The 121896-nt window shown below is 34.4% G+C and overlaps 5 protein-coding genes across 7 annotated transcripts; 2 read left to right on the top strand and 3 right to left on the bottom strand.

Annotated features, from left to right (window-relative positions):
* The first annotated feature begins 4541 nt into the window (after positions 1-4541).
* LOC117322500 lies at positions 4542-27272 on the top strand. 3 transcript variants are annotated; one of them, XM_033877454.1, is made up of 11 exons: positions 4542-5131; positions 11580-11711; positions 20166-20325; positions 20744-20799; positions 21238-21541; positions 22507-22995; positions 23394-23601; positions 24109-24195; positions 24618-24814; positions 24977-25045; positions 25832-27272. In XM_033877454.1, the coding sequence occupies exons 1-11, from the start codon at positions 5009-5011 to the stop codon at positions 25987-25989; spliced, it is 1983 nt and encodes a 660-aa protein (XP_033733345.1). In that variant the 5' UTR covers positions 4542-5008; the 3' UTR covers positions 25990-27272. The 3 variants fall into 3 exon arrangements, with proteins under 3 accessions (XP_033733345.1, XP_033733347.1, XP_033733346.1); XM_033877456.1 differs by lacking the exon at positions 4542-5131 and adding an exon at positions 7104-7260; XM_033877455.1 differs by lacking the exons at positions 4542-5131; positions 11580-11711 and adding an exon at positions 14404-14837.
* A 37779-nt stretch (positions 27273-65051) lies between these two features.
* On the bottom strand, positions 65052-70819 carry LOC117322499. Its single transcript, XM_033877453.1, has 3 exons — positions 70296-70819; positions 68327-68397; positions 65052-68103 (listed from the first exon to the last, which is right to left on the bottom strand). The coding sequence occupies exons 1-3, from the start codon at positions 70594-70596 to the stop codon at positions 67798-67800; spliced, it is 678 nt and encodes a 225-aa protein (XP_033733344.1). The 5' UTR covers positions 70597-70819; the 3' UTR covers positions 65052-67797.
* Positions 70820-89823: 19004 nt separating this feature from the next.
* LOC117322498 lies at positions 89824-94259 on the bottom strand. The gene is made up of 3 exons (XM_033877451.1): positions 93939-94259; positions 92215-92285; positions 89824-91976 (listed from the first exon to the last, which is right to left on the bottom strand). The coding sequence occupies exons 1-3, from the start codon at positions 94237-94239 to the stop codon at positions 91671-91673; spliced, it is 678 nt and encodes a 225-aa protein (XP_033733342.1). The 5' UTR covers positions 94240-94259; the 3' UTR covers positions 89824-91670.
* Positions 94260-102269: 8010 nt separating this feature from the next.
* Positions 102270-105328, top strand: LOC117343891. The gene is made up of 3 exons (XM_033906442.1): positions 102270-102468; positions 104167-105155; positions 105311-105328. Exons 1-3 carry the CDS (start codon positions 102270-102272, stop codon positions 105326-105328), a joined length of 1206 nt encoding a protein of 401 aa, XP_033762333.1.
* On the bottom strand, positions 105196-110940 carry LOC117343881. The gene is made up of 7 exons (XM_033906432.1): positions 110840-110940; positions 109753-109928; positions 109326-109471; positions 108473-108692; positions 107727-107920; positions 107287-107355; positions 105196-106603 (listed from the first exon to the last, which is right to left on the bottom strand). Exons 1-7 carry the CDS (start codon positions 110938-110940, stop codon positions 105956-105958), a joined length of 1554 nt encoding a protein of 517 aa, XP_033762323.1. The 3' UTR covers positions 105196-105955.
* Between the last annotated feature and the right edge of the window lie 10956 nt (positions 110941-121896).

Here is a 121896-nt window from a genome sequence, read left to right as displayed (position 1 = left end):
TTTTACTGTACACACAAACCAGTCACACGTTTTGAGATAACGAGATTCCTCTGTTCTTAAAAAGTAACGTGTATGCTTTAAGATAGTTGCTTTTTCGACATAGTCGTTTCATATTCTTTCGGTCCCGGATATGACGCGTCAGGTGGCGTTACTGGTCACGGTGAGGTATGTGATTGGTCCATGTAGCGGTAAATGCAAAATGCAGATGTGCAGCTAAAAACGAAACAAAGTTAAGATTGAATACAAACTGAATAAGTGGGTGTATCTTGTCAAGTGACACATTAATAAGATGATATTCCTGATATAAATGCAGTCTTAGTATCACCAAAAATGATTCAAGCGGATATAATTTTGCCATGGTGTTGAAACGTTAATTTATTTCCCCAGCAGTTTTACATTATAACCACGAGCATTGAACTAAGATATTTCTTGTTACAAACTGAAATTCCCAAAATACGAGATTTTCAGCATCTCCTTTAAAGTGAAATTTGGATGTTACGATTGTTACCGGTCTGGTATAGAGTATCTGATCCTAGCACAGAGTTCTATAACAGTAGCATCAACGATCATAGTTAATGTCCATTTAGTATAGAGTACATGATCCTAGTACAGAGTTCTATAACAGTAACATCAATGGTCATAGTTAATGTCCATTTAGTAATACATTTTGAACTACGTTGTTTACTGATATGTCAATGAAGTTTACGTTCTATGAAGGAACCATCGTAAACATTCTAAGGCTGTGAGTTTTGAAGGACATTGACATAAACATGCTACTGAAGTGAAAATATTTAATGATTATAAGCTGGTAAGTTTAATCAAATCAGATATAACTTTATAATAGTAATTAAGTCTAATGTGAGACGTGCGTATACAGTAGACATCTAAGCACAGCTGTTCAGTCAGTTGGCGGTTTTGTACTCGAAGTGGCGTATCTCCTCCAATCAAACGACTGATACAATTATATCACTAATACGTACATATCATATATCCCTATAAACAGGTGTCGGGTATCCGAATACCCGCATACACTCAATACCAAACGACATGCACAAAAATAGCGGATGTTTGACTCAATATCAGTAATTGTCAGTAAAATGCTGTCCAGCTTTCATGTAACCTGAAAATCCAATTTTATAACATTTTTTGGTAAACATACCATAAAAAGCCCATCTTGCCAATAAACTTATTCTCAAAGGAGGTTGGAATCAGGAATATTTTTTTTTATCAAATTATAATAAAAATCCTGTTCCGAATTGTACTGATAATATGTCGGAGTCTGTTTGGCTGACCATGCTTTTAGTAAGTTGGATTTATGAAAAAAAATAGGATAATACGGGACAGCTATATAATATTAATCTTATTTGTCTTAGTGTATTTGGTACAAGTTTATGTGTTGCACATATCCTCGGGATTAAGTCGTGATCGGACCGGGAATTAGAACGGGTTAATACCTGGTCCTAAGTCACGGGATCAAATCAAATATTTCTCCAACAACGAAATATACACGAGTGGGATCGAAACGTATTTTATTCCTTTGACAAAGAAGTACGATACTAATTTGGAATTTATTTTATATCTGTGTTTGGAATATATTTCATTTCTTGGCAACGAAATATTCACAAGGTTTCAGAATACAAGTGTACATTTCATATGGCTGATTTGGAATACATGTAAATTGAGGATTTTGTTGGGGACACGAACATTTTGTGATGGGGCAACATTTTTACGCCTGAAATAATATAACCTTTTCAAAATGTAGTCAGTTGGTTCTTTTGGATTAACAAGAAAACTGTCGGAATTAAGTAAATTGGAGTATGGAGAACAGTGTAAAGCGAAGGGAACGCGGATCGGGACAACAAAAACACCTAGACCACATACTATCTTAAAAATAAATTCCATGTATCATGAAAATATATTGTGTGAAATTTAGTATAGTACCTAGTTTTAGTGAGAATTTAAGATTTTTAAAATGGCCGGAAGTGGAAACTTCAATCGTAGACGGAAGGAAGGGTTGGACTCCGATTGGTATAACGAGGTTTTACTGTACACACAAACCAGTGATTGATATAACAAGGTTTTACCGTACACACAAACCAGTGATTGATATAACGAGGTTTTACCGTACACACAAACCAGTGATTGATATAACGAGGTTTTACCGTACACACAAACCAGTGATTGACATAACGAGGTTTTACTGTACACACAAACCAGTGATTGACATAACGAGGTTTTACTGTACACACAAACCAGTCACACGTTTTGACATAATGAGGTTTTACTGTACACACAAACCAGTCACACGTTTTGAGATGATGAGGTTTTACTGTACACAAAAACCAGTGATTGATATAACGAGGTTTTACTGTACACGCAAACCATTGATTGGTATAACGAGGTTTTACTGTACACACAAACCAGTGATTGATATAACGAGGTTTTACTGTACGCACAAACCAGTGATTGATATAACGAGGTTTTACTGTACGCACAAACCAGTGATTGATATAACGAGGTTTTACTGTACACACAAACCAGTGATTGATATAACGAGGTTTTACTGTACACGAAAACCAGTGATTGATATAACGAGGTTTTACTGTACACACAAACCATTGATTGGTATAACGAGGTTTTACTGTACACACAAACCAGTCACACGTTTTGAGACAACGAGGTTTTACTGTACACACAAACCAGTCACACGTTTTGACATAACGAGGTTTTACTGTACACACAAACCAGTCACACGTTTTGACATAACGAGGTTTTACTGTACACACAAACCAGACACACGTTTTGACATAACGAGGTTTTACTGTACACACAAACCAGTCACACGTTTTGACATAACGAGGTTTTAATGTACACACAAACCAGTCACACGTTTTGACATAACGAGGTTTTACTGTACACACAAACCAGTCACACGTTTTGAGATAATGAGGTTTTACTGTACACACAAACCAGTCACACGTTTTGACATAACGAGGTTTTACCGTACACACAAACCAGTCACACGTTTTGAGATAATGAGGTTTTACTGTACACTCAAACCAGTCACACGTTTTGAGATAACGAGATTCTTCTGTTCATAAAAAGTAACGTGTATGCTTTAAGATAGTTGCTTTTTCGACATAGTCGTTTAATATTCTTTCGGTCCCGGATATGACGCGTCAGGTGGCGTTACTGGTCAAGGTGAGGTATGTGATTGGTCCATGTAGCGGTAAATGCAAAATGCAGATGTGCAGCTAAAAACGGAACAAAGTTAAGATTGAATACAAACTGAATAAGTGGGTGTATCTTGTCAAGTGACACATTAATAAGATGATATTCCTGATATAAATGCAGTCTTAGTATCACCAAAAATGATTCAAGCGGATATAATTTTGCCATGGTGTTGAAACGTTAATTTATTTCCCCAGCAGTTTTACATTATAACCACGAGCATTGAACTAAGATATTTCTTGTTACAAACTGAAATTCCCAAAATACGAGATTTTCAGCATCTCCTTTAAAGTGAAATTTGGATGTTACGATTGTTACCGGTCTGGTATAGAGTATCTGATCCTAGCACAGAGTTCTATAACAGTAGCATCAACGATCATAGTTAATGTCCATTTAGTATAGAGTACATGATCCTAGTACAGAGTTCTATAACAGTAACATCAATGGTCATAGTTAATGTCCATTTAGTAATACATTTTTGAACTACGTTTGTTTACTGATATGTCAATGAAGTTTACGTTCTATGAAGGAACCATCGTAAACATTCTAAGGCTGTGAGTTTGAAGGACATTTGACATAAACATGCTACTGAAGTGAAAATATTTAATGATTATAAGCTGGTAAGTTTAATCAAATAAGATATAATCTTTATAATAGTAATTAAGTCTAATGTGAGACGTGCGTATACAGTAGACATCTAAGCACAGCTGTTCAGTCAGTTGGCGGTTTTGTACTCGAAGTGGCGTATCTCCTCCAATCAAACGACTGATACAATTATATCACTAATACGTACATATCATATATCCCTATAAACAGGTGTCGGGTATCCGAATACCCGCATACACTCAATACCAAACGACATGCACAAAAATAGCGGATGTTTGACTCAATATCAGTAATTGTCAGTAAAATGCTGTCCAGCTTTCATGTAACCTGAAAATCCAATTTTATAACATTTTTTGGTAAACATACCATAAAAAGCCCATCATGTAAATAAACTTATTCTCAAAGGAGGTTGGAATCAGGAATATTTTTTTTAATCAAATTATAATAAAATCCTGTTCCGAATTGTACTGATGATATGTCGGAGTCTGTTTGGCTGACCATGCTTTTAGTAAGTTGGATTTATGAAAAAAAAATGGGATAATACGGGACAACTGTATAATATTAATCTCATTTGTCTTAGAGTATTTGGTACAAGTTTATGTGTTGCACATATCCTCGGGATTAAGTCGTGATCTGACCGGGAATTAGAACGGGTTAATACCTGGTCCTAAGTCACGGGATCAAATCAAATATTTCTCCAACAACGAAATATACACGAGTGGGATCGAAACGTATTTTATTCCTTTGACAAAGAAGTACGATACTAATTTGGAATTTATTTTATATCTGTGTTTGGAATATATTTCATTTCTTGGCAACGAAATATTCACAAGGTTTCAGAATACAAGTGTACATTTCATATGGCTGATTTGGAATACACGTAAATTGAGGATTTTGTTGGGGACACGAACATTTTGTGATGGGGCAACATTTTTACGCCTGAAATAATATAACCTTTTCAAAATGTAGTCAGTTGGTTTCTTTTGGATTAACAAGAAAACTGTCGGAATTAAGTAAATTGAGTATGGAGAACAGTGTAAAGCGAAGGGAACGCGGGACAACAAAAACACCTAGACCACATACTATCTTAAAAATAAATTCCATGTATCATGAAAATATATTGTGTGAAATTTAGTATAGTACCTAGTTTTAGTGAGATTTAAGATTTAAAATGGCCGGAAGTGGAAACTTCAATCGTAGACGGAAGGAAGTGTTGACTGATTTATACAGACAGGACGGGGATGGTCTGTTGGAGAGAGACAAATACAGGGCCGCCTTACAACTCTATAATATGGTGAGTAACGACATTAAAAAAATTTAGCTAGAACTTAAGGGGTTATGTATCGTAGTCGTTAGACGTACCATCTGTGGTGGAGTTACCTCCCTTCGCTTACTGGACCCCCAGACGAATCAAATCAGTTTATCACGCCAAACTTATAGGGAATATTACTTTGAATCTTAAAGTAATCAATATTGATAAATCATATATTTCTTACTTTTTATGTACACCGCCAAAATACACCAATATATTTCAATGTAAAATCAGAAGTAGGCCGGAAATTAAATTTCTAGTTTTCCATACTTCATTTGAATTTCTAGTCTCCTAAAATTCCTAGTAAAAAGTACATTTTTCTCACCATTTTTCATTTTGACATTTTACTTACCTTGACGGTCAATGTACATTGTACCGCATGAAAAGATGTGATTAAAGTCATGTGTACGCTATAAATATTCTACTACTCGACTTCGATGCTATTATCAAGTGTTTGATATTTTCTTTTAGACATGTCATTTCCCCCTGATGCCAAATGTTTACCCTTGCACCCACCACTCGTTGGGAGAAAACACCCACACAACTACTTGTGTAAATTCTTATCACTGACAACTTTTAGATCAAAAGTGTTTTATTCAGAATCTAATAAATGCAATGCGTAATATACTAGTAGATGGTATCAGACACTTCCAACAGAAAAGTCAACATGTACATTTATATAAAAAACAACCGATTACAATGTTAACGTACACCTGAAAAGGAGGAAACTTCGGAAGATGCCTACCCACAGATTTTACTCGACACAGATTTTGTTCTTTTGATAGAACTATACGGACCGTGCTGTAGGTAATTGGTGTCAAATATATGTGTAATATATCTGAGTGAAGGCTACTAAATCACATTTCCTTTAACAATTGACGTTTTTGTGTAAGTGATGAAATCAGTTGGCTGCCTATAGATATATATCGTGAATGTATTATATCAGATATGATTTAAGCTTTGTTTTATTCATTGTTTTGTTTATGATTATATCAGATATTTGTTCTGTTGACGTGTATTGTAAAACGATTGTTCGATAAAGAAACGATTATCAGAGATTAGAAATAAGAACATAGAAATGTTGTCGAGGGGAGCGGCTATGTTGTACTTCTATATAATAACGGTCGTCTCGGTATCAAAATTAACGAATTTCAGTTTTCCTATTAAAGAGCATTTCGGTATACGAATGGTCGACATCCGTTTGTATTGTGGTATGGAAAATATCAATGTTTGGTTAATCAAGGGATGTCTCGGTATGGACATATAGAGATCTGATAGCAGTATTCGGAAAATAAAACTTTCTCAAAGCACCCTCAACTCGGACTGTTTTTTTGTAATACATTTTTTTTTATTTCAAAAGTTAACCCAGTTCAGAGCTCTCAAACAAGTGATGGATATGACCCCTTAATTCGATATAAAATATGTATAACAATTAATTACGAATGTTTTCATCAAATGTCATAAAGTTTTAGAGTGAGGGATTTATATTTTATCATAATACGTGTGGCTCACCAGGCGGGTATCTACCATACCTATACTCCACTAGACTTGTTGTAGTCCTAATTTGGAGTTTACGAGGACCTTCTCCTTCACACTCAGGTTGCAAGGGGAATGTATTCAACACGTTTATTGGTTAATGATAGAAATTATAACTTACGGACCCTATTTATTTATATTACATTGCGTTACAAATTAACTCTTATTTAAGTTTAAAACTCACACCAGACAAAAAACGTTACATGTTATATTAAATACACTTATAACTGAATGGTAACGGTCTCAGTATTTGTAAACACGTTAAGGGAGGCCTTACCTGTACAAACACACCTGTGTAATGTTTGATATAGAGGTATACCTGTATAGGTATATACACCTATACGTCACACCATTTGTATATCAATTTGTCAAACGGTGTACATTACAGACGTCTCAGTTGATTTTAATTAATGTATCAATATTGTGGCATTGTGGATAAGATGTATGTATAGACCTCTTGTGACACCTATATACTTGTACATGTACCCGTGTACATGTAGGTGATTTAGTCTGCTGCAACATGTAAGTGAATTGGAGAGCACTTCAAATCAACTCAAGACGCCTTTTCTAACCAGGTATGGACATATATTTAAATATGAGAAAATATTGTAAATATTTAATTTTGATTTATGACATTGCGAATTGGTGTTACGGAAGGTACATTGTGTAACTCATAGTGTAGAGGAAATATTTGGTGGGGTGTTATGGATACTGGAAATTAGAATCAAAATTGTCATGACGGGATGTTAAAGATAATGGAAGTTAGAATCAAAATTGTCATGACGGGATGAATGAGAGAAAAAATGAGGGAAGTGGAAAATACTTTACATGTATAACGGTGTGGGAGGTGAGGATTGGTGTTTGTCTCCTGATCATGCCGACTGATTTATAATGCTAATTAAGTCACTGAAGCTTGCTATCGAAGGACATCCAGCAGGACACCCCATCCGGTCACAAAATATCGTCAACGGGCGATCCAGTGGCCCCACTTCAAAAATGCTGAGCGTTAAGCAGAAGTAGCAACAACCATTTCTATAGACTCTGGTGTGTGTCGTGTTTTCTCCTAGTGATAGCGTGAAACTGAGGCCGTTTATAGTGCTACCTCAGTTAAACATAGTGTCGATTCTGTCGAAGACTTCCAGACTGTCAGAAGACAGAACCCAAAGCCAGAGGATCGAAGTCTCAACTGTCAAAAGTGAGTCAGCACCAAGGGAGAAGAATGTTGCTTAGCAACAAAATCCGAAATTTAGTTGCCTCTGACAATCATTTTTGCCTTACGTGCAGGGAGTTATACTTGTTTGGTATGGAATTCTTAAGAGTTTTCGGGATGGCGAGAAGTGTGGGTATAAGTGTGGGATGGTAGGATGGCGGGAAGTGTGGGTATAAGTGTGGGATGACGGGATGGTGGGAAGTGTGGGTATAAGTGTGGGATGGTGGGAAGTGTGGGTATAAGTGTGGGATGACGGGATGGTGGGAAGTGTGGGTATAAGTGTTGCATGCTGGTAGTAGAAAATGAATCTTAGATATATCGTCGCAGTAAGTCTCCGCCGGGTGTCCAGTAGCAAAGTTACATTCGTAACTGTTCGGAATGTATATACCATATATCTACGTGCTACGATAAGGCTATTGATCACGTGCAAACATCTAATACAAACAACATTCCGGACCTCCTCTGATTTTATTGCTTGTCCCGTATTATCCGTATTCTGGTGTTGTGGATTTGGTCATATCGATCTGTTTAGGTGGAGACTATAGATTTAATAGGAAAACAAACAAGACTTCCCGAGTAGTTCATCCTGTGTTCCGATAAGTTTTCATACAAAATATACAGAAGAAATTTATATGGGGTCTTTATTTCAACTCAAATGATATAGAATGGACATGTCTTTTTCTCCATCTGACGAAACACACATGTGATGGTCGAATGGAGAACTGTTTGGACATTTGAACACTTTATTCACGATATGTACCTTCCACAATACAGATTGCGATTTCCTATCACAACTTAAATATTCTGACAAAATATGTCTTTAAAACGAACCCAAACAGGTGACAGGAAGTCTTACGGATAATAAAAGTTGTCATGTATTTTGTGAATTATTTAGCCACGTTTAATCATCACTTGTTAATAATATAATTTGAGTCTTCATTTCATTGACATTTATCTATATATAATATACGTATTTTTGCACATATACTGCATATAACGTAACTTGTATAAATTACATGTCTACCATCTAGACACGAGCTAGATCAGACGAGATGTCGAGTTAGGATAGGAAGATAATCTTTATAATTTTGAAAATTAATTCATCTTTAAAGCATGTTTAACTTAACACCCAACCAAAATAACAATTGTCTTTCAGCATATTTTTAATCTGTAGGCATTCCCGGTTCAGTTACCGAAGAATGCGAAATGTATTCATTTATTGATAAACCAAGTTTAACGAGAGACAAAAATCAAATGAATAATCTTTTTATTCCTTATTTTCAATTTTAAGTGTAAAGCTGACGATGCTTTTGATACTATTTCCAGTTGGTGGATTATAGATTTGGGAACTGATTTTTATCTGACATTTTGTATGGGGTGGTATCTGTAATGCCCACATCTAGATCAGATCTTCATAAAGTATTGTCACGGGTCACCTGACAGACCAAGTCTGTATGCGCTGCACGCACGTAACACACAATAGATTAGTCTCACACCTACATGTATATTCATAAAACCTACATGTAATATTCATAAAACCTACATGTAATATTCACACAGCTACATGTATATTCATAAAACCTACATGTATATTCACACAGCTACATGTATATTCATAAAACCTACACGTAATATTCACACACCTATATGTATATTCATAAAACCTAAATATTCACACACCTACATGTATACCTATTCACACAAATAAAGGTAAATTATCGTATTACGACGAGTATTTGAAAATTGAAATTCCAATAAAAACATGAGAATTTCAATCGAATATTTCAATAATATTTGTAAGTGGAACATCATCAGGTGAGTCATATTTATTCATACGTGCATGTTTACATGTACAAGTATCACATGCCGATGGAAAGTTAAAACTGAGGATAATCTGAATCACCGGGACTCTTCATTTCTTCAGTTAGTTAATTATCAGGACAAGACACATTAAATAGCTACTCTGTTATCTCTGTTTAGGTGTTATCTTATTGTCATAGTGGACAAATAAATACTGTTTAAACGAAATAGCTACAGTGTCGTACATGTACTGTACCTGTATACAATATGTATAAAGAAAAAAAAATAAAGGCATTGAGACTTTATCAAATGTGACAACCTGGATATTGGAATTATATTGTACATGTACATGGGTGCCAAAGACCATTCCTTCGACCCAATCTACCTCTGGAATATATTAGGTTTACCTCACATTTAGACAATATAATTACTGTATCTGTATATTATACTGAGGGAGGCTGAAAATAAGAAGGTCATTGTTATAAAAAAAGTACATATACACTGTATTTGAATTTAACATTATTGATATTTCTACGTAATTTTGAAATAACAACTGCTGTCCGTAAGGATACACGGCCTCTAATATAAATAGAATATATTTATCTATGTATTATCGGAAATGAATGTTTAATGCCTATTATTAAAGTAATAACACCAATTATGTAAATAACAGTATGGAAATAAGGTTTTTTTTTATACAAAGTGGAGCAATAATTGACAAAAGGTTGTCCCTCATTTAATTAAAATCAAAATTTCAGTGCAACGCTATCGAGTGTGAGTAGATATTGTCACATGTTCGTTAACAAGAATGATCGCGTTTATATTGTGCTAATTAAATGTTTAGACACTCGACAAAGTTGACTTTTAAACTCGGAATTAATACCCAAATCAACAGGAGCTATAGTCCATGGCCTGTTTGGATTATCTAGTTTATAAGCTGATATAGTCATACATTATTGTATTAACGTACCTCTATCGCTGACCAACCTGATATAGGTATTTTTAAACAGGTGGATTATCATAATCTCTTAAGATTTTGATATTTTCAACAATTAATTCGTGAACCAGATTCACTTTGATAAGTGGATACTTGATTGTAGCGATTCACCCGATGGCAGAGCAATTAAGAACTATGTAAATGTGAGATGGAAGGTGACAACAGCAAGCTTAGTCCATACAGATCAGTCCAGACTAAACGAAATTAAAACATTATACTTCTACAGCCGATAATCCGTCAGGATGAAGTCTAAATCTGGTGATTACGAGACACCTGCCAGTTAAAAGGCTCTTCATATAGATTGAAATATCAAAACAATAATCTTTAGTTGATATTTCACTTTATAATATCGGGCATGATATCCTAAAATAATAAAATTATATGTAGACGAAGATTCAATACAGTAATTTGTCCAGAAACAATATATTAAGATGAGAAGGATTTTGTTCTAGAGTATACAAATTATCAAAAAGTACGTGATCAAAGGGTGATAACTCATACAGACAAGTTAGACGAGTACTTGTACATGTCTTGTCCAGAACTGAACCGACTGCTTTCTTAATATCGAATTGAACATGACAATGCATGTATCAACAGAATTGTTAGCTGTAGAAATCTCCAGAGTCCAGTCTACCAATACAAACTTATCAATGCGTGGTGCCAGATATACATTTATGACGTAGTACATGAGGTGGCGATCAAAAATGTAAATGTATAGACAAATTAATTAATTTCAAAATATATCTTTAACGTAGAGACATCATACATGTCACCTAAGCAATTTTAAGCATGCAAATTTGTGGATACCATTTACAATCATGTAAAAAGTTGAAGCCATCGATATGTTATTTGTTATTTTCATCGATTTCTTGTTTTTCTGATTGAAGGCGTTGCGCTGTGACCCGGCAGATGTCAAATCGCTGATCAACAGATCGAAGTGCCACCTGAAACTGAACCAGATAAGAAAGGCGACAGACGATATTGATACAGCTCTTCACCTCGACAATTTAGACAAAGAGGTAAGTCCCCCTCCCCACCCTCACAGTCCACGAACCAGATCGGGTAACAGTGTTATTATATCATTATAATGACCTTAAGCTCACCATCGTCTGACATCACTGTACACAGTTGTCCTAACATAATGTTTTCAGGAAAACAACACTGATGTTTATGACGGTGAATGCAAACAAAAAAATCTCTCATTCAGTCAGATACAATCGCAATTTATTGGCTAAATCCGTTGGGGCTCGGAATCACAATAAAGTTCCTAGTATCGGCGAAATTGCACGAGATAATACTATTTAGTCTGCATCTATCCTAAATCCTTAAATCCTTTATACTAAATCGTAAATCCTAAAATCTAGGATTTTAGCCACGGACGACTATTCAAATGAGGGATGTTTTGGATATAATGACAACCTCTGGATTACAAGCCTCTGGACATTCAAACTTCTGCTGTCACTCGATAGACATAAACTACCCGATATAAAGGGGGTTTATCTTGATACCCATATAAGGAGATCCACACCCCGATCGACGAGGCATGCTTTCCGTAACTGAAAAAAGGATAATGGTGTGAACAAGTCTACCCCTTGGTATACAGTAGCTGACTAATTCTACGAGACTTGTACAGTTTGTGTACAGTTTGTGTACATATCGCTCAAGCTCTTTACACATTTGAAGCCCAGTCATATTGATCATGCAATGAAAAGTGTCACGAGGAATCAAATCCTACCTACGTACTCCTATACTCAAACATATGCACTTTTATTCATACTCTTTATTACCATGATTTAATTACATTTTAAAACTCCGCGTGTGGAAGTAAACTGATCGTTGTGTCAACAGCTAACACACATCTCTGTAGATAAACGATCACGTGTCTTTGTGTTCAGACATTTTAATTCTGTGTTGTGTTCTTTTTGTTATTTAGGACCTAATAATACGTTATTGATTTATTGATGTCTGAGTTTTACCTGTCATAATACAGGGAGGTTCTATAAAGAAATGACCCCTTTGTGGATATAGAATTTACTCCGTGTAGTGTGTGGAACAAAATTAATCTAAATCATTCAAGCACAAACTCCAGAAGAATAGGATATTATATTCAATAATGAAACTGAAATACGTTTAAGGTCAATTTGACTTACCAAGATAATCAAATGTCTTATCCCTGATAAAACAGAGGCATTCAAATGCAAAATCTATTATGCTGTGTACAGGAACGGAGCATTAAAAACGAACCCTATTATTTTCGGTAAACACTAGAACTGACAAGCTAATCAAGAATGGCATGTACCAGCCGTCATACTCAAGATTTAATGATAGCAAGGACTTTTATCTGATTTCAAAATTGAAATAAAATTCCTTATTGATATAAAATATAATTTTGCAGTAATTCTATTGAAACAGCTTATTTAAAGTTTTGAATCAAATATAAAAAACCTCATTCCTAAGGCGGACCCCTGCCTCTTGAATATTATAACTATAAATACCACAGGGCTTTATCATTTTAGTCTCTAGCATATGTTCAAGTTTCAAACTAGGGGGAGATAATCTGGTTTTAAAATTCAGCAGCGCAATTCCTTACACAAACTTAATGGATGGTGGCTAGTCTTCGCATCCCCGAATAAATAAAGTTGAAATAGATTTAAATAAAAACAAACCAAACAAACGTTATATATACACTTTCATTATATATAAACTTTCGTTGTTTTCATGGTTGCTATTGACCAGCGAACATTGTATGTATTAATGTATCATTGTTGCGTGTGCTAACGACGAAATTTTGTACCCACGAAATAATTTAAATCATCATTAATGTTATAATGTATCCAACATAAGTACTAAGTCCCGTATAAATAATGACATGTTTTAGAGCTAACAAGCTTGTAACACGTTATTAACAAGGTCACTTTAACACTTGACAGTATTCAGGATAAAAAAAGTTAAACACAAACTTTCGTGACAAACGTGTTGGTCTCTTAAAATAACATTGGGTAATATGTATCTTTGTGGCCGCCCATATGTGTTGTATACCGGATAATAATTATGATAATTTGTACAACCTAGTTAAAACAGTAATTTATCATTGTATGCGTATATACTGCCCTATAAAGCTTTCGTGTCAATATAAACATTCATCAATTGGTTAATAAGTGATTTGTCCTAGTAATCGTACCATGTATTTATGTTAAATGAAATCCGTATCAACAGCAGGCAAAATATAATTATCGTTATATTCATAACAACACATAACGGCACTATAGACATTGTATACGTTATATACACTTTTAAACTGTGCGTGGAGAAAATCTATTTCGATTCGGTTCAATAGATGTTTATCGGCCCTCAGCGTGTGTGTACTGGTGTAAGAATGACAAGACATTGTATACTACTCATTTGAACTCTAGACTATAACGTCGACGGTTCTCCAGTCGAGACTCGGCATTATCTGTGAATTTGTATTCTATAAACTTAACTTTGGAAAGTATGTGTTTGGTATGCAAACCGTTAACTGTCTGACCCGCAATGTGTTAGTGTGAATTAGGTATACCTATCTATATAAGATTTGCGTACAGAATACGCCCAGCAGGGAAACCCGTTCTTGTGACAGGAATTCAAATCGATTTGGTACGTGAAGCATAAAAGTAGGCTTTATCCAGGCGTTTCCAAAGCCATTGTGGCGACGAGAGACAACTTCGTGTATAGAAGACATATCGCTGGAAAGATTAATATTAACACTAGACTACATTACTTAATATGGATGACATACTCTCTGTCTTGAACTGGATTCAACAGAGAGACAATGGACAATCTCCAAATCAAACGGAATGATTGACATCTATGTAGACACACACCTCATCTGAAATCTGTGTTAAGTATTTTCAACGAACCAAGGACCTCTATATGCAGCGGTTTGTCAGTCCAGAAATTGAATAAATATTAGACAGAATATGGATATCTCGAGATGTTAGTAAATGTTATCAACACGAATAGGGTTTAAACTGTTTTTCCTCACGGACGTGTAAAGATAAGGTTTGACAATGTCTGCTATGACAATAGACTGGGTCGAACGATACAGTCGTTACGACTACGTTCTGGAAGGATTATGTGATGAGGATTATACGGACCAAGACGAAGAGGTGAGTTTAGAAACAAACATTTTTAATTACAATTTATAACATCGTACGTAAATATCGGTCTCCAAATATCAACAGATATAACTATCGGCCTACAGACATCAACAGATATAAATATCGGCCTCTAAACATCCACAGACCTAAATATGGGCCTCTAAATATCAACAGATGTAAATATCGGCCTACTTACATCAACAGATGTAACTGTGGGCCTCTAAATATCAACAGATAAAAATATCGGACTTCAAATATCAACAGATATAAATATCGGACTTCAAATATCAACAGATGTAAATATCCGCCTACAAACATCAACAGGTCTAAATATGGGCCTCTAAATATCAACAATTGTAAATAACCGCCTCCAAACATCATCAGAAGTACGAAAAACAACCCCCTAATCCTACCAAAGTTTGGTGTCACTGTTATTGGGAACTGATTTACGGTTATGTGAAATAATAAAATCTTTGAAGGAGGTTACAGGTAAGAGTGTCATTTAGATGATTACTTATTTTGTGAGGCCATCAAATGACTGTTACATGCGCACCTGGGGTTTCGTAGTTGTTTATATGGTCCTATTTGTTCCCCTGCAATGAACGGCTCTAACTCTGGAATGGGTCTATTGTAAGGTACATTTCAACATAAAGAACTTATATCTACCTTAGTTTACAATAGCATGTTACTACTGAACCATTATAACTACCTAAAACAATAGGATGGGGATACAGGTAGTTATATTTAGATTTTAAATGCGCAATTGTTGAATCATTAGGAAACAAATACGCAGTGGAATACTGGTATATTTTGTACATCGAGGTAAACTTATAACGTTGATGCTATTTATTCCCGAACCGGACATGGCGATTGCGACATATATTGAAAAAGTTGGTCATCTTTTCTAAGGCATGAACTGTACTGGATATAAAATCATGAACATGGATAGAAGGCAGTTATCGATACCCCTATCATGGGTCACGTTTTCAACAATCACGGATCATGCATTAACAGTTTTGTATTTACATCTGTAGATTTAAAGAATCGACCAGAATCAAATTTGTAGCTACAACGCTGAAATATGTCCAGAAAAGTGACATTGAAAAATATGTTGTATCTATGAACAGTAGCGTAGATAAAATGTCAATGAAAGTTACGAATACATCCGTAATCAAAATTGTTATCTAATATGCCGTCAAGCTGACAAATCATAATTACTAATGACTATTGAGTAGGAAATGTATACCTATCTTCAATGTCTACGATAATGGTTCTTTTGAGCTTGATAAACATTGTAATTGGATTTTAAACGCTAATAGTAATAGGGGTCATCTTAGTGCTATCCTAAGTTTAGTCTCTCTAACGACCTTTTGTCCGGACAGAGTTAGATGTATTTATTTCCACCTATATGTCAAATAAAATCTTGGTAAGACAATATCTTTATGGGTAAACAAACAAGATTTAGACTTAAAAAGTATTATTTGCACGTTCGATGTTGGTCAGCATATAGTTGTGACCAATTATGTGTACAGATGTTTGATTTAGTTCATCAACGAATGAAATCGGGCTACAAAGACTGGAGTCGTATAGTCGTGATACATGATGATGTAATACATGGAAAAAACCCCACATTTTCTACGAAATTACTCCCGCGGATGTCACTTACGATATGACGAATATTTAATCTTTTATATGTCCTTTTTGTCTATATGATGTAAAATATAAATTCATCTGTACAGCAAGCCGATGACTTTCAAGAGACAGTGATTCTGGTGATTCGGTGATCCGGTGATCCGGTGATTCCGTGATTCGGTGATACGCTGGTCTGGTTATTCAATGATCCGATGATCTGGTGATTCTGTGATCATGTGATCAAGTGATTCAATGATCCGGTGATCCGATGATCCGGTGATTCAATGATCCGGTGATCCGATGATCCGGTGATCCGATGATCCAGTGATTTAATGATCCGGTGAATCCGTGATCCGGTGATCCGGTGGTTTAATGATCCGATGATCTGGTGATTCTGTGATCATGTGATCAAGTGATTCAATGATCCGGTGATCCGATGATCCGGTGATTCAATGATCCGGTGATCCGATGATCCGGTGATCCGATGATCCAGTGATTTAATGATCCGGTGAATCCGTGATCCGGTGATCCGGTGATCTGATGATTTAATGGTCCGGTGATCCGGTGAATCCGGTGATCCGGTGATACCAGTGAATCGTGATATTTTGCATTTACATTGTTTTGTTTTGATAAAAAATGAATCGAACCTAATTTCGAAAATGTATCAGTAACATTTGATCATGATTGATTTGTCATCTCATTTTGATGTAAATATTTATTATCTAATATAACTGGTACACATGCAGTGTAAGGAATACATTTCACATATTGATTTGATTAATTGTTTACTACAGTTTACTTAATATATTCTATAGAGCAAGGGTGACAAACCGATTGATCGTGTTTTAAGTACTACTACTATGTATATACTGTACATATATATACATATATATAGGTGCTAATGTTCCTAAGGTAGATATATACGGTGCATATATAGGTGTCCTTGGTGTGAATTTTCATTTGACATATATATTCAAACGGTGATTAGCTTAATCATTTGATTAGTGGAAATCTCATTTCTTCTTTACTGCAAAACCTATGTATGTATATTCCATATAATAGACATGTAGTAAGATAGACGGGAGAGTGCTATATTGTTTGGTAAAATGTTATCAAGTTAGTTTTACCGAAAATGATTGAACACAAATTCTTCTTTAAGCTTGATTATTTTAATCACCTTTTGAACAACTGGATCGTGGTCGTATACATAAATTATCTGGCATATTTCTCTTTAATGTCATATTTATATTAATATACATATGTACATCTTGTGATAACAATAACCTGTCTTCGTATTATAAATTTTAATATATCACTTTATTACATTTATACCGTCGTGATAAGGAAAATTATTCATTCTATAAAAGTGATATTATTCCCTGGTATCTTTTGTTATTTTTAAAAATTATCATTTTCGTCTAATTCGACCAATCAAAACATTGCTCATAAACGAGAACTGGTAACATTTAAAAGCTGACCCGGTTTATTTTGCTAACATTTTTATATTTTTCTCACGTGCTGGCGCCACGCATGAAATATCTTTGGTGTTACGTGAGACACTGTTAGATATCCTCTATTTCTACTACTGAGGTAATTCATATCGACTACCTGTATTTAAGTATTGGATTTACATATATAAACAAACCTTAAAGTCAAATTGCTTTCAAATCTAAGGATTATTTTTCCACGTTAACAAATAGTCCCTGAAGTCTTAACCACATCATAACCTGGTATATATTGAACTTAGATGTCTGCAGAATCTTCCATTGATGTCAACTAACCGTATTGCTGGTACAAACATGTTTATGATAATCTCCATTTAAAAAAAATAATTTCTCGGTCACACCGACCATTGTTTGATGCATGTTTATTAATAGAAATATTCTGACGACAGGCAGGCGTTATGGAACTTCTCGTGGATAGTATTGATTTGAGTTCCAGGAGGGAGTAAGCCTAATGTAATGTTTAGTCTTTGTACTTTATAATAAAATGTTGTTTTTCTAAAAATCGATTGAGTTCAATGTTGTATACAATGGTCTAGACTACCGTAACCTCAGTACTGTAACAGGTTCTTGTGATCAATAGATACATATCTTTGCAGGAAATGGCATTGCACAACTCGTAGAGAGTCTTCTCAGAAATCATACACAATAGCTTGGCTGTGATATTGACTTGCGTTGCATTTTAATTAAAATACATTATATCAAACAGGAAGCAAGTTTAATATTCTTTCAGCATACAAACTAAACGATCGATATACAACATTTCTCAGAATAGATAAAGAAAGCATTACGAGACTGATATTGAAAAAATAATTTTCTGAAACTTCACCCTTACCTTAAATGTTCTTACCATGGATCTATTATGTATGGTGGCGTATTTCTGCCATCGATTTACCAACTTACGACTTAAAGAAATCGATATATTTCCGAAAAGATGTCAACATCATAAACAAATTGTCGACATAATTAGTAAAATACTTCCTAGATGATAATCATGACAACATTATCTCGGTAAGAAAATTATTAAGTCGTCATATTTTTCGGTTTATGTCGGCATATTTTTTATGATGTTGACATCTCCTCAGAAATAAAGACCGCTAAATAAAAAAGGGGCCGCTATATAAAACCAAGACCGCTAAATAAAAAAAGGGCCGCTATATAAAACAAAGACCGCTAAATAAAAAAGGGCCGCTATATAAAACAAAGACCGCGATTAAGTTATCCGTTACGTAAAGCTGAAGTGATGTTCATTATAATGAACTGATGTTTATCATGTCAGTGGCACTGTTAAAGAAAGCTGAACTGATGTTTATCATATTACAGGCATTGTTAGAGAAAGCTGAACTGATGACTATTATATCTACAGCCATAGTTTAAGAAAGTTGAACTGATATTCACAACGAGCGTTTTACACAAGTTTCATGTTATACAGTATTTACACACACCGTTACAGAAAGATAGTTGTTTATTATATATTCTACCATGCTTGCTCTGATTAGTTTAAAACCGTGTATTATTTGACAGTAATACACTCTCGTGTCAATAATACACGCTCGTGAGTCACGGCTGTTACAATCTTTCCCCTCCACAATCGTGCATTTGTAAACAAACATGGCGGCGCCAAAACGTTTGAACATCGGAGACCGTATATTCTACAACTGCGACATTTAACAGATTGTTAATTTCTATCCACGCAGAGCAGACATTGCTTAACAATATGTTGTAAGGTTAATTTCCACAGGCCACATTTGGAGACCATTTCTACATGAATTGCTGGCCGACATCCCCGAAAGTTCTCGTAACGTTGCCGTCACCTGGCTTGGAATTGACGTCAGCTTTTGAATATTGATTAGCACGCGCGCCTTATCGTTTCTTGTGAATTGTAACAGCTATGTAGCTACACATTTCCCGGGGTTTCGTTGCCGTTTTTCGATTAGGAAGAGGTAGGTCTCAGAACTAAGCGGTACATGGTAGAATAGAAATAATCAACTTTGACTCGTGTATTGTTGTAGGATATACAACTCGGACTCGGATATTTGCAATTTCAATTAATAATTCAGGACTGCGGCCTTCGTTATTAATTCAATTGCAGAATATCCTCGTCCTCGTTGTATATCCTGCAACAATACACGAATCATCGTTATAATTATTTCTTAATTCTACACGCACCGAATTGAATTATTGTTTATATTATATAATACAGGCGCTGTTGCAGAAAGCCGAAGTCCTATTTAAGACCCAAAATTACGAGATGGCGCTAGTGTATTATAACAGGGGACTGAAACACTACCCGAAGAGTGTGGCTTTCCAGGAGGGAGTGAAGAAAACTGATCACTTCATCACCAAGGGCAACCGCAAAAAAGGTACATCAGCATCCAGGCGTACAATAGCAATGACACGCCCACGGCTTAAACATGGATGAAAACACCAACGATAAGATTTCATGGTTGAAAATTCTTTCCCCAGTTTACTGAATTAACTGTTAGTTTAGGTGTCAATGGGATATACTGATTGCCTGTTCTTCAAACAATTAAAGTTAACGATCAAACCTTTTCCCAAACAAAATAATTAAAGTATATAATTGAAACTGTTCACAAATAACATAACATTGATATTCTCTAACGCTATTGGACAGGATAAGATCACAATGATATCATTGTTATGCGTAAGTCAGATTATTGTAATGGATCAGCAAAGTTTGATTTGCTTGGGGTATATAACCCAAACATGATTGAAATTAAAGCCAATATAAACCTTTTATCTTAGTTGCTTCTATTACAGCTAAGAGGATGAAGTTAACACACGCCGGAGATCTGACATACCTCGTCCACAAATCGGTAAGTAGGTCACTGATTCATCACCAACATGTTTATTTTTAAGTGTATGGTCTTGATTCCAACACTCATATAATATGAACTGATATTTAATAAACTTCTCGCATTAAATTCTTCCTGTTTTCCCTCATTCCCTCTACACTTCTTTGTTTTAGCTGTGGTAGTGTTTTGTTGTTTCTTTAGGATATCATGTTTGTAATTGAATTAGAATATACTAGAATTTACTCAACTGTATCAGTGTATTCGTCAGATTTATTTAAGATACATTTGGAACATTCAAAATAACAATGAATTTTTGTCAATGCTATATTTTTAAGTAATTCCTTTGGAATCAGTAAATTCAAATTAAGATATAGGTAACGACATCTCCACGGTATAACATAATGAAAACTTGTTGATATAATTTGATTTTGAATGATGGTTTATTTTTGGTTTTGTCAGCCATCAGGCAAACCGTTTGTGTTTGAGAACAAAACAAAGAGCCTGACGAAACATTTACCAAAGCCTAGTGCATCATTTCGAGATCGTCCTCTGTGTCAGCTAATCAGAATTCACAAGACACCTGCAGTCGTCCTTCCGCGTGTGATGTCACTTCCTAACCTGTCGCATACGCCATCTACTTCCGTTGCCACCCTCAATGAGGAAGATAAACGTCCGGAGAGTAAGATGGTGAAAACAACATTAAAAGAGCTATATAAAGACAAAAAATATCTGGAAAAACTCTCCAGTAACACCGTCTTTCCAGGTAAATATGTCTAGGTATCATATACATTTTTATGTCAACTTCATATTTGCTTTGACCAGCGGATGTTGATGTGTTGTTACCGCGAAAAATAGTTTCATGAAATATTAATTGAGACTTTTTATGAATGGTGTATTTATTTCATTAAACGTAAGACAGAAATAGGTTCAGGTCTAAATGTCTGTGTGTATTACAAAATGAAATTAGGCTACTGTTTATCTTTCAATCTTTACCAGGTGTTAGTCTTTACAAAGTGTCATTCTTCTTTTAAACATTCAATGCAATTGGTGTATTATTTGAAATCCAAACTGAATGTGTCTTTATAAATATACTTTCCTATTTTGTAAATATTAGTTTTAACTAATTAAATACGTTATAATGGGTACTAGCATTATATGTTGATACATTTCAAGCACTGTTTATAAAATAATGTTCTCATGTCGTTCGTTCGTGAAGTGGGTTATAGCAAAACACTATTTATAGCAATAACATTTGCTTATAATCTTCTATATACTATTTTCTATCATTCATCTTTTTTATATTCTGTGTGCTATTTTTGATTTTTGTTTTCTAAAATACCTTTGTTTTTAATTGAACGTATAATTATCATTGGTCTATAAGAAACCTACGTGGGGCAGTTGCCAGGTACTGAACATAGGCTGGTGGTTTTTCTCCGGGTACTCGGCTTTCCTCCATCTCCAAAACCTGGCACGTCCTTAAATGACCCAGGCTGTTGATAGGACGTTAAACAAAAACAACCAAACCAACTATAAGATATTCATGTCTCATTGTTAAAAAGAAATTCTTTGTTTTATAATCCAAGACAAATACAACACTGAGATGTAATAATTGTCGAGTATCTGTTTGTGATTAACAGCTACGAGAGTTTTAAAGTATCCGGAAACATGGCAAAAATCTTAAGCAATCAGCAATTCAAAATTAAGTGTATATTGGTTATATGTTATCAGCTGTTGGCGGTATGGGAAGCCCTATACAAGACAAGGCAGAGGATGCTGTTAACTTTCTATACGATCGTTACCATTACTGGAATCGGCTGGGTCCACTCCCGCCTCCCCCACCTCTACAGAAGTCACGAGCGAGCAGATATAGTGGAAGTTCGATGTCAGTAGATTCACTGGGAACAGCTCGGACGACTGAGTCAAAAACAACATGGAAATCTGGGGAATCCGGAATGAGCTGGAAAACTAAGACAATTAAATCGAGATTAGGAATCACAAAGCCCGATAAAGGAACAAAACCTAAGCCGGACCCGGCATCACTGGAATTTAAGTTTGAAAGCCACAATCCTAGCATGGACCTTGGCACACGGAGAATGACTGAAATTGCCGAAGAAAATGAGGACTCAACCGATTCAAAACAGACTGAAGAGGAAACAAAATCCAACAGCCAAGCAGTGACGGATTATCTGAAAAAACAATTAGATATTATTCAGACACGTAAGTATTGATATCGGTACTTCTCAGATGGTTCTAAAGCAGAATTGCCTACTCCTGTTATAAACACGTTGTCATTTTGTCACCAGTAGACAAAACCTATACAAAAATAGTCGTTGACATCTATTTTACTCGACATTGCATTTCAGAGCAAGTATTATATCGCTCCGCAAGTGTACTTAATTACCAAATAGCTTTTAAATTCATTGATGATGTGAATGCCAACTGTCGTTCAAAAATGTTTCAATCATACATGTATCCCATTTGTCATATATCCCGTAGCATAGTTTAATAGATTTGTCATTTGAGAAGAAAGCCATAAAATAATGAAATTGTATAGAAATGGTGTAGGATATCAAAAAACAAACCATTCACTCCTATTTTCATTTTGCCACACACAGTTTTTGCACAAAGGAGATTTGCGGACACCGTCAAGAAATGCGAAGCGGGGCTTGAACTGTTGGCGAAATATTCTGATGCTAATGTTCCGGAAAAGTTTGAAATGACGGGCTTACTCAACAGTTACCTTGGAAACGTGGCGGTTAATGCTGGTGATTTTACTAGAGCCTTAAAACACCACACAGTTGACCTGAAGATAGGCGAGAAATGGTAATTGTTATGCTATCTCTATATCAGTATATACATCAGTCATAACATTTTCTAAAAAACATGTTTTCTTTTTATCGTTAGTCAGAATATAACAAAGACAGCATTATGTGAAGTGGATAAGTCTAGTCTACTAGAAAGTGTTTAAAGCAACTGTGCATATCGTTGGATTCAATATTCGATTACAGCATAGAGGAGAAATAATGCCGAATTAGAGAAGAAACACTTCAGGCAAAATTTAAGTTCACATTTGAACAAGAAAGGTATATTTCCTTTAAATGCTTGTTGCACGATATTGATATGTGTGTAACATAGTATCAATGGTGATGGTGATTCAGATGGATTTTATTACATACTGATGTAGATTGTAGTTTTAATTTGATAATTTTATTTATGTCGTTCGTCACCTCTAACGTCATTTCTAGACACTGTTTTCATTACTGTTTGTCAATTGTAATAATTATGGAAACCGAATATATAAATATTATAGTTCAGACTGATTATTTCTAGTGACATCCAAGTCTCCCGTCACAGAGCGCTTGGCAATCTAGGTCGGACACACATGCTGCAGGGGAAGTATAACAGGGCACTAGAAATGTAAGTAAACTCTTCATCGTATCATGACAATCAGGGTTTAAGATAAGATTTGAGTAGTTTTGACACACTGTTACGGTCTGACTAAATGACATTTTTACCGATTTGTCGTTAAGAGAAACTGTAATGGCTTGACTAAATGATATTTTAACCGATTTATTGATACCAACATGTCTTTAGCGCCCTTAGCATCACTATAATTCTAGACGGAGAAAACAACTGTGTTATGGATACTTTTTCTCCTTCCTGTATCTAACGCCAATGCTGTATGGAAAACTGTAGAAAACTGTGAGGTGTATGAATCGGCAAAGTTTTGTTTTAATGTTTATGTGCATATTTTTGAAAATACACTTTGCAGGTTTAGTATGTCAAACGGCATTAGATTTACGGCAACTGTATGTTATGCTGCTCTCTGTATTATGCAGGTACACGATGAAAGCTCCGTTATGTAAGACAGCTGCAGAATCGTCAGCTTTGTTTCACGACATCGGAAACTGCTTCCTCATGCTAAACAACTTCTCATATGCACGTGACGCCGGAAGGAAGTCACTAGAAACTGGACAGGAGGCAGATGACAGACGGCTCCAGCTACAGGCATGCGTCTTGATCGGTCTTTCTGAAGGTGAGTTGGATATCAACGATGAACACAGTAACATGTTATATTGTAAGTAAGTACAAAAGTTATAGATCTCGGTTTCGGATCATGTATAAAAAATATCTTGTATTCAGTAAACTGCATGAATAGCTTTACATTTAACCATGAATTTGTGTCTATTTGATGTAGTTAACATGAAGAAATTCAAAGATGCTTACAACTCGTTTGATGCTGGACTGACGCATGCGCAGGCTTTGGGTAAGTATGGTGATTTGAATTAGGAACAACCTCATATTTACAGAGGATAACAATTTCTTTCACTCCTTGTTTAGTTCATATTCAGTAATATTGCATCAATCATGTTGCATAGATTAAATCTTAAACTTGTGAAAAAAGAATATAATTTAATTTTGCTTGTAACAAGCATTTTCATTGGCTCAAAAATTATGTTATCATCTCATAACATAAATAATGACTGTGACGTCAGCGGAGTAATCGTTGTTCACGGGACTTTGTATTTATCGATGTGTTTTTAAATATCTGGAGCAAAATAAACATGTTAAACTTAATGAAAATGTTTCTTATCGTTGTTCATTAAACTATAAGTGTTAACTGTAATATTGTTTTACGTTATTGAGCAATAACACAAAAAAAAAAAAAAAAAAAAAACTGGGGGTACTCTTTTCATAAACCGCTTCACGGTTTATTCAGAGTACACTCCACTTTTTTGTGTTATTACTCAATAACGTAAAAAATATTACAGTTAACCCTTGAATAATTGAATGTCACTGACGATATCTTTGTAACAATGAGGGACATTTTCACTGATTCGCAGCACTGTTTCAAAGGAGGCAAACGATTATTTAATTTATTTAAACTCATAAAACTTTATTAGGAAATTTAGTATATAAGCAGTTATTTTAAAAATTTTGTTTTCAAAATGAATTCCTCAAAAACATAGTATAATTTCTTCACAAGCTATATCGGCCACAAGAAAGAATAATTGTACTTAAAAATAAAGTCACTGTGTGTTTTTTCCTACAGGTGACAAGCAGGCTGAAGATGCTATGAATCATGCTCTTATAGATGTCAACAAGAAGCTGGCAAACAAGTCGAAGAAAAATCAGTCGGAGTCACGTGACATATATCCACCATCTTCCCACGCGTCTGACTCGGCACGATCAGTCATGGTTGAAAGTTGAAATCGATGATTCTATCATTGATGATAAAATCAATTGAAAGTGTGACGTCAGAAACGTTAAATGACGTCATAAGGAGCTAATGCCATCACAGACACTAGTGTACATTGCTTGAAGTGACCTGATTTGTTTCAGTACTTATTGATGTTCGTCTCTATGGAAATGTCAAAGGAAAAGCGTTGTTTTGATGGTATTTTCTTTTTATCATTTCATTCTGAACATAATTCATCTAATTCGTAAGCTGAAGCTGCACTTTTACGTTATCAAAATTAAATTAGGTCCAGTTAAACTCATCTCGACTAGAGTTCGCCGACAGACGATAGGTGGTTACTCTCTAAAAGATATTAATGCTTTTTATCCAAACGTATAACTCAAATATGTATGGATTAAATTCTTGCAATGTTTATAAAAAATAAAGGACATGATGGATCAAATATGATCAATTTGTCGAAAACATAGGGATATGGATACATGCTGGTTACATGAACAATAGATTATATTCCATTAATTATAATTCATGAACAAGAATCAGCGCGATATTGTACTATAGCTGTGAAGTAACATGAAGGTAACATTTTATCTTGTCGAAACATCCCCTATAGGTAAGTTCTCTGATTTAACTGTGGTCCCTCTAATACACCACAACACAAGTTATTGATATGTCATATATAAATAATTCTGCTGAATCCAATGACGCCCCATGGTTCCCCAGTATTTAATGAGTGATTGTTGATTGAAATTAGTTGTGGTGGACCAACCTCGGAGTTTGTTATACATATTTCTCTACACGATTTACAAGTGATATATACCCTTCAAGCTAATTGTTACTTACCTGCTTTGAAAGTAAATAAAACAATTTCAATAAACTATTTCTGCTGTTGTTTGTTCAATTTCAGTCACTTGAGTGTTAAATTTCAACATGGTTGTCTAGAATAACATTTAGGCCGTTTCAGTGTCAGATGACAAGTAGTATTATAAGGGTTATACAGGAGTTCAATCATGTAAAATACAAAATTGTTAGCTTAGATTCGGACCATCATTCTCCTTTCTGTGATTTATAGATGATGAATCGTCAATAGTGAAAATAAAACAATAAAACCCGTTTTATATAATTCATCGTTATATTTATTGATAAGCAAAGCATTCATTTCATGGTCATGTTCCATAACATAATGCGTAATAAATTATTGTCATAGTTTGTAGGAATGGAATTGTTCTTATATTTCATTAAATATTGCATAATCTGACTGATAAAGATCCTCTCCCCCGAAAAACGGGAAAAGAAAGAAAAAAAAAAGGTTAAATACATTAATTTTATTCACAGCCAATACGAGTTATCTCCACTTAAACATCTTAAATAGCATGCATTCTATTGGTATCTTATGAATACAATTAACGTAATCTTTGAGTTTTAAGATTAACATTATCATCCTCTGCATTTTCAAAATAAACTGAAAAAAATGCTGGAACATGATTATTCCTTGAATATTTAAACTAGAATATTATATTTTCTAAATGATTTATATGGAAGAGAAACATTCCGACTTTTCCTTTAAGCATAATTCATGAAACTAGAAACAAGAAAACATTGTTTTAGCTCAAAATAAGTGGGGAAATATATTTGATTTTAATAATGATGCATGGAAAAAGATATACTCTCTCCCATTTAGAATAACAAAAAATACAAAACTACAATGGCTACAGTTTAGAATAAATCATCACATATTAACCACTAATGCTTTTATTTACAAGATTGGCCTAACAAATAATCCTAACTGTACATTCTGTAATGGTGAAAGGGAGACAATCACTCATATTTTATGGGAATGTAATGAAGTTCAACAATTTTTGTTCACTTTTGAATCACTTTTAGAGATCATTACTATTCCTTTTGCAATTAATAAACAAGCTATGATTTTTGGATTATTTGAACATAAAGGCATTTATAATAAAGTTGATAATGAAATTATTTTAATTTTAAGCAATATCTGTACCAAACCAGGTGTGCTCATAAATCATTAAATGCTATGGCATTGGTAAATTTGATAAAAGATTATTACAAAGTCCAAAAGTATATTGCTCAGGGAAAAGGTAAACAGTGCCTCAATGTTTTAAATAATGAATGGAAAAAATGGTTAAAACTTGTTGAACTTGCCTGATAAAAAAAAAAGGTTAAATTTAATATTTTTTATATATAAACCGAAAGTCTGACCACCTCTCACCCTAATATCCCCCTATCTTCTCTATCTTTTCCATCACCATCAACCCCCCCCCCCCTCTTTTCTGTCTCTTTCTTTACTATAGCTCTTTTATATGTTATATTTTTGTTTCTGCTGTTTCTTTGTGTTTTGTCTGATTCTGTATGTCTTCATGTTGTATGCGAGTGTGAATGTAAGGTAGGTTGGATCTAACATAAGTATTAGTGTGATCAGTTAAACTATTCAAATGAGAAAATGAAGAAAATTTGTGAGAGAGTAATTACGTAATTGCACTTGTGAAATGTAACCTGTTTGATGTTTATCATGCAAAATGTTTAAAAAATAAAAGAAATATAAAAACTTGAAAAGGAGAAATTCGAACAACTTAACTTAGAGATTTCTTTTAACCTACCATTGTTAGGGTTTAGCATGTTCACGTTGATTGCATTCAGTTCTTAGATGTGTTGAATTGATTTGAGCATGTTGTTGAAATAAACTTTTTTTGAAGCAAAAAAAAAAAAAAAAAAAAAAAATTCATGAAACTATGCCATTCTACATTTTAAACTTATATCCTATAGAGATAATTCACCTCATTTCATCGTATTATCTATACCGCATGGAAGTTTATTTCTAATAAGTTCAACTGGAAATATCCATCGTGAAACAATGACTGCCCAATACTTTCAGAGAACTAGATGTACCACACGCCAACATAACAACAAACTATTTGGTAATATTTATTTAAATCTGGGATAAATTGATGTTTGCAACTTTTTTTATTGATTAAATTCAAAATTAAACATGTGCATTTAGATATTTATTGAAGCTTCCAGTGAGATCCATATTGCACTTATTGAGATATACAGGTGACGAACCTCCTCCTCAAAAGTCACAGATATACACACTGCCAAATATGTTTTAGGTCAGTATCAAAAATTGTCCGTTCTTAGAAAGAACCATGCAGGCTTTTTTTTTCATTCCTAACTAATCCAATAAACAGTTAAACGTTTTTCTAAACATGACTGCCTAGTAAAAGTATAACATAAAATAACACTATATCAGTAGATTTTACCTGATTTCTGAAAGCTGGATTCTCTATTAGAACTTATCGAATAAGACTATTGCGGATTTCAAAATTGAATTAAATTTGATGTGATTATTTCAGCCATCATATAATGACATCACTTCCACATTTCAACAGAATAGGTAACATATCATTGTTACTTCTCTAAAACATTATTCTTTTAAGTTCTAAAAACTCATTTATTAATATAGGCCATTCAAACGTAAATTATGTACAGCAACGTGATATCAAAAAGTTTAATTCCTACGTTGAAAAATATATGATATATTCAAATTCATGGTTTTTAATCATGATTCCTCTATCAAAATATCAATATTTAATTAAATGATACCACTCACTTAGGTACAAAATGAACCAATGAAAACCATATTTGCATGTCATTTTAAACATATCTGTTTCTCAAGAATGTATCAAATAAAACACTATCTTTACAAGTAAATTTCAGCTACATGTACAACTGCATGTTTTACATATGACTATGGTATTTAAATATAATATATTTTTCTTATTAGTTATATGAAATAAAATTATAAACTTTGATGACATGTAATACTAACAAATAGTCGCAATATTGACATGTTCATCCAAACAAGTTTACTTTGCATGAATATTATATCACATGATATCTGAACAGGAATATGAAAATAAATGATACACTCCGATGACATATATTACAGATAGATAAACTTTATATTGACATGCTCATTCAGACCTGTTTACTATACAGGAATATCATATGAAATAATACATATTTGTATATACCCTGTTTCTGCATGTCTTTTTAAACATTACTTATCCGCTAGGATTTAGGATGAGAAAGCCAGCGGTAACGAAATCAATTGATAAAACATTTCATGATTTTCTGAACATGAACAATGCACCAGAATATGATTTATCGAAAGATATACATCAAATAATTTTTCAACATGGTTGGTCCATAATGATATTAAAAATATATCAAAACTACGTACAATAAACATAACGTTTCTATAGATCTCACAAGATCAATTTAATAAAATACAAAAATTATACACAATTCCTACTTATGTTGATGGTCTTGTAAACTAGTTGTAAAATGCATTTATAACATTCCTTCCTCATATGTCATTAGGGCAAAAGGGAGAATACTCTTTCAATATCATTGTTGTTGAAGATAATTCTTAACAATATACAAAATGTATCTTATCATTGCTAAGACACATTGATTTTCAGGATACAAATAAAGGTATACAGCAATATATCGTACAGTATATAAAGGGCGCCCGCACACTAGTATGAGGTTATAAAAGTTATTCGTGACATTGATTCAAACATGTATCACTTGTTTTCTAAAAAATTCTATTGCGTTTTTACAATACCATCATATTGTCTCAGACTTAGATCATGACATGATCATTTCTACCACAACTTCTGTCTTCAAGTTAAGAACTGACGGCACGCAGATAGAACTAGTTTGATTTATTCCGGATATTATCTGTGTTGGGGCAAGACTATCCTCATTACTACAATCTACTTTAACACATATTCTGTGACCACATCGCTGTGTTCAAAATAAGCAAGGGAAAAAGCGAGCTAGTTTTGAAGGAAACCCAGCAGATGACGGCATACTGGATAAGGAGTTCCTTCTCATCAGGCCAGAGACGATCCGAAGTATCCAAGCTTTAATGGTTTGGCCAATTTCTGAATACAAACAAGGTTCATCTTCAGCTATGTTTTTTTGTGAAAAACAACAACAACAAAGTAATAAAAATAGCCGCTTCTAAAGCAAATATACACTTAGGATAGGTATGAAGTCTACTGTCGTGGTTCAATATTAGGAGGATAAACAAAATTCTTTGATGAATAATTCGCCAGTGGAAAATTAAATCAATTAAGTAGAATGTGTATGTATTTGTCATTATCAACATATACAGGATATGAGGTATAAAATAAGAAAATGGCTTCATATCTAGCGATCTGATGAAGTGATTTGGGAGCAAATGTTTGAGTTATAATAGTTAGTGGTGATGTCTGATAGTTAATGGACTTGCATGATAGTTGACGGTGAAGCATAATAGTTAGTGATTGGATATGGGGTTAGTGGTAAGATATAGAAATTAGTCGTGAAATGTGATAGCGGTGAGATATTTTGTTAGTGGTGAGATATGATACATTGTGACAAGATATGAGAGTTAGTGGTGAGAGATACTCGTGGGATATGGGGTTAGTGGTGAGATCTGATGTACTAGCGGTAAGTGGTGAGAGATTGTTGTCAGATAAGAGAGTAAGTGGTGGGATATGGTTGTTAGTGGTGAGATAGGGGATACGTGGTGAGATAGGGGTTAGTGGTGAGATAGGGGTTAGTGGTGAGATAGGGGTTAGTGGTGAGATATTGGAGGTGAGTGGTGAAACATAGTGGTCAGATAGGAGAGTTTGTGGTGGGATATCGTTGTTAGTGGTGAGATATGGGATAAGTGGTGAGATATGGGATAAGTGGTGAGACATTGGGTTAGTGGTGAGATATAGGGTGAAATGGTGGTGTGATATAGGGGAAATACGTAATGATTTATGAATCAGGATTTGACCAAAATCGTGATATTTACACAAAAAACAATCTCTTCAACATTAATCACTCACCAGGGTGTTCAATCATCCATATTAACTGATGGTTTCTCCTGTAGTGCTTCCCAGACTATACAGTTTAATTCCTAGCTTGGTGCCGAATCTGATTGTATCCTTCTTTATTCTGACTAGTGACCTCTCCCAAATCCCAGTGGCTCGATTTTCTCTTTCTAAAAAAACTATCATTTGATACCAGTATACAGGTTATAACAAGTAGCCCGACATAATCGTCAAGTAACTATACAGATGCCGTTTACGAGGATATCAATTAACATGTGAATCACTTCAAGAATGCTTTCTACTGTATTCGTGATTTTCAAACTATCTGTATAAAATTATGGTTCAGCAAAGTACATTGTATAACAGGAAAGTATCTGTATATGAATGAAATAAATCATGCTCTTTCTAAATAAGATCATCAAAGATTTCCATTTCTATTTGGTATAACTCACCGAAATCACGACGATAGAGTCTATCACATGGCACTGGAGAGGGACGTAGTGGTAGTGATCCAGTCCTGAGAGAACTAGTCCATTGTGATGTTTAACCCATATTCTTTAATATAATTGTTAGCAGACTATGTCGACAGAAAATCTAGTAGAACAATCCACGTCACGGCGATGATACAATTCAATACAGATGATCCAAGAAAATCCATATCTATGATACTGATACACATAATCAAGGTGTTCTTATTCTAGTCAGGATAATCTATTTCTTTGATATAAATACAAATGATCCATGTTATCTAATCCTGGTAAAGATAATCCATGATATTGATACAAATGATTCATGTTCTCTAATCCTGGTAAATATAATCCATGAATATGATATTGATATAAAATATCCAGGTGCTCCAGTCCCGGTAGAGACAATCCATGATATTGATATTGATATTGATACAAATAATCCAGGAGTTCCAATCCTGGTTAAGATAATCCATGAATATGATATTGATACAAAATATCCAGGTGCTCCAATCCCGGTAGAGACAATCCATGATATTGATACAAATTATCCATGCTCTATAATCCTGGTAAAGATAATCCATGAATAAGATATTGATACAAATGATCCATGTTCTCTAATCCTGGTTAAGATAATCCATGATATTGATACAAATTATCCATGTTCTCTAATCCTTGTAAAGATAATCCATGAATATGATATTGTTACAAATAATCGAGGTGCTCCAATCCTGGTTAACGTAATCCATGAATATGATATTGATACAAATAATCCAGATGCTCCAATCCTTGTAAAGATAATCCATGTCAGTGATATTGATACAAATGATCCATGTTCTGTGATCCAGGTACAGATAATCCTTGATATTGATACAAATGATCCATGCTCTATAATCCTGGTTAAGATAATCCATGAATATGATATTGATACAAATGATCCATGTTATCGAATCCTGGTAAAGATAATCCATGAATATGATGTTGATACAAATCATCCAGGTGCTCCAATCCTGGTAAAGATGATCCATAATATTGATACAAATGATCCATTTTCTCTAATCCTGGTTTAGATAGTCCATAATATTGATACAAATGATCCATGTTCTGTAATCTTGGTAAAAATGATCCATGATATTGATACAAATTATCCATGTTCTCTAATCCTGGTTAAGATAATCCATCAACATGATGTTGATACAAATCATCCAGGTGCTCCAATCCTGGTAAAGATAATCCATGAATATGATATTGATACAAATAATCCAGGTGCTGCAATCCTGGTAAAGATGATCCATAATATTGATACAAATGATCCATGTTCTGTAATCTTGGTAAAAATGATCCATGATATTGATACAAATTATCCATGTTCTCTAATCCTGGTTAAGATAATCCATCAACATGATGTTGATACAAATCATCCAGAGCTCCAATCCTGGTAAATATAATCCATGTCAGTGATATTGATACAAATAATCCAGGTGCTCTAATCCTGGTAAAGATAATCCATGAATATGATATTGATACAAATGATCCATGTTCTCTAATCCTGGTAAAGAGAATACATGATATTGATACAAATGATCCAGGTGCTCCAATCCTGGTAAAGATAATCCATAAATATGATATTGATACCGATAATCGAGGTGCTCCAATCCTGGTAAAGATAATCCATGAATATGATGTTGATACAAATCATCCAGGTGCTCCAATCCTGGTAAAGATGATCCATAATATTGATACAAATGATCAATGTTCTCTAATCCTGGTAAAGATAATCCATGAATATGATATTGATACAAATAATCCAGGTGCTCCAATCCTGGTAAAGATAATCCATGAATATGATGTTGATACAAATCTTCCAGGTGCTCCAATCCTGGTAAAGATGATCCATAATATTGATACAAATGATCCATGTTATGTAATCTTGGTAAAGATGATCCATGATATTGATACAAATTATCCATGTTCTCTAATCCTGGTAAAGATAATCCATGAATATAATGTTGATATAAATCATCCAGGTGCTCCAATCCTGGTAAAGATAATCCATGAATATGATATTGATATAGATAATCCAGGTGCTCCAATACTGGTAAAGATAATCCATGAATATGATATGGATACAAGTAATCCAGAGCTCCAATCCTGGTAAAGATAATCCATGATATTGATACAAATAATCCAGGTGCTCCAATCCCGATAAAGATAATCCATGAACATGATATTGATACAAATTATCCATGCTCTCCATTCCTGGTAAAGATAATCCATGAATATGATATTGATACAGATAATCGAGGTGCTCCAATCCTGGTAAAGATAATCCATGAATATGATGTTGATATAAATCATCCAGGTGTTGCAATCCTGGTAAAGATGATCCATAATATTGATACAAATGATCCATGTTCTGTAATCATGGTAAAAATGATCCATGCTATTGATACAAATTATCCATGTTCTCTAATCCTGGTTAAGATAATCCATGAATATGATGTTGATACAAATCATCCAGGTGCTCCAATCCTGGTAAAGATAATCCATGAATATGATATTGATACAAATAATCCAGAGCTCCAATCCTGGTAAAGATAATCCTTGATATTGATACAAATAATCCAGGTGCTCTAATCCTGGTAAGGATAATCCATGAATATGATATTGATACAAATGATCCATGTTATCTAATCCTGGTAAAGATAATCCATGAATATGATATTGATCTAAATGATCCATGTTCTATAATCCTGGTTAAGATAATCCATGATATTGATACAAATAATCCAGGTGCTCTAATCCTGGTAAAGATAATCCATGAATATGATATTGATACAAATGATCCATGTTCTCTAATCCTGGTAAAGAGAATACATGATATTGATACAAATAATCCAGGTGCTCCAATCCTGGTAAAGATAATCCATGAACATGATATTGATACAAATTATCCATGCTCTCCATTCCTGGTAAAGATAATCCATGAATATGATATTGATACAGATAATCGAGGTGCTCCAATCCTGGTAAAGATAATCCATGAATATGATGTTGATACAAATCATCCAGGTGCTCCAATCCTGGTAAAGATGATCCATAATATTGATACAAATGATCCATGTTATGTAATCTTGGTAAAGATGATCCATGATATTGATACAAATTATCCATGTTCTCTAATCCTGGTTAAGATAATCCATGAATATGATGTTGATACAAATCATCCAGGTGCTCCAATCCTGGTAAAGATAATCCATGAATATGATATTGATATAGATAATCCAGGTGCTCCAATACTGGTAAAGATAATCCATGAATATGATATTGATATCGATAATCCAGGTGCTCTAATCCTGGTTAACATAATCCATGAATATGATATTGATACAAATAATCCACGTGCTCCAATCCTGGTAAAGATAATCCATGAATATGATATTGATACAAATTATCCATGTTCTCCATTCCTGGTAAAGATAATCCATGAATATGATATTGATACAAATAATACATGTGCTCCAATCCTGGTAAAGATAATCCATGACATTGATACATATGATCCTAGTTATTCAATCCCTGTAGAGATTTTCCATATCCATAATAATCATCCATATGAATCAGGCTACCAAATACTGGTAAAGATCTATGTGTATGATAATCATACCGATTAGCCAGGTATTCCAGTCTCTGTTGATATAATCCATGTTTATTACACTCGTACAGATGATTTAGATGCTGTATTCCTGTTTGGTATAGTTTATATACAGATGACCGAGTTGTTCCAGTCTTGGTTAAAATAATATAAGTCAATGATGTCGATACCCGCTTTCCATATACATACATTCTGGTTGTGCTAATTCATATTTACTCCACGTTGTCGAAAATCCCGATATGACTATCTTTGAATAAAAGGATCATATGTGCTAATTGTAGGCGGTGTTGAGATAGTTACCGCTAATACTTTAGGAAACATTGTTGATAGCCTTGTATTTCCTCACAACCCTTACTCATTTTGTTGCTTAATGTCGTTGATGTCTGAAGAAGCCTTAGCAATAATTTCAGCTGGGGTGACATGAATCTTCGAAACTGCCGACTGTAGAACCCTATACGCGCCATATGTAATGATGTCTTTGTCCATTAGCGATCTACATATATCGCCAAACCATGTCACCTCTGTTCCACGGACATAAACGGGGCCCAGATATACTTCCATATACACCTGAAAGGGTTTCCAGTATTTCGGTAATTGAGGATCAATCCAAGTTGAAACTTCCCTGACCATATCTGCATGTATCCTTTTGATTTTAGACTCATTAACTGAATCCTGCAAAAATAAAATGCTTTTGAAATTAACTTGTTCATAAAAGCTGAATATTTCCCTTCAAAACAGAGCACAGGAATGAGGTATTTCAGTTCTATCACCTCTTCAACTCACGAACATTGATTTTGAAGTGGAAAGTTGTTGCATTAAATACCTAAGCATTGATGTCATTTATTTTTCATTTTCATCGGGGTATGAAAAACAAATTTGTTTGCAAACTGTATGAATCCGGGTAGCGTATTCTTACAGAAGTTTGCAAACAAATTTTGTTCATACCCCTAAAACTAAAAAATAATTGACATCAATGTTTATAATGAATTTTTGAAAATAATTTTCTAATTTAGAATATGTATTATGAGTAATATTACTGATTTTATATGGGATTCTTTTTCTCAAATTAATACGCAACATCAATTGTTGTATTGTGATGTCACATTTTTCACGCCATTCTCGGAATTTTTTCATAGTGGTATGAAAAAAAATCTCAACCAATCAGAAATCCGCATTCTGCGTACAAACAATCGAAAATTAATTACATCCCTATACACTTTAATAAGCCAAATGCACAAAAAAGACAGTATTTTTTAACGATAGTAAATACATTCTTTCAAGACTATTCATCATCTGTTTCGCTAGTTTGTCAGCGATGTCAAAGAGCCAGAAATCCATGTCTTCCTTACTCAGTCTACCCCTCCCCCCCCCCCCCCCCCCCGCAAGAAACTATCAAAATAATGCGTCATGCTGCTAAATGATCAAATATAATCGAGTAATTGAGCATTATTGGCTGCCAAGTAAGAGCTAAAATTTGTAAGTTAAATATGTACAGTACAAAACGTCATTTCTTCGTCATATTTGGCTATATCGATAATTGTTTCATTTATTTGGTCTATCAGGCGGGGTAAAGAATATTAACCTTCATTAAGATCGGGAACCGATGAATTTGTCAACTAAACGTTAAATTGTGGGAATAGCTATCATTAGAAAGATACAATAATTTCGGGATTATGATCGTGTTTATAATTAATCATAAAAATGAAACACTTTATTTCCGAACACGTTCATATTGTCATCATGAAATTCCGATGTAGATTTTGAGCTCACCTATATAGCTGGATGTTGTGAGATACTCCATTTGTGCAATCCCTATAACGAACATTTAATTAATTTTGTGTACATTCAAACTTTAACTGACATCCCTATGGCTGTTTTACACCAAAAATGTTTCGTAATTATTCGAGACTTTCTGTTGAGGCACTTAAACGACGTTTGGATTGAAAAGCGCCGATCAGCTGATCGATTAGCTGAACAAGCAAAGAGGCGAGAACCGAAAGTGAATATAATTCATATGATATCTTGAGTCTTCTTCATACGATCATCGTTGATACGAGCTTTGAATGTTTCATTTTTGCGAGCCTTTTTTCGAAAATTGAAAAATTTAAGTTTTGTATCATCAATACAGTATAAATGGAAACCGATGTCTGATTATCTCTGTATACAACTGCTTTTAGTTCTAAAACATCGTATAAACATGTTACCGTGGTAGCGATAAAATGAAGGTTAATTCATCGTTGCTAATTACCTGCTTTGCATCAGCAACATCTGCGAGCCAGACATTCCAGTCGTTCCTACTCAAGCTGTGTGTCCCTCGACATTCCCCTCCTAAGCACTTCACGCCTTCTTCTGATTCACAGATATGTGCACGATCTCTGGGTTTGTCTCCTGGTTTTAGACGATAACTACAATGAAGTTTGTACTCGTAAGTTAAATTGTCTTGATTGCACACATGCAGAGTGTCTTTAATAATTTCGTTTATTCGGCGACGAACTGACTGTGACACAATGATGGGAATATTCTCATCTGCATGACTAAACAGGGTGATTGCTATAATAGAGAGGTCCCAATGCATTGAAAAGATAATGTTCGTTGTATCATCGAAAGCGAAGCAGCCAAAATTCCGGTAAACACTCTTTATTCCTCTCTGTTCTCCAGGGGACTTCAATAAACCGAGAATAAATTCCGATATCCTTCCCAGAAAAGTGTTTGGTCGGACACCTAAACACAAAGGAGCATATTCCCGCAGAATCCCGGCGTATATCCTATCAAACATCTCAAGAGGCATAAAGCGATTTGTAAACACGAAACATAACGTTTTCGTTCGAACTGTGGCAATGTCCTGTATCACTCTGTCAAAAGAACAGCTGTCGGTCGGTGTTGCTTCTTGTAGCTTGCTGGGAACGACATACGTATTGTGATCGGATTGATTACCACCTCGATGGTCATCAAAGCTCTTCACTATCAGTCCGAACCGTATCAGATGTACAAGAATGATATCCAGGTGGTCAAGATACGTTTTATGGCCACTGCAGGTAAACAGTTCGATCATGAGCTCTTGCGACAGCAATCCATTTTCTTGGTATGTTTTCAAGTCTTTCTTCAGCCGAAGGTCAGTCTGGCTTGGCATGAAATCATCATCAGTTATGATTACACTAAATGCATTTAAAAGCCACTGTGGATCAGTTATCACCTTATCGAACTCTTCGAGGAAGATCACAGATCGGATGCTATCTAGAAACCTTAAAAATAATATAAACAAATTGTTAGCAATCATTGAATTATAATTTTCTCTCAAAACAACAAATGATGTGCACACAATGACTCAAATAAAAATGATAATGTTATATTTAAGACTTCATTGACACAAATACTTTTAATTGGTACGAGGGATCAATCTGTTATTGTTCATGACCAGACTTCCAGTAAATATTATTTGCTATTGAAATAGGTTATACAAACACCAGGGTGTTTGCAAGATTAGCTATGGTTTTACTTATGATTCTTTTGAAAATGGAACACTCTTGTATTCACAATGGCCTTCTCACTCTTCCCAATAAACCAAACTGTTTGGTTCATTTACAGCGAAAATAAGTAGATACTTTTAAAAAATCTATCTCAAAATAGGTAACAGGTACGAAATCATACTTTTCTACGGGTAACCATATGACAAACGTACTTCTATATACATTTTAGATTTTAACTTTAAGTGAAACAGATCACTTCAGAGGGGGTAGGTAGCTGTGTCAATGTTCTTTTCTGTATCTATAATACAAAATAGCAGTACCTTTCAGACAAATGGATATAGAACTTGTTTAATTTTTATAATGATGCTAGTTCCAGAAATGACTCTGGGTGTTTTTGGAAAGGAAATACATTTTGCCATTGGATTTGCTAATATTGGGCAAAGTCTATATGAAATACACAGATAGTGTGTCCTTGGATTGTAAAAGTGAAAGGTAACCTTTCAATGAAATCTTGCATAACAACGGTTTTCAATTTCGTTAAATACCCTATGCTGTACCTCACCAGCAAAACCTGTTTGGAAGCCAGAATAGTGTCTGCGGTCAAGCATGACAGTGTAACAATATGATTCACTGAGAGCGTTGTTGCAGTAGTCCTGGGCATATATGTAAGGCTTGATTACCGGAGTCGCTTCGTAAGAAACCATGGGTTAACAAGTAAAATGAAACTGATCGTGGATTTTATGTCAGAAGTTTGGTCATGAATCTTAACATTTCAATCACTTGGTTTAATTGTTTCTTTTCATTTCTTGTATAGCTAAACGAAGTTTAGAAAGTGAAAAATAAATACGTACTTTAGAAACTCCCGGATAGATTTCTCATCAGTAATTGCCTTTTCACACCTAGTACTAATTTCAGCTATTTCCGTAACGGATAAAATTGGAGTTTTTTCCTTTATCTTCAGTATTTCTCTTTCTAAAGCAATCCAATTCGCTGGGATTTTAGTCTTCCAGTGTTCTTGGAATTCAGCCACTTCAGAAATAATCCTTCTTATTTCTTCACACGTCGGATCGTTTTCTAGAGAGTTATCCACGGTGAGGAAATGGATGGATTTATACTTTGCAATGGAAGGACTTTGAGAAAGTTCAGGAAACTGAAATAATCTCTGTTCCAGGCGACTGATTTCATCCTTAAGTTTCTGTTGATTCTGTTATAATAAAAGTGGCGATCGATCCAATTAATATTTGAAGGAATACAATTTTATGACACGCGTTCTTCTTTTATCCATAATGAAAATAATGAAGAAAGTAGAGAAAACTACCAAATACGTCCAGCTTATCATCATCATAGTTAACTTATTACAATATGTAAATGTTAGATATTTCAATAAAAATAAATTAATTTCTATTAATAATCCGTTAATTCACCGGTTATTCATGGTTTTCGCTAAATCACTGGTTTCACAAGAAATGTGTTAATAACTGTCACTCACATTAGAAGCAATATATATCTTTTTTTTAATAAACTGACGATTTATTCTTGAAACGTTATTTTATATATACTGTTTGCTTCATTTTTTTTTCGTTTACTTTTATTCCGTTTTAAATTGTTGCAGATAAGAAACATCTCGAATAAATACAATTCCACGAAATATTTTCCGCTGTTTTAAGTAAAACCAGATAGAAATATGCAATGTCTCCGTTATCGTTGCCTACCTTGTAAGCCTTTTTCACCTGATCCATATGTGTTCCAACAATGATAATCGGCGGATGATGCTGAAGATGCTTGCTGGGATCATAGAAGAATGATGCACTACCGACAATCCTTATCCAATTTCGCAGTCTCTCTGCAGTGTACATTTATGCATAAACACTAATTTGTTAGGTATCAAAAAGCTAAATTGAATTCGGAAATGATACGAGTTTTCTTTAAATAACTCACAATTGCAATTATACAAAAAAGAAATGCAAGTTCGGTTTTTCTAATATAACTTTTAGACACGTGGTCTTAATTTAATTAAATTTACACTGAACTTCCTCCATGCACTTTGAAAAGAATCTCATTTAAAACTCAATCGACCGTGACTCGACGCTGCATATTTTCAGCATTTGTTTCAAGAAAGCGTGCATCCGGGGTGTAGTAAAAATCGGGGAAGTTATCCCCCTTTGTTGGAACTGAATCCGCATGTGAGCTCCTACATAGTCCCGTAGGGGGTCAGAGAGCAGTCAAGCCACAGATCGTGAGTACTCATTAATGCTCTGTCCATTGACTTGTGGAATTCCCTTCCTTCCGATATAAAAAAATAACCCATCCATAAGTAACCAGAAAAGGTTCTTACACAGACACTCCCGAACAGTCCCTCCTTATTACAATTACCGGAAACGTCCGGACCAGATCCATCATGCCAGACTAAGGATGAACTGCAGTAATTTAAATTCTCACCTTTTTAACCGAAATTTTGTAGACAGCTCCCAGTGCTCCTGTAGACAGACTGATGAAACAACTGATCACTTTCTTCCTTTTTCTATATCACAGTGATATCAGACATACTTACTTCGTAAATTTACCCGAGGGCTACACTCTGGACATTATTTTATACGGAGATCTCAACTTGTCTATTATTGATATTGAATCCATTTTCCGTTGTGTACATAATTTATTTCTAAAACTAAATGCTTTGAGTGACAGTTATTTATTATGTTACCCAAGACTCTGGACGAGATACTGTTTATCTTGTCATAACGTAACATCCCCATTTAAACATATCAGGTTTACAAAATTCTTGTATACTAGTTCAGTATCACCTCCTTAAGGATTCTGAAAATCTCATTCTGTCTTTCTCTTCTTACCTCCTTCTTAGCTTTCACATGTTGTCGGTTATTGATTTAGTAAGTATAGTTATAATATTCAATCTCTCTGACTCCCTCTTTCTTCTCTCCCCTCCCTAATTTTCACATGATATTTGTCACTAATTTGTTATATACTTAGTTTACAATATGCTCTTAAGTGTTTGTCTCTAGTCTATCTGTACTCAGGGGACATATTTATATAAGTATTCTAATACACCTTTTCTGAATGTATGACTTTGAATTTGAAATAAAATATGGTTTAAACTAATGCACTGTCGGGTTTTGGGATACGAGATATATCATAGGTCTTTAGAGAAGGCCGGTGACATTTAAAGTTCCTGTTTTCTTTACACTGGTGTCACAATGCCCGTAAATTTACGCATTTTTTATGTGTTGTTTGCCCGAGTGACGTTCTTGATGGGGTCAATGTTAAGGGGAGAAAGAACAACGACTGATGCCAGGGATGGGAAAACACGTTACTGGTTTGGATCAGGAAAAGGCCTAACGTACCCCTTTTAACAGTAATCACGCAAAAAAAAAAAAAAGAAAAAAAAAAAAAACGGCTGTGATTGGAAAACAGAAAACATCAAAATGTACTTTACAATGACAAAATAATCGAGAAAACCACAACATGCACACACCACCAACAAGCATTTAAAATAGATTTGCGTTTCTTTTTTCCGCTGGTATTTATTCACAAACAACAATTTGAAATAGTTTACCTAATTCTTGTTGGTCTTGAAGGCATGTCAATACGTTGATTGTCAGTACGTAAACACCATGGCCACTGACGAAAACATGGACTATAGGCTGAAAAGCAAATTGACCTCCCATATCCCAAAGGGAGAGAAAAGCAAACATCCCCGGAGACGTCATTGCTCTGCGATTTGTCTCTAGTGCTGTTCCCAAATATTGTTCATCAATTTTTGTACTGGAGTCCACACTGTTTGGTTGACTTCGGATGTCGTTCGACTGATCATCTTTAAGAGAGCATTAGGTAAATCGAAGAAATCAAGATGTGCTTGTCGACAGCAAAGTTTGTTGAAATCATATCATTGACGGTATTTTTAAATATACAATGAAGGTATGATTTTAACGACCTGCATGTTTTCATTTTCACGTCGATGTAAATAGGTGTAACGACATATTAAACATGAACGCTTAAATAATTGGAAGAAAAAGACAGAAAGACGTACACTTAAATATTTACCTTTCTGGCTTATCATTTGATGACCTGTCTTACTCATACATCTTGCATTTAAGTGCTCCTGGTTCATCAGATCTGTTCGGGAATATATTATTTCGGCGCTGGTTACTGTAAAAAAAAAAAAAAAAAATCAATGAGGTTCATAGATGAAAGCTAGCTATAAAGCCAGCTTCAGAACTTCAAATCGATGATTATAGTCCTGTTTTATTTTCAGTTATAAACCCTTAGTAAAATAAACCTTGAGAAGATACGCAATTTGGAAAAAACTAAACAATATATTCACATATCTATTGTATGTCACTATAGGATGAATAAGGAACTATTATAGTAAAATAACAATAATTTCAGAACTATTGAAGTAAATCGTTTCATTTTAATATTTTGATATTATTTTTTTTCTTCATTTTTTTTCATTTCACGGAAATAACCGATTCTGTGATGCTCTGAATTCAAACGGTTACAGATAAGATAAGTCGGATATGCTTATTTGCGTATTTTACATAGTCCCATGTAATTGTTATAATATTTAAAAGTATGAAAATGAATATATACGTTTGTATACATGTACAATACTGCTTATCAGGCTTTATCAAAAACATATTTATTATTTTAAAGTATCTTTGGATACATTTTATACATATATTTAAACATTGCGAATTAAAAAAGTATGTTTTCGCTTCATTTCATTGCATCTTTTACCTTGCTGCTGTTGCCGATTCGACTTTCTCATAGCCGGCGTCCAAACAGAGTCATCGACTTCTAAAATTCAAATAGAGCAAATAATTTAAACGGAAATCTTTTCGTAGATTTGCAATCACTTTTTAAAATAAATGATTAAAAAAAAAACCTCAACTTTTAGAGAGTTTTACTTTGACAAATTACAATATGAAGATGTGATATAAAGAAAAAAAAACACAAGTAACATGCCTATAGAGTATATGATAATTTACGTCATGATCGTAATAAAAAAATGCTATTGGATGTTTGATAATTTCATATTTGCATTCTGTGTTTCATTTTTTTGTGGAAAGCCTTCTTGACTGCAATACGCAAAATCTACTATAGATTCAACTACACGTATATCATTGACCGTTATCAAAGGTTATTTCGTGCGTTAGCCTTCAATTAATTTGAAGCATGTGCTATGTCGTCATAATAAATTATCTACAGTGCTATTGAAAATTACCTTCTTCGATTGTTGTTTTTTTCTCCATTTGCTGTTTTAGTAAGTCAGCAAGCCTTTCAAATGTAATGCTATCGGGCGTTGTCTCTTCCAGTTTAGTCCACTTTTTGGTAGTACTGATCTTAAACAATTGCTTGTATATATTGCCACCTTTGGTGGGAATGCGATTTATAATATTGACGGGTTCTCTTTGTAATCGTGTAAAGGTTGTAGTTTTCCCAGCCCCTTCCGGTCCAAGAAATACCACTCGAATATGACGATATTCCTCTGTTTCGCCGTCAAATAGGGACATATAATTCTTTATGCTGAATCTGGTATAATCTGGAAAAATAATCAAACAATTATTAGATATCATTCGACAAACCTTAGACACGAGCCTCCTACTACCGTTCTGAGTATTATTTAGTCAGGGTTACAGACGTATGTTTACCCTAGGAGTAGAGTAAATACGAATATTGAAGATGCTTTCTGATATGTTCCGTTGTTCATTCGCTTGAGAATGTGATACTCCAGTTCGACCTAGATTTGCATGTCGTCAATCAAGCTAAAGAGGTTAAACATTTATGTGATCGCTTTCTAGTTAGACATCTTTGTATTCTCTAATAAAAAGTATTCTGTAATAATTATCAGATTTGAGTAAACTCACAGGAATAAAGAAATCAACTACGTCTTATATATTTCATTACTATCGAATGAAAGAAGTCTACTAGACATTACCAGAAACTTTACATTTAGCTAACAACGTTTTGTTGCGAATATCTTACCGTTAAAGTTAGTTAAAGCACTTCCAAAATATCTTCGAAGATGATTAGATGCGCCTGTACTTGATTTCCTGCTTGAGACAAGCTGAATTGCTGTTTTTTCATTATTGTTTTTTTGTTGTGGTTGAAGTTCTGCTTTAATGAGGTGATACCAACATGTGTTGATTTCCTTGCAATGGTGTAACGCTGTGCACCCATCACGGTCAACGGCATGGATATCAACCGAGGGTAATCTGAGGATGTGTTGAACTATGTCGTCATGCCCTCCAGCTGATGCGTTCATCAAACATGTTAGTCCAGTGTATTCGTCAATAGCATTCGGACCAAATCCTAATGCTATCAGGCTGTTGAATACCTTCTGATTACCACGGGAGCATACAACAGGTAATGGATTCCATGAAAGGGTTTTTATTTGAGATGGGTATGTGTCCACGATGTACTCACTTAGCACATCATTACTGGAGAAGATGGTTTTTATGTATTCACGATAGCGGTTGATATCTTTTTCAAAGATACACAATGCCTTTGCTAAAATTTGAAAAGATTTAACATTTCCCATTATACAACATACCATTAATCCATCTTGACCATTAACATCTACTGAACTTAATATCTGTTCTTTATATTTTTCAGAAATATATAGAACGATATCAGTTTGATGAGCGATAACAGCCGTCATGAGACACGATCCCCCGGTACATGATGTCGATTTAGGGTCCAAACCCTTCTCTACCAAATACTGAAACATCTCAACGGATCCACAATGACAACACTGTAACAAAGCGTTCGTGCCAGTCATATCCTTCATCAAAATTAGGTCTGGGTAGTTCTCTAATAAATATTTCACAAGGTCAATTTTATTTTTTAGAACAGCCAGTGTCAAACATGTTATATCTGAATTTGCTGTATTGATGTCCAGTACATACTTAATTCCAAATTGAAAAACATCAATAGTTCTAGTTAACAGAGTGTTCCATAGATGATCGGTATCTACAGATGCGATATTTTTCTCGAGGCCGATAAATTTGTTGATATCTATTCGAGCTTTTGGGTCAAGACCCTTCTGTACTAGATATTGAAACATCTCAACGGACCCTCCTATACAACAGTATAACAAAGCGTCCAATCCATTCGTATCCTTAATGTCAATTGTGCTGGATAGTTTTCTGCTAGATATTTTACGAGGTCCATTCTGTTGTTACATGCCGCAATCATCAAACATGTGTGTCTAGAATTAGATGTCGTCGTTGCGTCCATTCCCGTCTGTACTAGATATTGAAACATCTCAACGGATCCCTCTGTGCAACATAATAATAAAGCGTCCAAACCATTCATATCCTTAAATGTCAATTGTGCTGGATAGTTCTCTACTATATATTTTACGATGTCCTCGTTGCTGTTACCTGCAGCAACCATAAAACAGGTGTGTTTATAATACGATGTCGTCGTTACGTCCATTCCCGTCTGTACTAGATATTGAAACATCTCAAGGGATCCCCCTTTACAACAGTATAACAAGGCATCCCATCTATCAGTGTCCGTACATGGAATATGTTTTGGATACTTACAAACTATGTATTGTACGATATTGATTTTGTTGTTGACGGTAGCGACCATCAAACATGTTTTTCGATTTTTTGATCTCGTTGTTGTGTTCATACCCTTCTGTACTAGATATTGAAACATCTCAACGGATCCCCCTTCACAACAGTATAACAAAGCGTCCATTCCATTCGCATCCGTTAATGGCAATTGTGCTGGATAGTTTTCTACTAGATATTTAACGATGTCTATTCGGTTTTTACCTGCCGCAACCATCAAACAGGTGTCTCCAGAATCCGATATCGTTGTTGCGTCCATTCCCGTCTGTACTAGATATTGAAACATCTCAACAGATCCCCCTACGCAACAGTATAACAAAGCGTCCAAACCATTCGTATCCTTTAATAGCAATTGTGCTGGATAGGTCTCTACTAGATATTTAACGAGGTCCATTTTGTTTTTACCTGCCGCAATCATCAAACAGGTGTGTCCAGAATTAAATGTCGTTGTTGCGTCCATTCCCGTCTGTACTAGAAATTGAAAAATCTCAACAGATCCCCCTACACAACAGTATACCAAAGCGTCCAAACCATTCGTATCTTTTAATGGCAGTTGTGCTAGATAGTTCTCTACTAGATATTTAACGATGTCCATTCTGTTATTAACTGCAGCAATCATCAAACAGGTGTGTCCAATATTCGATATCGTTGTTGCGTCCATTCCCGTCTGTACTAGATATTGAAACATCTCAACGGATCCCCCTTCACAACAGTATAACAAAGCGTCCCATCCATTCTTATCCTTAAATGTCAATTGTGCTGGATAGTTCTCTACAAGATATTTTACGAGGTCCATCTTGTTCTCACATGCAGAAATCATCAAACAGGTGCGTCCAATATTCGATATCGTCGTTGCGTCTATTCCCGTCTGTACTAGATACTGAAACATCTCAACGGATCCCCTTACACAACAGTGTGACAAAGCGTCCAAATCCTCCGTATCCTTTAATGGCAATTGTGCTCTACTATATATTTTACGAGGTCCATATTGCTCTCACGTGCAGCAATCATCAAGCAAGTTTTCCCATTATTTGATGTTGTGGTTGTAACCATTCCGGTCTTTGTTAGATATTTAAAAATCTCGACGGATCCACCGATACAACTGTACAACAAAACGTTCAGTCCTTCATTATCTTTCATAGAAACCTGGTCTGGATAAGTCTCTACTATATATTTCAAGAGGTTGACTTTACTGTAGATAGCAGCTATCATCAGACATGTTTTTCCCGTATTTGATATATTCGCGAGATTTATACCCATCTGCACTAGGTACTGAAATATTTCCACAGATCCACTTTTACAACAATGCATCAAGGCATTCCATCCATTGTTATCTGTTTTACTAATCTCGTCTGGGAATTTCTCAACTACATGTTTTACACGGTCAATATTGTTTGTACTCACAGCATCCGTTAAACGCGTCTTTTCTGTATTTGATGCCATATTAGTATCCATATCACACTAAATTAGCGGAATGAATATCCTAAGAGCAATCTGATAAAACAACTTTCAAAATGTCCGATCTTGATAAGTTTCATTTTTTTAGGTATACGTTGAATCACAGTAGATTATATGATACATAATCAAGAACAGTATGTTCCGTTGGTGCTATAGTATCTAAACAATGACGCACGTGTAGCGAGGTGGAAACGGGTTCATATCGGCCTCTTATATTCTTGCTTCCATTTGACATCCATTCAGTTTGTGATTATCTAACGGTGTCAATGTATTCACAGATCGTCATCCATGGGTTTACTGCGCTCATCTGTGGAAAAGAAGCCAGTAAATACATAACTATTTTTTATAAACTCCCATTGAAATCACCAACTCCTGAATTTCTTTCTATGTGTATGGTATCATAAATGGCAAGAAAATACATTTTTCTTATCGTCTATCTTAGAAAATAAAATTGAACATTCAACTACAAAAATGCTGTTAACACGCTTCCACAGGGCAAACAAAATCAAAATTTTGAGTTTATTTGGTTTGCTTTCCAAACACGATATTGTGTTTACATCTCTGAGCAACTATGTTGGTGACAGCTTCTTTACAAGTTAATAAGCCTTTAAGGGTCTAGACTGATGTTATAATAGATAATTCGAGTGATTTGTAGTCTTTTGCTTTATGTTAAATATTACTCAGTAATGTAGGTGGATAAAAAAACTACTTGTTTTTGTTGTTTATAATGTTCAACGAGATATCCTTAGAAATCCATATTGACAAATATCGAAGTCAAAATGGTATTATTGATTTATTATGTAATAGTATTTAAAACAAAGTTAGAGAATACAAACAACCGTTGCTGGACGAAGATTTTCTGGAGTCGTATGATCAAAACTAAGATTTAGTGGCAAATCATTTTTTAAAAGTGATATTGAAAATATATTATATATCATTATAATTCAGACGTTTTATCTAATTGGTTAGTCTGAATAGGACAGTGAGATTAATTTGTAAATGTGTAAACTTTCTCATTTCCCACCAAATACGAAGTTAATGTGTACTAATAGCAGTTAAGTAAGTGTGTTATCTTGTCACTAGAGTTAGAGCCACACATAATGTAGGTTATAGGAAACATAGTAGTCACCGATTGTAATTGTTATTGACAGCCGAATATGACACGCGCATGTAGGAATCAGTAATCTGATGTACCGCATCTCCCGTCTTATCTAGCAGACGACAAGGTGTGCTTGTTATTTTTTTTGTTTTGATTTTTTTTTTCTGAATTAACCTTCCTCGCGACAGCCTGGGAAATATAGACAGCTGTCAGGGAGAGACATAGAATAGGAAATAATAATAATAAAAGCAACAAAACGAACAAAAACAACAAACAGGCAAACAACAACAACAGAGCAGTGAAGAAAGACAGAACATGAATTAGATATATCGTACAGTCATTCAATCCGTTTGACGTAATTTTAAAAACCATGTCTATCTGAATATCTGGCAATTGTCCAAATGCTCTTTTTGTTCATGTATGCAGTCATATAATCTTCCTGATCACGAGAAACAGTCTTCCCTACACGAAGCACTTAAAGCTGACAAGATATAAATAACAATAATAACTTTACAACCATAGTTTATTTTATGTACTAGTTTTTAACTAAGCCTTTACCACAGAAGTGCATTGTTCACATTCATAGAGTATTAAATTTAAAAAACGCTAACAACTTGATATGAGAATTGTCCTTCATTCAATAAATATTAAGACGAGCTGGTCATAACCTGTAGCGGCATAACCTCAAGAACTCATATATATGTAGTCTGCGGATTTGACCTGTGACGGGTTACATCAAAACCTGTAATTTGGCCACATTAGTAACATTCAATGTATAGTTTAAGTCCCATTCTTATACCAATGACATTTTAAAGAGCCTATAACAATGTGTGATTAAATTCTCCTATTCCAAAAATAGCAAGACAGTGTTGTATGCCGAAGATTCTTAATCTGTTGTCATATTTTACATTTACGATTTAACTCTAGCATCAGAATCAGTGTGTGTACTGATATGTATGGGCTGTGTAACAATGAGGTTAATTCTCATCAGGATCATGATCAAATCTTCATAAAATCAATTAGTGTAAATGATATATTATATCCATGACATTTATGTCAATTCCACTTGTAACAGTGTAACGTGCTCAAAATGAAGAACTGATAAACATATACACGCAAGTTTTGGCTTGTGAAATATTTGACATATAGCGTATCCAATATTGTTTCTACAAACAATTTACATGTACATACTTTTATTATAGAACATAGTTAACAGGCTGTGTAAGTCAAAGTAAAACGTGCTGGACTGTGTTTCTATATATTTTTATATATATGCCATGATGATAATGTAGTATGTTGTGGCATGATGACGTAACATATGTATATTTAAAATTAGCTGGTATAGCCTTATACACGTGTGAGCAGACTCCATGTGAAATAATGATGCGCTCTTGAGCTAAGTGTTTCACCGCACAATTTTCATTGATAATATATTTAAAAACTACATCACAATACTCATGCAGACCAAGTTATGCAGTAACATGTACATACTAACCGTTGAAAGCATGTGCTTTTATTGGAAGTGAACATTCTCAAAACCATGAACTGAGTTTCTATATTTATATTTATTTATTTGGATCGACCAGGACCTGATGATAAGTCAGGGTGTCTAGATATCTAGGTGTTATCAGTATTCAATGTTTGCTGTCATTGGTCAGTATATCTTTATGACTCGGCACCCAGATGAACTAGATTTGTAACAAAGACAACGTGTTCCTACAAGTTGTACTACATGTAAGTAAGTGCTCCTCAACTGAATCAGTGAATGTTGTTAATCTCCCACTGGTATGTTTAAAATATGCTAATTGATTTGAAAAGAACCTTTATACGTGTTTATTGTTGTCAAAAGCCCCTCTTGGGAGTTGAAAACAAATACAATCTGATAAAAGTTTTAAACTGTTAGCGACTCTTTGTATAAATTCAACGAGGGCTGGTCCTTACGCTTCAATAAGTAGGAATGACCCATACTAATAAAGGCAAGGACAACCTCGTCTCTGCGATTGTCTCTGTAGCATAGAGACTTATTATCGGTAGTTTCTTTGTATATGATTCATTTACACGCGAGTATCATTAAAGTTAGTCCTCATTTAACGTTAGGTTATTTCTTGATGTTCAATATTCATTTGCACCTCTTTTTTATCAGCAGTTGATAATAAATGCATTCCATACAAATTATAAATCAGTGTACGAACTTTACAGCTGTAATTTAGTAGAGGTAGATTAAATACAATTGTTTCATTGTGTTGAGATAGGTAAATGTCTCGTTATTAGCCAATATACGGTCTATGATAAATTCTCGAAAGAATGTTATTAACTCAGAATTGATTGTCTACAGAACCTACATGGACATTTGCTTGTCCTTAACATTATGTAGGTCTACCATTGATATCATACGGTGGCTAGTTTCAAAGTCAGTGGTGGGTGTCTTCATTTAATTTTAGAGGTAAATTCTAGTAGTGAAACATTATTAGAGACAGTCGATTTTAGATAGGGCGTTGACAAATGTACTACAGTTTTACGATTCTACCTCTCCAGTAGTAACATGTACTTGACATTCATTTTAATACATAGATAAAAAATCCTATAGGATTAACCTGGAACATAATCAGAAAATGAGTATTGTGTGATAATATAAATAGAGTTCACACGTACCTTGAAGTTGAGATATCACTGATATCAGCTCCTTAAGTTGTACCAATGTAAGATGTCATGTATCCTCTTATGTATCGTTAGTTAAATGCGTGTGACATAACACATACTATCGATAATCACAGTTATATCCTTATAACACAAAGAAAACACTAGTAGGACAAACTCATACTACAACGGATTGGGTTTTCCTACACGGCTCTATTTACACTTGTTTTTCTGGCTACCATTGGACTATGACTTGTCGCTATAAATAGAAAACCCAAGGTCGAAGTCACACTAAAATGTACATCTACACATTTTGTTTAAGTTCATATAGCCATATCATCTCTATCACTCGAGTGTCCGATATGTTGAAACCTAACACGATATTCAGATTAAATGGACATAACTGTGTTCGACTGTAGTTAGATATTTTGACGATTTGTCACCTTGCTCTATGGTATACGGAATTTAATTATATCAGTGTATAATTATTCTCGTAATAATTGCATATTGCTTTACACAAGGAGTATTGATACTTGACGAGCCAAGGATGGAATGACTATGGAAATAAACGATACAGAATGTTTCAATACTGACACTATCCCACTCTACACTATAGCCTACATTCACCGCTAGATGGACATACTTTATTAAACAATGTGACAGGCAATCATCGAGAAAAATGTTGGATAATGATAATAGGAAAAAAAAAACGAGATCAGTTATTTAATCGCCCATCAACTAGCTGTCAGTGCGAAAAGCTCGTAGAGACAGAAACTTACATAAGTCAGATAACATTAAGGGTTTATCTTTAAATAAGTCGTTGTGGTTTTTAATTTTACAGCTAGGACGAGTTCTAATACAAATGACAGTAAAGAGACAGAAAAAGAGCCTAAAAATAAATTAGATAGAAAAGACGTCAAACTTAAATATCGCCAACAAATACGTCACAGACACTAATACTATTATCTAAAACCTGGCGTTATGCCATCATACATGTTATTGTGGTGGCGCAGTCATGCTTGAAATTGTATAGAATTTAAATTCGAGACGTATTCATTTGAAATCTTAGTGGAGTTGTGATGACCGGAGCCAAACTGTCAATTACGTACCACAATATCTGTTTGTTTTCAAAAACCTAGATTTTTTTTATAAATTGTTCTTGAGTGATTATTTCATAAAAAACATATAGTCTATTTCAAGTGGTATGGTTGCAGAATAAAAGCATACCAGCCCTTCACTTACAAAGCTAAAACAATCCTGATCGGAAGATAAAAGGAAACAATCCGTCGTCGGATCACCTTCCGATAACGTGGGATTTCCACAAGTACGTCGGTTTCCCCCCGTACCAAGACCCCTAGAGCACTGCCACCCGCTGCTTATGTTATGATTAGTTTAAAATGACGAGTTGGCGGTTTTACAAGAGCCATTGAAGTCACACAGTCAAACTGTTGACATAGCCGCGACGTGGTGATTATTATCTTATCTGTACAACTGGTACTACATCAGAAATAGGTTTGACTAGAATACATGCTTTCTTTTAATCCTGTTCCAGAATATGACAAATTGACATACAGGTAATCCGTCACAGAGCCCATGGGTACCTATGCCGGACGTACATGTGGCAAGGGACGTAACCAGGCAATGGGAATGTCAGCAATTGAAACTGCTTCGTCGTATTATAACAACCAGAATTTCATATAGGGTTGACGAGGTACAGTTCAAGGCAAACTAATGAAAACAATGATACTATACGTGTATGCAACTGGCTTTTAACCCTTGAGGCCCTTATCATCATCATACTACTTACAGGACGGCTGTGTTATGCAGTTCGTGTTAGTCGCGCTCATTATATACACAATTAACAATTATTTTAACGAAAATGCTATGTTACGCTGCTCTCTGTATTTTGTAGGTACACAATAAAAGCCCGGTTATGTAAGACGGTTGCTTTATTCCACAACATCGGAAACTGCTTCACCATGCTTTAATAACTTCTCAAATGCACGTGACGCCAAGAGGAGGCCACTAGAACCTGGACAGGAGGCAGATGACAAAAGTCCCTGGCTACAGGCATGCGTCCATATCGGTCTTACTTAAGATGAGTTGGAAGATCTTCTAATGCCCAACTGATCAACAATGAAACAGTTTACATGTGATGTTGTCAGTAGGTACACTGTGAAGTAAATTGATGTTCAAATGGGGTTACTGATCAGATGTAAATAAAAAAAAAGTTTGTCTATTCATCATTCTGACCAAAAATCATCATTCTAAATCATATACCAAAGCCTTAATTCAGCGTAAATGAATTCCAATTAAACACGATTAAATTCATTTCGACTAAACTAAAGCGTACGTCAACACATTATAACAGCTATATTTATTTGAAAATCGAAATTCAGCATTTGAAATGGGATCGAGATAGCGGTTTTTATCAAAATCATGCACCTGTTTTTTCTTGTATATCAAGTTGTGTCTCAGACTTGAAAATCCATACTTTGAAGTCTGTCTTTTATATATATTATAATATATATTATATTCAATCCTAACTAGTTTCTGCCTTTTCTTTTGGTTGTATGCCTAAATAACTCTTTTTTTTCCTTCTTGTTCTTTTCAGTCACTTGAGTATTACTTTTCAATATTCATTTTTGGAGTTGTCTAGATAAACCTTTGGCCGTTTCAATACCAGATAAGTAAAAGTATAAGGGTTGTACATGTAGTTAAGTATATTCGATACAAAACTGTTAGCTCACAGTCAAAACACCATTCTCCTCCCTGTGATTTATTGATGATGGATCGTCCACTATGAAAACATAACAAACTCGTTTGACATGATTTATAGTATCACAGTCCCAACCATATTTTGCTATATGTATAAATTTTATATCCATTATATTCCAAGAAGTGGACATTTCTATGTTGCTTGTACATTTATAACACGGTAGAATTTCCATTTATTTTATTGTGTAATTTATATTCAAATATGATAATTATTGATTATTTGCCATATATATGGATTCTCCGGATCCGGGTGCACAGCGAATGAATTAGTGTGAGAAAGATATTCGATAAATACAGTTTGCGGTAAGTAATATAATGTTTCTTATACACCAATGTGTTGGTTTTTAAACCCCGAAATCTGTTGCGTTGTTATCTGAAGTGTAAACATGTTATTTTCTAATCACATGCGTACCGATGAGTACAGTTCAAAGATCTGCGAATGTAATCTTTATGACGCTAATATTTGACGTGACGGAAGTATGATTATAGGCATGAATATCATATATGTTTAGACTTGTTACATTTGCGTTAATTCATCAGTTATTTGTAAGAATTAACAAGTCTTACGTGTGTTAAACGTGTATAATTATGTTTAGTTATCGTATAAGCTCTTATATAATATGTATAACTATATATATGGCGGGTATATCGCTAGTTTCCTTCCTTTATATCAGTATTTTATAAGAGTACAATATAATTAGTATTAAATAATATGTAGTTTACATCAATAAAATCATGTTGGAAAAATATGATGTAAATAAATACTTTATTATTATGGTATTTGCAATTAAGGATTGAATCTTGATTTGGTCGATTTCATGGGGTCATGAATTGAGTTGCTCTTGAGACAAATTTAATGAACTGCGAAGCAGTTCATGTTGAATTTGTCTCAAGAGCAACTCAATTCATGACCCCATGAAATCGACCAAATCAAGATTCAATCCTTATATTTCAATTGTTTTTTTTTTCGAATAAAATGTCGGTCTAGATATTAATGTCTCGAAACTTGTGCAAGTCAAAATGCGGAAAAGCCCGAGGAGTTCCGGATTGTGCATGGCTAGTCGGTCGAGTAAAATAGTCCGCAATATAAGGATTAAAAACAGCATTATTTTGTCAAAATAAAAGTATTTAGCATATCTGGTCTTTCATAAAATACAAGAATACATTATCAATTCGATAATTTGAATAATTATTCCATGTTTATAACAACAATGTAGAAAAGGTGAAATAGTTCCGCGGAAGGATTTTAACCTTGTATTCATACGCACTGATCAGTGTTAATCTGGTCAAATTAATGAGCAAATGAAACAGATTAAGTTTGGTAGTTTCATTGAGTCCAACTTGAGTAGAAATTGAAATATTGTTTAGTAAACCCGTAGTTAAACATTCATATATATGTCGTTACAGTTTTAATCCATGATGGTGTGAGGGCAGATGTCAATTGAGACTGACATGGTATCCATTAACCACAGTTTAAAGTCTTATGTGGACAAAACACATTTATCACTAAGTGAGTCAAGACCTGTATGGGTAGCTGTTGGTGAGATGTTAAGTGTGACAACTATTCGTGAGGTATCATGTGGGGGTAGCTATGTGCATCGTTAGAAGTCCTGCGTGATCAGATTTTGATGTCATTTCCTTTGTGGGCAAACGTATCTCCATATGTCTCCATATTGTTAATGTGTTTGCAGCTGTAACGGTATGAAGATCTGTGCGGGAAGTTTTGATGATATGTCCCTTGTGGGCAACCATATTTCTATATCTTCATGTGTCCTGTGTAGTAAACCTGGCGATATGCCATCACACATGTTATTGTGGTGGCGCAGTCATGTTTGAAATTGTATAGAATTTAAATTCGAGACGTAATCATTTGAAATCTTAGTGGAGTTGTGATGACCGGAGCCAAACTGTCAATTACGTACCACAATATCTGTTTGTTTTCAAAAACCTACATTTTTTTATAATGTGTTCTTGAGTGATTATTTCATGAAACATATAGTCTATTTCAAGTGGTATGGTTGCAGAATAATAGCATACCAGCTATTCACTTAAAAAGCTAAAACAATCATGATCGGAAGATAAAAGGAAACAATCCGTTGTCGGATCATATTCCGATAACGTGGGATTTCCACAAGTACGTCGGTTTCCCCCCCTTACCAAGACCCCTAGAGCACTGCCACCCGCTGCCAAGGTTCTGATTAGTTTAAAATGACGAGTTGCTCAATAGTTAGCTTGAGAACGGTTAATGCTGGTAGTTTGACAAGAGCCATTGAAGCCACACAGTCAAACTGTTGACATAGCCTAGAGATGGTGATCATGATGTTATCTGTATAACAGGTATTACATCAGACATCAGTTTGACTAAAATACATGCTTTCTTTTCATCTTGTTCCAGAATATGACAAATTGACTTACAGGTAATCCGTCACAGAGCTCTATATATAGATAATATGGGTATCTATACCGGACGTTGATGTGCCAAGGGACGTAACCAGGCAATGGAAATGTAAGCAATTAAAACTGCTTCGTCGTATTATAGCAACCATAATTTCATATAGGCTTGAAGAGGTACAGTTCAAGGCAAACTAATGAAAACAATGATACTATACATGTATGTACCTGACTTTTAACTCTTTAGGACCTTATCATCATCATACTACTTACAGGACGGCTGTGTTATGCAGTTCATGTTAGTCGCGCTCATTATATATATAATTAAAAAATATTTTAACGAAAATGCTATGTTATGCTGCTCTCTGTATTTTTTATCCAAATCATGGGCCATTTTGTTTCTTGTATATCAAGTTGTGTGTCAGACTTGAAAACCATACTTTGAAGTCTGTCTTTTATATATATTAAACGGACAATTTCAATCCTAACTAGTGTCTGCCTTTTCTTTTGGTTGTATGCCTAAAGGACACTTTTTTCCTTACTTTCCTTAAAGTATTACTTTTCAATATTTTTTTTTTAGTTTTCTAGATAAACCTTTGGCCGTTTCAATACCAGATAAGTAAAAGTATAAGGGTTGTACATGGAGTTAAGTATATTCGATACAAAACTGTTAGCTCACAGTCAAAACACCATTCTCCTCCCTGTGATTTATTGATGATGGATCGTCCACTATGAAAACAAAACAAACCTGTTTGACATAATTTATAGTATCACAATCCCAACCATATTTTGCTATATACATATCCATTATATTCCAGGAAGTGGACATTTTCTATGTTGCTTGTACATTTATAACACGGTAGAATTTCCATTTATTTTATTGAGTAATTTATATTTAAATATGATAATTATTGAATATTTGCCATAATTATGGATTCTCCGGGTCCAGGTGCATAGCGAGTGAATTAGTGTGAGACAGATATTCGGTAAATACAGTTTGCGGTAAGTAATATAATGTTTCTTATACACCAATGTGTTGGTTTTTAAAACCCGAAATCTGTTGCGTTGCTATCTGAAGTGTAAACATGTTATTTTCTGATCACAATGCGTACCGATGAGTACAGTTCAAAGATCTGCGAATGTAATGTTTATGACGCTAATATTTAACGTAACTGAAGTATGATTATCAGCATGAGTATCATATATGTTTAGACTTGTTACATTTGAGATAATTCATCATTTATTTGTAAGAATTAGCAAGTCTTACGTGTGTTAAACGTGTATGAGTTTAGTTATCGTATTAGCTCTTATATAATATGTATAACTATATATATGGCGGGTATATCGCTAGTTTCCTTTCCTTATATCAGTTTTTTTTTATAAGAGAACAATATAATTAGCATTAAATAATGAAGAACTATTCTTTCTAAATAGTTCAGGTTATTACAGTTTAACTAGTGTTGTTTTGCTCTGATAGTAGATTGGGGTGTTGGCCCCATTTTACCTATTAGAGTTACCTCCCTTTCATTACTTCCCCTTCACGCAGGACCAGCCAAACAAGGCAAGTGTAATTTTATATCACAAAGATATCAATTTCTGATAAGGACAATCGCCATGTTTATAATTAATAGTATTAACAATTGTTTTAATATATATTCATTATGTGTTTTCCAAACGATATTGGAGACAATCCTGCGGAATTTAGCTTGATGTTAGTGGATTTTTTCTTCTGGTTAATTTCACTCGTTATTGGCCGCCGCGCCATTGGCTTTCTGTATCAATATTTCTCGAATAAGGCTATGTAATTGAAGCTAATATGATTTTTACTTGTTTGGTATGTGTATTTAAACCTTAAATTCTTGACGAGGTATCTTATTTAAGATACTTAGAAAGTGATGGTGCAGCGCGGAAAGTACTTGTACCAGGTCAAAGAAGTCGATAAGTACTTAGAAAGTGATGGTGCAGCGCGGAAAGTACTTATACCAGGTCAAAGTAGTCGATGAGTAAGCACATTGTTTCGGCAGATAACATTTAGGAAACCGGAAATCGCTACTCGTTTAATTAACAGGCTGAAGTAGGCCTTGTGGATAAATACAAATGTGCAAGGTACGTGTGCATTAAACAATGAAGTACGGACACTGTTCGTGTTGTAGGTACATGGCCCGTTAACATTATTGGAACAATCAAGTTGGAATAGCCGATCGGTATATATACGGTTGTATCGGGTAGGGCAAGGTAATGCTCCAGTCTAACATTTACAAGTTTGTTTATATTGTTAAACCATACTGAGGATATAACAGGCATTATATATATACAAATAGAAATATAATAAGAATACAAAAAAAAAGAAAAGAAAAGTAAACTAGATTCTAATTGTTTAGTTTAATGTCGGGTATCATAAATAAATACAACAATACATATGTACATGTTTTGGTTTTGGTATTTTTAAGTTTTATCATGTGTTTGATAATTTTAATATGAATATACATTGATAATTTTGCTGTGTGGTGCTGTACCCTGGACTTTTTGTTGATTGTGAGGGAACAGAGTTTATCCATTCCAAAAGGCAGGATGCCAAAGGCCTCAAAGAAACGGAAGCATGTTGAGCAAGTCCATGCAGAGGGACCCAATGAGGAGGTAGTTGGTGGCAGTGACGGAACAGAAGGACGGCAAGAACAAGTTTCAGTTGAACCTGGATCCATCATAATTCCAGGTATCTTAATCCACGAGATTGAGGAGGTGGATAGTATACCCCCAATGCCCTTGCCAAGCATTAATTCTAGTTTGGGTGACAATGTGTCTCAGTCAAATAGACAAAAAATTGTGACTGGGCAATATTTCGATTTGGGGTTACTGCTCGTACAGAACCCTGCAGAGCACCAGGAGCAAAGAATTATGATAAATTCAAAGGGAGAGCTCATAACCAAAGTTAAAGGAAATGAGAAGATTTCAACCATTGAGGCCTGGACGGATGCTATGCTAATATTTGCTTCAATTTATGGGTCGGCCCACCCAGCCAAGTATCCAGATTTATTGAAATACATATCAACAGTCCGTTTGGGGGCAGCTAGGTCAGGGGGGTGGAAGAAATATGATGAGCAATTTCGATTAAGGAAAGCTAAGGACCCTGATAGATCGTGGGCTTGTGTTGATATGGAGCTGTGGTTACTTTGCATGTCGGGTACATATAGTCAAACTTCTATTGTCCACAATGTCCAGTCGAGAAATGACAGATGTTTTGAATTCAATTTCAAGGGGTCATGTTTCAAGTCTCCCTGTCGGTATGTACATTCTTGCACAAAATGTGGGGGCAGTCATGCAATGATAGTTTGTCGTTTTAATGGGGGTCCAGGGCAGTACAACGTCCCCCATAGATTTCCTCACCCACGTTTTTCATACACTCGTCCTGGTGGCAGTCAGCAATATGTCAATTATACCCAGCAGGGTAACACTCCACAGGGTAACATGTTACAAGGTATGACATCCCATGGCTATGCCTACCAGGCGTAATTCACAGTTGGGCGGCAACCAAGGTTTTGGTCAACAGGGAGCTGGTAAGCCCACGGGGCAGGGATTTCAACAACCATTTCGGGGCAGGGGAAGAGGACGATTTATGGGTCCTAGGTAGAACCCCTGTTAAAGTTCACAAGCTGAGGTTATGCTTATCAAAATATCCTCTCACATCTATTGTCAGAGAGTTGCTTGAAGGCTTTGAGATAGGTTTTAAATTACAATACACAGGCCCTCGACAGCCAACAGACTGTAAAAATCTAAAATCTGCAGATGCGCACCCTGTAGAGTTAAGGGAGAAAGTTAAAGAGATAGAGGCATGAAGGATGGTAGGACCCTTTACAATAAGACCAATTCCTAATCTTAGGTTATCACCAGTGGGCGTTGTCCCCAAATCTGATGGGAAATGGAGGCTAACTACTCATCTGTCTTACCCAGCGGGAAAAGGGGTAAATAGTTATATTCCTGAAGCCTTCTCATCTGTTAAATACTCACCCTTTGATAACGTTATTGAGATGATAAGTTCCCTTGGTAAGGGAGCATTGCTGGCAAAGATGGATATGAAGTCGGCATTTAGATTACTTCCGGTTTTTCCAGGTGATTTTGATCTGCTTGGCTTAAAAGTAGACAATCAGTACTTTATCGATAAGTGTTTGCCAATGGGCTGCTCCATCTCATGTAGGTATTTTGAGAATTTTTCCACTTTTTTACATTGGTTGGTGATTTACAGATCAGGAATAAATTCATTAGATCATTATCTAAATGAATTTTTGTTTGCTGGTAAAAGAGAGTCTGGCAATTGTGAGGCGTTGATGCTTTGTTTTTTCTGGGATTTGTGAGGACTTGGATATCCCAATAGCACATGAGAAAACAGTGGGTCCTGTGACTGTGTTAGTTTTTCTTGGTCTAGAGATAGATACTGTGAATAGAGTTGTTCGTATACCACAACATAAAGCTGAAGAACTCCATGGTTTGCTCCTAAAGTATTCAAAGTGTAAGAAAAGTACTAAAAGGAACTCGAGTCATTGGTGGGTAGTTTGTGTTTTTATTGTAGAGCGTTAAAACCAGGGCGAGCTTTTTTACGCAGATTTTATGATGAATTGGCAAAGGTATCTCAACCCCATCATTTCATTAGGGTACATTCAGGCATGCGGGAGGATATGGATATGTGGTTAGAGTTCTTGGAGACATTCGATGGTCAGGCATATTTTCAAGAGTCAACTTGGTTAGATAGTAACACATTACAGTTGTATACTGACAGTGCCGGCTCTACTAAATTGGGGTGCGGGGCTTTCTTTGCAGGAAAATGGGTGTTCTTTCCATGGCCCATTAAGTGGGAAGGCCTTTCAGTTCTTAGGGACATAACATTTCTGGAATTTATACCAGTGATATTGTCGTTGTTGTTATGGGGACCAGCATTACAGAACAAACAGGTTCGGTTTAGGATTGACAACATTGCATTGGTTTCAGTTTTAAACACTCAGACATCAAAATCACACAGGTTGATGTTTTTGGTCAGGGTTTTTGTGAAACTAGTTATGACATATAACATAAATTTTAGAGCACAGCATATTGATGGTTTGTCAAATGAGGTAGCTGATGCTATATCTCGTAAACAGTGGACCAAGTTCAGGGAGCTGGAACCCGGGGCTCAGGAAGCACCAGAGGCCTTGCCAGAGGGATTTCTGCAGTTGATCTCAAAGTGAATGTCACAGACTTTTAACGGCATCTCTTGCTAGTAATACACACTCTACATACAATACAGGGTTGAAATGCTTTGAATCATTTCGGAAAGCAAATGGCTTAGAAATAATATGGCCTCCTAGTGTATTACAAATAATACACTTTATTGCCTACTTATCACTTAATGGTAAGTCTCCCGCTACAGCAAGAGCCTATGTGTCTGCAGTTGCTTACCATTGCAAAATTAAGGGCCAGGAGGATACTACACAATGTTTCCTTGTGTCAAAGATGTTAGAGGGAATGAAGAGGTTAAAACATAGGTTAAAAACTCGTCTCCCTATTACCTCAGAGTTATTGTTATTGCGCATAGTCAGAGTGCTTCCGAATATTTGTTAAATTCATATGAAGTCAAACTTTCCAAGCTTGCTTATGTTATAACATATTTTGGTTTATTGCGGGTAGGGGAGATAACTGTTGCAAAAGGGCGCCTACCTCATCTAATTGTACAACGGGAGGATATCACAAGCATGTCTATTTTTCTTCGCTTTTCCAAAACTGATCAACTGGGGAAAGGGACAACATTAGTTTTTCAAAAGACAGCTAGTTCATTGTGCCCTATCCTAAGCCTCCGTGAATTTTTGGTAGTTAGGCCAGTCCAGGAAGGCCCGCTATTGTGTCATTTTGGGGGCGCACCATTAAGAGAGCCCATTTGGAATCACTGAGAAGACCAGGGGGACCTGGACTTACACTTGAAGAACGCTTTGGCATGAGCCTTTGGTAGCAGGGATATAGTGGACTTGCTTTAACAAAGCTTGAGTCAAAGTTGGTCACTTTGTGTAAAGTGTCTGACAATAGTCCAAAATTTATGCTGATTCACTGTGGTGGTAATGATGTTGGTATGTTACCAATTGGTGATTTGTGTTGTGTTGCTGTTAAAGTGCTGAGACGGGTCCAGACTATGTTCCCAAACACCAAAATTATCTGGTCACAGATATTACCTCGCCTAGTATATATATATATTCAAACAACAATGAGGCCATGGATAAAGCCCGGAAGAAGTTAAATGGTGTTTGTGCTAAAACAGTCCTTGGGATGGGCGGGGGATATATCAAGCATCCCGGTATAAAATTAAGACACAGGCCTTTGTTCATAGACGGGGTCCATTTGTCTTTGGTGGGGAGCAACATTTTCTAGAATGACATTCAAGGGGGGTTGGAATATATCGTATTTAGTGGGCAGACTGTATTTCCGTCTGATGAACATTAAGCAATGTTTCACTTCTGGTTGGTTTTTACGTTGTTTTGTGTGGTCGCAAGCTGTAGTATAAAGCTTTGTGATGCCGCGTCCAATTTTGTGACTTTCATTTGTGAACTTTTGATTTGACTTTGGAAACTGATGTGGTTGTTGTTTATGTGGAGCGTGGTGCTCAGTATTATGTTAAAATTTATACGTCAGCCAAGAAGCGGCGACACACAATTACATTGTGAACTAAATAAATTAGTTAATAACTTCAGTCGTGACCACACATACTTCCAACAATTAATAAACTGGGAATTTAATATATTGTGTTTTGTTATATATTCTGTAATATTGTGTCGTTTAAATAAATTAGTACATGTTGAAAAAAATAAGATGTAAATAAATACTATATTATTATGGTATATGCAATGTGTAGTAAACCCGTAGTTAGACATTCATATATATGTCGTTACAGTTTTAATCCATGATGGTGTGAGGACAAATGTCAATTGAGACTGACATAGTATCCATTAACCACAGTTTAAAGTCCAATGTGGACAAAACAAAACACATTTATCACTAACTGAGTGAAGTCCTGTATGGGTAGCTGTTGGTGAGATGTTAAGTGTGACAACTATACGTGAGCTATCATGTGGGGGCAGCTATGTGCATCGTTAGAAGTCCTGCGTGGTCAGATAATTTCCGTAAATTTTCTAACCGTCGAAGTTGTTCGAAAGAAGAACATTTATGGTTTTCTGTACACATAGGAGCCAGTTGTATTATGTTTCCCCCCTAGCATGAAAACCAGTTTCCACAAGGCCTGGTACCTGACAATTTCTTGATCCACTTTTCCCGTTAGACTTTTAACGCCTTGGTCGGTATCTCGGACCATATCATGAACAGCGGATGTTTTGTTTTGATTATTATTTTCTTGGTTGTAGAATATTTGTGACGTCATCAATTGAGTAAGAAATGTAGAATGCGTTTGTATGGAGTGAAGTATTTAAATAGAAAACTAAATCGAACAGATAATTAACTCCTGTGCTACGCTTGTTATATATAAGTCAATATTGGAATATATGAATCAATGTTTCGTGTAAGTAAAGTTAGACAACAGATGTTTTAGATGTTACAGTTTCATCAGTGATAAAAGAACACAATCATTTGTAAGTTATATTTATTGGAAATGTATTAAAAAAGGAGTGAAAATAAGTAAATGTTCATGGAATATTGTTAAAAACATAATTATATATTTTTTTTCTATTCTGCTTCTTACACAACAATAAATTTAATGGTAAAAAAAATGGTTTGATTTTTTAAACTTATTTTTGTAAAGATGTCTTTGCATGTCTTTGTCGCCGCCAAACTAACATGATACAATTCTAGTGTCAAACAAGATTGATAACATAATTGAATGTCATTTCAAATAACGAAACATCAATAAATTAAGTTATTTGCAGTCATTTTAGAAAATATCATAATGATGATGCAACACTCGTTCGTAAAAGAAATTCATAAGATATATCTGTTTTTTCCTTCAGACACAATACTTTGTACAGGTATGATATCAAATGATAGAATTTTTGAATTGAAAAAATAAAACAATGTATTTAGTCCTGAATATATATAAAAGTATGATCTATTGGGGAAATATGAAAAAAATAATATGATCAATCGATAATACATTGACGATAAATCATGTCCTATCAAACTTTCTTACTGTAGGCTAGCAATGGTGATATTCCTTGAAGCTCTGGGCCTAGCTAAAAAAATTACTCAACTGATTTATTTGAAAAAATGTGTAAATGGAAGTGTTATGTCTACATACGGGAACGTGAAGATAATACAAAAGCTGCAAGTGTATTTGTGGTAGTATTGTGTTTTTATTCATTTGAGAGGGAGAACGTTTTCTTTTATTTCTGTGCGCACGTACTCACACATAAATATGTACTACACATACGCATGTTGCGTAAGAATGATGATATGTCTATATAAAGGTAAGTATGTGTATGATGTTTTGTTGTATAACTGTAGGTGTTTATTAAGATGTGTGTGTTTTTTCCAATTTGAGAGAGTGTTAAGATGAGTGTGTGTGTTGTGTATGTGTTTGTAAATGTGAGTGTGTTTATAAGTATGTGAGTGGTGGTGTTGTGTGTGTGTTTGTAAATGTCAGTGTGTGTATGAGTATGCGAGTGTGGGTGTCGTACATGTGTTTGTGAATATAAGTGTATGTAGGTGTGTGTGAGTGTGGGTGTTGTGTATGTGTTTGTAAATGTGACCTGAACACTAAAGAAAATGTTCTGACTGTTTTCCTAGAATAGTATTGAATCACACATTTTTATTGTTTCATTATAAAATTGATTCTACTTTTGGATATGTGTGTTTTTAAAGAGCATCACAAGGTGCAATTCCCGTTAAAAATATGCATAGATGATCAATTTCAAAACAAGAGATTTTATCAGAAAATAGCGAATGAAATACTTTGCTCGCGATCTGAGTATTTTAACATATGAAATGATACTGAAACATCGTTTTTTTATTGACTATAACTCCATTCCCTTCTGATTTACATAGCAGTAATGAAGCACCAAAACACTGATAAATAAAAATTAAAAGATATAACCTACACCTTGATGTTGTTTACTGAGAAAGCTTATCATTACAGTTTTGCGAACGTACAATGTATCCATATGGGAAGAAATGCTAGTTAAAATATACTTTACTATTGATTAAACAATGAAACTAAGAGAGACATTATCATATAAATTCAGGCTTGAGTAGTGGTCGATATACATCTAAATACCATTAGGGAGTAGTGAAGTCATGACAATAAAATGCATGCGTGTTTAATTATAAGTTGATGTGATATGGGAATATTCGTTTTGTGTAGATACTCAACGCTTGTCATGTGGAATTATTAGCTTGTAAGATGTGCGTGATAGACTAGCGGGGATATATGGGACAATGATTACTCAGGTATATGATCGAATCAATTTAGGATCTGCCTGTTTATGTAAAGAATAAAAAAAAACTACATTATAATCATCTGTATAAGAACATGATTATAGCGGGATATTGATATAAATTGACTATGGAGACATTTGATCCAAATGGAAGCGACTGATTATCCATAACACATTATCCAAGAACGAACGTTTTTCGAGATTAATAAAATATATACTTAATCATTGTGTCCCCGAAAATGTTTTGAATTCATTTTTATACAATAAAAAAAATCATGGTTAGGAAATATTTATCAACAAAGACAATCCATTACACATACGTTTAGTACTGATGACATATATAAACATGTTAGTTGAGGATGGAACTTTAGCAAAATAATTCATTACCTATTATTATAGCAATTATGTTATCAATAAACATGCAAGTTGAGACTGGAGCTCTGGTAAAATAATTAATTAACTATGAGTTTAGTTCTAATGACATTAATACACATTTAAGTCGAGGATGAAACCTTAGTGAAATAACCGATTCCTTATGGAATTGCACGGACGATATTTAGTAACATGATGGATAAGACTGGAATCTTAGTAAAACAATCCACTGATTAATAAAGGTAAAATCACTAAGCTCCGATTTAGATATATTGTATTTACACAAATCCAGGGATTTATTCGTAATGTGTAAATAGTTGATCCCTTCAATCCGATCATGGATAAGATGAGTGATGTCTACATTATTGATACAGATAAAATGTAAAATGTTTCAATACTGGCTGATGATTCATGTCGGTGATTGTAAAATGCATCACCTATGTATGATTTCTCTTGCTAATCTACAGGTTTGATATAGTATATCAAGTATCTCAGTATGTCATTTTAAATACTCATAAGAGTGTCAAATACCAACATCTAAATAAAACTATACTATTTTTAGATATGAAAGAATGTGGTGTGCTTCCATATTTTTTCTGCGCATCCCAGAGTTAGATGGCGGAAATCTTTGACGTAGCATCATCGACAATATTAGCAGCCTCCACATGTATTTTCACCACCGCAGAACGTAGTTTATCATACTTCCCATAAGCAATGATTCCCTTCCCCAAAAGTGCCCGACAGATATCATCTAAACATGTTACATCCTTTCCAAAAACTTCCACGTTGCTCAAATGAGCATCCATTAGTGTCTGGAAGTTTCGCCAGTCCGTAGGTAATTTTGGATTGATCCACGTCGATAGGCTCGTGATCATTTCAGCATGTATTTCTTTTATTTTTGTCTTCTTCGCTGTATCCTGCAACAAAAACAAACAAACCTCTCTCAATAAGCCCATATGATCATTATAAAGTTAACGAAACGAAATAATACAACTACTGTATCCTACATAAAAAATGATCCACCAGTAAAAAAAAAAAAAAAAAATAAACCCTGTGTATTTACCGTTTTGGATCAATTCTTGTAAAAGGTTACATGAATTAAAAGAATAGCAAATAGTCTATTTCCCGTATGCTAATCACCTGTTGTTCTTGGGTATTAGCGGCGTCTATTCTGGGTTGTGCTCCTTGTGTGCTACTTGTGTCGGGTTTATCTGAATATAAAAAAAATCACATCAAATCAACATATGTTATTATTTGTGATATGATATACATATTCAAGTTTATGTTTCCTAATGAAAGTCTGTTTTGTTTACATTTCCTCTCTTTTGTGTTTCCAATAATGCTTCTTTTTCCATCTTAGTACACTATGTTGGTCAAATTCCAGCTGAAACTGCAAACTCAAAATTCGTTATAAAGATCGTTTCTATTTGATGTATTCTTTTATTTACCCGTTTGACATATCTTCATTTACTTTAGCACCTGATATATATGAATATAAAATATATATACACGTAACACGCAAACACTTGAGGATGCCAACATATACCAACCCCAATAAATACATGCATGCATATATAAAAAAACATATATAGAATAATCTTCAATATTGTTGGTTCATGTTTCATTGTACAGTTGTGGGATCGCTGAATGAGTCGTATCCAGGATGTATATAGATAATAATCACAATTCAAGTATTGTGTTAATCTCCGGTATGTATGAAATCCAATATAAACTATAGACATATACATATATAACTACTTGTACATATTGCTATAAATCTATGTTTTCATAACTTACATATTCGACGTCGTTGGATCAAATGTATATTTTTGTTGTTGTTTTATTTTTACATAATACGTTTGAGTTTCCTTAAGTATACGCATAAGCTATAGTTTGAACTAATGCATGGCTTAAATGACTTTTGAACGTTCATGTGCGAACTATTAACCACTGAGTATGTATTCCTACCCTTTCAAGCGTTTAAGTCAATCAGATGTCAACACTGCCAAACGACAGTCGTGGCGACTTCTAAACGTACTGGAAAGTCGATATTTAAAGTTTGTTTTATTGATTATGTAATAAAACAAGTACTTTGTATATCAAGGCTGTCTGTGATATGGTCCAGAATGTTTGACCCTCAAAACTTGTAATCGACCGGTGTTCTAATGCACTATGCCTCGTGTCAAATATTCTGAGCTATTCCACAGACACCCGTGATAGACATACCGTAATCGTGGGGTTGTTTCGCAATGTTTAGGAGAATAAAGCAATGTAATGGATTTGTAAGACTAATGCAATGCATTGCTAGACTGTTTCTTACTTATCACAGTTAAAAACAGGTAGACATACATGTAAATTCATTTGCAAGAGAATATAATTCAGTATCGCTTTCCGTACACGTATCTTTACAGCCTACTGCGGGCAGATCTTGGAGTCAAACATCCAATGCTTATTATCATTGATCTATCTTGTGTTTTGATGTTGTTTATATTAGCATTCGAAGCATGTTTATTCAAGAGTTATCCAGTAAGAGTTCTTTATGGGACACTTGACGCTCTAACCCTCGATGGCAGGTGGCATTAAATGAGGTTACGTACAAGAACACTGGTGGATCACAAGTCACTGCTATCTAGTTGATAAAATGAAGCATTTGATTTATTTTCTAAATTAGACTCCAAGATGGATGAGCTGATATATCAATCCAAATCATAGAAACAATTTATATATATTTTAATAAAAATCGTTCCGAACGTTTTAACATTATTTGAAATACATTTCCAAATTTATAACAACCATGATAGTTATCTAACACACTTTGTATCGATAACACGATACAATCGTAGATTTGTCCTAACGTTGTGCGATCCCAAAACTGTACCAATGAGGCTTGGGTCAACACTGACAGATGTTGGTATCAGGTTTCTGTAGTTTCCATAAGAAATGCAGTGTTTTCTCATACGTTAGAGCAAAGTAAGTTTTTCTCTCATTTAAACTGGTGTCAATTAGTTACTATGTTTGTATTACCAGAAAACAGAACTCAGATAAAAAAAATGTCCCAATTAAAGGATTACAAGAAAAAGAATATCGTCACAATTCTTAAATTATTTACCTTCAGTCTCCTTGGCAATATCTTCGGTGCATTTTTGTATGATATCACACAGACTAGGGTTTATTGGTTCAAGTTTTCGTACCAGAGTTGCGTAGTTTCCATAAGAAATGACCTTTTTAGACATTAGAATAGTGAATAAATTGCCCACAGAATTTATTGACCTCATATGAACTGGTGTCAGTGGGTTGTTATTGAACAATAATTTCAATTGATTGAAATCTTCATCTTCCATGTAGTTACTCAATTCCAAAACCATATTGTTGTGGATATCAACAACCGTAGCACGAGTATTTGCAGCCATTTCAGAAATGTCTTATTGGTCTGAAATCAACAAAGTATGAATCGTATTTAATTCCGATCATGCACTATACAATATATGTAAATGCCACATTCACGACAGCGAAAACAATATTTTTCAGATTTATGCATAAAAATGGCAACAATGGTAAAGAGATCTACTGACATTAAAATTAAAATTATTCAGTTTGATCACAAAGCAGATAGATGCAGAGATCGTTTTAAATTAAAAAAAAAAAAAAAAAAAAAACATCTCGATGAAACATGACATTTTGTACAACCTTAAGAATATTATGAGAGACAAAATTCATACCTTCATTAGGTTTAATGATATCGAGAATAGCTTTAATTGCATACTTTTCAGTTAATTGTATCGTTCATCTAGTAAAGTAAGGGACAACTCAAAACAATTGAATCAATAGATTAACAAAGCATACTCGAAAAAATAGGCATACCTATTGGTCCAACATATACTTCATGGATGATTTTGTGAATCAATATAACTATCGAGTTTCAAAAAGACAAGTCGGACTAATATCCGGATTTGTTTTGTTTATTAGTAACTTCCTATCTATTATGTAGATTCGGGTTTTAAAACATATTCAAACGATTAGCTAATTATTGGCATGTATAATGAATATGTTACCAATGTTTTCTGATCTCTTTAGTATCTTTATGACTCGGAAGTTGTCAGTTTCTGCTCAAAACGTGTGCGCATGTCGAAATCGTTACCTTTGGACGCAGCGACGTTACATTTAAGAACTAGAGCTAAGCATTACCAAAATATTTTACCATTAGAGACAACAATTACCATGATATTTTACCGTTAGAGACAATGCTTGTCATGGAATGTAACCATTAATGACAAAGATTACCAAACATTTTGCAATAAACCCGGAGAAAAAAAATACAATAATATTTTACTATTGAACACAAATATTACCGCCAGAGACAAAAATTACAAAACCTAATAGCGTTGGGCATACCATTTTTACTATTTGAGACAATGATGAACACAACATTTTACTATTGTGACAAAGATTATCATAGCATAGCACAACATTCCATCACTATATCCTTCGGTTTGTGCAAATGGACAAAACAGTTGCTCGTTTAATAATAATACGCTAAAGCGTTATATAAATCACGTGACAATTATTATGCACATTCACAAGTTGTAATATTTTCTTGTGCAAGTTTGAAATAGAAATGTATTGCCGTTGCAAAAGTAAACTCAAATAGATATTTGGTACATTGATTTACACTATCTCTTTATTTATGTCATAGGGTCAAATATAGCTGTTATAATGTCGTGTATTCAGCCATGTCTATTTATGTGTGTTACCGTTTACAGGGAGTGTTATGTTTACCTGTGATGTCTAATCACAGTGTCCATGTGCGTCCGGTTGGCATGTACTGTTGCGTGTATATTTATCGTTAACCTGTTTGTCCAGTTATGTCCGGGTATGTTAGAGTGTGAAATTCATGCATGTGAGGTTGAACGTGATAGGGGCGTGCATGTGAGAGTATTTAACAGAGTGTTTTGTGGAGCGGCGCACTAGTCAGGGACGTACAGGAGGACCTACGGGACTCAACGTCGGACATATTACATGACAACTATCCAGACAACGTGACACCACTTTAGTCATAGGTATGTACTGAGTAATAGTTTAACATATTTGACACGCGTACAATTTATTATCAAATACCAAATACGCGACTATAAATTACAATATTACGTCAGTTCTATAGTATAGCAGTAGTCTTATAATGTGGCTTTATATTCATAGCGGTTTTATTTCCCAGTATATGTGCTGTTTTACGACGCTCCTGCAACAATAAACGATACAGGGAAGCATCGACTTCGTGTTGTTTCTTAAAATCCTATCACATTTAGATTGGCGAGTGACTCTTATGACTTTTGTTTTTCGTATAACATTGCGCTATCACGTTCCGTTATCAATCGAACGATTAGTTATATATGTAAACGAATATATCTATATGTGTTTCTCGGTCATTGGAATCAGTGTGACGTGGTTAAGCCTGCCTATCTATCTGTGCATCAACAGTAATCTACACACAGTTTCGTACCCAATTGACAATACAATCATATTGAGTTATGCCCAGGCAAGGTTTAAATTGTGGTATACAGACTTCAGGTCATGCTGCCAACCTAGCCTTGTATGAATTGACGATTATTTACATGAACAACCTCCTACAGATATAAACACATAATAATTACGTTATATTGCTCTATTTAGAAGAATTGAAACGTGACGAGACTTGTATAATGACAATGGAAACAAATTGGGCAGTCGATTCCCAATATTAGCGATACAAACGAGACAGTGTGTTACCCATTACTACAATCAAGGGAATGTATGTTCCATATATTATCACCACAAAGAGACATAGTCTGTTTCATATACAATGACCACAAACAAGACAAATGCTGTTCCATATACAATCACCCAAAGCGAGACATAGTCTGTTCCATATACAATCACCACGAACATAACAGAGTCTGTTCCATATACAATCACCACAAACGAGACATAGTCTGTTCTACATACAATCACCAGGAACAAGGCAAATGTTGTTCCATATACACTCACCACAAACGAGACAGAGTCTGTTCTATATACAATCACCACAAACGAGACAGAGTCTGTTCCATATACAATCACCACAAACGAGACATAGTCTGTTCCATATACAATCACCACGAACAAGACATAGTCTGTTACATATACAATCACCACGAACAAGACAGAGTCTGTTCCATATACAATCACCACAAACGAGCCATAATCTGTTCCATATACAATTCACGACAGCGAAAAGCAATATTTTCAGATGTATGCATAAAAACTGGCAACCAATGGTAAAGAGATCTACTGACATTAAAATTAAATTATTCAGTTTGATCACAAAGCAGATAGATGCAGAGGTCGTTTTAAATTAAAAAAAAAAAAAAAAAAACATCTCGATGAAACATGACATTTTGTACAACCTTAAGAATATTATGAGAGACAAAATTCATACCTTCATTAGGTTTAATGATATCGAGAATAGCTTTAATTGCATACTTTTCAGTTAATTGTATCGTTCATCTAGTAAAGTAAGGGACAACTCAAAACAATTGAATCAATAGATTAACAAAGCATACTCGAAAAAATAGGCATACCTATTGGTCCAACATATACTTCATGGATGATTTTGTGAATCAATATAACTATCGAGTTTCAAAAAGACAAGTCGGACTAATATCCGGATTTGTTTTGTTTATTAGTAACTTCCTATCTATTATGTAGATTCGGGTTTTAAAACATATTCAAACGATTAGCTAATTATTGGCATGTATAATGAATATGTTGCCAATGTTTTCTGATCTCTTTAGTATCTTTATGACTCGGAAGTTGTCAGTTTCTGCTCAAAACGTGTGCGCATGTCGAAATCGTTACCTTTGGACGCAGCGACGTTACATTTAAGAACTAGAGCTAAGCATTACCAAAATATTTTACCATTAGAGACAACAATTACCATGATATTTTACCGTTAGAGACAATGTTTGTCATGGAATGTAACCATTAATGACAAAGATTACCAAACATTTTGCAATAAACCCGGAGAAAAAAAATACAATAATATTTTACTATTGAACACAAATATTACCGCCAGAGACAAAAATTACAAAACCTAATAGCGTTGGGCATACCATTTTTACTATTTGAGACAATGATGAACACAACATTTTACTATTGTGACAAAGATTATCATAGCATAGCACAACATTCCATCACTATATCCTTCGGTTTGTGCAAATGGACAAAACAGTTGCTCGTTTAATAATAATACGCTAAAGCGTTATATAAATCACGTGACAATTATTATGCACATTCACAAGTTGTAATATTTTCTTGTGCAAGTTTGAAATAGAAATGTATTGCCGTTGCAAAAGTAAACTCAAATAGATATTTGGTACATTGATTTACACTATCTCTTTATTTATGTCATAGGGTCAAATATAGCTGTTATAATGTCGTGTATTCAGCCATGTCTATTTATGTGTGTTACCGTTTACAGGGAGTGTTATGTTTACCTGTGATGTCTAATCACAGTGTCCATGTGCGTCCGGTTGGCATGTACTGTTGCGTGTATATTTATCGTTAACCTGTTTGTCCAGTTATGTCCGGGTATGTTAGAGCGTGAAATTCATGCATGTGAGGTTGAACGTGATAGGGGCGTGCATGTGAGAGTATTTAACAGAGTGTTTTGTGGAGCGGCGCACTAGTCAGGGACGTACAGGAGGACCTACGGGACTCAACGTCGGACATATTACATGACAACTATCCAGACAACGTGACACCACTTTAGTCATAGGTATGTACTGAGTAATAGTTTAACATATTTGACACGCGTACAATTTATTATCAAATACCAAATACGCGACTATAACTTACAATATTACGTCAGTTCTATAGTATAGCAGTAGTCTTATAATGTGGCTTTATATTCATAGCGGTTTTATTTCCCAGTATATGTGCTGTTTTACGACGCTCCTGCAACAATAAACGATACAGGGAAGCATCGACTTCGTGTTGTTTCTTAAAATCCTATCACATTTAGATTGGCGAGTGACTCTTATGACTTTTGTTTTTCGTATAACATTGCGCTATCACGTTCCGTTATCAATCGAACGATTAGTTATATATGTAAACGAATATATCTATATGTGTTTCTCGGTCATTGGAATCAGTGTGACGTGGTTAAGCCTGCCTATCTATCTGTGCATCAACAGTAATCTACACACAGTTTCGTACCCAATTGACAATACAATCATATTGAGTTATGCCCAGGCAAGGTTTAAATTGTGGTATACAGACTTCAGGTCATGCTGCCAACCTAGCCTTGTATGAATTGACAATTATTTACATGAACAACCTCCTACAGATATAAACACATAATAATTACGTTATATTGCTCTATTTAGAAGAATTGAAACGTGACGAGACTTGTATAATGACAATGGAAACAAATTGGGCAGTCGATTCCCAATATTAGCGATACAAACGAGACAGTGTGTTACCCATTACTACAATCAAGGGAATGTATGTTCCATATATTATCACCACAAAGAGACATAGTCTGTTTCATATACAATGACCACAAACAAGACAAATGCTGTTCCATATACAATCACCCAAAGCGAGACATAGTCTGTTCCATATATAATCACCACGAACATAACAGAGTCTGTTCCATATATAATCACCACAAACGAGACATAGTCTGTTCTACATACAATCACCAGGAACAAGGCAAATGTTGTTCCATATACACTCACCACAAACGAGACAGAGTCTGTTCTATATACAATCACCCCAAACGAGACAGCGCCTGTTCCATATACAATTACCATGAACAAGACATAGTATGTTACATATACACTCACCACGAACAAGACATAGTCTGTTCCATATACAATCACCACGAACGAGACATAGTCTGTTCCATATACAATCACCACGAACGAGAGAGACTGTTCCATATACAATCACCACAAACGAGAGAGAGTCTGTTCCATATACAATCACCACAAACGAGACAGTGTATGTTCTATATACAATCACCACAAACGAGACAGTGTATGTTCTATATACAATCACCACAAACGAGACAGTGTATGTTCTATATACAATCACCACAACGAGACAGTGTATGTTCTATATACAATCACCACAAACGAGACAGTGTATGTTCTATATACAATCACCACAAACGAGACAGTGTATGTTCTATATACAATCACCACAAACGAGACAGTGTATGTTCTATATACAATCACCACAAACGAGACAGTGTATGTTCTATATACAATCACCACAAACGAGACAGTGTATGTTCTATATACAATCACCACAAACGAGAGAGAGTCTGTTCCATATACAATCACCACAAACGAGACATAGTCTGTTCCATATACAATCACCACAAACGAGACAGAGTTTGTTGCATATACAATCACCACAAACAAGACAAATGCTGTTCCATATACAAAACCCACAAACAAGATATAATCTGTTCGTTATACAATCACCACAAACAAGACAGAATCTTTTCCATATACAATCCCCACGAACAAGACAGAGTATGTTCTATATACTATCACCCCAAACCAAACAGAGTCTGTTCCATATAAGATCACCACAAAAAAGACAAATGCTGTTCCATATACAAAAACCACAAAAAAGATATAATCTGTTCGTTATACAATCAACACAAACAAGATATAATCTGTTCGTTATACAATCACCACAAACGAGACAGAGTCTGTTCCATATACAATCACCAGAAACGAGACATAATCTGTTCAATATATAATCACCACAAACGAGACAGAGTCTGTTCCATATACAAAAACCACAAACAAGATATAATCTGTTCGTTATACAATCACCACAAACGAGACAGAGTCTGTTCCATATACAATCACCACAAACGTGACAGTCTGTTCCATATACAATCACCACGAACAGGACAGAGTATGTTCTATATATTATCACCCCAAACCATATAGAGTCTGTTCCATATACAATCACCACAAACGAGACAGTCTGTTCTATATACAATCACCACAAACGAGACAGAGTCTGTTCCATATATAATCACCACAAACGAGACAGAGTCTGTTCCATATACAATCACCACAAACGAGACAGAGTCTGTTCCATATACAATGACCTCAAACGAGACAGTGTATGTTCTATATACAATCACCACAAACGAGACAGATAACGTTCCTCATGCTAACACTCCAAACTCCACTGTTAAACAATTTCAATTGATTAAACGATAATCAGTATCTGTAATATCAATTTCAAAAAAAAAATTTACTTTCATAAGAAAATAAGATAAATAACAAAGCAAGCTGACAACAATGGGTAACAAAAACAAAATGAACTCAACACGAAGAAAAGCTATCGAACATGTAATGTTAGATGTTGGGTTAATTATTATATTCGTCGAGAAAGAATGATTATGATGTCTTTAACAAGAGGATAATTAACAAAGTATAAAATATTAACAAAACTACACCGATCAGAAAACGGAAATGATACATTTCTACTGGCACAACAATAATGACAACATATCTCCGCTTTGTTATATTATTAACATTGCTGCTTCATCTGAATGCTTATTAGGGGAAGTAAGACATATTAAGGACATGACAGTGGTCATTCGCATACTGGCGGATATTGACAAGTGTGCTATACATACAGTATACTTATATCTTAAAACATCAATAAAATAGTAAGTTAGGACTTACACCTACTTTGTCCGAAGCTTCCTCCCACTGGAGATCAATGCACAATTAATCTGTTACCTGTACTTTCGGTTTAGGAACACGAGAATAAATTGCGACCCTTTTTACTACAATTAGGTAAAGCGTTACTTAATCACGTGATAATTATTATGCACATTCCCTAGTTGTAATATTTCCTTATGTAAGTTTGTAATAGAAATTTATATCCGTTGCAAAAATAAACTCAAATAGATAATTTGTCACTTTTTTACACAATCGCTATATTCTGATTGACGGGTAACTCCAATGACTCATGTTTTCCGAGAAATATTGCGTTATAACGTGCCGTTATAAATAGAATGAGGTATAAATGAACGTATCTATATATATATTTCGAAGTCATTGGAATCAGTATGTCGTGGTTAAGCTTGTCTATCTGTATATCAACAGTAATCTAGACACAGATTCCGTACACATTTGACTATACAATCATATTGAGTTACGCCATGGCAAGGTTGATATTGTGGTATACAGACTTCAGGTCATGCTACCAACCTAGCTTTGTAGGCATTGGCGATCGTTTACATGAACAGCCATCTACATATATACACACTTGGGACTAGTGTACTTAGCGGTAATTACTTTTTATTTCTCTATTTAGAAAGAATTGAAAGATAACGAGACTTGCATAATAATAATGGAAACGCATTGGACAGTCGCTACCCATATATTACCAATAATAGCGCTGTAAAGTAGACAGTATGTTACCGATCCTATCACTGCAATCTAGGGAATGTCCGTTCCATATAATATCACCACAAACAAGACAAAGGATTTTCCTCATACTTACACTATAATCTAGACTGAGAAGGTCCGCATACTTACACTACAAATAACTTGACTGTTAATCAATCCCAGGTATTAAACGATACTAATTAGCTGTAACATTAATTTAAAAAAAAAAAAAAAAAAAAAAAAATTCTTTCACAAGATAATAAGAGAAATAACAACGTAAGCTGACAACACTGACAACAATATATAATATCCTGAAGCGTACAGAGGGCTAACATATTCAGAGTTTACAATGCAAAAAGATAGTTCCCTTTAACAGCACAGCTACATCTCTCCATAACATGAGTTTACAACAATGTGAGTAGAAATGAGTTTTTTTGTCTTGTTTTTTTTATAATTTTGTTTCGATGTTTCGTGTTAAGGAAAAGCAGTATAGCGATAGAGATACGTTTTGGTTCTTAATAGTTGTGTCTACATGTGTAATACATAAGTTACGTATTAAATAGTAACAAGAAATACTTTGTATGTTTTAATTGGAATACCGATGAGTAGAAATAGTGATAATGATGATAACCTTAATTACACATAATCAATAATAATAATAATGTACTTTGCGTTTTCCATGTTGTTCCTGTCCGCAAAAAAACCCCCAAAGATATAGCGAATTTCAGACCAATTTTATCATAAAGATTGGGTAGATAAATATATATGACGAGGGACTTCTACTGTCACAACAATAATGACAACATATCTCTTCGTTTTGAGTGTTTTGAGTGCATTGCAGATTTTCCTGATCATGTTCAGATCTACAATGATGGTTCAAAAGATGGAGTAAAGGTCTCCGCAGCATGCTATTCCGATCACCATTGCTCTTCAATCCGCTTACCAGATGGTGCCTCTATCTTCTCTGCGGAAGCATGTGCCATCGATTTGGCCCTCGACCATATCGAAGAACAACGCATCAGAACGGCAATAATTTGTTCCGACTCTCTATCCGTCCTTCAAAATTTACAATCACGAGATCCAAAGAACACACTCATACAAAACCTTGTTTTACGAATATCTCGTATCTTAAAAAAATGCAAAATAACATTACTTTGGATTCCGAGCCATGTCGGAATTAAAGGCAACGAACTTGTTGACCACCAAGCAAAACTTGCTCTAAATCTGCAACAAACAAATATTAAAATACCATATACAGATTTCAAACCTGTAATTAGTTCTGCCATTCAGAGTAAATGGCAGCACCGCTGGTCTCTCGAGACGAGCAACAAACTTTTTAAAGTACAACCAAAACTTAAAACATCAAAACCAAGTCGGAAGGATCGTAGAGAGGAAATAGTCCTCTCTCGGCTCCGTAACGGGCACACATATCCTACTCATTCGTTCCTTTTGAAACGAGAGGATCCACCGGTGTGTTATGCATGTGATGTTCAATTCACAGTGCAGCATTTTTTAATAGAATGTTCCGATTTCAAGCACATTCGTGATAAATACTTTAGAGTCCCGGATATGAAAACCCTTTTCAGTTCCGTGGATTCGAAAACAATATTTAGCTACTTGAAAGAAATCGATCTATTTTATAGACTTTGATGTCTTTTACGTTACTGTCTTTGACGTTCTATTTATAACAAAGTTCACATAATCTATTCGTACATATTATTTCACATAATTTATTCGTACATATATATATATTACCATTTTTAACCACCTTTTTATCATAATGATCTAAATATACAATACGGATGCTTTTAAAAATGACAAATTTTATCTGATTTTAACTTTAAAAATAAAACATGTTAGAATATTGTTTGGCCCTAAATGACCCTAGTTGTCGATGGGCCGTAAAACATAAACAAACAAACAATCGTTTTGTTATATTCTAAAACATTGTTACTTCATCTGAATGAATATTAGCAACTATATTACAAACCAAGGCTAGTTTGTCAAAAGTTTTCAAATGTTAATATCCGCTTCTCAGTACACAGACTTCGCGGACTGCATGCAAGTACGTATGTGGCGTGGTGTATTTTTCTTATCGGTATCAAGTAGTTATTTAGATTCTCTCTGTTTATATTATGTCATCGGTTGACCCAGTTAATCAGATGTTCGATAAGATAATAATCAATACATCCGGTATTCGTATATATGCTAAGTAGAAAACGCTGTTTTCGTTGCTAGAATAAAACATGTTGATAGTAATTAAACTAAAATTGAAGGTGTTACAATTTCGATTTAGGTTATCTAAGACATGGAGCTATTGTATTGGATTCAGAGATGAACATTTTTTGTGGTCTGACATTCACATGATATGTATGGAGGTTTTCATATTGTGACAATGCAGTGCAGATGTAAATTTATTCTTGTACACCACACTCTCTAATAAACACAATAAACATTTTTTGTGGTCTGACATTCACATGATATGTATGGAGGTTTTCATATTGTGACAATGCAGTGCAGATGTAAATTTATTCTTGTACACCACACTCTTTAATAAACACAATATACACATACATCAGTGGACAAGGGGGCCGCGGTGGCCGAGTGGTTAAGGTGTCCCGACACTTTAACGCTAGCCCTCCACCTCTGGGTTGCGAGTTCGAAACCTACGTGGGGCAGTTGCCAGGTACTAACCGTAGGCCGGTGGTTTTTCTCCGAGTACTCCGGCTTTCCTCCATCTCCAAACCTGGCACGTCCTTAAATGACCCTGGCTGTTAATAGGACGTTTAACAAAAAACAAAACATCAGTGGTCATTTGTTTTTTTTATAGCTGTGACAGACAGAAGTCCCCGAAAGGTCAGGTGTAAACTGGTGGTATCTAGAAAGCTTGTTTCAACAGAAAAATGTGTCTACTGTAATCAAACTGAACTTACGGTTGTTTTATATCATTAAAATAGAGCTCTATACTGAGTGTAATTAGACTAAGACAATGACATGTCATGTCAGTAGACAGTCAACACACGGCCGTAATTAGACTAAGACAATGACATGTCATGTCAATAGACAGTCAACACACGGCCGTAATTAGACTACGACAATGACATGTCATGTCAGTAGACAGTCAACACACGGCCGTAATTAGACTAAGACAATGACATGTCATGTCAGTAGACAGTCAACACACGGCCGTAATTAGACTAAGACAATGACATGTCATGTCAGTAGACAGTCAACACACGGCCGTAATTAGACTAAGACAATAACATGTCATGTCTGAAGACAGTCAACACACGGCCGTAATTAGACTAAGACAATACCATGTCATGTCAGTAGACAGTCAACACAAGGCTGTCATTGGACTAAGGCAATGACATGTCATGTCAGTAGACAGTCAACACACGGCTGTATTTAGACTAAGACAATAACATGTCATGTCAGTAGACAGTCAACACAAGGCTGTCATTGGACTAAGGCAATGACATGTCATGTCAGTAGACAGTGAACACACGGCCGTAATTAGACTAAAACAATGACATGTCATGTCAGTAGACAGTCAACACACGGCTGTATTTAGACTAAGACAATAACATGTCATGTCAGTAGACAGTCAACACAAGGCTGTCATTGGACTAAGGCAATGACATGTCATGTCAGTAGACAGTCAACACACGGCTGTATTTAGACTAAGACAATAACATGTCATGTCAGTAGACAGTCAACACACGGCTGTATTTAGACTAAGACAATAACATGTCATGCCAGTAGACAGTCAACACAAGGCTGTAATTGGACTAAGGCAATGACATGTCATGTCAGTAGACAGTCAACACACGACTGTATTTAGACTAAGACAATAACATGTCATGTCAGTAGACAGTCAACACAAGGCTGTAATTGGACTAAGGCAATGACATGTCATGTCAGTAGACAGTCAACACACGGCTGTATTTAGACTAAGACAATGACATGTCATGTCTGTAGACAGTCAACACACGGCCGTAATCAGACTAAGACAATAACATGTCATGTCTGTAGACAGTCAACACACGGCCGTAATTAGACTAAGACAATAACATGTCATGCCAGTAGACAGTCAACACACGGCCGTAATTAGACTAAGACAATGACATGTCATGTCTGTAGACAGTCAACACACGGCCGTAATCAGACTAAGACAATAACATGTCATGTCTGTAGACAGTCAACACACGGCCGTAATTAGACTAAGACAATAACATGTCATGTCAGTAGACAGTCAACACACGGCCGTAATTAGACTAAGACAATAACATGTCATGCCAGTAGACAGTCAACACAAGGCTGTAATTGGACTAAGGCAATGACATGTCATGTCAGTAGACAGTCAACACACGGCTGTATTTAGACTAAGACAATAACATGTCATGTCAGTAGACAGTCAACACAAGGCTGTAATTGGACTAAGGCAATGACATGTCATGTCAGTAGACAGTCAACACACGGCTGTATTTAGACTAAGACAATGACATGTCATGTCTGTAGACAGTCAACACACGGCCGTAATCAGACTAAGACAATAACATGTCATGTCTGTAGACAGTCAACACACGGCCGTAATTAGACTAAGACAATAACATGTCATGCCAGTAGACAGTCAACACACGGCCGTAATTAGACTAAGACAATGACATGTCATGTCTGTAGACAGTCAACACACGGCCGTAATCAGACTAAGACAATAACATGTCATGTCTGTAGACAGTCAACACACGGCCGTAATTAGACTAAGACAATAACATGTCATGTCAGTAGACAGTCAACACACGGCCGTAATTAGACTAAAGACAATGACATGTTATGTCAGTAGACAGTCAACACACGGCTGTAATTAGACTAAGACAATAACATATCAAGTCATGGGTCATTAAGGAACGTCCGGTATATCATTAAAGAATATGTTCACGCTACGATAACAAAAATAAAAGACATTATTTTAAGAGATCTGAATAGTTCGGAGATTCATTAAAGAGACTACACATACGAAAGTTAAGATATTTTGATTAAATACGTACACGTGCGCTATTAGTAAAATGTCAAGTTTGAAAAATACATGACTTTTGAAAAAGAAAGCTATTAGTGAAATATGAAATAAATAGCTTTACAGGTTCCCTATATGAGTCGGATAGGTAACTCTCATGGTAATTTCTGAATATATATGAATTATGACACCGTTATAAATACAATGATTATTTACAAATGACAATTTATCACAGTCATTTAAAACAGTATGACGTGGTTGAACCTTCCTATCCAATTATCTTAAAACAGATTTGTTTTGGCAAATGTTTCATAATGCGCACACAATATTTAAAAGGTCGTGACACAAACAGTCAGTACTGTGATGAATTAAAGTCTCAATATAGAATGACCGCCTGTCTCTCAAATGATAAAATTGTAGATAAAATTGATAAACTTGGTATCCTGCTTGCAATCTAGGGAGTATAATCTAGCATTCGAATTTAGCTGAGCAATTCTTAACAACATACTTACGGTCTGGCGGTCAGTCTAGCTCTGTTTATAGATTTATATCTAAAGGACCAGTCACACACCATGGATGCATTTCGCTGAAACTAAACCGGAAGACTATTAACAACGACGAGACATCACTTGAGAAAGTTGTAGTACTAGGGTAAAGTAGTCCCGGGGTCAAAAAATAACATCATCGTTAGATGACTCTCTCCACGGTAACATGAACAACAGTTTAAAAGTCAATATGACATATCGAGAAAGATGTATGTTGGGAGGGAAGAGGGGAAATAACAGCCCACCAATATTTTTCTTATTGATCTAAATCTTTATTTACCCCATAGAAGGCAGGCACAATAAATTTCGTTAAATCGCTGGATAAATTCATTACGGAATATGTTTTAAGTGTTTATACATAATGATTTGGCATATGGTGGTCATGGCTACTACAGCCCTAATTAAATGGAAACTAGGAACAGAAAATTCCAATCAATACAGCTGTTTTGTATATATGTATGAAAAAAGTCACTTTCTATTCAATTTAATACCACATTATGCTGTGGAACGCTGCCACCTTCTCATGACTTAGCGAATAAGGATGAAGCCGCTGACCCAAGACTTGCAAGGAAAAAGCGATGGCGAAGAGAAAGGATTGTTCCGACAAAAAGCTGCAATAAAAGATAGAAGAAAAAACAGCGGTATCTGGAAATCACAAATTATCTCCTTATTGCATTTTGAAAAGGGGATGAGGAGGGAGGGTCTTTTTCCTGCTGAATAGCAAGCCTAACTACACCACTTTCTCCGTTTGTAAACTAACTAGGATTTATATCTCCTGACAGATGAGAGTTCCAAACAAGATCACTGTATACACAGTTATAAAGACTGGTCACAGGGAGATAAATTGTGTTTATGAGGATAAACTGACTTAATATGGAACATGAATTCTTAATGTAGAATCAGTAATCAGTAATATACAGCCAAATATGGTATTTGTGATTAATAAGCGTGTCGTATATTTGAAGACCTGATACTATTATGGAAGTTAATGACATAGAATACATAATTGATACAAATCTAAATAACTACATAATGTTCTAATATTAAATGCAAACGATGCCGTAATTTTAGCGGTTCACTTTTCATATCACAATGCTGTCATCGGCACTGATCTGAAACCGGCTTGTCGCTACACCTCTGTGCTTATAGGACACGGAAGGGGGTATTTACTTCATTATAAATAAGAACGATGTTACAAAAAATAATGCATTTAATCATTTACCAGTTCATATCGACCTCAAAGAGGACATCGATATTGCATTTTAAAATAAAGCCTGCTCTACTATTATCTTCTTGTCGTGTGCTTATTTTGTCCGCTGCAACGATAACTTGTTTGGGGCCCCGTGAAAGTAAAATGCAAAATTCCTGCTATGTTGCATAAAGAGAGGATATATTGAAGAAAGTACCAGGTAAATTCAGACTTGAAAAATACAGATTTTTTTTTTAATTAATTGACTTTGAACAATTCATTGACTTATTGAAATTGATTTATATCTTTGATTTCTTTGTTTTATGGTTTGAACCATTGTATAAGAATAGTTCTTTCATTATAAGTTATGGCCTTCAATGAGATATTCTTGAAGTAAGTGGGTAGACGTTGAGTTCTTAATTTTTTTTCTATTTATGGACCTATTAAGTTCATTTAAAACTAAACAAAAAGAATACGGCATTACCATTAACACAGCAGAATGTTTCACAAAACGGGTGACATATCTATTACATTATCTGATGACCAAGCTTCCCTTCAAACAGAGACTTGTATATCAGGGAGACTGGTAACAGTCTATATATCTTACCTAATATCACTTATGCCCGGAAGTATCGGAGTGCCTCGTTCTGAAACCCAGGTGACACCGAATTCGCCGCCATATTGGCTGCATCGCCTCGTAGCGTTTCGAAACACACTGGGATTTAAAGCCTATTTTGTGGGGAAATAGACCGACATTAAACGCAAGTGAATCGTTTGATTTCTGGTTTGGTATAATGTAACAAATCAGTGCAAAGTTTGCATTATTTCATTGATGTTATGAGAGGTAAATTTGTCTTCAAACTAAGGTCGATATACAAAGATACAAAAACTCGTATCTTGCAGTTGGTCAAAATTACCCAAACGGTCCAGGATACTCCCTTTTTTTCTACTGAACTGAAATTTAATTTGTTGAATGCAATATTTTATTTGACATTTCATACGTTATTGTTCTTAATTTCAAATCAGTCAGACGTTTGCAAAATACTTTATTTTATAACAGAATTCGGGCAATTCCACGTGATGAGGAATACTCAAATTAACACGCAAATAAGTGATGGATCAAAATGACCAAAACGGTCCTAAATGCTGTTTTTTTCTAGGGAAGTGAATTAGAAGTTGTATCTGTTAAATGACATATTTTCCTTGATATTTCATACAAGGATGCTTTTAATTTCAAACTTATTATTACAACCATTTTATATATTTTTAACACAATACTTATTAAGTTCCCTTAAAAACTTATTCATTGTGAATGTGAAAAATGCGTCTGCGGTAGGTACGTTAATTGACCACCTCAATTTATATGTCACCATATTAACATCCCCAACCCCAAACCAAACCCCACCCCCCTCTGGCCATGGACGGTTTTACCTACAGCTTATACATGTATCTTCAATGCTGGTACAGGTAGGACTGTGTTCTCTGGCTGCAGTTCAAAGGAACCTTGCAACTGACCTGTGATAAAATTCATAACTAATTACCTGGCTGTGATCGGGTGACATGTTGACAAATGGTGATGAGTACACAAGCAAATGCACACATGTTCCTAATAATTTGACCGTTGTATAATTGTCTGTAGCCAATTTCAGGAGGTATCAAACGCTATTTCTATCAGCGGTATTATCAAGCAGGGACATAATATCTTATATGTCCCTTTTTCAAGTAATAATTAAGGAACATAACATGTCAAACTTTTCAGGAAAATCAAAACCAGGAATAATCTGCATAAACAAATATATATTAGGAGAAATATCCTACTGTCGGTTAATTTATGTACATGTCTGTGATAAGACACACTGAAAAATCCTCTAAACTTTGTCATAGTAAAACTAATATTTGACCGGAAACTGTTTTAACGTCTCAAACTATGACAGTCAAAACTTTGATTCTTTGTTCTGTTACACCAGGCGATTTTAGGTAAAATTTATCTGAACAAAACATTAGTAATTGATATTATTCATAGTCCGTCACTGTGTCACGATATTATTTACAAGACCTTTTCCGAAAGCAATCTGATATAGCATCACCAGAGTACGTTTAAACCACTCGGTTTGAAATACCATTGGCAGAAAATGTACACACCGATTTCAAAATTTATCTAACCTTTGAATAAGTCTGTATTATTTGAACTCTTGAAAGAAATGTTGCCCACGCATTAATGTTGCACCGTCCAAATTGAAAAGCTGACATGGCCATATATGACCCTTGCTTTTGTTAGGACGTGTAAATAAGATAGATGAAACAAATGTCTTCATAAAAAGAGATGTGTCCCAAAAAATCCTAAACAGGTGATGTCAAAATTTTTCTTTTGACCATTATATTGATTTAAAGATTTTTTTTTTCAAATAGCAAAGAATGCAAATCATTTGGCCTCAACTTTAAATTCTTATTGAAAGCCCTCTTCGACGTTAAATACTTATTGATCTTCATTCAATTTTCCCCCAGTTTCGACGATTATTACAACTTTGATACAACGTATACTGGCAACAAATATGTGGGAAATAACACGTAGTGAAGTGTTATTTGAAAGAAATGCTTAGTTGTTTTAAAGTTCGTCGTCGGGAAGGTAAAGGACATGATTGAAAATGGTCATTTGAGTTTTGTGTGTCAGTATAGAATCTGAGCGTTTGTGCAAATCAAATATATTGTCGATGTAAATGGTTTGGAATGTAAAGTATAGTACGGCTTGCAAGACATAATGCGAGGTACCATGAAAACCTTCGCTGGTTGTATGGCTATAACGTTGGCTTAAATCTATTTAAAAAAAAATAATATCTTCAATTGTAGTTTTTAGGACAAATGTCTCTCAGATTTGCAGGACCAATGGTCGATGGAAACATGGACCATGATCAAAATTTTATTTTTTTCCTATATTGTTTTATTGATTAGGCATCAGTTTACATTGAAATATATGAAACGCTTTCTGCTACCGCTCCTTTGTATTATAAACTTCCATAGCTGCACCAGTACTTTAAATCGCACGTGTACAGCAAATTTCCTTTACCATGGACGTTTTTAAGCTAATGTCAACACACCTCACATTTGTCGCTATTGCTTGTGCTTTCCATCATGGTTTATCAGCAGCGGAAAAGTTGGAAAAGTGGCAAAACTTTGTTCGTATGACTGAATCAGACTGGACCAGAGATTTCAATGTCAAACATTCTGCGAAGTATGGAGGCACCAACAACATCTGAGAGAAACGCACGGAGAGGGGAACATAATCAACATCTGAACTGGAATGTCCAAAAGGTAAAATACTTGTATAATTCGACATAAGTTTGTTTGTTGAATAATTAATTTTTCATTATTCTTCATATCCGTTTGGTATTTAATTTGAAAAAATCCATAGTATCATAACGTGTATCAGTAGATTGAAATGTAGGTGTGAAAATATACTGTATTGGCATTTAAAATTTCGCTTTGCTCATTGGCATTGAATATATAACGCAACAATCAATAAACATTGAGATCTATTTATCAACAGCAATGTATAGAAGTGTTAACTGTGTAATGTTGAACTGACGTTGTTGCTTGAAATTTAGAAACGTTAGTAACTACGTCTAACTGTTACCGTGAAATGATAGTCCCATAATTTTTTAACAAGTATACAGTATGGTCCGTTTTCAGTCTTCGTACAATTAACTAGATATCAATTTTAGCATTTCTATCTTTTCTATTAACGGATGTTAAATGTTTCGCTGAGAAAAGGAATATCGACACATAATGAAAAAAAAAAAAAGATATACAGAAATGAATTGTTATTTATCACAGAAGTAAACAACAATGGGCATTAAATGACTTTTCCATTTAATGAAAAAAATCGTATTTCACAAGTCGACTTTTTTGTTTTACATCTTCCTACGCATGGATTTTGGCTCAACCGGCACTGTGATCAATGGATAAACATAAAACCATTCGGCTTACCTCGGCATATTCTGGTATTCTTCATCGGCCGAGATGTGACGAGTGACATAAATCATGCTGTAAAAATAGGCCCTTCGGTCTTTCTCCACCTTTAGTGATTTCATAACCATATCTAGCATTACTGGCCAAAAGGGGTCTTGTCTAAGCCCAAAAGACTTATTCTCTTGGTTACGTATTTAAAGTCGTTCAGAACTCTAACCAACAACCATATACGGCATTGGTTTTTGGTCATATTTTTTTTAACCAATGAAGACAATTGTACATCAATACATCCATATACAATGGATACTGTTGATCATTATGTAATGTAAAAAAAAAACTTTGGAAAAAATATCTGTGAAGCCTTTGAGAATTCCACCCCATAACCATATACAGCACCGCTTGGAATAAAGAGCGAAACATAATCATGTTAATCACTGTAAAGCATTGCTTGACACAAACAATAAAACTTTTTAACAGATTGAACATGGACTTTATTTAACGTGTGGTCAAAACCAAGCAGATGAACGATTCAGGCCATCTTGGTCTCCAGTTTTTAATTTGCGAAGTAAACAATCTGTTTTCAAACTATCACGTGTAATAAAGAATAATGCATATTCACAGAAAAAAGGAAAACTGAAAGATAGGGATGAAAATAATATATACCACTTTTTTCTTTTTTCCATTCAGCATAACATAACATACTGAATTTATTATAGAAATCAGAAATAAAAAATGAATATTAAGAACATAATAAAAAGCAATACATGTCTTCTATCGGCCACCGCTAGCTAATATATATGGTAATTTATAGGTATCTGATATATGATCCGAATCCTGTAAGGGATAAAAACTCTAGAGCGCCGAAAACGATTATCTAAAATTAGTAACAATGACATCGACAACGACCCAACACCACTGGGACTCAATCTTTAGCGATTTGTTATATTATTGTCCTTCATTATTTTGTGAAGTTTAAATACAATATAAAATAGTGAATTTTCATATTTGTTTTCTTGATTTTGCTAACGTTTAAATTTCTTATGTTTTTCGTGATTTAAAAATGAAATAATAGTTAAAGTGTTCCCGGAATGATCTATGCTATTTCAATTTGAAAATTTCTTTGCTTGGACATGAGAACATATCGCAAACTTCATATAAAACCGCTTTATCTACCCTGACGTAAAATGATCTATTATTATGGCACTGATATTATTCATATACATGTAAGTTGAGACTAGCGCTCTGGTAAAATAGTTAATCAACTACAATTTATGTATGAGTATAATACTGATGATACTGATTAGCAAAATACTTGAAAAATAATCAATTGCCTATGAGTTTAGTACTGGTTACATCGATGAAAATGTTAATTGAGGATGACATCTTGGGTAGCAGTAAAAATGCCAAATTCTGAAAAAAGATGGCACATGTTTTAGATATGTAAACATTGGCAGTTAACCTTACATATAACCTCTAATAAAGTATATATATTTGAAATCTGTACAACATTTGCAATTTTAATAGAACTCTGAAGGATAAGTAAACTGATATTTTCTGTGATTTTTAGAGCTGTGAATACCATGGTAACAGCTTAAAAAATTCTCAAAAATTGCAAAATATTATGATATTTGACCCAAAATGGCACAATTCTCTACACAATTTTTTTTCTGAAACCTATTTAAAATTAAATATCTCTATCCCAAAGACAGAGGCTGTCTTACTGTGGTGTGCTACCTTACCTTACATTTTAGTCGAGGATGACGCCTTGTTGAACTTATTATTATTCCTATGAGTTTAGTACTGGTGACATTGATAAAAATGTTAGTCGAGTGTTAAACTTGGTGAACTAATTAATTTCCTTTTTTTATTTCATTTTTATGAGTTTAGTACTGATGATATTTAGTAATATGATGGTTAAGACTGGAATCTTATTAAAACGATCCACTGATTGATAAAGGTAAAAACACACTAAGCTCCCATTTAGATATATTGTATTTACAAATCCAAGGATTTATTCGAAATATGTAAATAGTTGATCCCTATAATCCTATCTCGGATAAGATGATCGATTTCTATATAACTAATACCGATAATATATAAAATAGCGACTGATGATTCTTATCGCTGATGGTATATTGCATTAACTATGTGTGATTATCTGTGCAAATCTACAGGTTTCAGATAGTATATACGTATATCAAGTATGTCTTTGTGAATACTCACATAGCCAGTTGGCCAGTTAATATCTAAAGAAAATTATACTTTTATTTGAGATGAAAGAATGTGATGTGCTGTCATATTTTTTCTGCGCATCCCAAAGTTAGATGGCCGAAATATTTGATGTAGCATCATCGATAATTCTAGCGGCCTCCACATGTATTTTCCTGACCGCAGAACGTAGTTTGTCATACTTCCCGTAAGCAATGATTCCCTTCGCCAAAAGTGTCCGACAGATATCGTCTAAACATTTTACATCCTTTCCATAAACTTCCACGTGTTTCAAATAAACATCCATTAGTGTCTGAAAGGTTCGCCAGTTCTTTGGTAAATCTGGATCGACCCACGCCGACAGGCTCGTGATCATTTCAGCATGTATTTCTTTTATTTTTGTCTCCTTCGCTGCATTCTGCAACAAAAATGAACAAATCTATATCGATATACCCAACTGATAATTCTAAAATAGGCCAAATGACTAAATACAACTACTGTATCTAACATAAAAAATACAATCCAACGCTACATGAAAAACAAAATTGAAAATGAAAAATAACTGTGTATATATTTACCGTTTTTGAGCAATTCTTATGAAAAGTTACATGCATTAAAACAAATTTGCAAATAGTGTTTTCCCTTATGCTAGTCACCTGTTGTCCTTGCGAATATGTCGCGTCTTTCTTGGGGTGTGCTCCCTGTGTTGTGCCTTTGTCGTGTTCATCTGAATATAAAGAAATGAAAGAAAATGAAGTTTCGTTATGAAAGTCCGCGTTTTGCTCATATTTCCTCTCTTTTTTGTTTTCAGTTATGCTTCTTTTCCTATTTTATTTGATTATGTCGGTCAAATTCCAGCTGAAGTTGCAAATTAAAAATTCGTTCTAAATTAAGTATCTGTTTAATGTTTTTCTTTTATTTACTCGTTTGACATATCTTCATGCACGTTAGCATCTGTTATATAAAATTTACACACAGCAGACCAGATGACACTCTCCTGTAAAAGCTTTAAATTGATATTTTCAATAGATAATTTATATTGCCAATTATATTTTCTCTATTTAGTGTTTTGTTTTCCTTTCGTTTGTGTTATATGTACATTGGTTCTAAGTAAACAGATAAACACATGCTCAACCAAACAAATACACACATGCATACATGTATATAAAAATACAAATATAATTCATTTTTATTATCGTCGTTTCATTTTTATTGTACAGTTGTGGGATCGCTGAATGAGTCGTATCCAGGCTAGGATGTATATAGATACTAATCGTAATTTTAGTGTTTATCTCTGGTCTGTATGAAATAAGATTTAAACTACAGAACTGTACACGTATAATTACTTGTATATATTTCTATGAATCTACGTTTTCATAACTTACATATTCAACCTCGTTGGGTCAAAGATATACTTTTTTTTTTTTTTACAAAATTCGTTTGAGTTACCTTACGTATACACACAAGCTATAGTTTGAACTACTGTACGGCTTAAATGACTATTGAACGGTCACGTGCGAACTATTGCTTACACTCAGTGACGTTTTGGTATTTTTTCCTACCCTTTCAAGCGTCTAAATCACTCAGACGGCAACACTGCCAAACGACAGTCATGGCAACTTATATGCCCACAGGAAGGTCGATATTTCAGTGAGTTAAAGTTTGTTTGAGTGATAATGGTATAAAATAAGTATATCATAGGTGTTTATGCAATGGTCCAGAATGTTTGACCCTCAATACTTTTAATCGACCGGTGTTTTTTTCTGGACTATTCCACAGACATAGCAAGTGACATTAAATAAGGTCACGTACGGGAACTATGGTGGATTACAAGTCAACATTGCTATCTAGTTTATAAAATGAAGCATTTGATTTATTTTTTAAATTAAACTCCCCAAAGGATGAGCTGACATATTTATACATGCGGATATTATAGAAACAATTTACATATGATAATTTTATCAAAATCGTTCCGAACGTTTTAATATTTTTTTAAAAATACATTTCTAAATTTATACAATAATATATTGATGATACAATCGTACAATTGTACTATCGTGTAACGTTGTGCGATCCCAAAACTGTACCATTGAGCCTTGCGTCAACACTGACAGATTTTGGTATCAGGTTTCTGTAGTTTCCATAAGAAATGCATGGTTTCCTCAGACGTTAGCATAAACAATTATAGGAAAGTAAGTTTTTCTCTCATATAAACTGGTGTCAATTGGTTACTATGTTTGTATTACCAGAAAACAGAACTCAGATAAAAAAAATGTCCTAATTAAAGGATTACAAGAAAAAGAATATCGTTACGTTGAAAATCGGTACATGTTAATTTGTATTAAACACATGTTAGATATACAATTCTTAAATTATTTACCTTCAGTCTCCTTGGCAATATCCCCGGTGCATTGTCGTATGGTATCACACAGACTAGGGTTTATTGATTCAAGTTTTCGTACCAGAGTGTCGTAGTTTCCATAGGAAATGACTTTTTGAGACATTAGAGCAGTGAATAATTTGCCCACAGTATTTATTGACTTCATTTGAACTTGTGTCAGTGGGTTATTATTCAACAACAATTTCAATTGATCAAAATCTTCTTCTACCATGTTGTTACTCAATTCCAAAACCATATTGTTGTGGATATCAACAACCGCAGCACGAGTACTTGCAGCCATTTTAGAAATGTCTTATTTGTCTGAAATCAAAAAAGTATGAAGCGTATTTAATTCAGAACATGTAACATACAAGATATGAAGATGGCACATTCACGACAGCGGAAACAATACTTTTCAGGTTTTTGCAATAAAAATTGAACCAATGGTATAGAGATACACTTATATTACATTTTTACTCGTGATATATTGAAAAAATATTCATTCTATGAAAATTATATTTTTCACTAGTGAAAAATTCCACTTTTTTCTGATTTGATTCAAATCAATCAAAACCCTGCTTACAAGCGACAATGGGAAAACCGAATGTTGAACCGGTACATTTAGCTATTACAATGTAATGAATAGCACATTTAACTGTTATAACTATTATAACCTCTATATCTTTACAACATCTGATGAAGATAATGACACCATCGAAAAGCTGACGACGAATTATAAGTTTACGTAAAGAAGAGAATTAAGAAATACTTTTGATGCAATTTTCGATTTATACTGTAAAATGAAACATAAGAATTGTGGAAGGTTGTGATTAGGTAAATTATGTATTTTTTTTCTTAGATAAAACAATATCCTTTTCAAGCTTTTAATCGATAATAATTCTCTTTTTTGGAGATATTGCATCTGTAAGAAGGTAATAAGCAATTTCATATGTTTTCGAAATTACTTCACCTTCTTAAGTTAAGTAGGGTCTAGGACGGACCAAAAAATACATAAAATTGGTACCATCAAACCTTTTCTGTAGGACTGATCTCTGATTATATTTCATTAAAAAATATATACTTTTTTTCAGTATTTGCCTCATTTACTAGTAACACTAATTTTATTATCATTACATATTAATCAAAAGCATATAGTTTAATTGCTTCTATTTGATCTATCGTGTAAGACCAGGTTACATACATTGTATATAACATATATCCAAATCGTCCGTTACTGACCAGATATTTAGGGACCAACCTATTGTTTTTCCATAAGCTTTAGTGTTGACGTTTCGGAGCTTTTCATTAAATTTTTTGAATTCAATATGCCAATCATAATTTATAACAACAGTTTAGGATCTCATATAACAACTAATCAAAAAAAAAAAGTTTGGTCCTTCAGGTAAAATTTTCTCTAGTATAGTCATTTTGAAAATGAGTGAATTTCACGGTAAAAGTTTTCATAAATCTGAAATATTTACCTGCTAATTATTATTATCTGAACTTTTGGAAAAAAAGCAATCGGACTTACGTAATTAATATTTACATGTCGTCACAACCAGAAGATTATTATGAGAGTTAAAAGTCAGTCCTTCATTAGGCTTAATGATATCGGGAATAGCGTTTATTGCATAATTTTCAGTTAATTTCCTCATTCATCCAGCAGAGTTAAGGACAATTCAAAACAATTGAATCAATAGATTAACAAAGCATACTCGAAAAGCAAATAGGCGTACATATTGGACCAAAATATATACTTCATGAATGATTTTGTGAATCAACATTACCATCGAGTGTTAAAAAGGCATGTCGGACTATTTTTCGATTATGTCTTGTTGATAAGTAACTTCATTATTATCGCTTTTGTTCTCTGATCTCTTTGGTATATTTAAGATTCGGAAGTTGTCAGTTTCTGCTCAAAATGTGTGCGCATGTCGAAATCGTTACCTTTAAACGCAGTGACATTACATTTTAGAACTAGATGAACTAAAAGATTACCAAAACATTTTACCTTTACAGACATACAGTGTCATAACAGTTTACCATAAGAGACAAATATTACCATACTATTTTACTATTGGACACAAGAGTACCATAATATTTTACCAAACCTTTTAGCACTGGACTCAAAGACTGCCATACGATTTTACTATTGAGACAGCGATGAATATAACATTTTACCACGGTGACAAAGATTATCATAGCGTAGCACAACATACCATCACTACTTCATTAGGTTTGTACAGATGCTCGTTTAATATAATATCACTTAAATGTTATATAACTTCCTGAGATGGATTATTGGAAGAAAAACTAAGTTTTGGGAAAAAGGGAAAAGGATAAACATTGTGTCCACATTATAAAACAGAACATGGAGGTAGTAATACATATGTTCATGTATGTGGGATTTTTTGTCGTTCAAAGTACCTTTGACACTTACGTCATATGTTTAAACAATAAATGATTATGAGTAGGTTAACAAGATCTTCTGCTCCATTTTATATCTTTAAGGTTTTGTTGTTGTCTATCATCACCATTCGTCTCAAGGCAAACAATCGTGACGTACCCATAACTCTGTTAAAGGACACATTGGTAAACATAGCGAATTTTACTACCTTTAAAGACCTAAAGTATACTTATATCTTAAAACATGAATGAAATAGTAAGTTAGGACTTACACCAGCTTTTCCTGAACCTTCCTCCCACTGGAAATCAAGGCACAATAGTTATGCTCTCTGTACTTTCGGTTTATCAACAGGATAAAAATGGCGACCGGTTTTTACTGCAATAACGTAAAGCGTATTCACGTGACAATTATTATGAATCTTCACCAGTTATGATATCTTCTCATGCAAGTTTTAAATAGAAATGTATTGCCGTTGTAAAAAGAAACAAAAAATTTAAAAAAAGTAAAAAAAAATAGATATTTTGTCCATTGATTTACACTATCTCTATATTTAGATTTTCGGATAACTCTAATGACTCATGCGTTTTGTGAAACATTGCGCTATGACGTGCCGTTATAAATAGAATAATTAGTTATACAATGAACGTATCTATAAATATTTCACAGTCATTGGAATCGGTATATAATCATATTAAGGTACGGCCTGGTAGGTTTTAACTTGAGTTATGCAAATAGCATGTCATGCTGTCAATTTAAGCTTATATACATCGATACATAAATAGTAATCTACTAATACTCAGAGAGCGTTGAAACGTGAAACAGGATTATCATAATGGAAACTAACTGAGTCGTCCTTTCCCATACCAGCGCTCTAAACGACATTCAGTATGCTCATCATACTAACACTACAATATAGACAATGCCAGTTCGAACATGATTGAACTACGGATTATTTCACTATTAAGTAATATCAGTTTTTAACGAAAATTACTAACTACAATAATTATGTTTTTAAATAAAACAATAACGTGTTATGCTTCACAGGATATTAACTTACAAAGCAAGCTAACAATACTGTGTAATGTCTTGTCACGACATTGACCCCACGGTATCAGATTTTGAGGTGATATTGACATATCCAATGTGAGTTTTAAACTGTGTCGATCTCGTATATAGAGCGGATATTTTATTACGGCATTAAACAATGTACACTGTAAAGGCAGAGTTCTTTGTAACAGTACAGCTTGGTTTGTTTTTGTTTAACGTCCGATTAACAGCCAGGGTCAATTAAGGACGTGTCAGGTTTTGGAGGTGGAGTACCCGGGGAAAAACCACCGACCTACGGTCAGTACCTGGCAACTGCCCCACGTAGGTTTCGAACCCTCAACCCAGAGGTGGAGGGCTAATGTTAAAGTGTCGGGACACCTTAACCACTCGGCCACCGCGGCCCCTGTAACAGTACAGAGACATATCTCTAGTATAGGGATTTTATAACAATAAGTGTGGAAATAAAAATTGAGATTGATTTTATTTCTTGATTATGTTTCTATGCTACATGTCCAAACAATGAATCAGTACTTATACTTACTAGCTCTTGTCAATTGTGCCCACATGTGTTATAGGTAATTTATATTTTGAATATTAATGAGGGAAATAATCTGAATGTTCTTTTTTACTTTAATATCCTGTACTGTTACAATTTCTTTATTATTGAAATAACCGAGTTATATAATTCTTCCAACATCGCAACCGCATTTTGTGGACAGAATCACTATGCGACAAAAACAGCTTGTAATGAACGGAGTTTAATTATGCATTTTATATTAACGACTAATGTCTATTTTCATATATTTATGAAAAATATGTAATTTTACAAAATGAAACGTACGAGTGAAAGCCGTTTTGTGTTTTATTTATACATTGTATAATACTTCAATGACGCAAATATCACAATACAGTAAAACCTGTCTTATGTTAGTTAACCAAGCGAACCGGTCAAAAAGGTCACATTAGACAGGTGGTCACTTTACACTGGTTATGTTTTTTGCTTTATAGTTTAAATCTTTCTATGAGCCAACTGTGCCATATCAAAAAGAAACTGACGCCCTAACAATTGTGTAGACACCAATCACTATTAAACTTCCTGTTCGCGCTCACGCGAAATTTAATTTTATTCATATCACGAAAATTGTCGAAGTTTTACGACCATTTTTATTCTACTACTGACATCGGCAGTTGAAGTCGCTAGATACAGGTTAGACAGGGAGAGATATGAAGGCACTATGGGGGATTTTTCTGGGAGAGAAAAATCCCCCATAGATGCCTTCAATTCTCTCTACTGTATCTTGGTTTTTTAAATACAGAAGTGACATATCTTTCTTTAGTTGTATATTGTTGAGATTTTATCTTTTTAGGTTGTTTTGGACATCTTCTTCTTTCAATATCTGATGTTGATGATTTATGGCTAGCCGGGTTGGATTTCATGACGTTATTGGCATTCGGTATGCTAGTATAGTATGTAAATGGCTAGCCGGGTTGGATTTTCACGACGTTATTGGCGTTCGGCATGCTAGTATAGCATGTAAATGGCTAGTCGGGTTAGTTTTCGTGACGTCATTGGCTTTCGGCATGCTAGTATAGCATGTAAATGGCTAGTCGGGTTGGATTTCAAGACGTCATTGACTTCCGGTGTGCTAGTATAGCATGTAAATGGCAAGTCGGGTTGGATTTCACGACGTCATTGATTTCCGGTATGCTAGTATAGTATGTAAATGGCTAGTCGGGTTGGCGTCATTGGCTTTCGGTATGCTAGTATAGCATGTAAATGGCTAGCCGGGTTGGTTTTCACGACGTTATTGGCTTTCGGCATGCTAGTATAGCATGTAAATGGCAAGTCGGGTTGGTTTTCATGACGTCATTGACTTCCGGTATGCTAGTATAATATGTAAATGGCTAGTCGGGTTGGCGTCATTGGCTTTCGGTATGCTACTATAGCATGTAAATGGCTAGCCGGGTTGGTTTTCATGACGTTATTGACTTTCGGTATGCTAGTATAATATGTAAATGGCTAGCCGGGTTGGATTTCACGACGTCATTGGCTTTCGGCATGCTTATATAGCATGTAAATGGCTAGTCGGGTTGGCGTCATTGGCTTTCGGTATGCTAGTATAGCATGTAAATGGCTAGCCGGGTTGATTTTCATGACGTTATTTGTCATTTTTTCATGATTTGGTCATTTTTGTCATGATTTGGTCATGATTTGTCATTTTGTCATGTTTTGTCATGTTTTGTCATGTTTTTGTCATTATTTGTCATGTTTTGTCATGTTTTGTCATGATTTTGTCATGTTTTGTCATGATTTTGTCATTTTTGTCATTTTTGTCATTATTTTGTCATGTTTTGTCATTATTTTGTCATTTTTGTCATTATTTTGTCATTATTTGTCATGTTTTGTCTTTATTTGTCATGTTTTGTCATTATTTGTCATTATTTTGTCATGTTTTGTCATGATTTTGTCATGATTTTGTCATGTTTTGTTATGATTTTGTCATTATTTTGTCATGATTTTGTCATGTTTTGTCATGATTTTGTCATTATTTGTCATATTTTGTCATGTTATTGTCATTATTTGTCATGTTTTGTCATGTTTTTGTCATGATTTTGTCATGTTTTTTCATGATTTTGTCATGTTTTGTCATGTTTTGTCATGATTTTATCATGTTTTGTCATGTTTTGTGATGATTTTGTCATGTTTTGTCATTATTTGTCATGTTTTGTCATGATTTTGTCATGATTTGTCATGATTTTGTCATGATTTTGTCATGTGTTGTCATGATTTTGTTATTTTTGTCATGTTTTGTCATGATTTTGTCTTTTTTGTCATTTTTTTTGTTATTTTGTCATGTTTTTGTCATTTTGTCATGTTTTTGTCATGTTTTGTCATGAATTTGTCATGATTTTGTCATGCTAATTTAACATGTTAACATGCTGTTTTGGTGTTTTAGCATGCTAACGTGCTGTTTTAACGTGTTGTTTTGGTGTTTTAGCATGCTAACGTGCTGTTTTAACGTGTTGTTTTGGTGTTTTAGCATGCTAACGTGTTGTTTTGGTGTTTTAGCATGCTAACGTGCTGTTGTAACGTGTTGTTTTGGTGTTTTAGCATGCTAAAGTGCTGTTTTAAGGTGTTGTTTTGGTGTTTTAGCATGCTAACGTGCTGTTTTAACGTGTTGTTTTGGTGTTTTAGCATGCTAACGTGCTGTTTTAACGTGTTGTTTTGGTGTTTTAGCATGCTAACGTGCTGTTTTAACGTGTTGTTTTGGTGTTTTAGCATGCTAACGTGCTGTTTTAACGTGTTAGTTTGACACTTTTAAGCTTTTTATGTGTTACAATGTAGTTTGAAAATATGCAAAAAAATTACTAAAATATGCAAAAAAATGAACAAAAAAATAGTAAGAATATATAGTGAAACTTGCAAATTTTGCGTTGAAAAAAATTAAGCAAGAAATCTTAAAAAAATGGTTAAGAATTCTGCAAAAAATGATTAAGAATTCTGCAAAAAATGACTAAAACATGCAAAAAAATGGACAAAAAAATAGTAAGAATATATAGTGAAACTTGCAAATTTAGTGTTCAAAAAAATGAACGAAAAAAATGCAAAATTTGATTAAAAATTCTGCAAAAACTGGATAAAAACTCTGCAAAAATATGTAAAACCTTTCTTCAATTACAGTTGTCTTGGAGATTCTATGATGAATGCCAAAAAATAATCATGGCAGCCATTACAACAGCATTCTGATTGAAATACAAGAATTCAAATGACCCTGATGACAGGTAAACAGTTTCTGTCTGTGTATCAACCATGCTAGATTTGTTACACCCCATTTCTAAATATGTGTAAACCGCCAAACTGTCCAGAATGAGGCTGTGAAGAATTCAACATTGCAGCCTCCATGTGTTTACATCACCTCAGAATGTTTATGGGTTTTAACATTATAAAATATAGCAGGCAAGTTGTTTTTTTTAATCTTTTGGATCTTATCATAGAATATTTATTGTAAATGTATGAGTATATTATAGAATGAAGCTGTTTTTATCATGATTTACGGAGATTGATTTGTTGATGCTCAAGTTATCATTGTCTCAGTGTTACGGAGGTCATTTTTTGCAGATTACAGTAGATTCAGATAGGTTGTATTGTAAAATGACATCATGTCAGTTCAAAATAATCATTCTGAATCGATGTCTTCATAACAGTAGTAAAATAAAGGTTTTGTTTTGTTGCTAGAAAAAACTGCTTTCACTTTCTATTCTCGGAACTATGACGTCACATCCATAACTGTCTTGAATTGTACGGAGGTCATTTCCCGTAAATTACAATATATTTAAATGTTTTTTATTGTAAAATGGAATCATGTCAGTTCAAAATAATCATTCTGAATCGATGCCTTCATAACAGTAGTAAAATAAAGGTTTTGTTTTGTTGCTAGAAAAAACTGCTTTCACTTTCTATTCTCGGAACTATGACGTCACATCCATAACTGTCTTGAATTGTACGGAGGTCATTTTCCGTAAATTACAATATATTTAAATGTTTTTTATTGTAAAATGGAATCATGTCAGTTCAAAATAATCATTCTGAATCGATGTCTTCATAACAGTTGTAAAATAAAGGTTTTGCTTTGTTGCTAGAAGTAAAAAATACTACCATGATTAACTGCTTTCACTTTCTATTCTCGGAACTTTCTAGAGAGTGTGACGTCACAGCCATAACTGTCTTGAATGGTTTCCACCGCGACATTTTTGTCCCCCAGACGGCGCTGCTGCACTAGGGGGTATCACTCTCCTGTAAAGGAGGCGCGATCTGGTCTCTTCGATGTAGCCGCCGGTCCCTTTTATATCACATAGACTGCATAATCCTAGTCTAGATGGTTAAGTACTGCTGTGTACCCGAGTGTACTGGAAGCGGGGGACATAAATTCCCCCGTGATTCTAGTCTGCTGCGCAAGTGGAGGGTGGCAATACAGAGAACCGACTTAAGAACGAAAGGGATTTGGTCACCATCACCGGAAGACGTTGTGTGCAAAGCACACTTTCAACAAAGTGATTACAAGGAGACCTTATTAGGTATGAAAAACGGCAATAATTCGATTTTCTTATTATCTATTTCAATCATTTGTTATTTGATTTGTTTATATAGCGAACAGTTCAGTCTCTACACGGTTACGGTAGGACCAAATTAAATTGAGCTTGAGACTGAGTTGTTTAAAAGTCCCAACTCCACGTACATACGATATCTTGGAACTAATATTCATACCTTACTGTATACTACAGTACATTTTTGGTAAAACATTCTGATTATGTAATAGGACGATCGTATACAAAATATTACAAAGTTATTGAAATAAAACCGAAATCATTTTGACAGCTGATCATGATATCGCCTCATTGATCGTTTACACTCTTGTGACAAGTAGGTCCTAGATTCGCGGATCCTGAACCTCATAAGGCCAAGCCAGATAAATATTGTTATCACAGTATTAACTGAATTTTGAACATGTTTTTACTAACAGAAAATATTTATAATTGACATACAATGTGTCCTATGACTCTTAAATAGTAATAAGGTGAACCATAGACTGGTATACTGTACATCTCTGGGAAAACAAACAACTCAAGCTTAATATAATAAAAACTGTTTGCAAATTGAAGAATTGAATAACAATAGCCTGTAAGAATTAATACAGGAAATTGCTATACTTCTTTACTTGGAAAACACAAACAAATTTTTGATCTTGTTCCTGTCTTGTTGAATCATAAAAAGGATACAATACAAAGAGAAAAGATATGACTATGCATATGGATACTTCATTTATTAATTACGACCTACATATACATCTATGGCACAGTCCAGAGTTCATGTTCACAATTAACAATAACAATATATGAACTTTTAATTCAGATAAACAAATTTGAACACAACTACTGGTATAACAGCGTAACATCACTATATATATGGATTGTTCATGATCATGAGGACTTACAAAATAAAAGCTATATCCAACATGAAAGACATGCATGACAACCCCTCCTTTATAAAATTAAATTAAAGACCTAGTGTGGCAATGAAGTAAAGTAAGGATACAGTTTTTGATAAACTAACATTAAACTGTTGTTGTTCTATGATTTATTTATTATATTTGTTCGTGTTGCTTTGTGGTTTTTCTTCTTTTTTTTTTCAGTGATACAGCGACATCATCAAAGAGAAAAGGTAGGTTAATCTACTTATTGAATTAAATATATAAAAGGTGAAAAAATATTTGTTTAGCAGGTATGTTTAGGAATGGAAATAAACTTAAAATTTAGGAAGTGATTGCACATATGGATGAGAATTTAGAGCTAATAAACAAAACAATCATAATCGTTTGTCTGGCAACACAGGGGATAAGCAGAGCCACTGCTTTTATTTAAATAGTATACTGGTAATTAAGAAGTCCAGATTTCAAATTTACATTACAGAAACTTTTTTGTGATAAAACAAGTATTACTCTATTTCTTTTGTTGAGTATGTAACTTTTTCAAAAGTAAATGTGGTAGCAAATCTGACTCAAGTAAAAATAATGCAAAGCAAATTATATTCTGTTAGGAAAAATACACAGAGTATGCACATTCTCTAATTTAGATAATTGTACATACAAACACTTAATTCTAACTGAAAGCATGAGTTGGCATGAAAAATTATTTTCATAAATGTAAAGTAATTCTATTTGACATACGGGACTAATTGACGGCTAAATACTGTGATGAATACGGATACTATTTCAGGAGAACGTGGTCGTCTAAAGGATGGAGTTGTGCCTTCAGTGTTCCCTTTTAGGCCTACATCTGTAGCAAGTCCAAGGGAAAAGCGCCAACAAAAGAGGGTTGAGAACAGCAATTCCCCTGGCAATGGCACCATTTTGGACAGTTTAATGGGTGATGTACAGCAGGAGGTGGAACTGCCACCTGGAAATATTGATGACATAATTGAAATTCCTAGTGACGACACTGTCACAGAAACATTTGCTAGCACAGGGGCTCAATGCAACATAATTGGTGATTGTCGCATTCAGAACTACTCTAACAATCCAAAAGGTGTGCAGTATTGGACTGGCTTTGCTAAGTATCATCATTTCATGTTTGTTTTTAATTGCCTTGGTCCTGCTGCTAGAGATCTAAATTACAAATGTACATCCCTCTCAGCAGAAGATCAGTTCTTTTTGACAATGATCAAACTACGTCAAGGCTCTGATGATTTTGAGCTTTCTGAGAAGTTCAGTGTTAGTGAGACAACTGTTTCCAAAGTAGTTATCACTTGGATCAACTTTTTGTACTTTCAACTAAAAGAGCTACCTATATGGCCTACTAGGGATACTGTTACAGAACACATGCCCATAGATTTTGGGAAAAAATTCAAAAGCACTAGAGTTATCCTTGATGCTACAGAGGTTCCTATCCAGAAACCTTCCCATGTACAGGCCCAGAGTTTGTCTTGGTCCAGTTACAAACATAGAAACACTGTTAAAACTATGATTGGCTGTACACCTCGTGGTGCAGTTTCCTATGTCAGTCAATCATATGGGGGTTCAGCAAGTGATCGTCAGATAATAGAAAACTCTGAACTGTTAGATCCACAGAGAAACTTGTTTGAAAGGGGTGACAGTATTATGGCAGATAGGGGAATCATGGTACAGGATTTGTTTGCTACTCATGATGTTCATGTTAACACCCCATCAATGTTGAAGGGGAAAACACAGTTAGAACCAGAGGAAGTGGTAAGAGATAGAAGAATTGCTTCTAAAAGAATTCACATTGAAAGAATTATTGGACTTGCTAAAAGATACAAAATTATAGGAACACCACTGCCAGCTAGCAAACTCAAACTTGCATCAAGAATTATATATATTTGTTTTTCACTTCTAAATTTCAGAGCACCCTTGGTAGATAAACATGCATAGCTATAGCTGATACATATTTCTTCTTCCTTGACATAAACTACTATCCATTTTCCAAAAAATATTGAAAAAGGCAATGTTCAGAAATCCCTATGCCCACCACTCATCCGATTTAAATAGGCAATAGATTAGGGCAAGCCAGTTGGAATTAAATACAATGAGGAGATATTTATTAAACTTACTTGAGCTAAGACAGTATCCCATACACAGAAATATATTATTTTTAGAATCTAGGAGATCTTATCAACAATCATGAAACATTATATATGATGAGATATATCTAATTTATTTAAAGTTGTCGCATAGTTTGGCAATTTTGCTTTGGGAATTATATTTGTAAATTCATGCTAACAGATACCTGGTACTCCTAGTTTTTGTAGAAAATCTACATTGTTTTGGAATTTCAGAAACATTTTGGGACTTGATCCATTGACATGTACAGTATGAAACAGTGATGAGGTAAAATATTAAAAGTGTAATCTAGTACATATTTTTAAGTATCCAGATACATACTTTAACCAAGGAAATATACATATATATGTAGTCTTGATATTGAACTATGTGTCTGATATATTTATCACATTTCTGAAATTGTCAGTTTTCTTTTACCCAGGTACATATTACATATGGGATGCAATGTAAGACCTGAAGTGCTTCACATAAAATAGGTGTAGTTTGGGTAATAGACTGAATTTACAGTAGTCTGCATCAAATGCTATCTTCTGAACAAACAGGTCTACAAAAGTAAAAACAACAAAATAGCAGTACTTCCTTTTAGAAAGCAGCATCTGTCCTTGAATTTGGTCATAATACTTAGAATGCATGTTTAAACAAATATGTTTGTTGTCATCATATTGAAGGAATGGAAACATTTTCCCTGGCAAGATAGGTGATGTGCGACCTGCATATGGACACTTAATTTCCAGGATGCCATCTTTATCTATAATTCCATCTGGTGAAGCACCAAGATATGGGTATTGTGGGTCCACAAAAAGTCCTGCCCTTTCCACCTTTAACATCATAATGTTTTCAAACTTAATTACTGCCTTCTTTTCATAGTTTTTACCATGTTCCGTTGCTTTCGTATGAAGTACTCTAGATGAGAGAAGACTCTCACACAGCTTTTCCATATTCCTTCTACATGTTGCATGTGTAATATCTCCAAACCTAGATGCGGTCACTCTCCACTTTCTTTCTTCCACCCATTTCTTGCATTTTGCTTGACATTTAGTGCTCGTCTCCAGATCTAAAGCATCTTCTTCAGTAACCTGCAATAATAATTACATATACCCAGTATTATAGGTTTTTAATTATATCCATGAGGTTTTTAACTATATCCATGTATTTAAAATCTAGAAGTTTGATGGACCTGTATCGCTTACATGTAATTCTCATTTCTGTGAACTACAAAGTGGGCCATAATCATTAAAACAGACTTTAATATTGATATCATTCCCCTGTACCTCATGATCTTTGTCAGAAGGTGTTACGACATTATGACAATGTTAGAAATTTTTCACCAATTTAACTGATTTGCTCTTGAAAGTAGATCACGATAAACTTATTAACATAGTTCCAGCATGCTACTGGCCAAATAGTATGACACTGTACCTCTTTGATATCAAGATTGAAAGATACTAGTTGTACGTGAGATGGATGCCAGATGCTGCATGTGTCTATACTTTTTTCTTTACTGTATGAAATCTTGCTCATTTTGAAATAATAAATGATTTTGAGAGATTTGGAAGCATTAAATTTGTCCCAAATGTCACCAGCTATTAAAACTATATGTATAATTAAAAGCTAATTAGTACATTTAATTAATTGAATTGTAGTGAACATAGGACTGCTTTGATAGCGTCACTGGACACTTACTTGAAGCATACCATGCGCATGCTAAGTTAAATGCATGTTTACATTTTCTCAAGCCAAAACAGTAGTTGATACATACCTTTGTTGCTTTGTCAACTAAGTACTCTGTGAAGGGAAGTGGTAGATAGTCATGATCCAAAGCTGCTGCCTGCCATACAATGTAAATTTTGGTGATAATTATAGTAATTCATGGATTTTAATGATACAATGTAGTCAAATTTCCCATGAAGAGGCCCAGAGGGTCTGTAACTCTCAACTGGTAATTCAATGTTATCTCCCTTTTCTGAACATTGCCACTTTAATCTTGATCATGTGAGCTAACAAAATTGTATAGTTTATTTCTATATCCCCCATATCAAATGATTGAATTCTTATATGAAATTATGCCATTTCAATGTTTTGTGTTAAAGGTAAATGACTTCATCTGAGGCTAACACAGTTCTTTTAATACACACTAACACAGTGAAATATCCCAGATATTTAACTTTTTATTTACATGGTATTTGCCCAATTTAATACCTGTATATCAGCAGATGGGTGAAGAAATCTCATAGCCATGTCCTGTGAATGTTGAGCACAGTGATTAACCATCATGTTCCTCACAAAGTCGGGGTAGCCATCATTATTGCGATATTTGTGGGGACGAGGATCTTCCAAAAGATCTTCATTAAATTTCCGTTTCGTTGGCATGTCTTCCACAGGAACAGGTTTACCTATGCATTATATATGATTATGTCATTCATTGTAAATGTTGTTTGATCACATACATTTCTAATCAATCAATCATGAAGCTTAGAAAATGAGATGTCCTAAAACATTCTTGGGCATAGAAAATTATGGTCTCTATAGGCATATTGATAAATTGAATTCTGTATTTCTTTTTTTTTCAATTTCGAGAATGATTCATCATATTTATTTTTGTCATTGAGCATTTTGTATTGTAAAGTTCAGACATGGACAAAACTAGTAAATCCTTATTTCTTTTGGGTCATTTTATCTTTATCATTGTTGATGTATATATTTTTATAAATGTTTGAATGAGATGCTTATTGATATTAGTCATTTTCTTAATCAATACTATTACACTATACTTCATGGTATAAAGGGATGTGGTTGCACACATTCACACATTCTTAATATAACTATGATTTATTTATTAAGTTGTTTAGTCAATTAAAACAAAAATACACAGTTAAGTGCAAATAAACACACTGTATACTATGAATTTTTTTTTATGATATTTCTAGATCTGTGTACTTACTTACCATCATAGATGGACTTTGGCTTGTGAAAGCTCTGCAGGTTTTCTGTACAGGACTTTTGTACTTGTAGGGTACCATTTGAAATAAAATGTTCAAGCATGAGAAGCACTGAAGCTATGTGCTTGCATGTACCATGTGGTCCTTTGCCAGCTGGACATTCACACGCTGAATTAACAGGATCCCCACTCGTCTCCTCGAGGCTAATCTTATAGTTGTACGATACCTATATATGCACAAGTAAATATAAGGTTATTAGAGATAAGATTAAAATACATGTACATTTCCTCTACAAGTCACTTTGTATACTTGACAAGAACAAATTATGTTCATGGGGCTATGAACACAATTGGATCTGTGTTTTGAACTGCAATCTAGAATGGCAAACAAGACATGATATGTCTACATTTAAACCAGATATAGATCTGTTAAATTTTACAATTAAAAAAAACAGATGCATACATCTCCAATTTAGATAGATACAATTCATCTAATTTTGGTGAGTGGACCCAAATCCATTATCTAATTTTTACCTGATGATAATTTATTACAAATACATGTAAACATGTTTTGTAAGAATCTGAATAAAAAATTGCTAAAATTTGAACTTTACTCAACTGATTACAGAAATATATATATAAAAAAAAATATATATATATATTATGGATTTACAAAAATACAGACAATGCCAGTAAAATCTTGTATAATTAACTGGTCACTGGATCAATGGCTTAGAAAAACAAACATGTACTAGAAATATTTCTCCAATGAATGATATTACTGATTTTCTAGAGTTAAGTACATTATACATTGTCTTGATATAATACAATACATAATGATGTGCTTTGCATATATTAACCTTGTTCTTCATGGCAGCACCAACAATTCCAGTAAGGAAAATATGTCCATTTTTTTTCAATAGGGAACATGCTAAGATTCTGTTTCCTGCCAACATGTCGCCTCCTTTCTGTAGGGCCTTCACATCAGATGTGGCTTGTTTGTCTCCTGAAGATCAACAGATTAAAACAAATTTTGTTGTAATGCCAGTATTGGAATTATGAAGCAGAATACTTGTTTAACTGGCATTATTTTAAAATATTTTACCATCAAGAAATACATTTATGTACAATTACATAAAGATATATAAATAAGTTGATTAGACAACAGGCTAAGCCTATACATGTCCTTTAACTGGCATAAAAAACTCACTTTTTTTTGTAAATTTAGGTACATTTCAGTAATAATACATTTCAATCATTTAATCTGAAGGGTAGTATCATGTGTACCTGCCAGTCTGTACAAAAAGTACTCCTCTATCTGCAGGTGTGTTAGTTTTGGTAGGATGATCTTGTGATCTTTGACCAACTGCTGGAAGCCAACTACTGGCCAAAACACATCAATGGCATCAGGAATCGCCAATGCAGAATGCCTAAAGTTCCTATTTCTTTCATAGGCCTTTAATCTAAAAATAAGGAAATACATATAATTTAGTGTATGCAGGGACATATCTTATTATATGTCCCAGGTGTATTTAATGAATTTGAAACGTTTTCCACAAATTAGGCATGATGGATGATAACAGAAATTATTCCTATATAAAGAAAAAGTGCACAATAGAAAAAAAAACATTTGTCTACTTTCAGTATACCAATTGGAAATTTTATATCATTCTTTGTGAAATTTAGTTAGCTATGTGAAAATGAATCCTAGAAACCAAATGTTCTGTAAACATGTCTTGTTCAACAAGATGAAGAGGATTTCATCTTTAATTACAATTACAATGCATGAATAAGAAATAAATATGTAACTAAATTTAATTTGAATTATTCCTCTTTGATCTTCTGTAATAAATACTAAACTATAGCAGTTAACTGTCGTCTGTTCTACTGTTTATTGTGTGCCTTCAATGCTACAGTATTTAACTAAAATAGATCAATAACATACTTAGTGAATATATTGATAATATTTAAATAAATTAATAATATTATGAAACAAATGATATGACTATAAATTTAGCATTTCTTATGTTTACGGAGCATTAACAGCCGTTTTTGAAGATTAACACTGCAAATGCCACTCTTACGGCTAGATAATGTACTTCAGGATGTGATTCTCACGATATATATAGACGTAATACTTCGCTCCCTGTGACAGCCAGAGATAATCATACATACAATGTATCCGATTCGATCGTGTGGGTTGATAAGATTATTTGATAGGAGCAAAGACCATGTGAATAACGATACCTAGTTCCTACTTTCACTTTCTCCCGAGGACGGACGGTCTGATTCGTCAGCCGAAGGATGAGAGAAATGTAGTCGGGAAAACAATAAATGGAGGTATTTATTGAATAGAAAATATGCATTGTGTTACCTTTCAACTAAATCAGTCTTTCTGCCATGGGTTGCAGCACTCCGTTTTCTCAACTCTGTCTTCAGTTGTGTTACTGGCCAATGCTGAAAGCAGCCCGCCATCTTAAAAACTGGCGTCGGTAGTTACCCCCCTAATACACATGCGCCCCCTGGTGAGTAGTGTCGCGGTGGAAACCATTGTACGGAGGGTATTTTCCGTAAATTACAGTAGATTCAGATAGTTTTTATTGTAAAATGGAATCATGTCAGTTCAAAATAATCATTCTGAGTTGATGTCTTCACAATTTTAATAATTTTAAATAGTGTCTTTTCATGTATAGAATATTATGGATTTCCGTAGAATGTTTTCTTCAATGAATCAGTTTTTTTTTGCATTTCAGGTGTTTTTCATGAGATTTGTTGTATCAATTTTTATGAATAAAGAAATGAAAAACAGTGTGTTTTTTTTCTAATACACGGAATTTTTGTGCGGCTATGAAGATTGATTTTCCAGATTGATTATTTTGTATTCTGTATGAAAATAAAAGCCATTAAAAGCATGTTTTCAATTTTTCTCTCTTTATTTTTCAGCAAAACAAACTTATCCCATTTTTTGGTCCATGAAGTAAGAAAATACTCAGATTTTTCCAACTAATTTTTTTTATTTGAACACAATTGAAATAAGAAAAAATTACAAACATCAAATTACAAAAAGTATGTTAATCTAAATTATCTAAACATTTTCATATATTTATCAGTATGATGATGGTTATCTAAAGCTTCAGTAAATGTTTGTAATACAGCTAATCTTTGAACTGTAACTTGTTCATCATAAAACATACCCTTTATAACATATTCATATTTCTCTATTGAATTAACATTTTCAAACATATCATATCTAAAAATCAAATATCTACATCTAATTAAATAATACTTATTTTTGAGGTAATAACATACTCTATTGACTATTTTTAACGGAAGAGACATGTTTAATATGGTTTACAAGAGATTCAAATTCTACAAAAGATAATGGTATTCCTATTTTGGTAGGATGTATTTGATCAGTGGCAGGTATCTTAAAGAACTTTCTAATATCTACACATACATAGGGTGTTTGAATTCCTATGAAAACATCTTTTCCTAATTCTTGTAAATATTTTACAGATTTGTTGTCTTTAAAATCTTGTATACATGAATGAATTGCCGGAGAGAGTTCTTCTATCAATACCATTTGTTCAAAAGTCAGTTTCAGAGTTGTCATACGTTTCTGCAGCAATGCACAATTAGAGTTTATTCTCAAAAATGTTGCATTACCCAAAATGTACACAGTTTCAACATCATAAATCACTTGGTTAAATTCTCTTCCATTTTCATCATCATCTTCAGTTTGAGTTTGTTCTTCATATGTTTGTATTTGATATATATTGTTGTGAGTATTTCCTTCTTTATATTCTATAGGGGAGTTGTCTACTTTACTCAATGTGTATGGTTTCTTGGATCTGTAATAAAAAAAGACATGATTTCTTAGATTTGTATAAAAAAAGACATGATTTCTTAGATTTGTATAAAAAAAAAGACATGATTTTTTAGATTTGTATAAAAAAAGACATGATTTTTTTAGATTTGCATAAAAAAAGACATGATTTCTTAGATTTGTATAAAAAAAGACATGATTTCTTGGATCTGTAATAAAAAAAGACATGATTTTTTAAGATTTGTATAAAAAAAGACATGACTTCTTACTAACTAAAAAAAAAAGACACTTACCCATGTTTAGTTCTGACATGTCTTTTCACAGATTTATTTGATCGATAACTTTTGGCACAATCCTCACATTTTATAAAGACTGTCTGTGATGGAGAGAGTGTTGGATCCATGTTGACAGTTGCATGGCTCATCTTGAAATGTCAAAATAATTTTGTGCACTTACATAAATAACCTTCTAGGGTTGCACGTTCCGGAATTTCATATCTAGTATATAGATATATTGTTTAGCATTCTGTACCATACACACCATAACCCGCACACTCTGAATTAAACGCATTAAAAACTAAATCATGACAAAATCATGAATTTTGTCATGCTAATTTAGCATACTAGCATGTTGAAATAGCATGTTAGCATGCTAAAACACCAAAACAGCATGTTAGCATGTTAAATTAGCATGACAAAATCATGACAAATTCATGACAAAACATGACAAAAACATGACAAAATGACAAAATGACAAAAACATGACAAAATGACAAAAAATGACAAAAATGACAAAATCATGACAAAACATGACAAAATCATGACAACACATGACAAAAATGACAAAATCATGACAAATCATGACAAAAATGACAAAATCATGACAAAATCATGACAAATCATGACAAAATCATGACAAAACATCACAAAATAATGACAAAAACATGACAAAACATGACAAAAAATGACAAATAATGACAAAAACATGATAAAACATGACAAATAATGACAAATTCATGACAAAACATGACAAATAATCACAAAATCATGACAAAATCATGACAAAAGATGACAAAATAATAACAAAACATGACAAAAAATGACAAAAATGACAAAATCATGATAAAACATGACAAAATCATGACAAAACATGATAAAATAATGACAAAACATGACAAATAATGACAAAAACATGAGAAAACATGACAAAATCATGACAAAACATGACAAATAATGACAAAAACATGACAAAACATGACAAAATGACAAAAATGACAAAACATGACAAATAATGACAAAACATGACAAAATCATGACAAAAATCAAACATGACACAAACATGACAAATAATGACAAAAATGACAAAATGACAAAACACTGATAAAAATGACAAAACATGACAAAATGATATATGACAAACATGACAAAACAAAAATGATAAAACATGACAAAATCATGACAAAAATGACAAAACATGACAAATAATGACAAAAACATGCAAAATGACAAAATGACAAAACATGACAAAACATGACAAACATGACAAACATGACAAAAAAACTGGAAAACATACAAATCATGACCCCAAAAAGGACAAAAAATACAAATGACAAAAAATACAAAAAATACAAAAACTGACAAAAAATGACAAAAAAATGACAAAATAATGACAAAAATGAAAAAATAATGAAAAAAAACATGACAAAATAATGACAAAAATTGACAAATGACAAAATCATGACAAACATGATAAAAGCATGACAAAACATGACAAAATCATGACAAAACATCAAATAATGACAAAAATGACAAAATAATGACAAAAATGACAAAATCATGATAAAACATGACAAATAATGGCAAAAACACATGAGAAAACATGACAAAATCATGACAAAACATGACAAAAAATGACAAATAATGACAAAAACATGACAAAACATGACAAAACATGACAAATAATGACAAAAACATGACAAAACATGACAAAATAATGACAAAAATGACAAAAAAATGACAAAACATGACAAAATAATGACCAAAATGACAAAATCATGACAAAACATGATAAAAGCATGACAAAACATGACAAATAATGACAAAAACATGACAAAACATGACAAAATAATGACAAAACATGACAAATAATAGCAAATAATGACAAAAATTACCAAATAATGACAAAGCCATGACAAAATTATGACAAAAAATGACAAAATCATGACAAATCATGACAAAATAATGACAAAATCATGACAAAACATCACAAAATAATGACCAAAACATGACAAAACATGACAAATAATGACAAAAACATGATAAAACATGACAAATAATGACAAATTCATGACAAAACATGACAAATAATGACAAAATTTGCCCAAAAACATGACAAAAGATAAAAAAAAATGAAACAAAACATAAAAAAATGACAAAAAACATGACAAAAAACAGACAAATAAAGACAAAAAATTGACCAAAATAATGACAAAAATAAGACAAATGACAAAAATACAAAAATGTAAAACAAAAAAAACATACAAAACATGATAAAATAATGACAAAACATGACAAAAAAATGACAAAAAAAGATAAAAAAATGAAAAAAAACAAAAACAGGAAAAAAAAAAAACAAAAAGACAAAAGACAAAAAAAGACAAAAAGAAAAAAAAGACAAAAAGACCCCAAACAACAAAAAAATAAAAAAAAAAATAAAAAAAAAAAAAAAAAAAGACAAAAATGAAAAAAAGACAAATAATGATAAATAATGACAAAACATGACAAATAATGACTAATAATGACAAAACATGACAAATAATGACAAAATAATGACAAAATAATGACAAAACATGACAAAATATGACAAAATAATGACAAAAAATGACAAAATCATGACAAAACATGACAAAATCAATTGAAACAGGACAAAACAGGACAAAATCATGACAAAACATGACAAAATGACAAATAATGACCAAATCATGACAAAAATGACAAAATCATGACAAAAATGACAAATAACGTCATGAAAACCAACCCGGCTGCCATTTACATGCTATACTAGCATACCGAAAGCCAATGACGCCAATCCGACTAGCCATTTACATGCTATATTAGCATGCCGAAAGCCAATGACGTCGTGAAATCCAACCCGGCTAGCCATTTACATATTATACTAGCATACCGAAAGGCAATAACGTCATGAAAACCAACCCGGCTAGTCATTGCTATACTAGCATACCGAAAGCCAATGACGCCAACCCGACTAGCCATTTACATATTATACTAGCATACCGGAAGTCAATGACGTCATGAAAACCAACCCGACTTGCCATTTGCATGCTATACTAGCATGCCGAAAGCCAATAACTTCGTGAAAACAAACCCGGCTAGCCATTTACATGCTATACTAGCATACCGAAAGCGAATGACGCCAACCCGACTAGCCATTTACATATTACACTAGCATACCGGAAGTCAATGACGTCGTGAAATCCAACCCGACTTATCATTTACATGCTATACTAGCATGCCGAAAGCCAATGACGCCAACCCGACTAGCCATTTACATGCTATACTAGCATACCGGAAGTCAATGACGTCGTGAAATCCAACCCGACTAGCCATTTACATACTATACTAGCATGCCGAAAGCCAATGACGTCACGAAAACCAACCCGGCTAGCCATTTACATGCTATACTAGCATACCGAAAGCCAATGACGCCAACCCGACTAGCCATTTACATATTATACTAGCATACCGGAAGTCAATGACGTCATGAAAACCAACCCGACTTGCCATTTGCATGCTATACTAGCATGCCGAAAGCCAATAACTTCGTGAAAACAAACCCGGCTAGCCATTTACATGCTATACTAGCATACCGAAAGCGAATGACGCCAACCCGACTAGCCATTTACATACTATACTAGCATGCCGAAAGCCAATGACGTCACGAAAACCAACCCGACTAGCCATTTACATGCTATACTAGCATGCCGAAAGCCAATAACGTCGTGAAAACCAACCCGACTTTGCCATTTACATACTATACTAGCATGCCGAAAGTCAATAACATCACGAAAACCAACCCGACTAGCCATTTACATACAAAACTAGCATGCCGAAAGTCAATAACGTCACGGAAACCAACCCGGCTAGCCATTTACATACTATACTAGCATGCCGAAAGACAATAACGTCACGAAAACCAACCCGGCTAGCCATTTACATGCTATACTAGCATGCCGAAAGCCAATAACGCCATGAAAACCAACCCGGCTAGCCATTTACATGCTATACTAGCATGCCGAAAGCCAATGACGTCACGAAAACCAACCCGGCTAGCAATTTACATACTATACTAGCATGCCGAAAGCCAATAACGTCAGGAAAACCAACCCTGCTAGCCTTTACATACTATATACTAGCATGCCGAAAGTCAATAACGTCGTGAAATCCAACCCGGCTAGCCATTTACATACAATACTAGCATGCCGAAAGCCAATGACGTCACGAAAACCAACCCGGCTAGCCATTTACATTCTATACTAGTATACCGAAAGCCAATAACGTCGTGAAAACCAACCCGACTAGCCATTTACATATTATACTAGTATACCGAAAGCCAATAACGTCGTGAAAACCAACCCGACTAGCCATTTACATTTGTACATACTATACTAGCATGCCAAATGCCAATAACGTCATGAAATCCAACCCGGCTAGCCATAAATCATCAACATCAGATATTGAAAGAAGAAGATGTCCAAAACAACCTAAAAAGATAAAATCTCAACAATATACAACTAAAGAAAGGTATGTCACTTCTGTATTTGAAAACCAAGATACAGTAGAGAGAATTGAAGGCATCTATGGGGGATTTTTCTCTCCCAGAATACCTCATTCAAGATGGCTGCCAACATTGTCAGCCATCTTGAATGAGGCATTCTGGGAGAGAAAAATCCCCCATAGTGCCTTCATATCTCTCGACAGGGAATCGCTTAAAACAGGTAAAACATCTAGCAAATCCATCGGGAGAACAAAAACAAGTGTCACTGAAGGTACCTGAACAGCGAAATGTGCTGTACTTTTATTATAGAAAATGACTCATACCGTCAAAATTATTAAAAAAAATAGTCAATTAATTAGCTAGAAAATAAACAGAAATTACGGAAAATTATTAGATAATGAATTTACTTAAAAACATAACGATTTTTTTTTATTATAAATTCAACATTAACCCACATGCGTGTTTGATGTAATGTTCTTAATTTTTACGATACCGTGTAGAAGGCTTACATTTGGAAAAAAATTGTGACACAACTCGCACATTTAACTTTACAACGCTATATACTCGAGATCCCCATTCCTGTGAACTTTTAGTACTGTGCTCATACATGCTAGCATACAATGTAAGGAAGACATGTTGGTATTTAATTGTACGAACCTTTTAATACATACCCCTGGCTATATTTAAAATAATCTAAATGATTGTATTATCTAATTAATATAAATTAAAAATGGCAATTTGTCACAGAAATATTTAAACATCAATTGACTCGTCCAGTCATCTACATACCAAGTACACTAACCAGACAAAGACCAAATCAACAGTGAGAATGACTATAAGAGACTAATAATTAATTGATATTGATATTGTTCATGACAATATTGTTGGTTGGATGCGTGTTAATGTTACATCACATAATCGTATTGTCAATAGGGAAAATAACAAATTCGAAAAAAATATACATCTATTAAATAAAGTTAAATTTGAATAATTCAATAACTAATAATATTTGGTGTTACTGTAGCGGGGGGTGCTATTACTTGTGTTATATTAGGTGGGGGTGTTATTATTTATGTTATATTAAGCTGACTAAGCGTTATGTTCAATGTTAAATTATACTGGTTAGCTTTATACAGGCAGTCTGTGTCAGTGTACTAGGGATTATTGGAGTTTGTACTCTGTGTACCTGTGACGTATTTGTCTCTGCCTACGTGTCCTGTGCGAGGGTTGTGTTTTTCCCGTGCTTCTGTCTTGTGTAACTTGGCCTCGTCTAGGTGTCGTCTATTTTCCTCGTTGCCGATTGGTCCACTGTTTCGTATTGTCAATTTTATGTATAAAGGTTTTGTGTTCTTCTATTTCGGAGAGCAGAGCGCTGGATTAGTTTCCTGTGGTGCAAACCTTCTCTGCGGTAGGTACTTGGGGTTAAGTGGGGGCTATGTTAGGTTCGTTAGTGTAGACAATATCATTGTGGGATGGGGAGCTATATAGCCGGGAGGGGGGTTAGTTTCGTAGCTTAGCTATGGGGGATTTCCTTAGTTGTTAGGCCTATTATTATCGTTCTGTGATCTGGATATTTGTTCTATATGTTGTAAACACTGACATGTTTCTCACAATAAATTGTTAAATGGTATTTCTATAGTTCTTGTCCTCCTTTCCGAAGCTACAGTACAAGTATTTACCCATCGAACCTGGGTTGACTGGTGGACAGGGCGAGACGGGGGTGTCAATTCACATTACCCCCCCCCCCCCCCCCCCCCCCCCTCTCCCTCCCCTCTCCCTCCTGTTACATTACTATAGATTTCTTTCTTTCAGCGTTTGGTATGTTCCAGTATTTTCTTCTTAGTTTAAAGGCTAAATTAGAAGAACAGCCGTCGTCTCCGAATTACAATATGTCTCACTGTGTTGTTTGATAAGGTGTATGTATAACATGCCCGTGTGTCCCTTGTACCACGTGACGTGATTATGGTGCGTCATACCTTGCGGTAGTAATTCAGGGTAGCCATTTTGTACGTCTGATGTATCGTCAGTGAGTTAAAACTCTGCGTATATAATATCCCGTTCAGGTAAGTCCGTACATACACTTGTATTTATTTGTCAACATATCAGTATAAACAAGTATACGTATTTGACATGTTCACATACCTGTCATTTTACTGTCTCTGGAAGGTTAAGGAGTGGTTCGTGGGAAAATGGTATAGATTTGCATCACCAATATCCTAAATATTGTAAAATAAAGCAGGCAATGTTGTTACAATAATTATGTTAAACTATTACGATTTGAATGTGAAGTTAGGTGCTGTTCTGATGGATTTAAATTAAATGAAATATAGGCAAATATACATCAATTAGTGTCGCTTTTAGACATAAAATATTATAAAGTCGTATAAACTAGAAAGAAATGTTCAAATTAGATAATGACTTGTAACGATGTGCCAGTATGTACCAATCTAAAAGATAAGTAAATACTCTAATTATAGTATGCCGCCTATTAGATTAATGGAAGTAATGCTTCTTTCTGGGGCTGGATTTCTTGCAATTTTTCCTGTAAAGCCTCAACACACAATTTCTAAAATATTCAATTTTCAATTAGTATACCTATAGCCTGTATTTATTATGATTCAATGTATGTTAGGTTGCTGCTATGTTATATGATTTAACCCGCTGTTACTAAATTAACCATAAGATGAAATGTTTAGATGTGAGATAACAAGATAAGAAATATGTAGAATTGAGTGACACTACCGATCACTTATGTCGAGGACTTAATTTCACGAACTCACGTCATTCGACTTATTCGCGAATACACAATTTCGCGAATTCTTATCTCAAAATGACTTTAAGTTCGCGAATGACGTTAACAGGTCGCCGCTATTGTCATGTGGAGAGTGAAGTGAGTTGCAATGTGCGGAGGGAAATGTACCTGATAGGTATGGTAAGAGTCAAAGTGTGTCTAAGTATTATATAGAGTAAAACAAATAAAATCTGCAAAAATGCATGTAAAAAGATAATGTAGCCACATTGATAACTTTCAATTACGCCATTCTTAGACACACACCAGTATTGATTTATTTTAACATGCATCACCACAAAAATCAAAATCCTCACTACTATAACGGACAAACTACACCAATACAATAACCACTAATGCATTGATACCAGTGGGGTTATATTAAACACCATCTAAATTTTGACCAATCCGAAGCCGCTGCAGTTGCTATGACAATGGAACTCATGCAGTTGAATTCTAAGTCGCATAATACCCCAATTTACCAGTTTTCATCAAAATCGAATAATATCTCAATTACGACCAATAAAAAGCCGTTGTGTGGCAACGAACACCATGCAGTTGAATTGGCAGCACTATAATTCCTATATATTCGAATTAACATCAAAATCGAACAAGATCTAATATTCCCTCTATCAGATGCCGCTATATGTTTGAATTCGAATTCCCATAATACCCATATATACCAACTTTCATCGAAATCCAACAATATCTAAATATCCACCAATCAGAGTCGGTTATCTTATTTCACCGATCGGAAAATAAAGGGTCAGTTGCACATCCCCTGACCTAGATGAACACTTGTGTCAAGTTTCATTAAGTATGTATTAGTTATCTTGTAATAATTTTCACAATTCCACAGTTTTACTGGAATATGGTACTTTTAATAATTATGTAAGATGGAAATTTCCAATATTTTACAGCCGACTTCAACAAATAATAAATGAACATTATCAATGGCAGATTGAAATAAACATTCTTGTAAACATCATGTGAAAAACATGGCTAAACATAATCCATAACATCATCTACTACCTTGGCTAAAGCTTTTGCAGATATTGCCCCTTTTCATGAATACTAAATCAATAATAAATCTTGTAAGAAATGGTGAAGATCGATCATGAAATCTACAGTGATTACCAACACTAGCATTTATCCAATCCTACGTCTAGGGCCTCACGGGTGTTGTTCAATGGGGTCAGAACAGGTTTCTAGCACATTAATAACTGTGATACACGTACAAGAAAGGTTGAAATGTTTTATTGTATTTGTTGAAAATAATTTTTTTGAAAAAGACCCTTCATAATAAAGGGCAGGCCAGAGACTTTTATTGAGGCGGTATTACGTTATTTAAAGTGGCTATATTGGCAATTAGAACACGAAATTTGGTTTGAAATCGACACCGATGGGACACAATATACTTACGACGGACAAGTTAGTTGTGCCCCTCTTAAAAAGTTGCACGCTAAGCAGGATAAGCGATATTTGGTATTGACTCATGCATACCATAGTAAAGAGATATGACCACAGAGCTTTCTTTTAGAATCAAACACGCAACAAACGCCAAAGTGAGAAAGTGTCAAGAGAGCCATTTGGAGGAATAAAGTTTTAAGAAGGAATGTCCCATTTAACATCACGACGCCATAGATAGCAGCAAAGTGAGAAATATTGAGGTCACTATAAATCCGGTATGATGCGAAAAAAATAGTTAATTGGTATTAAGTAACCGTTAGAAGAATTCTACAACTGTTGCATATTTATTTTACAGGTGCACAGCGTTTCAGAAAGCATGTCCCCACTTTAAACCTCAATAAAAACCGAAAATAGAAACGCACTTTTTTAAATTGTAGATTTTGCAAATGATCACACCAATAGTAAATAACTTCATTCATAAATATGACTTCACTTTTCATACAAAGGGATTTTAAAAATTCTTCATTTACATGGTTTTGAAAATAACGTCATTTCATTACCAACGTCATTGCCACATGGATGCATGAACATTCAAGACCTGGGGATGAATCGA

This window comes from Pecten maximus, chromosome 2 (genome assembly GCF_902652985.1).
Source record: "Pecten maximus chromosome 2, xPecMax1.1, whole genome shotgun sequence".
NCBI lineage: Eukaryota > Metazoa > Mollusca > Bivalvia > Pectinida > Pectinidae > Pecten > Pecten maximus.
Note: the sequence above shows the minus strand (reverse complement) of the source record. Positions and strands in the feature narration are given on the sequence as shown.

Coding starts and splice junctions, on each gene's coding strand:
- LOC117322500 (XM_033877454.1), top strand. CDS start 5,009: ATGGCCGGAAGTGGAAACTTCAATCGTAGACGGAAGGAAGTGTTGACT. Junction 11,712..20,165: donor TCGACAATTTAGACAAAGAG/GTAAGTCCCCCT, acceptor TATATAATACAG/GCGCTGTTGCAGAAAGCCGA. Junction 24,196..24,617: donor TATAACAGGGCACTAGAAAT/GTAAGTAAACTC, acceptor TGTATTATGCAG/GTACACGATGAAAGCTCCGT.
- LOC117322499 (XM_033877453.1), bottom strand. CDS start 70,596: ATGGCTGCAAATACTCGTGCTACGGTTGTTGATATCCACAACAATATG. Junction 68,398..70,295: donor TATTGCCAAGGAGACTGAAG/GTAAATAATTTA, acceptor TTTTATATTCAG/ATAAACCCGACACAAGTAGC. Junction 68,104..68,326: donor CTAATACCCAAGAACAACAG/GTGATTAGCATA, acceptor TTTTTGTTGCAG/GATACAGCGAAGAAGACAAA.
- LOC117322498 (XM_033877451.1), bottom strand. CDS start 94,239: ATGGCTGCAAGTACTCGTGCTGCGGTTGTTGATATCCACAACAATATG. Junction 92,286..93,938: donor TATTGCCAAGGAGACTGAAG/GTAAATAATTTA, acceptor CTTTATATTCAG/ATGAACACGACAAAGGCACA. Junction 91,977..92,214: donor CATATTCGCAAGGACAACAG/GTGACTAGCATA, acceptor TTTTTGTTGCAG/AATGCAGCGAAGGAGACAAA.
- LOC117343891 (XM_033906442.1), top strand. CDS start 102,270: ATGGTTAAGTACTGCTGTGTACCCGAGTGTACTGGAAGCGGGGGACAT. Junction 102,469..104,166: donor TTACAAGGAGACCTTATTAG/GTATGAAAAACG, acceptor ATACTATTTCAG/GAGAACGTGGTCGTCTAAAG.
- LOC117343881 (XM_033906432.1), bottom strand. CDS start 110,940: ATGGCGGGCTGCTTTCAGCATTGGCCAGTAACACAACTGAAGACAGAG. Junction 108,693..109,325: donor GTGCTGCCATGAAGAACAAG/GTTAATATATGC, acceptor GTGCATATATAG/GTATCGTACAACTATAAGAT. Junction 107,356..107,726: donor ACCCATCTGCTGATATACAG/GTATTAAATTGG, acceptor ATTGTATGGCAG/GCAGCAGCTTTGGATCATGA.